The sequence below is a fragment of the Populus alba genome, chromosome 8, assembly GCF_005239225.2.
Source record: "Populus alba chromosome 8, ASM523922v2, whole genome shotgun sequence".
NCBI classification, from domain to species: Eukaryota; Viridiplantae; Streptophyta; class Magnoliopsida; order Malpighiales; family Salicaceae; genus Populus; species Populus alba.
The window spans coordinates 13,275,757-13,398,850 of NC_133291.1; the positions used below are offsets into that span (position 1 = coordinate 13,275,757).

The 123,094-nt window shown below is 31.7% G+C and overlaps 10 protein-coding genes and 1 long non-coding RNA gene across 14 annotated transcripts; 7 read left to right on the forward strand and 4 right to left on the reverse strand.

Annotated features, from left to right (window-relative positions):
* Positions 1-10,636: 10,636 nt before the first annotated feature.
* On the reverse strand, positions 10,637-14,462 carry LOC118037789 (ATP-citrate synthase alpha chain protein 2). Its single transcript, XM_035043893.2, has 12 exons — positions 14,215-14,462; positions 13,973-14,095; positions 13,406-13,744; positions 13,227-13,307; positions 12,984-13,035; positions 12,767-12,881; positions 12,409-12,490; positions 12,033-12,128; positions 11,823-11,924; positions 11,532-11,648; positions 11,046-11,162; positions 10,637-10,927 (listed from the first exon to the last, which is right to left on the reverse strand). The coding sequence occupies exons 2-12, from the start codon at positions 14,069-14,071 to the stop codon at positions 10,856-10,858; spliced, it is 1,272 nt and encodes a 423-aa protein (XP_034899784.1). The 5' UTR covers positions 14,072-14,095; positions 14,215-14,462; the 3' UTR covers positions 10,637-10,855.
* Positions 14,463-25,975: 11,513 nt separating this feature from the next.
* Positions 25,976-27,814, forward strand: LOC118037781 (axial regulator YABBY 4). Its single transcript, XM_035043887.2, has 7 exons — positions 25,976-26,056; positions 26,150-26,287; positions 26,456-26,585; positions 26,709-26,757; positions 26,847-26,922; positions 27,063-27,164; positions 27,555-27,814. Exons 1-7 carry the CDS (start codon positions 25,976-25,978, stop codon positions 27,630-27,632), a joined length of 654 nt encoding a protein of 217 aa, XP_034899778.1. The 3' UTR covers positions 27,633-27,814.
* Positions 27,815-29,298: 1,484 nt separating this feature from the next.
* On the reverse strand, positions 29,299-30,718 carry LOC118037775 (uncharacterized). Of its 2 annotated transcripts, XM_073411191.1 has the most exons (5): positions 30,681-30,718; positions 30,385-30,484; positions 30,130-30,235; positions 29,966-30,043; positions 29,299-29,692 (listed from the first exon to the last, which is right to left on the reverse strand). In XM_073411191.1, exons 2-5 carry the CDS (start codon positions 30,451-30,453, stop codon positions 29,664-29,666), a joined length of 282 nt encoding a protein of 93 aa, XP_073267292.1. In that variant the 5' UTR covers positions 30,454-30,484; positions 30,681-30,718; the 3' UTR covers positions 29,299-29,663. The 2 variants fall into 2 exon arrangements, with proteins under 2 accessions (XP_073267292.1, XP_034899764.1); XM_035043873.2 differs by lacking the exon at positions 30,681-30,718 and having other exon boundaries at positions 30,385-30,575.
* Positions 30,719-47,412: 16,694 nt separating this feature from the next.
* Positions 47,413-53,861, reverse strand: LOC118037762 (uncharacterized). 3 transcript variants are annotated; one of them, XR_012170537.1, is made up of 6 exons: positions 53,317-53,861; positions 50,072-51,506; positions 49,888-49,984; positions 48,751-49,609; positions 48,521-48,596; positions 47,413-48,049 (listed from the first exon to the last, which is right to left on the reverse strand). It is a non-coding gene; the product is annotated as an uncharacterized lncRNA (long non-coding RNA). The 3 variants fall into 3 exon arrangements; XR_004685666.2 differs by lacking the exons at positions 49,888-49,984; positions 50,072-51,506 and having other exon boundaries at positions 53,317-53,852; XR_012170536.1 differs by lacking the exons at positions 49,888-49,984; positions 53,317-53,861 and having other exon boundaries at positions 50,072-50,370.
* On the forward strand, positions 47,672-51,508 carry LOC118037746 (polygalacturonase At1g48100). Its single transcript, XM_035043840.2, has 7 exons — positions 47,672-48,094; positions 48,784-48,915; positions 49,001-49,228; positions 49,324-49,368; positions 49,451-49,658; positions 50,365-50,555; positions 51,056-51,508. The coding sequence occupies exons 1-7, from the start codon at positions 47,672-47,674 to the stop codon at positions 51,446-51,448; spliced, it is 1,620 nt and encodes a 539-aa protein (XP_034899731.1). The 3' UTR covers positions 51,449-51,508.
* Positions 53,862-60,119: 6,258 nt separating the features above from the next.
* Positions 60,120-62,512, forward strand: LOC118037755 (galactinol synthase 1). Its single transcript, XM_035043853.2, has 4 exons — positions 60,120-60,632; positions 61,432-61,752; positions 61,892-62,026; positions 62,149-62,512. The coding sequence occupies exons 1-4, from the start codon at positions 60,294-60,296 to the stop codon at positions 62,368-62,370; spliced, it is 1,017 nt and encodes a 338-aa protein (XP_034899744.1). The 5' UTR covers positions 60,120-60,293; the 3' UTR covers positions 62,371-62,512.
* Positions 62,513-68,270: 5,758 nt separating this feature from the next.
* LOC118037733 (pantothenate kinase 1) lies at positions 68,271-73,483 on the forward strand. Its single transcript, XM_035043820.2, has 10 exons — positions 68,271-68,484; positions 68,575-68,754; positions 69,387-69,433; positions 69,807-69,923; positions 70,830-70,949; positions 71,045-71,139; positions 71,233-71,326; positions 71,491-71,622; positions 72,392-72,504; positions 72,937-73,483. The coding sequence occupies exons 1-10, from the start codon at positions 68,406-68,408 to the stop codon at positions 73,157-73,159; spliced, it is 1,200 nt and encodes a 399-aa protein (XP_034899711.1). The 5' UTR covers positions 68,271-68,405; the 3' UTR covers positions 73,160-73,483.
* Positions 73,484-75,247: 1,764 nt separating this feature from the next.
* Positions 75,248-78,317, forward strand: LOC118038227 (transcription factor bHLH90). Its single transcript, XM_035044550.2, has 8 exons — positions 75,248-75,486; positions 75,563-75,754; positions 75,844-75,928; positions 76,188-76,256; positions 76,343-76,864; positions 76,970-77,194; positions 77,341-77,517; positions 77,780-78,317. The coding sequence occupies exons 1-8, from the start codon at positions 75,386-75,388 to the stop codon at positions 77,867-77,869; spliced, it is 1,461 nt and encodes a 486-aa protein (XP_034900441.1). The 5' UTR covers positions 75,248-75,385; the 3' UTR covers positions 77,870-78,317.
* An 11-nt stretch (positions 78,318-78,328) lies between these two features.
* LOC118037725 (proline-rich receptor-like protein kinase PERK12) lies at positions 78,329-82,122 on the reverse strand. The gene is given in 9 exon segments (XM_073411035.1): positions 78,329-78,977; positions 79,112-79,273; positions 79,553-79,700; positions 80,009-80,085; positions 80,179-80,249; positions 80,446-80,532; positions 80,648-80,954; positions 80,956-81,114; positions 81,199-82,122. Coding segments are annotated over 9 exon segments (2,223 nt in total). The 3' UTR covers positions 78,329-78,689.
* A 17,939-nt stretch (positions 82,123-100,061) lies between these two features.
* LOC118037716 (uncharacterized protein At4g28440-like) lies at positions 100,062-102,022 on the forward strand. The gene is made up of 3 exons (XM_035043800.2): positions 100,062-100,252; positions 100,434-100,665; positions 101,478-102,022. The coding sequence occupies exons 2-3, from the start codon at positions 100,440-100,442 to the stop codon at positions 101,666-101,668; spliced, it is 417 nt and encodes a 138-aa protein (XP_034899691.1). The 5' UTR covers positions 100,062-100,252; positions 100,434-100,439; the 3' UTR covers positions 101,669-102,022.
* Positions 102,023-119,934: 17,912 nt separating this feature from the next.
* LOC118038219 (polygalacturonase 1 beta-like protein 1) lies at positions 119,935-122,637 on the forward strand. The gene is given in 4 exon segments (XM_073410667.1): positions 119,935-120,466; positions 120,618-120,821; positions 120,824-121,183; positions 121,185-122,637. Coding segments are annotated over 4 exon segments (1,902 nt in total). The 5' UTR covers positions 119,935-120,406; the 3' UTR covers positions 122,463-122,637.
* Positions 122,638-123,094: the final 457 nt, after the last annotated feature.

The window sequence follows — 123,094 nt, forward strand, 5'->3', positions numbered from 1 at the left end:
GAGAACAAGAGGATGTCTGATTCCCAAAAAAAGCGAAGTGTTTTGCAGGAAAGTAATCGGGCGGTCACGTGCTTGGATTGCCCTGCCCTTTGTTGGCTTTTTGGCCTTTCACAAATAATTTTTAATAATCATATTTATGTTAAAAGTTCATGTGGCTGGTGACCCACCTCACCCCATACTCGAATTTGATGTTCATGTTCTAACAGAAGGCATCTCCTTTAATCGAATGTTTTTCTTTTTCTTTTTCTTTCTTTTTAACATTTTCTTTGTCATGTAATTGGTTAATTTTTTAAATTGATTCACTTGCTTGAAATCTAAGCTTAGTCACCTTTGGATTGCGAATAATAAATACATAAAATATAAATATATGTTTAATTAAAAATCTAAATGTAGGAATATAAAATAACATGTTTTTTTTATATTTTTTAAATTAATTTTCATGTTTCTAAGATATAAATTATAGTAAACATATATAGTAGGTGGCAGTGATAAGAGCTTGGAATTAATGAGTTTGCTCCCCTATCGTTTTAAGTTTAAGCTTTGTAATTGCTAATATAATAGCCACTGGAAAGCTTATATAATCGTTAACTTTCAGGACCCGTAAAATTAGTTGATGTGCGCACAAACCAATTCAAACACCGGTTTTATATATATATATATGAAGATGTGTTTTTTTTGTATCTATTATTTTTATGTTTTCTTTTCTATATAGAAATTAAATGCTATATTAATATTTATTTTTTTAATTTAAAAAACTCGAATTTCAATTTTTATTTAAATTACCTTCAAAACATTACAATAGTCTAAATAATTCATTTTAAACTAAATATACCATCTAACAGGTCTAAAAATTAAATAAAAAAAACCCTTTATGCATACCAACGAAACTTTTCCATACCTCGTGAATAGTAAAACATGTAATGGTATTTTGTACAAAACACTGTATAAACACCAAATCTTTTTAATTTCTTTTTTATATATAATTATAATTACCAATAATATAGTGAATTTTTGTTTTCTTTTACCATAACGGATATATTATATTCATTTTTTGGACAACAAAATTAACCATTTTCTCTAATCCAATTTTAAATAAGTTATACTCATCTAAACTAGTATGCTGACAATAAATAATTTTCTTTCTAAAATTCAAGCATAATTTATAACAAGTAAACTTTTAATTGCTTCGAAAATAAACATATAGTTGAATCATTTTTTAATGTATAGATATTTAGTGCAACAAATAAGCATGATATGGAGATTAGAGAGGAACAAAACTAGCAAATTAAAGCATGTTTACTAGCATAGTTGTTATTTGAAATCTGTACATGATGTTTTTGTATTTGAAAAGTATTTTTGTAAAATTTTAATTTTTTTTTAATTTTTTATCTTTTTATATAATTTTAATATGTTGATATAAAAAAAATATTATTTTAATATATTTTTAAATAAAATATATTCTAAAATATAATCACTGCTGTAATATCAGACCGCATCTTTTAAAAAAGAGAGCATCTTTTTGAAAAAGAGAAGCAATAGCTAAAAGCAGAACCCCGAGCCCAAGAGTATTTTTGTCGCATCGGGAAAATTCAATATTCTCTATTCCATCATTATTTTATGCACTGATACTGATCTCCACTCAAATAAATAAATGGTAGGGAATTCCAAGAACTATACTCGAGGCTCTTAAGATACCTTTTCTTATTGCATCCGTGTCTTTTTAAAAATTTATTTATTTTTCTTTAAGCTTATTATTTATTTTTTAAAAAAATTTAAAAATATATATTTTTTTAAATAATATTATATATATATATATTTAAATAAAAAATATGTTAAAAAATAAACAACCTAAAGCTAAAAGTATATTTTAGTGGCTTTGGAGAAGGATTCCTAGCCATTATATTTTTCATTTAGAATGTTCAAATCATCAGTTTGTGTATGTTTTGATTAATTTTATAAATTTTAAAATTAATAATTATGCAAATCTCCAATAACTTCTTTGTTATGCTTGTGAAATTTTTTAAAAACCATTTTATTTCCATAAAATTTAAAAATTATGCTCCCCTGTTATTTTTAATGTTATTACATTAAAAATAATTTTAAATAAAAATAAATTAATTAAAAAATATATATTTAAAACACAATTTCAAACTGCCTCAAACTCCCTGTGCAAGTTGTCAAGTCGTCAAGTCGGATCGATTCGCTAGTCCAACATGCATCCTATCTAAATGATAATTTTTTTGTCCCTGAAAGAATCTGGGGCTTGCCTTTTCAGGCCTCAAGGATAAGAGGGATATAGGACACTGTGAATATAGAGTAAAAAAAACATGAATTACATATGACTAAATCTTACAAATGGGGAAAAAGAAGAAAAAAAAAAAAGTTTACTTGAAAGTAAAATGCATCAGGTAATTAACAATATTGAAAATCACAATTCATTTTTACCCTTGAATGCATTTTAAAATTACATTTTATTAAAAAAATATCAATTTAGTATTTTTTATAAAAAATATCTTACATCTAATTACCAAAAGCACAAAATTATGCGTTCACTGGTTAAGGAGGAGCAAACGAATAGTTGAAAAGAACTTTTTGGCGGTGGGATTTTTTGACGCTGAGATAATTTCCTATGGGCCAGTGATTGATGACACGGGCTGTTTTGATGGGCTTGTGGGTCCTTTCCAGGTCATAATAGCCATGGTGGACCAACCTCTCTGACCGACAAACTGTACCTTTGTGATTTGTTTTCTTTCCTGTGCCAGTCTCCTCACCAATCCAAGGACATGTACAAATTCGGTCCCGATGTCACGGATTTACCTGATCGGTGAATTCAAATCCATCCACAACTTGGTTTATGAAATAAAATGATTTGGTTTTATAAAATAACTTTTTTAAAAAAACATTGATATTTACTCGGCAGATCACGCCAAAAGTTTAAACAAATCAACTAAATTAACCGACTTTCAAGTCAATTTTTAAATTGTATAGAAATAAAATCCAATAAGAATTAAACACTACATTAGTTGATTATTGGGTTGGCTAGCTAGACTAGATCTAAGTTTAATAATTATTATTATTATTTATTTGTCTTTCCACCCACACAACAATTTATTTATAGTCAAAAATTAAAAAAAAAAAAAAAATGATGCAAATAAAGCTATGGATTTGAGTTTAACACAAGTCTAAATCCTTGGACCAAATAAAAACACAACCAACATTGTAAAAATCTACATTTTTTATTCAATCAAAGTCACTTAAAAATATAAAAATATAGGTTTAAATACATTTCTCATCCTTAAATAACTAGAAAACAACCAATCATTAAAAACAAGCTAAAATCCTAAATTAATAATAAAAAAAAAATATAATCCAAAACTTCAAACGCAATTCTGAGTGTCTTTGGAGTGAAATTTGATGAATTTGAGCAGCGAATATGCTTGGAGTGTGGAAAAAAAGTCAACACAAGTTCAATTTTCTATCAAGAATCCAACTATAAAATCTGAATTTGATTTTGAATTTGTTAAAGATTATGTTTTGAGTTTAATTGATGAGATAATTGAAATGTTTTGAATTAATTGTTACAGATAATGATTTAATTAGATGAATTTTAGATGATTTTATTAGGAATAATGATTTTGAGATTAATTGGTTTAATTATTATGTTGGGTGTAAGGATATTGAGAAATTGTGAAAAACCCTTGCTGGAAATTTGGAAAACATTATATTGAGGTTAAAGATGATGAAATTTCAATTTGATCTTCTAATTTAATAAAATTATAATTTTAACCCTTAGAAATCTAAGAAAATTCCAGATCGATTTTTTATTGTAATTTTAGTTTTTCAAATTGGTTTGACTAATAATTAAGGTTTATTAGTGAATGATTATCAAGTTTTATGATTTGTTTCCTTTTGAATTGGATTTAGGAAATCCGTTTGATTTTTTAGTTTTTTAGAAAAAAAAAGGATTAATTTGGTTCATAAACATATAGGGTTATGAGTTAGACACTGAGTTAAGTCTATTAAATAGATTGTACATTCTTTTCGAGTTGTTTTTTAGTGTGTCTTTTTTTGTATTTAGATAATCTTGATATTCTACATGCAGGACATCAATAAGATTGCTTTCAATAACTGCTTCCGTATTATTTATACCTTTGAGTTAGATGAGTGAATAATTTTCATATGCTAAAAGATTAGTATAAATACTTTAATTGTTAATATGAAATTGATTATGATTTTTGGTAAATCTTATATTATTATTTATTTCTTTTTATGATCACATATTGAAACTGAATCTTTGATATAAACCATTATGTACTTCTGAATTGATAACTACTCATTTGATTAATGTCATGATTTGAGTTTTGAAATATGAATTTATATGTGCGACTATGTTATGAACATATGGTATGCCAATCAGAATACTCATGCTAACAAGGTAGTGTTAGTTTTTGTTTATATCATATCTTAATCCTATTTGATCGGGGAAATCACCAACATGTGGTGATTCATCATCCTATGATGCAGAGCATCATGCTTATTGCGTTTTGATCTTCCAACGAGTCTTACTTTATGATATTCTTATTATGGTCTATTTGAGAAACTTTTCCGTAAGAACTTAAAGTCATATTTTTGTGTGTTTGTATTCCTTATTATTGTATTACCTCGTGTATGTATACTAAACGTTATCTACTTACTGAGTTGTTGAACTCACCATCTTGTTATTTATCTTTTTAGGCTTATATCTTGTTTAGCAAGTCGCTTTGTTGGACTTTCAGAACCTACTTTTTTTTTTTATTGTAATTAATTGTTTTATTTTTTTGTCTAGTTAGTGTTCCACAATTACGATATTTGAATTAACTCTTGTATTAACATAATTTATATTATGGAGCTAATTATGTTATCATGTTTTGTGGAACTCTATTTTGTTTATAAAAGGAAAAAGTTTGTTTGTAAGTTTGGGTTTGCATAGGTATGAAATCTTAGAAGGGGACCTTATATATATGTCGGTCATGGATCTGAGAATCGATTCGTGATATTTGTTCTATAACCCGTTTTGATCATGTTTATAAAAATAAAACAAAACTTATTAGTTGTTTATTTTTTTTAAGTAGAATTTGATTATTGTTTTCAGGATAGAAAAGACAAAAACAATAGAGATAAATTAAACATGTTTCACTATACTTCATGTTTTGAAATTATAAAAATTAACTAAAAAATTGTTTTATAGATATATTTATTTTACGTTTTTCTTCTTTTTTTCCAATTAAATCTATTTTTGTCTCTTGTATCTATTCTCTTACTACACACACACACACACACACACAAAACTAAATAAATACAATCTTATAGTTTTACATACTTTAAATAGGTATACAAAAAAGGTATATATCATATTAATAACTTGTTTGGCAACATGATGTGGTTGTACTTTGGAAAACTCATATTTTTTTTGCTTTAAATTATTTTTTTAATTATTTTAGATTATTTTGATGTGTTGATATTAAAAATAAATTTTAAAAAATAAAAAATATTATTTTAATATATTTTTAAGTAAAAAATATTTTGAAAAAATAGCCTCTACTACAATATTAAATAGACTCTAATTAAACTACTAGTTTTATTTCTAGTCAACTATCCTTCCAATAAAATATTCCTTATAACATGGCATAAATTGAGTGATTAGAATAAAAAATAAAAATAAATGTCGAAATAACACAAGATGTATTTTTTTTGGTGAAATAACATAATTTGAGGATGTCGCGGTTTAGACGAGCAATATCTGACTAAATATCACAATTGTAAATAGTGACATCAATTATAATTTTGTTGCGGTTCTGAATCACAATACTTAATCAAATATCATGGTTTTTAATCGCGACATCAATTGGTAGACCGTTTTGAGAAACAACTAGACATTTTAGAAAACGATCAGACAGTAGCCAAAATGGACTGACCATTTTAGCTATTGTCTAGTTTTGGAAATTTTTGGTGTTTTAAGACTGAAAAAAATACAAAATAATAGTTTTTGTTATTCTAAACTTTAATTTACTTTATGATTATTAGATTATTTGAGAGTTCAAAAATTTATAATTTTTATAAAATTTGGACAAAGTTTACCCTATTAAGAATTATAACTAAAATTTTATCCTGCTTTAAAAAAACTTGCAAAAAACATAATAACCATAATCAACAAATTTTTACTAAACTCCATAAATTTTGACATTCATAATCGCAAAATAGCTCTAGGAATGGGAAAAAAATAGATGTACATTTTAAATGAATAAAAACTAATGAAATAATACAATATTCAAGTAATCCTAAAATATATAAACATAAATTATCTATCTATCTATGTCTACGTCATCTACAGTATGATTTGAGGTCATCAATATCATGATTGGATCCAACTCTTGCACTTACCTCAATGACCTTGTCCTCTGCAACATGCCCATCCAATTCGATGCGCATGTTGCTCGTATTTCATGTATTTAGGTGGAGGAACCTAGATGAGATTCAAAGTAATGATCCAAAGTGTAATACTCATGTATCAAATCATATACTCCTTATCTGTAATCACATGATGCAAATATGCAAATATTCCATTCCTCTGTGCATCCCACTGTGCAACATATGCTCTATGTCACCTTAATCAATCATAATCATCATTTACCTCGACAAGTTATGGCAAGCATTGCATCACTCTTGTCAATATCGGTTGAAATGTGTTGTGTGTAGTTGAACTATCATATTACCTGGTCTGAGCAATGAAGCTCAATCATCTAAAAAAAATTAGTAGGACCACTGATGTCCATATATCCATCCTGCTAGTGCAAATAGAGCAACTGCCAATCTTTCCTCCAAGTAAGGTGTCCACATGACTTATAGAATATTAGTTTTTTAAATATTAAACAACAATAATTCGGTAATGTGTAATGATTTTTATTAAACAAATAATTCAAAAAATATTTGAATAGAATGTTATCTATCTAGCTTGTTTCAATAAAATGCAAGTACATGTGTTGGATTATTTTCAAACACTCTATTAGCACACCACTTAACATTAAAACTATGTTAGTTTAATTATATTTTTTAAAGTTACAATTACACAATATAAATACATATAATTGTAAAATAACATTGCAATACCTGCAATCGAGTGGGAGATAAAATGTAACCCCTACTATCTGGACAGTCATAGACGATAGATAATTAGGGTATCTGGGGTCTTTCCACATGAAGATGTAGCCACAAACATAACTATTATTCAATGAAAACCTTTTGTTTATTTTGTGATGACAACAAAAATTTAAAGTAACAATAGTAATTGAACAAATGTTGAGTTCCACTATTGGACTTGATATTTAAATGAATGTGCAATGTGCCATTGTCCAACTACATTAACCAATTTATTTTTACTATTACATATTTGCCAAACCTCAAACTCATACCCTTTTGTCATACATATAAAGCTAAGTGTTTAATCATTAGAAATAATAAAACTAGACCTAGAAACATCTCCAAATCTATAAACAAGAGGTATGATTTTATCATAATCATTATTCACCATCATATTCGGGTCTAACATATCATTATCCTCATTATCAATAGGCTTAAAATAGTCAAATCTATATTGATTAGCAAATGGATTGTTAAGCATAATATCATATATCGTTTACAGCAAATCATTTGAAAATAAAATATTTTTACCTCTACTAACTGAATTTAAAGGATCCGTAGAAACATAGACGTGTATAGATTTTAGTCAACAACTCACATACAATACCTTCATGTTTAAACCATTTTAGGTGAAAGAATCAATTGTCTCAAAATTGCCATTACACACAATCAGTATAGGATAATACTAATGTTTACCAATCTAACACCTCAAAGTTATTTCAACATTAATATCATCATAACTCCACCCAAGTCCATGACATATGGTTTCTTTCATTTCTGCGTGTGACATGCCTAAATTAACATTTAACAATGAACTGATCTCCCATTATATGTGATATTACTATTCATATTATGAACAAAAGTGCCATCACAATGCCATAACATAAATATGTTATAAGACATTCTATAAAAAAATAAAAAAACACATCGGATTCTAGTTAATTGGATGTAATTGTAATTAAATTTCATTATCCTAACACTAATTGGAAAAATTCATATCAAATAGAATTAAATTTCCAAAATTTAACGTTGTAGCAAACTTACACATAATTCATGAAATGAAATTTGATTAATATTTTCATGTGCAATTGCATTAAATCAAACCTAAATTCATAGCAAATTAATATAATTGAAAGAAAATACCAAATTCATGAACTTATAAATAATTCAATGGAATGTGTAATTTGTTAAACAAAGATCGCATTCATGCTCTCTTGCATTAAATTATCGAGAGTTAATTATATTATTAGTTGATTCCAATGATATAAACAAAATCTCTAATTCGATAACTTAACATCAATTAAACACAACACCTAATTAATTAAAAAAATATTTCATAATTATTTTAACTTATTTTCATGTTCAACAATATCAAATCAACTCTAAATAATGATATTCTTAACTAATTTCACATTAATTCAACAAACTGCAGATTCACCATAAACCCCAAATTCAACCTAAACAATTATTTCATTTCAACCAAACAACACATAAATTTATAGCAATGTAGTATGTTTAACTTGTTTGTAAGACTATAAAAAAATGTTGGGATGGTGGTGGTAGGAGTGACATAAAAGAGACTGATCAATTTTAAACCAAAAACACCTCCAATAATGCTTAGAGACTATGATAGGTTCAATTTCATGTTGTTTTATGGGCAAAATAAAAAGATTAGTGGATTTCTTTAGACATATTGTGAGGGGCGCCGTTTGGTTTTAGAGAGAGACCATTTGGTTTGTGTGTTCTTTGATCTGGGTTACGTTTAAATTTTAATTAATGTCGTGCTTTGAAAGCGCGATATCTAGCTTGCCGTGTTTTTTTTATAGCGATATTTACTAAATATCACACTTCCAAAGCACAACAATGTCAAACTGTACCATTTCACCAAATATTTTTGAAACGATGGTATTCCAATAGTTTTTTTTTTTTTTATGTTTACTATGCTATTTTTACAAAAAAAAAAAAAAAAGGGGTTTAATATGCACATCTAATTTGTGTGATTTGTGATTTATTGTAGTGACCTTTATAGGTCCATGTATTACACATCTTTTGTGAAGTAAATCGTGGAGCAAAAAGGTTGGCCTTTAATCCTTACTCTTTTATTGTGGGTGTTGTTTTTCATATATCAATTATTAAGGGTTGTTTTAAGATTCTCCTAAAAAAAATACGTGGAGTTACAACTCCTAAGATGTTTAGGGTGTGATCCTACCAAAGCTTTGCTCTCCCACTAACTATAAACTCATGCTCCACATTATTTTGCGTAAAAAGTGAAGTCTAGATACCACTTCGTGTTTAAAGATTAATGATATCAAGATAACTCGATAAATCATTATTTTAAAACCCGATCCGATTTGGTAGTTTAATCCATGACTCGAGTAATCTAGGGCCTAAGTCGAGCCATGTCTCAATAAAAATAGGAGGAGAATTAACCTAATATAATCCATTCAAAAAACTAGATTGACTGCCATCTAATTAGCCCTGAGAAAACCCAGATATAACTCGTTGAGCGCCACCCCCAAATGATGTCATTTTTATATTTTTTTATATATAAAAAATTAACTCAGGTTAACTTGGGTCAATCAACCTAACCTATGATCTGTGAGTTATCTTGGGTTGATTTCTAGGTCATTAGACTGAAAACACTATATATGAAAAAACCAAGAAGTTCAATACTCAACAATTCAAATGTCGAAGAATAAAATCAAGAAAATAATCAATTACACAAAAGTATCAGAAATAAAAAAATCAAAATTAAAACAATGAGAAAAAAATAAATAAAAAATATTAGAAAGCAAGAACAATTTTTTGATTGAGGGTTAAAATAATATAATATATATATATATATATATATAACAAAATGACAAAAAAATTAAAAATATAATAACTAAATTAGAAAAAAAACAAAGCACAAAAACTTGAATTAAAGAATGAAATTGAAAACCATAAAAAAGTTGACAAAAAGCCAAGTAAACAACTAGAAATTAAAAAAAGAATAATCAAATTGAAAAAAATTATATATGAAAAAGGACAAAAACTAAAACTAAAAAAAAATAAAAATTAAAGTTAAAATACCAAAAATAAAAAAGACCAGCTATAATTTTTTAAGATAGAAAAAAAAAAAAAAAAAAAGGCCGAACAACAAGAAAGCACCCAACCAACCGTCAACATGTATCATATTGAAGGAAAAGGACGTGGCTATGCTTCCAACAAAACAATGAAAGATAATTTTATGCAACTAGGAGTCGCTACACAGGTCAACAACTTTTAAAATTAAATGATATTAAATTAATATAAAAGGACATGCATGCCCTTGATTACCCTAACAATTGCAAATTAATGCATGAACAGTCTAGTCCACGCTATCCACTTCAACGTTGGCATTTACAGAAACATAGTAAAAAGGTGCAGTCCATTGTTCAACAGTTTATTCCAACGCTGCAGAAAAACAGAAGATCGGTAGTAAACAGAGAAATAAGCAGCTCTTTATTATGGAAACAGCATTCACCATCAGGTCAGAGATTACATCTTCATTTTGGCAAAGCCTTTTATGGTCTGATATAGCTGCCTTTATATAGAGGGATTTAGTAGAAAGAAAATAGTGTTAAGATCTAATGAAAACTAGAAACTTGGAGCAAGAAACTGCCGGCAGAAAACAAATTGATTCCCAGAGTTGATTAACTTATGCAGCTGCAGTGATGCACTCGATTGCCTGTTTGCATATGCCAGTCATTGTTGCTTCCGGGCCATAGACCTATGAGAGAACGTAGAAACAAGAATAAATGTCAGTTGATACTACTTCTTGCGATGCTGCTCTACTTTTTTAAGTGCAATGGAGGAAAAGGTTAAGGAAATTTTCCACACTTCAGTACCTCAATTGGGATTCCAATTTCCTCTCCAAGTGCCCTCATTTTCGCAAGGCCCCTCTGGTAATTAGGACCTCCTCTCCTCACATATATATTCATCCTTGCTGCTTTCAGCTTCGATTCCTGATAAACAAAATACAATTCCCAATTATCACCAGTACAATTAAAAAAATGAGATTTTAAAGGGATTCATAGCAGTTCAGTCCAAACCCTGTTTAACATAAGATCCTAATGTTAAACACAAGTCTAGAAATTCATTATGTTCTTCATTGGTGTGAAAACTTTTCTCTTTGCAATAAAAGATTTGAGTTACAGACAGATTTTAGAGGAAAATGTCTCGACTTTGTAGAAGAAGAGTTAGAATTCCTGTTGCAGCTGAAGTTCTGGATTTTTAAGTGGATGCAGGGAAATTTGGCATTGCATTTGTGATGCCATTAAACTTGGGAATGAAAGAAGAATGAACATAAGAAAATGCTAGCCAAACTAACTCACCTTCTCCTTCAGGGCTCGAATTATGCCATTAAATGTAGCAGCAACATCAGTAAAGTTAGCAATTCCTCCTCCAATTACAAGGGCTCTCTTTTGGCCATCAGGATCAGAAGTTGCACACTGTTGAGATGTAATGAAATTATATGTAAAGCCAAGATGAAATACAGAACACAGATCTGAGGGTTTATGAGCTTCAGAAAATATTCTCCTAATCTTTTTCTAAGATTGGTTAGCATTAACTTTTCAAAAAATTAAAAGGATGACAGCAAAAGAGTGGATAGAAAAGGTCCTTACATCAATTACAACTCTGGCATACTGCAACACCTCCTCTTCATTGGGGGCTCCACTATATTCTGCATAGTTCCCAAGTTCGGAAGCATAGCCAAGATCTCCGACCTGATCAGCAACAATTAATTGATATAAGAAGCAATTGCATAAAAAAAAAAAAAAACAGCATTGACAGGATTTCTAGCAATCCTGCAATCCAAACATCTATAGCCATACCGTATCAGCATAGATGACACTTGCACCTCCTCCAGCCACCATAGTCCAAATTCGCCCCTCTGGATTCAATACCGTGAATTTCAAAGATGCACTTGTCTGAAAGAATATTAAAGGAAAAGAACCATAAACATCATAAGATTCTAAATGGAAATCTTAAACACCGCCAAAAAGCCTTCCTGGATCTCTGAGGCCAAGGAATAACCAAAATCTTGACAATGAAATATGTTCGTGAATCGTAACTATTTCAATCTATGCACAACTGAGGATCCAGGAGCAATGAGAGAGAGAGAGAAGAAATTAAGGCACAGTATTAAGTGGTTGAAAACAATTTTCAAGCACAGTATAGGTCAAGGCATCAATCAATCTAGAACATTACCTTTTCATCTAGGCCATGAACAAAGCTTTCAGTAGAGCTCATAACTCTTCCAAATGGCATTGGAAATTCAATGTTCCCCCACCTGCAAAAGAATGAAGCTGGGTAAGATGATGATGAAGATGGCAAGGCATGTGTTCAATAAATTAGAGCATCAAATCACTAGTGCTAAAACACTTGGCTTTATATACTTCTATCTATGCTTTGTGTTGTGCCTGTATTTTCAACAATTTCAGGTTTTGAATGAAGTGGATTGATCAATTCACTCCAATTCCCAATACTTCCATAAAACACTATTAAGTCTTATTAATAATAATAATAAAAAAAAGAATTAAGGGTTCAGTTAAGCAAATGAAAGTACTTTTTGAAGTTTTTAAATGCTGCAGTGTCGTCCAGCTCGCCTCTCATATCCAAAGGATAGGGCTTTCCATCAACCAAGGTGAAAGGATTCATCTCTAGGAAAGTGAAGTCAAGATCTAACAATAAAAGATTAAGAAGTCAAAATAAAACTCTAATAGCCAAAGAAACATATATTAGAATTAAATATGACATGCATTCATCAAAGATCATTGACATACCTTGAAAAAGAGCAAAAACCGATTGAATGAACTCCTCAATCTCTCCTTTTATCTGGATGGAAGAAAAAAAATCTGAGTCAATGATTTCATACCCAGAATAAAAGCCTAAACCAAATATGCACAAATGACAAATACAAAAATAAACAGAAAGAAAATATGATTGTCTATTTCAATAGCATCCTTTCTACACTGCGGTAGGAAAAATCAGGGTAGAAAGATCACTTTCTCGACGTAAATGTTTACCTCCAAAGGAATGGTCGCAACAAGTGGAGCACAAACTTCAGACGTAAACGTTGCCCCTGTTGGAACAAATATAGTTTTAACCTGTCCAACAACCACAAATCACACTGTAAGTTATGAAGCAGTAAAGTAAGAAACTAGAACAAGACAGTTGATCTAAAATTTCCATGTAACAACAGTACCTTATCCCAATTCTCTTCAATTTCAATCCCTCCGCATTCGGAAAAGCTGATGCTGCACCCAAGTCTCTCCGAGACAATGTTTAGATAGAACTCTTGGTCGTGGGGGATAAAGGGTTCAACGATGAATGTCGTTATAGGTCCTTTGCATCCGCCCATTTCAACCTCTTTGCCAAGACGTTGTTTGACAAAATCAGCAACTTGATCCAGATTCAGATTTAAAGCAACAAGGCCACTCTTCCCACGTTTCCCAAACAGCATGTCAGGTTTTACAACCAGTTTTGCTGATGACAGCCACGGTTCTTTCTCTGCTAACTCATTGAAATCAGTCGATTCCGTCACCTAAAATATAACAAAACAAAAAAGGAAAAAAAAATGTAACATTTGCAGCATATCTAACATGGGAATTTGTGTTTTTAAACGGATTTAATGATTTGTAGAAGCATTGTTGATCAAGCCATATAAAACCCACCCATCCATGCATCGAATATCATCTTTTGTAACATCTTTCTAAGCAATTAATCGATTGATTTAAAGAAGAGATTAAGGGGCCGAGTGTGAGAGACTTACTTGAGCAGATTTGATGGGCAAATCGCGTCCAGAAAACCTCTTGAAATGCTCCTTCAACAATCTCTTGGAGTCGTACTCTCTGATCTTCTTGCGCGCCATTCAAATCTCTTTTCTTTTCCTTACCTGAAAATAAAATAAATAAAATTGAATACAGATCTGCTAACATAAAATACTACCACCCCAATCACAAACACATAGCAAGTACTGAGGATTAAGAAACAATAAACAAGATTATTAGCTACCCTTCAAATCGACTCAATGGGGTAGGAAGGAACTGGAGAGAAGACAGAAACAACAGTAGCCAAGGCTTTGAATCTCTGCCAAGTGCGCCTTTGGTAATAAGCACAAGCTGCTATTTATAGTTGCAAATCTCAGTTTCTTTTATTTCTATTCTAACAGTAACTCCAAGGTAAAACGAGGTTTCCGTTTTTCTTTTTGTAGTTCAGAAATCAAATCTGTGAATATATTCCAAGGAAGGTTGCTGTTTTTTTTTTCTTACACACACACATGCATACCATATATATTATTTTTGGAATAACTTTGATTTTTTAAATGAATTTCTATATTATTTCTTTAGCTTTTCGAATCAAATGTTTGAATGAATGAACGCCTGGTCACATGCGGCATCTACCATCTTCGACCAACGTTTCAACCCTTTAAAGATTCAACTACCCTTATTTTTTTCTTTCAAGTTATTTGGTCCACTGCACGTGTTGTGCAACCGATTATTTATTAATTTCTCCTTAATGGGGTGATGATATCAAAGCTGGTGTGATAAGGTCAAGGTTTCTTAAAATCATGATTTTAACATAGCATGAAAATTACAAAATAAATTCAGATCGTAAAATCGTAAAATTATAAGGAATTTTAAAATATATTAAAAAAAAAAATTCATGTTTCAAATAAAAATTCATACATAGTTCAAGCACCTTAAAAAACATGCTTCAAATAAAAATTCATACATATTTCAAGCCTTTAAATAAAAATTCATACATAGTTCAAGCATCTTAAAATACATGGTTCAAATAAAAGTCATACATAATTTAAATAACTTTTCATTAACTAATAATTAACAAACTTAAAACAAACAATCTGTTGGTGTCTCATGTAAACTAAAACCAACTTCATTCCCTTCATCTTCCTCATCATTCCTCAAGCATTCATAAATATCATTAGCATCAAGAGGATTATTAGTATCACTACTAATACCAACACCAATATTATGAACATTAGTGCTACTACTAATACTAACACCAATATCATCAATTTGAATATCCAAATCATCTTCAGTACCATGACTCTTCATTTCAACATCATTAGGAATTTCTTCTTCATCACTTTCATCTTCATTACCATTTTGTCTTCGTGTTGCACTATCAATAGCACCAAGCAAATCAAAGTTTAAATGTTCTTCTCCCTCGGTTATCCAATCATTATCAGATAAAAGATCATCTTTTATACCAAAATCATCAGCTTGCTTTTTGACTTGGTTATCATTCAATTTCAGATTGCACATTACAAATACCAAGTCATTCATTTTTTTCTGGTGCAAACGATTTCTTCGTTTCGTATGAACCTAAATAAACAATTCAAATTTATAAGATTTTTATCAAATATTTCAATATTTAAAATAAAAAAACAAATAAAAAACTCACCATTTCAAATGCACTCCAATTACGCTCACATCCAGATGAAATACAAGTCAAGCTTAGAATTCGGATTGCAAACCTTTGTAATTTAGACATTCATCCCCATAAGAATCCCACCATTGAGTTGGAGTTTTTTTTTTATCTCTTGTTGTCTTGGCAGCGTCAATGCCAAACAACCATTTTGCATCCTTAAATGATTCAAGTTGTAAGTCAATTTTGCACCTTTCATTTGCATTAGGCACCGTCCTTTCTAAGCATTGATATAATCCAATTTTAATGTTGGCATTAACCTTAAAATTGGGATTATAATGATAATGAGGATTTAAATAATAAGCTGCTGCATGTAAAGGTCTATAGAGTTGAAGTTTGCATCAACAATATTCCATATGCGCGCGCGTGTGTGTATATATATATATAAACAATAAAAATATCATTACAATATAGGAATATCTCAATTGGAAAACATTCATATTAATAGATGACAACATTTGAAATAAAAATTAGCAAGATATATACCTTTTTTTTCACATAACCAAAATCCACTTGTATCTTCTCTTTTGCTTCATCCATTGCTTTATATATAAAACCCATAGTTGGTTTCTCATCTGAATCAACTAATCGAGACACTTTAATTAGAGGATACGTTGCCTCAATACATATAGTGACATCATGCCAAAACCTGCTGTCCAAAACACAATTTTGAATTTGTTTTCCTTCTTCTATTCTTGCAAACCTATATGAACTCCACTGGTTGGAAGTAAACATAGTCATCAATTGCATTTTATGATCATTCAAACATCTTAGAGTCAAATATGCAGTCGCAAACTGATTAGTACTTAAAAATGCATATTTATCAAGGTTTTATATCATCATTTTGCACTTAAAGTATCAATAACTCCTCAACTAAAGCATGTTTTATAATAACAAGTCTAATACTATAAAATGCCTTAATATATGGTAAATGTTCATCTTAAATGTAGGCCTATCACATAAATTAAAGGATTGATTAATGAGTTCAAGTATGGAAATTGAAAGGACAAAGAGAGGGCCAAACTTAGAAAAGAGATGTTGGTGCAGTCCAAACTGAAATACTGTTCGGTAATTGGGTCATATCTCGAGTTCTAGATGTCCAAATGACCTCAAATTTTTACACAGATTCAGTAAGACATAGGCCTACAACTTTTATGTTTTCATCAGGATCTAAGAAGGCCGTTTTCAAGTCCAAATTATAGCAACAATAGAGAAGTCTGAATCTGTCCTCCAGCCCAAACACTGTTCAGTGTTTGGCCCATATCCGGAGTTCTAGAAGTCCAAATGACCTCAAATGTTTACACAGATTTGTTAAGACAATTTCTTGCAACTTTCATGTTTTCAAGTGGACCCAGTTGTGATGCTAGCATTTTCGTTTTATTCAGACAAGAAGATAAGGATTTTCACAAAGTCAAGAGTTGGCCACCCACTCAACAATTAGTCATCAAATCAATAATTCTGAATTTTAGCCTATAAAAGGAGGCATTTGTCATGTATTTGGTTGGCTTGGTTGTGCAGACCAAGTTCATGCTCTTTATTTCTCTCTTTATACTTTTTGTAATTTTTAAGTTTTGCTTTCATTAATATCTTATTTATACTTTTCATTTTCTTTCCTTTACTTAGTTAACTTGTATTTTCTTTATGTTCTTGTTTTGTTTATTTATGTTTCTTTTCTTCATTATGTTCAGCTAAATTTATTATGTCAAGGTGAAAAGGTTACACTAATGGTGTAAGAATAAGTATGGTATAAACTCAACATGGACCTTAATGTTTAATATTAACATGTCTTATCTTTTTATCTTACTAATTCTTAATACCTTACTTGTTAAATGGTTAATCTAGATTTGTGTTGTATAACACTTGGTACAACAAATACTTGGCACTCTCATAGCCCAACCGTATGGTATTACCTACACCTGGGCTATGAAAGGAACTTGATTTGTTGTTAACATCAGTTAATATCATGAATTCCTGATAATATTTAAAAGTTTGGTGTTATGTAAATAAGATAATTAATATAATCATGTTAATAATTTATAATGAGCTATTAATGGCAAATCATCCGATTGGAACCTCCTCCATATGTGGTTTCCAAATTGAGTAATAAGAGTTTATACTATACTTATTTGAAATATCATTGGTGGATCCTCTAACCTTGAATTTATTTTTATCATTGTTTAATCATTACATTAATCTTCCATCTCAAAGTTCTCATTAATTTCTTCCTCTTCTTCTACTACTACTACTACTACTACTACTACTACTACTATTAATATTATTACTATTACTATTACTATTATTATTATTATTTACATTCTGTTTATATTATATAATATATCTTTTTGATCTTTTCATAAACTTAGTATATATATAGGCTAGAAACCTGTGACCTGATCTTTTAGATCATTCTTAGGTATAACAGCGCCACGTACTGAGTATTATTATTGTTGTTGTTGTTGTTGTTGTTGTTGTTGTCTTGTTATTTATAATTTATACAATTAATCTCTGTGGTTCGACCCCGGTCTTGCCGCGTTATTTATTACTTCAACACTCCTGCACCTGGGAGAAGACATCAATCTTTTGGTCGTGTCACAAACCGAGTGGTAGCAGGCCTAATCAAATCTCTCTCGTAAAGTGCCTTAGCATGGAAATAAGAATGGTTCTTGAATAAATATATGAGGTGATTCTCCTCCCCTTAGCAATAGTTACTTGATGAACCTCTAACTTCTTCTCAAAATCTTCTAATATCAAGTCAATACAATGGGCATCACATGGTATCCAAAACAAACTCTTTTTTTTTTCCATTAATAATTGTCCCGCTGCCTTATAATTTGCAGCATTATCGGTGACTACTTGGACAACATTTTCCTCCCCAATCCTCTCCACAATGGCATCTAACATCTCAAATACCTTATCAGCAGTCTTGGACATATTAGAAGTATCCACTGATGACAAAAAAAATTGTCCCTTTAGGACTATTAACCAAAAAGTTACAAATACAACGTCTTTTTTTATCTGTCCATCCATCAGACATTATTGAACAACTTATTTTTTTCCATTCTAACTTATACTTCTCAAGCAATTTCATTGTTCGATCCACTTCTTGCTTCAAATACTTCTCTCTAATATCATGGTAGGATGGAGGCTTGAAACCTGGCCCATGCTTTGCAACCATTTCAAGTGCCTTAATAAACTCAAGGTTTTTTACACAATTAAATGGAATTGCACTAGTGTAGAAAAACCTAGCAATTTGTCGACATGTTTCTTCTTTAATATCCTTTTTTAGCAATTGATTTAGAGTTATTTATGTACTTCCACTCCTACTAGCTACTCTCTTTCCTTTGTCCTTAGAGCTAATTTCTTTTATTTCATCATCATCATCATTTCCACTATATTGATGGGCCTTTCTTTCTTTTCAATTGCCTCTAGATTTTTCACTAAAACACCCAAAATCATCTGCTTAACATTTTCTGGCACTTGTTGACATGGCTCAACATCCTTACGAGTGAAAGCCAAATGCTGTTTGAAATGAAAAATACCTCCACTAATAATTTTTTGACAATACTTGCACATAACTTTTCTAGAATTTTTATAAATATCTATACCATGCTGTCATCCCACATCAAGCCTATTACCAGAAGTATTTTTTCTAGATGCCATAAGTTTAACAATTCAAAGATCAACTCAATCAACCCTGTAATCAATCCAAACATTTTATTATTATTATAATTAATTTTGATATTAAACATCCAGCTATCAAAAAAACTAATATTGCATTCAGAAACTAATATTGAATTCATAAACATTTTAGATACTAAACATCCAGCTATCAAAAAAGAATTACCATAATACTGAATTCAAAAACTAATTAATATCAGTAAACTAGTTAACAATTTTAAGAAGTAAAACACTGAATCCAAAACACAAAATGACAGAATATAACTCATGACTTACGTTTTTCTTCTCCAAATAATTTATTTGTTGTTTGTAGTGTTTTCCTCTCTGTCCCATAAGCTCTGAAAAATAAACAAACCATTTTCAAAATCAGAACCTAGTTTGTTTTCAAAATTCAAACACTGTTATCAAAACATGCACATACTTGTTTAATAGACTTTGATATCGAAACACTGTTATCAAAACAAATTCACGAACAAATTTAACAAAACATACTCAAATCAAGCATTCATAAACAATTAGCAAACATTGTTATCACAAAATTCACAGACTTGTTTTCGATGAGAGACCCATTCACAAACCCATCAAAAAATAAAAATTCAAGCAGTTGTGTGAATTGTAAAATTCACAGTTCTCTGCAAATTCACCGTGACTGGGATTCGGTAAGAGACCCATGAGAGACCCATTCACAGACTTGTTTTTGGTGAGAAACCCATTCATAGACCCATCAAAAAATAAAAATTCAAACAGTTGTGTAAATCGTGATTGGGATTCGGTGAGAGACCCATGACACAGGGGACATGGACATGTCTGCAATTTGACAAATAAATTACTCTAGACTCTAAATCATGATGCTATTTGCAGAAGGTGAAAAAAGATAAATAGAATAACTTATGATGGCTGGTGGAGATTGGTCACTAAAGAGCCACCGCTGTTGTTATTTGAAATCTGGATCTCATGGTGGCTGGTTAAAAAGAGGGTTGGTGCTTGTTGGTGGTTGATCGATGGTTGATTGTTGGAACTTGGACGGCTGAGAGAAGGAGAACAAGGATTTAGTGACTTAAGGATTTTGATTTTTTTTCCGGTTCTGTGTTGTGTGAAAGATTGAAAAAAGATGAAGAAAGATGAAGATTTTGGTTTTATTCTGACTTCTGTGTGTGAGTCACACGGTGTGATTGTGTGTAGTGTGTATTGTGTAATAGTCAATAGGCCAATACATGCTTGACACCTGGAGTTGGAGGGAACAGTGGCGCCCAATTTTTGTTTTGTTACAAGCGCGTAAAATCAGGTGTGAAATCGTGTTTTTGTACGATTTCACCCGATTTTAACGATTTTACCCGATTTTAACTCGATTTTACCTCTTTTCGAGTTTTATGAATGATTTAGCATGCTTAGCCTATATTGACTCATAAAATCGTACGATTTTACGAGTTGAATCGCGATTTTAACAACCTTGATCAAGGTGATTGGTGTAAATTGTTTTTTAAAATGATTTTATTTAAAAATATATTAAAAAAATTATTTTTTTTTATTTTTTTAAATTTTTGTTATAAGTATATTAAAATATTAAAAAAAATATTAATTTGATATAAAATATACTTTTAAAACGTATTTAAAAGCAAAAAGTTATATACTCAAGAATTTTTTATAATGTTGTTGATCATTTTTTTTCCTTTTGGGTTTTGAAATTTAGCAGTATTTTAATTATGACTTTCTACCATTATAATAGTGTTTGACATTGTAATAATTGTTCTTTTTTAAAGTGTTTTTCGCATGAAAATATATTAAAATAATATATTTTTTATTTTTTAAAATATATTTTTTTACACCAGTATATTAAAACAATTCAAAATACTAAAAAAACATTAATTAAAAAATTAAAATTTTTAAAAAATACAATGCCACGGAAAAAACAAACACCTTTTAAAACCAAAACGTTTGATTTGTTGATTATAGGATATTTACTTAAAATAAGAGAATTTAAAAACTCTTTGCTCTTCGCAATATAAATATAATGTAATATTTGAAGTCAAGCGGTTGAACAAGCAAGGAGTTCACCAAATTTCACCAGACCAAACTCTTGATGTTTTTTTTTATATATATTTTATTTATTCAAGCAATTATAATTAAGCAGGACCTTGAACAACCATGAATTAATTACCCATTTAATCAAAATTCATAAATTTGGACTACAAGTTTGCAAGATGCGTAGAAAATTACATTTTAAAGCAATACACGGACTGAGTCTAGCGTTTAAGAAAAAATTAAGAGGACTATCTTATCAATTTATTTTCTTTCCAAGAACACAGGAGCAAGCGATAAATACACTAAAAAATCAATAAAAACAGTAGTCTCTAACTTAATCCCTGTATTCTTAAGAAACTACTGAATGAGTCCCTTAAGCTGAAAAATCTCACATTTCATTTTTTTTTTTAAAATACTTTATAAAGCAATCATACACTTGAACACGAGATAGTCATTCAGCAGCAGCTGGTAACGAGCACTGCGCTTGCAATGCAGTAGGATAGCACTGCGAGCAAGAAAGGTTGACGAAGACTGTAAATTAAGAACAATACACAGATCCCTCTAGCATTTTCATTTCTCATTGAGCTTCTCTGCTATCAGGTGAACGGGTGATGACCCCGGAGGGGCTGAGGTTTCTCTGCCTCTTCAACAGATTCGCTATCATAATATATATATTCATCATCACTGTACACGCATCTTCACAAAGTTTCCACCAAGAGAATCATCATCTTAGAATGCTGAGATTGAGTTACTGGTATACTATCTTCACAAGACATAACTAAAGCAGGGCAGGAGTGTTCTGTGGCATGCGAAATGCTCTTGAGCTCCTCTACTTTTCTCAAAAGAGCATCGGGACCCAGATCAATCTCATCTAGCAAAATTGCCTTGTTTTACTCAAGTGTATGCTTCCACTAAGACATCATTTCTGGGTTCATGATGTTTTATACAAATAATATTTCTATTTTCTTATGAGCAATGATGGGCGTAACCAAGCAATAATTTTAAATGAATAAAAATAACGTAAGGGTGAATTACCAATAACACCATTGACATTCGATATGCATAGCTAGCCTAGGAATGCCAGACAATCATGGATTTGTCATAGTTGGCCTTGCAAGGATGTTAAAGGGCAGGTAATTAAGACAGGGTCAAGCCTAATAAAATATATAGTCGCGCATGATGATCAACATGATGAAAATTAAACCCATAATTTTTTAATGTTGGACCTGTACTGTGCTTAAATTTTATCAAGATATTCTATACATCTAGCTATAATCTAAGACTTTCAAATTAAGTTTAAAAAATGAATTAAAATGTTTGCTATTTTTTTTTGTAATAATAATGACAGGTGTACAATAATAAGAGCTTCTTTGTTCCTGCGATTAAAATAATCAAACTTTTCTTCGCTTCAAAAACTTCAGACTCCATCTGCTAGAACTCAAGTGCAAGCAGCGCATGAACAAGTCAACAAAAGAAGAAGTCAACAACAAAGGGAGAATTGAAGGAAAGGGAACTGACAAAGTAGATGCGAGGCATTAAGGGAGGGGTGAAGGGTAAATAAAGGGGATGGGAAGTGACATGAACACAGGGAGAGCAGAAAGTGGAAGCGAACCCTTCTCATTGTCAATTATCCTTACCCTCTCTTAGCAAAGACAAATACTAAGATGCCTCCTTTCCATCTCCGTATGCTCTTCTAGAGATCTACCCTTCTTCCTTAATGGTAAAACTTGATGTGATGCACTTTCGCTCTCTCTCATGAATGACAGAGTTGTTCAGACAGGCAGGCAGGTGGAGTAAATAACAAAGAAAACAACACATGAAACAAAAAGGCACTGTCCGAAATTCAGATATCACGTTGAAGTTTTCAAGGGTTGTTTGAAGTCAATAAAAGTATGAGATGGGAATTATTTAAATTAAATAATTAATTGGGTGGTCAGTATATATATATCTGTTGGAATATTGCCAATTATGTTGACATTATCAAAGAAGGAGGCTTGTTGGTGGATCCAGTGTAGTTGATCCTATGTGCAACCGGATCTGAGATTGAATCTGAGTCGTTGATCAGACCAGAATTGTTTTGATCAAATCTTAGCCGTCTGAAGTGCGATTTGGACGATTCAAGACATGTTTCTAGCTAATTTGATCATTCCGGATGCAATGGTATGGTCCGATCTTTGAGATTTGAGACCGAAAATGACAGTGGTGAATTATTAAAGAGAGATTGCCCGATCAGGAGGCATCTAAAGGTCATCATGGTGGTCGATGGAGATGAAGAAGAAGAAGGTGCACATGTTTACCCAATTATATGTGCCAAACTATGAGCCATGATAAGAGCCCTAGTTTAGACCGTCGCATAACGACAAACGGAGACACCTTAGAGAAGGTGTGAGAGCCATGAAAGGAGCTCATTTCAGAACGCTCCAGAGAGCGTGTGCTGAAGAAGCAAGATGACAATTGCCCACATAAATGGCAAAGGGGGTGATTGTTGGAATATTGCCAATTATGTTGACATTGTCAAAGAAGGAGGCTTGTTGGTGGCAACCACCAACCTTGACTTTGGTAGCCACCATTGTTGAAGAAGAGAAGAAGTTGGCAGCCACCTTTGTTGAAGAAGAGAAGAAACTGCATTTCTTGTCCAACAAGGACTTGATAAGAAAAAGGAGGACATATGGTATCTAGATACTGGAGCCAGCAATCACATGTGCGGCTACCGAGAGTTATTTAGTAATCTAGATGAGACCAAGCAAGGTCTAGTTACTTTTGGAGATACCACAAAGGTTCCATTCAAAGGTAAAGGCAACATCCCAGTCAAGATGAAGAATGGCGATTCCAGCTACATCGCCGATGTGTATTATGTCCCAGCCATAAAACAGAACCTACTCAGTTTAGGTCAACTTTTGGAGAGAGGCTATACTTTTTACTCGGAGAATTGTCATCTAGCAATTAGAGACAACAATTGGAGATTAATGGCCTACGTGAAAATGTCCAAGAATAGGATGTTTCCTTTAAACATCCAGTATGATGCAGCAAGGTGTTTGAGTGCCATCACCAACAGTGAAGAATGGCTTTGGCACCTGAGGCTTGGACATCTGAATTTCACGAGTTTGAAGATGCTAGCAAGCAAGAAGATGGTCAAAGGTTTGCCTCACATTGATCATCCAGAAGAAGTCTGTGAGAGTTGTGTCCTCAGCAAACATCACAGATCCAGTTTTGCTAAAGAAGTCAACTGGAGAGCAAAGAGGCCACTGGAGTTAGTACACACAGATGTGTGTGGCCCAATAACGCCTATGTCGACTGGACAAAATAGGTACTTCCTCACTTTTACTGATGATTTTAGTAGAAAGCTCGATGATAAGAGCGAGAAATGCATCTTTGTCGGATATGGTGAAAGAAGGATGGGATACAGACTGTATAATCCCATCACGAAGAAGGTGATTACAAGTAGAGATGTTATCTTTGAAGAAGATAAATCTTGGGCATGGAATGATGATCAAGAAGCAGTCAGATGGATCAACACTGATTTGATCCTTGAAGGTGAAGAAGTCCCAACAGTACTTATAGAAGAACTGTTTATACCAGCAGCTGAACCACAAAGTCCGGCACACAGTTTCCCTGTATTCAACAGGAGGAACACACCAGGAGCATCATCATCAACACCACCATCAGCATCCTCGTCAGAAGGACCAAGAAAGATGCGGAATCTTGAAGAGTTGTATGATACCACTCAGGTCATGGAAGATACAACTCTGTTTTGTTTCCATGCAGATAAGGACCCACCAGAAAAGAAGAAAGCAATAGGTGTCAAAAGGGTCTACAAGCAGAGAGAAGGCATTGAAGAGAGAAGTGTTCATGCTTGGCATGATATCTCTCGATTGAGTTTAAAGGGGAGATTTGTTGAATAATTAAACTCAATCCAGAAGGTTCCAGTCAAGGAAGGCAACCAGCCACCAGCCACCGACCACCGACCAGCCGCCAGCCACCAGCCGCAGCCGCCAGCCGCCTTCACACCGCCGGTCAACAGCCGCCTTCACACCTGGAACAGTAGATTTTTCGTATTCTGATTTTGTCTATAAATAGAGTGCCCAGCTTGTGTTTATTTGTGTGGAGAGAATTGAGAGGAACACTAGTAAAAGAAAGAGAGAGAGAGGGCGTGTAATTGTTAAGCTTTTGTGTTGTATTTGTAAGATTCGGTTTTGTGTAATAAAACAGTGTGTTTTATCCCCTCTGAGTGTTTCAAAGCCACCACCAGTGGTTTCTCCCACCAACAATATCTATATCGGTTACATAGTTATCACGGTTTTTTTTTTTTTAATAATTAACTCGGGTTATAACCATGTCTGGGACGGGTTTTGAGTCAATCCACCAGACCGGTTCGAGTTTTATTAGTATCTGTTAAATGCCTGCCTTGGGAGAGTACGTTATTTAAGCATACTGAGAGTATACACGTACTTCCTTACGTTGTCATACGTACATTATATATAAACCTGTCTAAAGCCTATAAATTCTTCCCATCTATCAGAAGACTCCATGCAGTTCTCACAGAGACACAGGCGCAGCTAGCAGACACACAAGATCATCCGCAACACAAGCACCTAGCTACCTCTCGAGTTTCGTATAAATTAAAATGTCAACATTGAACCATCTCTTTGATCTTCCGGATCAGATTTGCTACGTACAATGTGGTTTTTGCACCACCGTTTTACTCGTAATACACTACAGCTTCGTAGAGCTTCACAAGATTAATGTGCAGTTCAACTTTAATTATTTTGTGTTTTTTGTTTTCTCTCGAATGTTGTAGGTAAGCGTTCCATGCAGCAGCTTATCCACGGTGGTGACTGTGATATGTGGACACTGCACCAGCCTCTTCTCTGTCAACATGAAGAAATTCTCTTTTCTCCCTTTCAATCTTTCAACTCCTCTCAGCAATGAGGATGAGGTTTCAATTAACACACACACAAACACATATTAGTTGTTTTTTATTTTCTTTTTCCAGAAAAATTATAACTATTAACTAGCTTAATTTATTAGCTAGCATATATATTGAGGTTCTTGGTGTTCAGTAGAGATAAATCATTGAACTTAATTTTTCTTCTCTTCCCTTCAGCAAAAAGAACAGCTTCGTCCAGAAGTCAATGCCCAAAAAGGCTTAGAAATGCAAAATTCGTTCATGGCGATCTCTTCTAATAATGATGAAGATGACAGAATCAATCAAGTGAATCGTGTCATTAATAAACGTAAGTTTATCAAATTTATCTAGCCAGATTATAGTCAATGATAGGGCAAAATCATGTAAATTAACTCTTTTTGGAGCTCTAATCTACTTATTAGCTAATTGAACTAACTATTTATCTCTGTAGCCCCAGAGAAAAGACAAAGAGGACCATCGGCTTATAACCGCTTCATAAGGTAAGAAATCTTAGTTAAGATTTATAATATTAATTAGTAAATGATTTAGCGTTGGTATTACTATTTTCTTACAAAAATATATTTATCAGAGAAGAGATCAGAAGGATCAAAACTGAAAATCCAAGAATAGCTCACAAAGAAGCCTTCAGCACAGCTGCAAAAAATGTAAGTTAATCTTCTGGAATACAGATGTATTTTTGACACAATCATGCGCAGAAGCATATCGAGGGAAATGAAACAACTCAACCGATTCAATGTAACATATTGTAGTTTAATTCAAATCGATCATGTTTAACTCTTTTCAGTGGGCCCATTCACCCCTTGTTCACTACTGCAAAGATATTGATGGAGAGAGCAGTGGGTTGGAAGACGAGAACGGCTCATGGTCCGGTGATGCAGCTGATCAGGTACGTACGTAAGTCATGAGCTATCTAGTGAACACATCATATATGCTTATAGAGTAGCACTCTACCTGGAATACTTTCTCTTTCTAAATTCTAATAATGAAATTGTGCAGTATACGGATGGCTCAGGGAAATTTTATGAGGCTGATAATGATTGTTAAGCAAAAAATAAAAAAGAAGGAGAAAAACATTTTAATTCTTCAATTGATACATTCCAAATCTAGTCACTTTCTAGCTAGTTAATTTCTCCAACTTACTACTACATCTAAAATTTATGAAATAGCCTTATGGGGTAATCTTGAACGCACTGTAAAGCCTTCTGTAACACTTGATGTTTGTAGTAATTTGAGCTACTGAAGTGGATGCATGACTTTCTGTTCTGAAAAGTTTCAGGTCAACGTAGAAAGCAAAGGTTTACATGAAAGAAAGGTTCCAAGGCATTCCATGTGGACAAACACTCCCTTTGAGTGATCAAGACTCGTATAAACCAGCAAAAGAAGAGAATTGTTTCTGTTTTAGGGTTTGGGTTGGGTCAAATCTTATGTCCATTTAGGGTAGATGCTCTCGGGAATAAGATTCACTGCAAGTTGTGAAAGACTGTCTAACTACAAGAAACTTAAAGTTTTCAAGGTGTTTAACGATGAATGCATGTCCTGTCGCAAAGACAAAAGTAAACTCTGTTGAATTTTGACCTAGCTGGCTCTCTCTCTATATATAACTCCTATATGCTCATCAGTCATCACCTACCTCTTGTCACGTTGGGACTGGTCGAAAGCTTTTTCCAAAGTTATAATACCCCCTTGGTATCGAATCCAAAAATTAAATCCCTTTTAGCCATTAGCGATTAATAAATAACATACATGAGAATCTTCAAGCCATCTTTTGTATTTGGAAATCATTTAAGTATTAAGATAAAGAAACATGTATATGTGATGTTTAAAGCTTCGTATTTTGGAATGACTTAATTATAATTAACATGAACTTAGGAAAATTACGTTAAATATGTTCATTTTGTTATAAGGAAAAAGTAAGATTTTTAGATTGTTTTTTTATAGGGTTTCTAACAATTATATATATTCAAGCAAATTTAAGTAAAATAATATCTATACAAAGTAAAAAGATTTATTTATAAAGAAAAGCCCGATTAGGTTGTTTTATATGTTTTTTTTTATATATATAATTGAATATATTAATAAATAACAAAAATAAAAGTGACAATATCCAATTGGGCTATGGGACGAATGGAGCAGTACTCATCAAATATCACTATATATATGTATTAGTAAAACTGAATAAAAATTAAATCGAATAAAGTAAAATGAGATTAGGGATCGGATTTATCAGATGGAATTATCATACCACATGTGTTTAGATATGAGTCCAAGCACAATATATTTAGTTTTTTCAAAGATATTGTTCATATGAGTCAAAAGATGTTGGTTTTTTAATTTTATATGTAAACTCTTTTAGGAATATATATATATATATATATTATAGAGAAAAAAGTAAAACTGTTTTCGAAAGAAGGAATATATTTTATGTTTTTTGCTTTTTATTTCATAATGCTGCGTATTGGATTTTTTTTTATATACTGGTATGAATTTATTAAGAAATAGGGAGCTTAATATAATTCCTCCATATTCATGATAGAAAAAATAAAGCCTTTTTTCGATAGATTTATGAATAAAACAACCGCTCGGCTTTTGGGCAAAAAATTTATATCTGACTGCAAGTTAAACATTCTGATGCAAACTCAAACAAAGCACTGAACTATTATCTAATTACTGCGTTTTTACTTAAAAAAGAAAAAACATCCAATCCATGTATTTTAAATTTAACTAAAACTTAGTCCTTTTGTAAGTTTAATTTTCTATGACATTTTAATTTTTTTTTTCTAAATTATATATACTCATAAAGTTAATTCCCAATATGACCTAATACATCTAAAAACAAAAGGTGCACTTAAAAAGAGCAAATTGAGAATTTATGAATTCATAATGCTGCGTATTGGATTTGTTTTTTTTTTTTTTTTTTTAGCATTTGTTTATCACTAGGACTGGTATAATATGAGAACGTGTAATAAGGTCAAGAGAAAAAAAAAAAAAAAACAAGTTTCTATAAAATAGATTAAAAAAACTTACCAAATGCTAAATATATAAAAACTTAAATAAATTTTTATATCGTTTTCAACAGAAATTATACCCTCAGAAGCGCGGGTGCACAACTAGTTTAATGTGGGATTAGAAGCATTAATGGCTTCTTGAAAAAGAACAGAGAAGATAAAACATTAATAGCTAGCTGCCCTTGTAAGTATATATCCAAGACTTTCTTGTACCTATTTGATCACATTTATGTCTGAGGGCATGTACTGTCCAAAACCTAGTTATAATTCATCATAAATATTGCTTTTCTACCCGTGTTCCTCCTGATAATGAAGTATTTGCAAGTCCCACCACCACCACCACAACCACCACCTTTAATTTTATATTTTCCTTGTCAATCTCAGCACCTTCGATTATATATGCCCCTGCCTGAAAATCATAAATACGAGTTGATAATAATCAGCAATCTTATTAGCACCATACACTTGCAGATGTAAGTTTTATGGTTTCTATAGCTAGCTTGTTTATCAAAAAATGGGGTTTATGGTTTCGTGCATTTCATACCAGCTCAGTATATTTATACATACCCATGACATCTAGCTAGCTAGAATACATGAGTCCTTAATTCTCGTCCATATTTATAATTTTGTGGAATTAGTGCATTTCTTAAAGTGACTTGTAAATCTTGGGGTTTGCTCTTACTTGTGAAAGGCCTCGGATGAACTGAATGGAAGTATGCTTGAAAGAAGTCCCTATTCTCCTTCTGTAGTTCTCTCCACACTGCAAGCAACAAGTCCACTATATTAGGCACTAAAGAAGTCCACACTATCGTCCCTTACTCGTAAAAATCAGTGAGATCAAGTGACCTGTAAGTGTAACAATTGGCCGAATGTTAGCATGCTTATATAGTGCCTTTATGCATTGATCTCTACTCATTTGAAGGAGCAAACATCTCTCTATAAGATGTTGAACCTGTTATATACATGTCAGTCGAAAGAAAAAAAAGCGTGTGAGAATGTACATGTAAAAACTAGAACATGGAAGCTTTCACCATGCCAGCATATTATATATGTACATGGGAGCTAGCCGGGGTGAGGGGATCGATCCCATGGCCGACTTACCATCCTAATGTAGCTATGTGGGTGGCAACGCAGACAGGGAAGCAGATGCCGGTGGCCTTCATGATACATATTCTCCTAGCTAGACTTGACAGAAAGGAAACTAAAGAAGAAAACAAAGACTGTGAAGATAAAGAACTATAGGACAACAAACAATATGCAAAAAGTGCAAGGGAAAGAAAGCATGATATTTAGAGGTTTCTATATCACATAAAGTACTTATAAAGAGAGTGACTGTTATCCATAGATATCTAAATGAAGGGCCAAAAAAGCACAAGAAATCCAAACGATAGATTCACCTCATCCTCAGCTGTCCCTCTGCTAACCTCATATTCAGAAGACAATAGAATTGATTGTTTTTGAAGACTTGAAACGTGTTTTGATGATGCAAGTTTCGTGGCCTAGCTCATAGCCACTTGATGTTAAAGAATTCAAGCACCTCTTTGCACCCATACCATCCCATGGCTGCCTATTCTTGGTCCTACATTCTTCAAGTGACAAACGTGGCAGGCTAGTAAAAGGGCAAGGCTTTATTACACACAATAGCAGGTGCATTAATTATTGCACCTGTTATCATGCTGGGAGTGGGCTTTTGTCGTTTATAGCTTCGTTCGATCAAAACTAACCAATAAACTAATTTTGATACGTAGTTTTGAAATGAATTTCACATCAATGGATCATTGCCACCCTGTTAATCTGTCCATCTTTGTCAAAATAATCCATTTACAGCATCCAACCTCTCCATCAACCGAATTCTTATCCTGATCGTTTGCTGTTCCAACAGGCCAGTAGCCATTTCAAAACTATAAATATTAAGCAAAACCCTAATCATTTTCCAGTAGACCAAGCTCTGATATATCAGTTCAGTAGAACCCAGTTCAACAAAAGCTTAACCAAGCAATCCACTTCCCTTAACAAAGGACCGAGTCAAACTAATTACCATTTCTGAACTGGTCGACTGTTTCTGAACTAATTGACTGATTCATTTAATTTAATCAATCAACCAATGGATCGATTCCTCTATTCTCTAGAAAAAACAGAAATCAAGTTTAATTTTCAACACCCCCTCTTAAACTTGATTTCTTCATAACTCCCAACAAATCTCTAATCTTAGTAAAAACATTATATTTGAGTGGCTTTGTGAAATATTCGCCACTTGATATTGTGTCTTTATATACTTAATTTCAACTTCTTTGTTTGTAATGAAATCTTTTAGGTAATAAAATCTTGTGTCAAAGTGCTTACTTCTGTAATGAAAAACTGGATTTTTAGTTAAAGCAATTACTGATGAGTAATCCACATAAATCTTCGTAGACTGAATTATGGCTTTCATAATTTTTTTCAATAATTTTCTTAGCCACATGGAATGACAAATACATGCCTTAGTAGCTACATATTCAGTTTTACATGTTGATAAAATGACTATAGATTGCTTTTTTGAACTACATGTGAATATTATGTCTCTCATGTAGAAAACAAAACCAGTAGTGTTGTTTCTATCATCCATATCTCCAGCCCAATCACTATCATTATAACTTATAAGGTCAAAGCTATTAGAATATCCATAGAACAAGCGAAAAATCAACAATACTTTTGATATATTGAAAAATTCACTTCAAAGCTTTAAAATGTATCATAGTTGGCGTGTCCATAAACTTGCTCACAAGCCCACTACAAAAATAATATCCAAATGAGTGCATGTCAAATATCTCAAACTCCCAACTAGGCTTTTAAATGTTGAAGAGTTTAGCTTTTTCCCTTTTATTATTTTTTGACATCTTCACTCCACACTCAACTAGAGTATTCACTTTTACACAATCCTTCATTTTGAACTACTTGTGAATCTCCCTTGCAAAATTCTTTTGGCTTACAAAGATTCTATCCTCTCCTTATTTGATCTCAATTCCTAAGTAGTATATCATAAGACCAATGTTCGTCATCTCAAATTTCTTAATCATTGTTTGCTTGAAGTCTCTAATTATTTTTGAATTATTTTTCTATAAAGATCAAGTCATTTATATAAAAATATACAATAAGAGTATCACCACTCCCTTTTATCCTTTATATAGAGAGTATATTCACGAAGGCATTTAACAAATTTATTTTTTAAAAAAAAGTAGTCATCAATGCGACTATACCAAGCCTTTAGGGCTTAGTTCAATCCATACAAGGCTTTGTTCAATTTTAATACCTTGTCTTTTTATCCCTTCACTTTATAATCTATAGGTTGCTCAATATAGACCTTTTTCCCAAGAAAATCAATAAGAAAGACTAATTTGATATCCATTTGATAGATTCTCCATCTATATTGAGTAATTATGAGAATGATTAATTGAATGGCCTTCAATCTAGCAACACAACAACAAGAGCAAAAACCTCATCATATTCAATCTCATGCTTTTAACTATAGGCTTTTACCACTAACTTTGCATTGTATCTCTCAACTTTCTTTTTTTTGGCATTATTCTCTTCTTTGTAGATCAACTTGAAGCCTATTGGCTTCTTTCCACTTAGTCTAGGGACCAATTTCCATGTCATTCTTCTCAATTGATGTAATCTCCTCATCCATAACAATTCTTTATTTTGCATCTTGTATTGCTTTTTCAAACACTATAGGATCATGTATAGTAAAGTGACAATATAATGTTATATCATCATCAATAAGAGTAGTTATCTCACGTAAATCATTAAGGCTTCTCATCTTTTTTGGCTACCACTACTTGAACTTTCACTAGAAAAAGAAGATAAAAACAAAGATAGCATCATTAATTAGTGATTGTGGAGCTGTAGCTTGTTCTTGATGATTTTCATAGCTCTCTTTTTTTTCATCAAGAACCAGTAAAAAATTATATTTCTTGCCATCATCTACTTTTCAATCATATGTTCTTTCTTCATCGAACTCAACATCTCTATTAATCACCATCTTCCCTTCATTGAGGTTGTAGAGCTTATATTTTTTGGACTTTTGATCATAGCCCACAAAGATCATTCATTTTCTTTTATCATCTAGCTTGGTCCTTACTTGATCATCTACATGCACATAGTCAATGCTTCCAAATACTTTTAAGTAAGTAACAATACTTGGCTTTCTTCTATTCTATGCCTTTTGTAAACTCATGACATTCAAGCCTTTAGTAGGACACCTATTTGACAAATAAATAACACACTTTACAATTTCAATCCAAAACTCTTTAGGCATATTATTGCTTTTGAACATGCTTTTTGCCTTGTTGACGATGCTTTTATTATTTCTCTCCACCACATCATTTTATTGTGGGGATCTTGGCACCATTAAAAGTCTTTTTATACCATGTTCTTCACAAAAACTCATTAAAATTATTGGAACAGAATTCATTATTCGTTCTAAATGATTTTATAAATTATTTTTTTTTCAAGTAATGCCTTAAACTTTTTAAAATAAGTAAAAACATTATACTTTTATTTTAATAAGTATATCCAAGTTTTTATACTATAATCATCAATAAAAATAGAAAATACATATTTTTACCAAACAAACATAGTTTGATAGGACCACAAACATCTATATATATCTCTTGTAGAGATTGACTTACTCTAGATGTAAACTCCTTTGAAAAGCTCTTGAGAAATAGCTTGCCCACTAAACATCCTTCACACAAATGATTTGGATGTATAATGGATGGTAGACCCTTCAATATCTCATTTTGTGCCATCATCTTCAAGTCATCAAAGTTTTCATGCCCAAGTCTCATATGCCAAAGCCAAGTCTCATCTTTCACATGTGCTTTTAAGCATTTAGGCACATTCGTCTCTATGTTTAGAAAAAAAAACATCTTGTTCTTTATCATGGTTACCTTTGCAATCATAACTCCATGAGTATCAAGTAATGCAAGGTATGATATTTCATCTTAATCTCATAACTCTATCCAACAATTATCCCAAGCTTAATATTGTTTTTTTTACAGTAAGAATATAATAGACATCACCAATAAACTGATGACTTTCATTTTTTTAATTTTATGAGAATCATATCTTTTTCTTTGATGGAAACCTTTAAATGATTTGCAAAGGCGACATTACCTTTAATTGATACATTTAGCTCCATAAACTTGTCTCTATTTTCACACATGTAATTGCTGACACTATTTTCTAGATACCATATATTCTTTTTTGCTTGTATTTGTTCATCATGGACTAGTAATAAAGTGACATCTTTCTCATTTTCTACAATAAGATTAACATTCTCCTTAACCCTTTTGGTTGGATTCCAGCAATCCCTAACATAATGGTCTACCTTTTAACAATTGTAACATTTAACATTTTTTGGTCAAACTTGGATTTCAGATTGCCATTGTCGGTGTAATCGGTCAATCGATTTGCTTCATGCGATCAATCGGTTGACCTATTAAGACTAGCACAACCTCTTCTTTCAAATCTGCCTTTCCCTTCTTTTCCTCTACTTTGCCCATATCCTTCACCTCCTTAGGAATATCTAGAATTATCTCACATTAAAAAAAGTGTTTATGCATTCATATTTTCTTGAATTTCATTGACTCTTTCCTTATGGGCTTGTGATTTTCCTATGAGACCTTGTATTGAAAGAACATTCATATTTTGTGACTCCTCCATCATGACCACCACATTATGTAACTTCTTTTACAATGAGTGTAGGATCTTTTCTATAACATGTCTCTTCTATATTCTCTCCATATCTATTTATTTTATTATACATGACCAATACTCTTACAAAATATTCTGAAATATTCCTCAATTCAAGTATATGTAACTTTTTAAAGTCACTAAGTAGCTTTTGTAGACGTACTTTTCTTATATTATCAACTCCTTGGTTTGATTGTTGTAAAACTTTTCATGATTGCTTGACGGTGATTGCGTTTGCCATTATCTTAAAAGTGGCATCATCCAAACATTGATGGATGATTGTGAATTCTTATTGATCCTTTCTTTGTGCCTTTTGCATGGCCTTTCTTTGGGTTGAAGTCAATGTTGTTTCTTCTATGGGCTCCTCAAAGCCTTTCTTAATTGTTTCCCACACATCTTAGAAACCTAGCTAGGCTTTTACTATAATACACCAAGTTTTGCAGTTGTCCTTTGTCAAACGAGGATATTAAAGTGGGAAGTTTGGATTGGCCATGATAAACAATCAAAACAAACTCTGATACCACATACTAAAAGAAAATAAGTCTGGTATAAGATTAGAAACAATAATGTAAAGTCAAAACTCAAGAACGAAAAGAAGATTAAGAGGAAAATATATTTTTATTAAGTGTTTATCTATAAGCTCTCTTAACTATTCTCTCTCTTTTTGTGCTTCTTAATAATGATGAATTACAAGCCTTTTGTAGGCATAAAATCCTAGAAAATTAAAGGATTAAGCTAATACAAGGAAATCCTAATCTAAATAGAAATTGTATTTTGCCGACTGAACTAGTCGACAATTTCTAAACCAGATAACTAATTCTTTTAATCCAATTAGTGGACCGGTTCCTCTACTTTTAAGAAAAACCAAAAATCAAGTTTAATTTTTAACATTGATTCCACGTTATAGCATATTTGACTCTTGTTTCTTGAACCAATAATTTTTTAGACTGTCTTACTAGTCCATTTATTAATTGAATGCAAACTTGCTTGAAAGATGTATGCTTTACAGTTACTAAGAGTTATTTTTAAATTAGGAGACATTCAGGAGGCATTCAATATAACCATTTTCCACGTTTGTGTTGAAAGGCTACAATATGATAACTATTTTTGGAGGCATTGTAGACAAAACCCCAATAGAGATTTTCTTCACGTTTCTTAACGAATCTTAACTCACAATGGGTTCTTTATATGATTTTTCACTAGCAATGGGTTTTTAACGAAGAGAGAAGGAGGACAAGTAACAAAGAGAGTTTTTGAGGTTAGGAGGAAAGTTGAAAATTTTGCATGGAAAATTTTGTCTGGTAAAGGAAAGATCTAAAATACATGAGAGAGGGAATATGGGGTTTTCTATTTTTAAAAAAAATGAAACATCCAATTTATAAATATTATATTCATCAGCTTAGAAGTATTAAAAGCAAATAAATAAATTTGTCTATTTGTTTTTCCAAGAAAAAGGAAAATGTAAATTTGCTTGAAAAAGTTTCAAAATAACTATTTTGCGTCTTTGTATTTGCATGAAGCCCTTTATTATATCTCGATGAGAGTTTAATTGTTGTAAATAACATATCAAAGCCATATTCCTTTTATCCTCTATCGAATTCTCTCATTTTCACCGTCTTGTTGTTCCAAATCATCAATTAATTTGTATGGCTATTAAGGAGAATTTTTTTTTTAAAATGAATTTCTAACCTAGAGGGTTCCAATTAATTAAACTTTCAATAATAAATAGACGATTGCATATATTTATTTCCAGTTATTTGAAGAAAAGTTTTTGAACTCGGATCTGACTTGGTACAAGACTTAAGTGAGTTAATTTTAAATAATTTGAAGCGGTGTTTCAAGATTTTTTTTTAAAATAAAATATTATTGTTTTTTTTTAATTAAATCAAGTTTTGACCAGATTGATCAAATTATAAATTGATTTGTTAAATCAACTAAGTTATACAAGGTTAATTTCCACTTAATAACAATTATTTTAAGATTATATATATTTACTCCATTACATCTAACTTAAACTTAACGGTGCTTGCAATATCTAAATGGGCCTTTTAAACCAGTGAGTGAAGGTCTTATAAGCAGAAGTTGATCCAGTGGTTCAGCTTGTGTCGTGTGAAGACTCAAGCCCACCTCCACTTCCCACTTCATATTTTGGTATTTCTCAAGCACTTCTTCTTTTCTTCATATCTGTATGCTTACAAAATATTGAGGATTCCCAAATAAATTTCTTTTGCTTTAATTATAAAGGAACAGGATCTATAATTACTTGGTGTAAGGTCATAATCAATAAATTATTAATAAAGTTAAAAATATAATTATTAAAATCAACCCGAATCCCAGATTAGATGACTTTATTTTATTTCATTTTTAAAAAAATCAATGGCAAGTCAATCATATCAACTCTCTGTTGTTTGATTTTTAGACTCAACTCTAACAAATTATTCAAGTACGTACTGAATAAATCCAACCGTAAGCAGATCAAATACGCCAGCGTTTACTTGTACTCGTCCATTACTTCATTGAGAACCAAAATCAAAGTTATATTGTTTGAATCGAAACTTATTCTCCTAGCTCTAGCTTGTGATTATAATAATTTAGGGTTTATACAGCTTGGCCTTGTGAAGGGACAATTGCACATGAGGATCAAACAAGATTCATTTTGTTTGATTTTATAAATTTATTTGGTAGTGTGGTTATAGTTACTTTTTAAATAATTTTTCGTATTAAAATACATGTTAATAATTTTTTAAAAAAATTAATTTTAATATCAGTATATCAAAATAATTTAAAAACACTAAATATATATTAATATAAAGTTAATAAAAAAAATTTAACGTTTTTTTTTTAAAAATACTTTTAAATCAGAAAAAGAAACACACCTAATCAAAAAGCTTTTGTACTCTTTTTTATTATTTTTTCTAAACCTACGTTAGAATAGGCAAAAGAAACCGGTACGAACTATGCCTAGAATCCCCATGTTTGCCTTTTGAGATTTTAATTTTTATATTTACACGAAAAAATGGAGTCCCTTCTCCCTTGAAGTGGGATCATAGGCATGTGTACGGTATCTTCAAAGACGACAGAGTGCTTCATAAATTATTCTGATGGCAAGGATCTAGATGATCTAGATCCTGTCTGAATCCAATGTAATTAATTGGAATATAATTATGATTATATTAATAATTGGAAAGATCGAGAGAGACATCAATGAAAACTCCAAGCAGGGCATGCAGGCAAGAGGTTCTGTAGACTCTCATTTGCAACTTCTTCTGGTTATGCCCTGTCCCTAGCTGCTTGGCATATGGAGGGAATTCGTGTGTACTTACATTGCGAGATATTCCTCTTTGAGTTATTTTATTGTTTATAAATAAAAAGGTTTTTTTAATTACCATCCGAAGCTTTGTTTTTAATGTTCAATGATTCAGTTTCATTCAAAATAATAATTTAAATTGTAAAGCTTAAACAAAGCAGCCAAGTTTTCATTTGAAATAATAATTTAAATTTAAATACATGTCTTAAATTAGAAAAAAGGAAAGTTTATAACATCAACTTTTATTTCATTTTGTTAAGAAACAATAAAAAAAAAATATGCACTCAAATTTTTAGTTAAGAATTCTGTCTTATATTTACTTTCATTGTCATTTAGTTAGTTGAAATACTAGTTTTGAAGCTTCTGCTATGCTGTTGATCAAATAAAAAATTGAATATAGGAAAAAAAAATGTTTAAATGATAAAGAACTATTTAACATTATCATTTAATTCAACCTAGCAAATTCATCTTGAAAAACCTTCTAACTTTACTTCTTATTTAATCTAAATTTAAAAATCAATTTGTAAATAAACTGTCCTGAAATGATCCAATCAACTTGACCGATTAAAAAATAAAATAGATGATCATTAAAAAAAAAATTCTCGACTCAACTCCTAGAATTGACCAAAGACCTAACTCGAGTTAACTTAAAAAAATCATGTGTGTTTGTGTTTTTTTTTTTTTTTTTTTTGATAATTGGATTCATTTGGGGAGAGTTTTAGATCGACTAGATTTTCAATGTAAAAAAAAAAAAAAAAAGCAAATGAGTATTTTAAATATTTAATAAACTCATATATATATATATATATAACATTTTTTTTAATCCAATCCAATACATATATACTTCAATATTAATATAATACACACGCATATGCTCATGCATATATGACATCTATAATTTTGTTATATAATACATGTATAAACTATGTATATTATTTTCTTATTTCTTGTTTAATAATAAATTATGCTTGCATAATAGACACTAAATAAATATCTGAAACTCAATGAATAAAATATAGATATCTAGATTTTTTCCTTGACAAATAATTGACGAATTATAAATATAATACAAACTTCACCATCACTACATATACCCAACAATGATGTCTTTGGTGTCAAGCAAATTACTGTGATTTTGGTGATGGTTGATGAGTGAGTTTCTTTCACGGAACAAACTCAAATTCTTCATTAATTATGTAAAAAAAAAAATCCCACTAACCAAGTTTGAGTCTCATGGATTTCCAATGGTTGCTGAGCCTTAAATAGTTATTTTAAAATTTTTGAACATTTAGAATGAGCTAAAAAAAAACAAATGGAGGGAAAAAAAATGTTTTCTTTAATTGTTGTTGTGCGTATGTTTTGTTTTTCAATTGGATTCATTTGGGGAGATTTTTGGACTAGATTTTCCATATTGAAAAATAAGTAATGATTATAGTTTATAGATAACATGATTATAGGACGAGAAAACAAAATATCAAGCATTCATTATTGAAGATAAGTTGGAAAATCGCAACAAAAATAGGTGATTGCTAGCCAAAGAGTTGCAATATCAGGCAAATTTGATTTTTGTCATGAATAGGATCCTAATTGCCATCCTAATAAGTTATTGATTTGTTCTTTTAGATATATTAGATTAATGGAGCTTTGCATGATATGACTTAGAGATGTTATTACCAATCAAACTGAATTGAATACTCAATTGCTTCAACAAATAACAAATCGCAAGGCATTATAATTTAATTCGAATTCTATTAATACTAATATAAATGAGAGAATCTTTTTTTATAGTTATTTTATCAAATAGATAATGAAAATATATAAATATTGTGAAGCCCGACTCAAAACTAGATCAAGATATACACATTAGATATACACATTATATATATATATATATATATATATATATATATATATATATATATATATATATATATATATATTTATTTCATGTTTAATAATAAATAGTACATACTCATGTAATATATATTCAAATAAATAAGATAAATAAATAGGGTATAAATATCTAAACTTTTTTTATTTATTAAGCAATGAATAAAGTAATGAAGACTTTATTCGCAAGACTTTTATTTTAATAAAGATATGCTAATGTTAAAAATTAAATTTAAAAAATTAAAAATTTATTTTGATATATTTTCAAGTAAAAAATATTTTGAAAAGTAACAGCTATTGCAATATCAAACACTACCTAAATATCATGGTCCATTCTAGAATCCAACAAAGTTATTAAACTTTTTTTAAAAAAAAAATTGAAAAGCAACCGCTATCAAAATACCAAATACTATCTAAATATAAAGGTCTAATCCATAATCCAACAAAGTTATTAAACTTGAGTTGACCTAAAATCTAACTCGAATTAATTTTTTTAAAAAAATTCGAGTGAGAGTTGACTTGAATTATCCAGTGGGTCAACTCATAATCCAATCAACCTTGTTAAAATTTGATTTTACTTTTTTTTCCCCAAACAATATAATTTTAAATTTTAAGAATAAATAGTGTTTTTTTATTAATTTAAGCCACTCCAGTTGTGTAATGCATAATTATTAAACCCGGATCGGTCCATCAGGTCAACTCGAGATCCAGTGGCTAGATCGATTTGGGTTTATTAAAAGACTGTCCAGTGCAACAACCCGGTAAAACCTATTCGACCCGGTGGGTCGACCTATGACCCGGGTGACTCAAGCAAACCCGAACGAGACTCTTTTTTTTTTTTTTCAAATGTGATTTTTCTCCTATGCCCCTTTTTTCATTATTTTTTAGTTGGTTATTAACGATTTTTAAAGTTTACTATATAAATATTAAAAAAATATTTTATTTTTTCAATGTTGGATTTGAAACCCTTTTGTATATATACTTTATGTTCTCAATAAAAAAAATTATGTTTTTTCAATGTGGGATCTGAAACCTTTTAGTATATATAATTTATGTTCACAAAAAAAAATTATGTTTTTCAATGTGGGATAAAAAAAATTTTGGTTTAAATACTTTAACTTAAATGGATAACATAATATCTTTTCAATATTAGATTTGAAACTCTTTAATATATATACTTTATATTCTCAAAAAAAAAATATTTTTTTCAATATGGGATTTGAAACCTTTTAGTATATATTTTATATGTTCACAAAAAAAAATTATGTTTTTTCAATGTGGGATAAAAAAAAAATTAGTTTTAAATACTTCAACTAAAAAGGATAACATAGTATCTTTTTAATGTGGGATAAAAAAAATTTTAATATTATTTTAAACTTTATTATTGACAACATGTATAGTCTATATTAACATGAATTTTTTTTAATTTTTTAATATATATTAAAATTTTAAAAATTTTTCGGGTTGACCCATAAAATTTAGATTCCAGTTTCTTAATAGAGTGAACCCTCGAATCAGGTTTCATATGGTTGAATGTGATAATTCGGGTTTTCATAACTTTGGAATCGGTATGCAGTTGTTTGAATGTGATAATTCGAACTAGAACCAGCCAATATGTAAAATTCATTTCTCGCTCAAGGTGGCATGTTGGGTGCTTGATTTGTTTTCCTTTTTCAGGCCACAAGATATTATTCATGAAAAACTTGGAACAATTAGTACGCAAAAATAAAGGTTTATTGCAATTCCTATTTTTCTGGTACCTTTGAATATATTTAATATGTTTTTTTTCATTACTTTTATATAACCATTTCTAATTTTAAGAGGTTTAATCTTCTTGTTTAAGAAATAGAGATGAAGATGGATCTGAAATGTAAAAATAAATTAAATAATTTCACCATTATCTTTATATCTAGAACAAAGTTACTAAGAAAAAACATAGTTTATGCAACCATAGTTTCTTGATAAATCTTGAACAATCGTACTTGAGATCTCAAGTTTCTCTATAAAAATGGGATTTAATTATAGCACTACGAATGATTTCTTTATTATATATATATATATATATATATAAAGACAAGAGCACATTTTCAAGATATGGTGCCTTGACTTTTGAAACCCGGATCTGAACCTTCTAATAGTACGAAACGTTTTGTTTTCCAAACGAAATCCATTATACACGATAGAGTGAGAACATTCTTGCGTCATTGTGAAATACAAAGCTATATAATTTTCTTTTCAATGTTTAATAAAGGGTTAATATTGTGGTGTAAAATGTTTTTAAAATAATATTTTTAAATTTTTTATTTTAATACATAAAAATCATTGAAAATATTTAAAAAATATTAATTCAATGTTTTTTAGATAAAACAAATTAAAAAATTAAAAAACAAAAGTTATCACAATAACAAAACAAGCATTTAAACATTTTTCAAAGCTTACACATTAATCAAATTATACTCTCTTTGTTAACATTAATATTATTTTCTCAACTGTTAAATTTTAATGATAAAATGAATATAGTTTGATATGATAAATTAGATACTCAATCTTGCGAAAATGATATTCTTATTCTTATTTGGTATTTTAGACGACAGTCACAGTCTGAGATGGAAAATCGGAGCTGGCATGTTCATAGTTCCTTACCACGCACAATAGCAACTCTATTTTGTTCCTTTCGCATACGAAGCGGATGATAATAATTTTTTAATTACATCTATTTTTTATTTTTTATTTTTTATAAATATATTTAATTGACATTATTTTTATCTTGCAGGCTACGATTCTTGCACGTGAACCAATCCCAATGAAGCTTTTTGTGGAAACACACGTGCGAAGTTATGACCGCCAAAAAAGAATGCAACAGTATACGGGGATGATTCTTCAACCCACTAGGGTATCGATCTGGATTTATGGTTGAAAGCAGGATCGTTCGGTGAACCTAATAGAAATCGGGTGTACGGACTCTCTAACATTACAACCGATAACTTGTGAACAACCCATAGCGTTTCGATCGTTGGATGCTCACAATTGATCCTGACCACTCAAACTCTAGAGTTTGAGGCAATATTAGACCAATAAGTACATGATTGAATGACCCATCTCAATGAAAAATATGAATGACTCGCTGCAGATTATAGAGAACTTTGTTGAGTGGTAATGAAGATGAGATCATAGATGGATGGTATATATGTACACCCTCTAATTGGCTCCAAGGTCCTGACGATGACCATCTTCCTCCTCCTCATCCTCCAGCACCAGCTCTATTTTAGCATTATTGTATTTGAACGTACAAATGTTTAAATTTGTAATAAATATTTGATTTTTATATTAAGATAACTTATATATATATATATATATATTTTTTTTTATATATTATTTTAATTATTTTCTACTTTTGTTCAATATATTTTTTAAAATATATATTTTAAAATAATTAAAGACGGTATCACTGACGGAACATGTCCATTTGTATATTCCGAGAGTTGGAAAAGAATTACAGTAAATGTCATTGCTATTTTAAACTCATTGACATAATAAGTCCACCGATATATTTTAGAGAGTTGAAAGGAAATTACAACAAATGTCATTACTACTATTAATGCATCGATGGAATAAGTCCGTCGATATATTTTAGAGAATTTGAAAAGAATTACTGCAAATATCTTTGTAACTACTAACTCACCGACAAAATTACCGATGACATTCTATCGGTGATATATAATTTTACCGATGAAATTAAATGTGGTTCTTCTATCGGTGATATGCTAAATTGTATCAAGGGAATTACTTACGGAATGAAGTGAGTAATTCCATTGGTAAAATAATGAAGCGGAATGACATTCTATCAGACGTTTTTTGTTCATTATCCCATTGGTAAAATATTCAAAAACGGACTATTAGGATAAATACCGACATAAATTTCTATTGGTAAAATTATTAAATCTGGTAGCGATTCTTGACTATTTTACATTAGTCTAAACGAATATTGTTTGAAATTAATAACACAAATAATCATCATAACTAGACATATAACACAATTTATATAATTTATTTTTCTTGGAACATGTAATATTCATCTATATATATTATAATTTTTTTCTAATATAGAATACATTTCTTAAAATTATTTATAAGTGAATAAATGTGAATATTTATTAAATTAAAATGAGTTATTTCTTAAATTTGAATAACTTTGATACCTTATAATTAATTAAATAGGTTTGTTTGATTGTAAGGCATATAAAATAGATTTGACTGCACCTAAAATAAAAATTGGAGGCTTGATAGGTATCTTTAATGCCTTTGAGACTTATCAAAATATGCAGAAAGAACCGGAGGGCAGACACCAGACAGAATATATTAGGTGTAATTATTCTGAATATATATGAGCAAGGCACATGATAAAATTGAATGGCTTATACCACGGCAAAAGCTGAGTTTTTGTAGACTTTAGATAGATGTCACTAGTTTATAGAGAATTACACCTAATATATGTGAACAATATATATATATATATATCCACATTGTGCTGCGGCCAGGGAAAAAAATTTGAAGAATCTAAATTATAGAGAATTATTTGGTATTGTTGTTAAATTTAACCTTACAAGTCAACAATAAAAATTTTTTAATTTTTTTTTCTAGTACTATTTTAAAATTAAATTATCTAAAAATTATGCTAATATAATTCAATCAACTTGATCAATTTAAAAAATAATAAAATTGACTGGTTTAAAAAGAATCTAAAAATAAAATTTAAAAATAATAATAAAATTAACATACAAAAATCTATAGATATAATTTTTTATCTAGCTCGATTTTATATCAACAATGAAACTCTATTTAGTTTTTCGAGTTTTGTAATATAGTAGGCCTAGGGTAATAATGTACTATCATGGTGAGTCGGTGAGTTACTTAGCCTTAATTTTATGGCATGATTAGGATTTGGGATTTGTTTATATACACGCACGCACGCCACATTGATAATTGCTATACATACAAAACCTAGCATTATCTATACATCATAATTGAATTTATCTAAAATATCTATAGAGATTAATTATAATTTTAAAATAGAATTGTACACATAGTACTTATCAATATTATTTTATAAAAATCATGCAATATAACACGTACGAATATAGTTCAAGATGTATACTGATTTAATTAACCACATTAATTAATAAAATCTGAATACGAGCAATGATTGGAGGAATACATCCAAGAACGGGCAAATTAGCTACGCTTCCAAAAGTGAAGTGTTGAAATATATGGATAAAAGGCTAAAAATAACGTACGAAGTTTGATGCCTCGGTTAGTGACCGAAGCAGTTTCCCAAATTGATAATGGAGATGATGAAGGAACTCCAAGTTCACGAGACGATAACTCAAAGTTCACGAGCCTACATACAAATGCACAAAAAGACGGCCAATAATCCCCCCCACAGCAATCCTTTCTTTCGACGAGTCTAAATCATAAATAATTCAATGCCTCCCAAGTCATAAAGACCGAAAAGGTGTCAATTACAGGTGTTTATACTTTACTATATATACGCATGCACACCCATATTAATTTAATTTCGGCCTCTTTTTCTAGTTTCGGTAATGTAATTTTCTCTCTTAGCTTTTGTGTATCCATCGCCATGGATGAAGCCAGATCACAAGGTATATGAAAAAAGGGACATTTCGTCCTATTTGTGATATTCACATGCTAATAATTAGAGGTTGAATTCTACATATGATAGGTTGAATTACATCAAAGATTAATTTCTCTTTACAGCTAATTAGAGGTTGGATTCTACATATGATCATAAGATTCTAACCCCCTTTTTTAAACTAATTAAGTTGATCAATGAATGGTCGAACACAGAAAAGGTTAAAAAACCAGTACATTAGACTAATACTAATATGTTACCTGAAATCAACAAAATCCATGATTAATTTAAACCTAGCTAAGGTTGTGATTGATGGACTTTTTATACAATGGTGTGATTAAGAGAGCATAGTTACATTGATAATTAATTCTTTAGGTTATTTTTCTCCTTTAAGTTGTACAATTGGATGGCATATTGAGCACAAATCTGAATTAATTTCATTAAATCCTGCTTAATTTGTAAGGTGAGATTAAACATGAACTCAAGAAAAACATTTTTTTCATCTTCTGGGTTGCTGGTTGCATTATTGGTAGGTGGACACTGTTATTCCATGCACCCAGCCCCAATTCAAACTTATCGTACGTAATCATCCAAGGGAGAAGGCAAAACCATGGGCGTATTGGATGTTTCCTTCTTACAGTTTCTGCCATGTACGTGATGCATTGGAGCTATATTGCTTGTGTAATCCCTGCTTTCCTTTTCTTTTCAAGACGGAGAAGGCAGGGGGAGAATAAAAAAAAGATGTGGCCGTCAAGTGAGGTCATCTGTTGTCTTTCAAGACATAGGGTAGTCTTATTTCCTTACGTTAAAAAAAAAAAAAAAATGCTTCTAGCTCTGTCTCTCTCTCTCTCTGTCTCTCTCTCGCTCTCCTTGCTTGAAGGGAAAAGAAACAGAATTTTAAGAAAATAAAATGGAAGCTAGCTTGAGGTTTGCAGCCATGGTTGAGTGGTGATGCTGAGGACAGAGCAAAACTCTAGCCCGTGAACGTGCATGTGGCCATAAAAGAGTTGTTATAATCAGTGCCCATGTAGACCCACTGACACGTCTCTTTTTGGCTTTTACATGAAAAATAATGTCTTATCAGTAGCTTTAGTTATAGGCATTGCTGTTTCGGTAAGTGTTGTTGGAAGTGCTTTTGAATCGGAAAAAAACATTAATTTTCTTACTAATCTTTTTTTACGTTTTGTTTGGTTAATATTTTGAAGACAGGATAGAAATTATAGATATAAAAAAGATAAAAGCATGTTTAATTAAAAAAAATTAATACAAAATTTATCTATGCTGTCATTTCTTTCTTATAATTGGATACAGGCTTGGAAATATCAAGTGGGAATCAAATCAGGAGAAGAAAAAAAATCTTCAAATCAGGACAACAAGATTTAAAATAGCTCGCTTTAATTTGTCTTTGCTGTCATTTCTTTCTTATAACTTGGAAAGACAATCTATGAAGAATGCGCTCGCACACCACTTGTGGACGAGTCACATGCAACAAACTTTGACGCTTGGCATAGGAAACCTCTGTTGCCCAACCAAAATCCACAGAGAGGAAAAGAAGATGGTTAATTAAAGGGGAAAAAGAAAGAAAAATTATGAATAATTTTGAAACCTATAATTTTCAGAAGATTCGGAATAATCTTTGCTTATGAGTGCAACATACAGTTTCATGAGCTTTGGACTACTCCCCCTATATAAACCCTGCCATTATTTATTATATGGCATTCTCAAGAGCTCTGTTGTTCTCAAATACTCTCTCTCTCTCTCTCTCTCTCTCTCTCTCTCTCTCTGTCCTCCACTGAGCCACTTCTATGGTAAACATGAGAGGGTTTAGCTTTAGAAGCCTCGCGTTCATGTTCTTCATTGTTTTTCTAGTTTGGTCTGCAAGTTTTGATACCTGCATTGCTAGGAGAGGCAAGCATTGGAGGCAGAGCAGGTCAAACCCCGCTTCTCTAGCCAAGAAGAAAGGGAAAAGCCATCGCAACAGCCATCACCAACACCATACTGGAGTACCAAAACCAAAAGCTCCTCCACATAAAGCTCCAGCATTACCTCCTCCTGTACCAAAAGAAAAGGCACCAAAACCAAAAGCTCCTCCACATAAAGCTCCAGCATTTCCTCCTCCTGCACCAAAAGAAAAGGCACCAAAACCAACTCCACCACAGAAAGGTTCCACCACCTTTAATGTGCTTGATTTTGGGGCCAAGGGTAATGGCAAGAGCGACGATACAAAGGTATTCAGTTGCTTGTTACATAATATTAAGTTGGTACAAAACAGGTTTCAATTTTATCTTGTTTTATATATATATAAGAACAAGAGATTTCGTTGGCTAACAAGATCATAGAAAATTAAGGAGCGACAATATGGAATCTCTTTTTAGTCCACGAAATATCACCTTCATATGCCCACATTTCACATGTATAGTTCATGAAGAATGATTTCACATTGTAGGAACGATTGATTTTCAAAATATTTTTTGATTTTAAAGGCATAAATATATCAAAATAATAAAATAAAACACCAAAAAAAAAAAAATCTCCATGATTCCAAGAGTACATTACAGCTGCACTCAATAGTTTTTTTTTTTTCTTTGGTACATACAAGTCCAAAGGTCAATTAAATTTTCAAAATTAGATAACAGGACTAATTCTCTCCTTACCTTAAATCCCCATCCGTCCCCACCAGCCATGTCTCGTGAGTTATTTGCTCCGCACTCCACAGTTCTTGCAGCAATGCTGTGCACCAAATTGATTTCACCAAAATTACAGAATTACACATTGAAACAGCTCCAAAACACCGACAAATAATACAAAGGAAAAGACAGCAGAACCACCCCAAGGTGGGGTCCATTCCTTAAAAACGAACAATAATTGTATACAGTTACCATACAGTTGGTTGACATGGTGTTACGGTGCTACGCAGGCATTCCAAGCTGCATGGGCAGCAGCTTGTAAAGTGGCAGCATCAACGATGATTGTTCCAGCAGAATATGCATTCCTCGTGGGACCTATTTCTTTCTCTGGTCCGTACTGCCAAGCAGACATTGTATTTCAAGTAAGTGTCAAATACAGAATTTGTTAGCAGAGAAAACGACAGCAATTCATGTTAATGAATGATGATACGATGAATTTTTTCTCAGTTGGATGGCACAATTATTGCCCCATCAAACGCCAATGCTTGGGGTAGAGGTCTCTTCCAGTGGCTTGAATTCACCAAGCTTGTCGGAATCACAATTCAGGGAAAAGGCACCATAGATGGGAGTGGCTCAGTCTGGTGGCAAGACTACCCATTTGAAGATCCTATAGACAGTGAATCGGAACTCATTATTCCACTGAACAACACAGTACAACAACGCCCACCAATGCCGGTAATTGGCTTCAATTTGTACCTCCTTCCACTGCAATTATTATCTGCAGTATCTATCTGAATCTGATCATGCCTCTTTTCTGAATTGTGTTGTAGATAAGAAACGAGCTCGACGGGAAAATGCCAAGCATGAAGCCCACAGTATGGAATACATGAAGATTTCTATCGCAATTCATGAGCACGCACTTTATAACATGAAGATTGACATGCTTTCTTTTTGCAGGCACTAAGATTTTATGGAAGTTTCAATGTGACAGTCACAGGCATAACAATTCAAAACAGCCCACAATGCCACCTCAAGTTTGACAACTGCGTAGGAGTTGCTGTGCATGATATGAGAGTCTCATCTCCCGGAGACAGTCCAAATACAGATGGAATCCACCTGCAGAACTCCAAAGACGTGTTAATTCATAGCACAGATCTTGCTTGCGGTAATTACATTGATTGAAGATAAATAATATTGTCATATCATTTATTTAACTAGACAGTGTGGGGCTGTAGGGTGAACTTGACAAACAAACATAGGTGCTGAAGAGTCAAATAGAAGGTTAGAGGCTCAGCCACTACAAAAGGAATTTTTTAACACTTGATGCTACTGTTGAAATCAGAGACAAAAGAACGCCACATAATTTAGATAACTGGGATAAAAATTGGTACCACCTTATCCTTTTCGTTAACTTCTCATACAGACATTCAACGGCCACAGTTTATTTGACACATGGCAACCAACAGCCTCCACACTTTTTGAGTATTTTGGCTGCAATTCATTTGACACATATCATACCCTAAATCATTATCAGTCCAATATAGGATTAGGTTTGCCCCCAAAGACACAAGAACACACCTTTTGTTGCACGCCTCCAATTTTTCTTGTCTTTATCAGTGATCAGAACTTCTGCTTCCATCCTTTTTCTACCACTCTACTTTCTTGAAAAGCCTCACAATATATAGCATAATGTACCAGAAATGACAGCATTAGTACTAGATGAAAACACCTCAAATATAGATAAAAAATTAGGAATCCAAGTAGGGCAATGGAGTTTCGAACTCAAAGACAATTAATTTGAACTAGATAGCCGACCTAAGAGGTCCTTATGTCATAATTATTACAAAATGAAATGTTCAAATGTCATGCAGGAGATGACTGTGTTTCTATACAAACTGGATGCACGAATGTATACATACACAATGTTAATTGCGGACCAGGACATGGAATCAGCATCGGAGGTCTGGGAAAAGATAATACAAAAGCCTGTGTCTCAAATATCACTGTACGAGATATTGTTATGCATGGCACAATGACAGGTGTCAGAGTTAAGACATGGCAGGTATTCTTAATATCTGCAATGCCATATTATTCAAAATTTGCTACCTGCAACCAGAAATCTAGTTTGATTTGTAGGGGTTTTACGAACCAAAACACATTTTAAGCCACACAGACTGATAGTACATTATATAACTAACAAATATTTCAATCAAAATGAAGCTTTCAGCTTCGAAAGGTCCACGATATTTTAAATATTCTTGCACACACTCTTGTCTATTAAAAGCTTCAGAATGAGAACATTCTGAGACACCTTCTCTCTTTTGAAACTAGAATGAACATTCTAACTGAAACTTAAAACTCGGAAAGAGTTTCTTCAACATCTAAACATAATGTTCTGTCTCTTTGTATACATGATATTACCAAGTCCATTGGTTCAAGCAACTGCTGGCGCCATTTTGTATTTAGCTTACAAGGTTTCCATAAACTAGATTGCAGTATTTCCAATTCAACCAAGTTGCTCAAGGTGTGACTCACATACAATTTCAACTATAACATTTGCAGGGTGGATCAGGCTCTGTACAGGGAGTACTGTTCTCAAACATTCAAGTCTCTGAGGTTCAACTTCCAATTGTGATTGATCAATTCTATTGCGACAAAAGCAAATGCAAAAACCAAACGTCAGCAGTAGCTCTATCAGGAATCACCTATGAAAACATAAGAGGGACATACACAGTAAAACCTGTACACTTTGCCTGCAGTGATGCCCTACCATGCATGGATGTAAGTCTAACTACCATACAGCTAAAACCACTACAAGAACAGTATCACCTCTACGATCCGTTCTGCTGGCAGACTTTTGGAGAGTTGAATACTCCTACCATGCCTCCAATTAGCTGCCTACAGATTGGCAAGCCATCGGGCAACCACCCTCAGAGAGATTATGATGCATGTTGATCTCAACCAGACAGCCATTGGTGTATTGAATTGTGTGGTTGGTATGATTTCCCAACCCCTGTCACGCCATTAGCTTATTAGGTAAAGTTATATTTAGGCAACCTGAGTTTTTAAGGATTTCTCCTTTAGCAATTCGCAGAATTATTTTGTGTGAGAGTGTATACAAGCATTTACTAAAAACAGATATTAGAGTGTGAGGATGTCTGGTTTGCTACTATATATAATGGATTGTTTTAAACTGTAAAATTTAGTGCTTAATTAATATATGTTTAATAAATAAAATATTCAATAGATATTCAGATTTTCAAGGTGACTGTATACAAAGGACTTCGATCATTGGAATAGCTTGACAAGGATCCTTCACAAACAAAGCTTCTAGCCTTTTCTTCCCTTCCTAAACGCTCTCCTTCTCAATTGGAGAAACCCTAACTTCCTAAATCATTAAGTACTTACTCAATTTCAGGCTCATTAGTTCTCTTGAAAGTTAAAACCCCACAACACAAACTAATGGTTTTACTTCTGTGGGTTCAGCTTGCATTAAAGTCCTAAAATTGCTATATAAATTACTAAAACAATCCCTCTCAATAAAGGAATTAATATAGCCATCTCCCAGACACCTCATCAAATAATAAAAGTACAAATAGTCTCATTTACTGTAATATCAGTTTCCAGGCCTGTCCATTTTTGAAACCCCAGGCAAACCTGAATCTGTTATTTCCTTACTAAAGAATTACAGCTTCTCTGGAATTCGAATCTCAAACCTCATTAAACAAGCCCAAAATTAATTCTGCACGGTCCTGGGAAAAAAAAACTCCTTGCAGAGAAACTTGAAACACCTATAGCACAGTTCCTACAATTAATTTCTTAAAAGATTTACTTCAATCTGATAAGAAGGTTGCTGCTGTTATAAAAAGCATTCCTTCTATTCTTAATATTAACCAAAGAAAATAATAAAGTAGGGGCACCTAAGATCAACTTTCTGTGCGATGACGGAAAGCCTGAATGGGGTATTGTAAGAGTAAATAATTACTGGCCTGGAACATAAATCTTAATAATTTCAAAAAACCATGGAAGAAGGAAAGACAGATGGGATTTAATCCTTCCAAGTAGCAATTGTGATGATAACTAAATCCACATGGAAAGGGAAGGTTGATGCATGTCAATATTGCAACCTGGGACTCACTCAACAAAATAAAGTAGAATTGGTCGCCCTAATTAAGGTAGCGTAGGAAAACCTAATCTAGTGGTCAACTAAGAATTTCTTTGGTCCATGGATTTTGATTATGTGAAGAGAAGATCTAATTTCACCCTTAAACATCCTTTCCAAGAAAGGTTGTCATTCTTGGTTCCTACGCTTCAGGGCTAACTACACAAGCATTTTATTACTAACAGGCTCAGCTCGAGAAATCAGCACACAGAAAACAACAGGACAGCGAATTCATTCGATGCATACTGATACCACTCAAGAGTCATCAGAATATCCATTGTATATCAATCATAAAGTGTTTGTAATTCATTTAAGTTGACTTCGGTCAAAACTTAACACTAAAATTACGAACAAGTCACAAAATTCAAAAAGGAGGTGTCAACAGGTTTCTGCATTTAAGTTGAAACATATAAAAAACTTAACAAGTGAAGTCACGTATAAGGGTAAAGTGATGAAGCAATTTAGATGATTCCACAAGCATACAGAAGTTACATGCAAAGCACAAGAAATCAAGGCACAACTAGCTACAGTACAGGCAGATAGTGAGTCCGGCTTTTAAATAATTCGTACTAACAGTTCCCATTAATCCAAAACAAAGCCAGAAACTAAAATGTAATGTAGCTTTGAACCCGAATTAATCTCATGGTTTTAGAAATTATACCTAAACAAGATCTGCTAAAATCCACCTGCTTTGCAACTGGCAGCATCTGCTTGCTAAACCCAAGGTTTGTCTTTGTTCTGCCATAACTTCTGATTTCCTCCTTTGAAACCTCACTCCAGCAACCATTTCTCTTAAACCCTTGCGAATAATCCTTGAAACCTCTCTCTCTCTCTCTCTCTCTCTCGTGAAGCCCCCAATTTTCTTTTACTCAAAAACCCTTCCTTCTCTATCTTTCGACGCTGATAACCAGTGGGAAGTGGACAGAAACCGTAAAGACCTTACCTATCAACACTTCTAGCAACATCCGTGCCCTTCATTTCTCTTCTCAATGCAGTCCGTTGGATCAAGAAAAAAGGGCACGCTGACACACTAATATGTCTGGCAGGATTGGAAGGGAGTGGCGTTGGTTATAATTTTGGCGTGGGATCCCGGGGTGGTCTCGTCTAGCATGCTTTGCAAAAGACTTTTCTTCTTGTGGCAGAACTCAGAAGAGTGAAAGTAGACACGGCGAACTGAATGCCACAAAGAAGAGAGAAGAAGAAGAAGGGCTTTGGGCCATTATTTTAGGCCTAGAGGGATTCAGGCCTTTGGTTTTAGGGCTTTTAGCGTACTTGATTTTTGGGTAAGCACGCGATTTGCTTTTGGGCCTACAATGATTCAGGCCTTTTGTTTTCTTCTTCCTCGGAGAAAAAATCCCCCACGATTTCCCTTTTATTGGACCAGTTGTAACAAAAAGATTCTTTTTCTTAATATATGTGTTTGAGCATATATTTCAATTAATTTTATAAATAAAATATTTTCAATCAAGTTTTAATTATTTACTTAATTCTTGTTTTTTTATTTTAAATAATTATTCTAGTATCTAAACGTATATCAACAATCCTTACTTTTAAAAAAAAAAAAAAACCTCCTTGATCAACATTGAAAATCTTTATTTTAATAGTTTTTATTCCCAAAATACATCTTTTCTAACCAAAGTTTTCTATTTGACCCACTTCTCTTTTCTATTTCTTTTTATTTAAAAAAGCAATATAAATTAAAAACAAGCATGAAATTGATAAAATGAATGAGTTAATAACATGTTATAATTTCCCTTTCTTGCTCCTCCCCCCCCTTCATCTCATGAATTATATAACATTTGAACTCTCTGTCAAAATCCTTTTTTACTTCTAGGACTTTGATTTAAGATTCCCTGCTTGTCTTTTACTGATTAAATGATCTATTTATATGTATAATTGTTCACGAAAACCCTTCTCCATTTATGGTTACAATATATTATTTGGATTCAAAAGATTATTGATGTTGGAAAATTACCCGTAATGGAACTCTCATGGGTTATATTTTAAAAGAGAACAGAATTTCAAAAAAAAGAAAAAGATTATCAAAATCATATTAGTATTTAATTATGAGAGGTGTAACTTAACTGATCATTTATGAGTCTATTTTTAAAGATTACTAGTTTGAATTTTACAAATTTAAAAGTTATTGAAATAATTATATAACTATTAATTTTAGAACATGTGGCATTCATTAAATTAAAAAAAATTGGAAATGGCATTAAAAAACACAGGAAAGTGCCCTTTTTCAACAATTTGTATAATAAATATTGGAAAATGTCTGGAACACGAAGTTGCCGGATATCTTATGGTGGAGGGGCTGAACAGCAGTGCATGGATGATATTCCACCACTTTTGATGAGAGGCTGAGCGTCGACTTTTCTTTATGGTTTCGGAATCATCTTTTGATTTCTTGTTTTCTTCGAACAGAGCCAATCGACTGGGAACCGCAATCGAAATACCTGGAATAGAAGGGCAGCATCTTCATAATCAAGCATCTATGTGCGAGTCACTCTCTTGATTTCCTTGCAATCTTTCAATCCGTGTGATTTGGGACCATCTGGGAGGAAAAGCTGAAAATGCTAGGCACCGTTTAATATCGTTTCGTTTTTCGTTTTTTTTTTTTTTTAGATACAAGACAAGATAAGAAAACTTGTTTGTTTTTATTTTTTGTTTTTAATAAATAAAAACTTACAATGAGTTTTCAAAAGCTTTAAAATTAAAAAAAAAAAAATATATATATATATATATATATATAGTTTTCAAAACTTATTCTACACCAATAATCTATGATTTTGGACTTAGATTGTGGATGGTATCAAAATCGAGTTTAGAGCACCTAGATATTTAGGATAGTATCTAGAATGGTGAGAATGGACAATGATTGGGTTCGAAGCATCCTGAAAAACGAACCAAGACAAGGATTGAATCAAAACCAGGTTTTGAGAGCTAAAAAAAATCAGACCAAGATTACCCTGATGATTGGTGGGGATTGACTCTGAACATCAAAGAGGAATCAGGATTGAGTTTGAGTTGGATTAAAAACTACTAAGAATTTGGATGATATTAGTTACAGAATGAAATAAATAATAGTTTATTTAACAATATATTTTCTATTTTGTTAATTTTATTGTTGAGTTGAGATTTTTGATATACATGTACAAAATTAAATTTATATAGATAATTAATCATGAATTAAGAGTACTATTAAAATAATTTGAATAAGTTTAAGCTAAACCAATATTTTTATAGATTTTATTTAATTAATATGGTTAATTAATACATGTTGTCATTATTATTTTATATAGGTTTGATATAAGTAATAAATTATCATTTATGAATATATCGAAATTCACAACAACAGTTACAAAAGATGAATTATTGTAAAGAGATTCAAATTTTTATTAATTATTCACTATCTACTAATTCAAGACATATTACGGAATGTTATATTAGATGTCCAATAATAGGTGTAAAAATAAAAAGTTCATTGATTCCAGATATTATAATGATAAACCATTTTATATCGATTGAAATACCAATAGACTGCACATTACATATAGGTATAGTAATGAAATGTGTCCATCGATATATTTTAGTGACTAAAAAAACTATTCTCATTCTTTCTAACATTGTTCATGGCACTAATTACATACATCAATACTGACAGAATATGTCCGTCAATATATTTCAATGACTATGAGAATTTTTATCTTCTCAATGCACTAATAATTAATGATCTTTTGATTGTTTACTCTTTTTCTTAATATAATCATCGACGGAATAAAAGTAGTCAGTAATATTTGGAGGGCTTTCTGAATATTTTCGTGCAAATCAAAAATTTCCATTTGACTTTTTTAAACAAAATCACCAACATAAATATTAAAAATACTACTATTTAATATTCCATTGATAATTTTATTAGTAAAATAAAATCAAAATATCAGAATCAGAATAGACGGGTATTCATCTTATTCTTTCTTATTCTCTTATAGTCACATTTCTCTTTCTTTCTCTTCTCTTCTCTTTCTTCTTCTTGATAAAAATCAATCATTCCCTTCTCTTCTCATCCCAGATATGTCGTTTTTCTTCATTTTTGTATTTATTAACAATCTCTTTTTCTTAATTCTAAACCAAAATTAAGCGCATCATTAAGCTAAGAATTTTCCATTCTATTTTCTTCTTTTTTATGTTTTTTTTTCATGTAGTGTTTTCATTTTTGTGATCTTAGTAATTTTAGGAATTAATAATTGTGTTGAATTTTAGTTATTGAAATAATATTTGCATTATTTTGTTGAACTTTAGTTATTTTTTTCAAATTTATTGTTGAATTTTAATTAAATGTGTATGCTTAATTTTAATTATTATTTTGTATCTTTTCCATTTAGAATAATTTTTTAAAACACAATAAAAAGCGTGAGTGTGGAGCCCCATAATTAAAATCCATTCCAAGGAGTACAATGGAAGATAATGTTGTCAGAAGCACAAAGAGAAAAGAAAATCAAAGAAGAACAGCAACGTGATTGATGCTTCCTTTTCCGCCTTCCTTGGCATTTTGATCTGAGTATATCTTTAAAAGTTTTTTTTAATTTTTTAAATTTATAAATTATTTTTATGTATTAATATTAACTATAAATTTTTAAAAAATAAAACATTATTTTAATATATTTTTAAATAAAAAATATTTTAGAAAATAAATCTTAAATATGTTAGAAAATATAAGAGATTCGTTTTAAATCAAATCTGTACTTTGCCTGAGCAAGTTATCAACGTTCAATTTCAACATTGATCCATTTCCCTCTCGTGCCTTCTTGACCAGAGCCTATATAAGTCCAATTAATTAATTTTTTATGCTATAACATACCGCGGTATAGATATTAGAGAGAAATAATCATTCTTTGAAATCTAAGCATTAATAACCCCTCTTTTTTAAAGGTCTAAAGTTCAAATCTCTTCTTTGTAAAAAAAAAAAAAAAAAAAAATCATTTCCGATCATGTTTGTTTCGTACCATCAAAATCTTAGGTGGTATAAATAAATAATAAAAGATTAATATATAAATCATCCATCACAATGTTTAGATTTCTAGATGAAATTCAATTTCAAACATCTAATTTAACTTGAAAAGATTTAGATAGTATTTGGAAACATGGTTAAAGCTGTATTTTTTAAAAAAATATTTTTTATTTAAAATTATTTTTTATATTTTTAGATCATTTTGATGTATTTGTATAAAAAAATAAAATAAAATTTTATTTTAATACATTTTTTAAAAAAAATAACACTTGTAAATTATAATCACTAATATACTCTTAAACAAATGTCACATCTGAATTTATGTATTCACAAGAAATCTTTATGTTTTACCCATTCAAATCTTAGAAAGAAGACGAAAATCTTATGATACTATTCACATTATATCTTGAAAGTCTAAATTGTTTATCATTGGTAGCTCAAAATATTATTTGATATGAAAAGATTTTCTTAAGTTTAAATTTAGATAAAAAAACCCTTAAAAAACTAAATTAATAAACATTAAAATCTGTTTATTTAATAAACAATTTCATAGAATATGTTAAAAAATAGGAAAATAATATAAAATAGTTGGATAATATATCTATAAAGCACATACCAGCAGACAAGTACATTTTTATGAAAATATGAAAAAGAAATGACAAATATTATAAAAACTCCCACTTTTGCTCATACGATCAGCTTTCGAAGATGTTGGGAATCTCTTTCTTGAAAGATAAAAAGACATGTTCAGAATCTCGTCGACATTGTCGTCGTCGTTGCTAATGCTCCAAATTAGCCACCGGAAAAATGTCTCCAGCAAACTTGCTCCCGACGGTCTTCGAACTTTTCTGGTCTGTCTTGTTCAAGCAAGACTTCCATCACTTTAGCCTTTTCTTTCTTTACTAACATATAAGCATGATGGAAGGAATATATTTCTCTTTCTCTTTATCAAAGAAAAAGAAAAGGAAATGGAATTTTTTTTATTCTACCAAAATAAAAAGGATAAAGGGGATTTTCAATAAGGTAAATATTGAATCAATAATCTTTCGTAACTTTTGTTTTTCTCTAGCTTATGACGTCCCAATCACACTAATTAATTAATTCCTTAGTAAAATTACATGATCTTAATTACTTTAAAAATTTATACATTCATTTTGAAGGTACATGAGCGCTAGATCTTAATAGCATAATGCAAACAAGTGTGGATTAGTCCAATGGAAATCCCTTTTCCTATCTTCGGGACTCGGGTGAAAGTTGAGTTCTATTTGTAAATTCTTAACTGTTACTATAATTAATTTCAAGTTATTAAACATAATATAAAACTCTAACTAGTTTAACGTTAATTTGAGATCTGAAATTTTTGGTTGAGTTTTAAATGATTAAAACATGAGTGATTTATCAGGTTAACTTAAAATCCAGGTGATCTGATATTATTTGAGTGAGATTCACTTTTTTTATATATATTTTTTTAAAAAAACCTAAAAAATATAAATTTAATTTATAAATATCTGGTCTCATTTATATTTTTTATAACATATATCCTTATAAAATACTTCTTAACTTTTTCACATGTGAAATAATTATATTTATAATTTATATCTACACGATATATTTCTTAACTTTTTGTGAACAACTAGATATATAGCCTCCATTTATATGGAAAGTTTTTTAATTTTTTTTATGTGAGATATATAAAATTCACATGAATTATTTTTTAATTTTTGTATGAAATAATTATATATATAGACTACATATATATGAAATGTTTATTAATATTTTTATATGGGATAGTTATTTATTTATAGTATACATTCATATGAAAAGTTTATAACTTTTTATAGAAATATTAAAATCTTTTTATATATAAATTGACTCGAATGAATCCCATGCGAACAAGATACAAAATGACTCAATTTGAGCCAATTAATTCCTGGCATGTTATACCTGGGACTCAACAAAGGAATTCGATCGCCATTTGACATATAGTAGAACCATCCAAAATTTGGCATTGCATGCTTAACTTCCTCTCTGAAAGGCCCACGTAAACCGATCCTACGTCCTCCATTTCCATTGATCTCCATTAATTCATTTTTCGTGTGGAAAATGACTCCCACTTGTATAAATTGGTGTCTTTACAACATCCGAAGATATACTTTAATGGCATCGATCACCCAATTGATCATGATGACGACCCCTACCAAGTATATATCGTGAGCTCAGCCGTTCATTTTGATGATAAGGCCAGTGATGATAAGGCTATGAACGTGAACTACAAAAAAACGGTGTTCATTCATTTTTCAATTCATGAAAAATTGTATACCACCATATACTATTGCACAAAAGAATACTGGTGATTCGTAAACATGAAAATGACTTATGGAGTTGCATTTGGAGTTCATTTGGCGTGAATTTAGACCACATTTTGGATATATTTAAGGAGGCCCGAGCACTCTTGAAGAACTCGGGACTAAAAAGGATGGTGGAGTAGCATCCTTAGCGTTGCTGGTTTACTTTCCTAAAAATCCTCAAAACCATTCTTCTCAGACTCTCTATACGTTCCAAATAACCTAATTTGTACTGTATATATATATACAGTCTACGTCAAGCCTGAATAAATCTTCATTAATATGGCCCCAGGAGTGCCTATAGATGGGAATATTCTGGGTACCGGGAAGGTTTCCACAGTTAACACTGGCTATTCTAAGAGGGCCTACGTGACATTTTTGGCCGGCAACGGGGATTATGTTAAAGGGGTAGTTGGGTTGGCTAAGGGTTTGCGCAAGGTGAGGAGTGCATACCCTCTTGTCGTAGCAATCTTGCCGGACGTGCCTGAGGAACACCGTGAAATTTTGAGGTCTCAAGGCTGCATTGTTCGTGAGATTGAGCCTATTTATCCACCTGAGAACCAGATTCAGTTTGCCATGGCCTACTACGTGATCAACTACTCCAAGCTCCGAATTTGGAATGTAAGTTAAACATGCATCAACATAATTCTATAAGTTTTTATAATCAATGTCTCTTCTTATAAGTATAATTTACATATTAATTTATACAGTAGAGATAGACACTTTTTACGACAAATTATAATGTGGAATATGTTCAAATTGATGTGACTTTTGTGTATACTTTATTTTAAAAAAGCTAAATATATAATCAAATGATTTTTAGCAGTGTATAATAAAATGAACATGTGTAAATTTGTTTAAAGATTTTAATTTCATCTCTTGGAGAATATTTAAAAAATAATATAAATCATATTTTTTTATCTATAGAATTTAAATTTTGAGTTGATATGATTTTTTAATAAAATTCATTAAATATGCTACATAAAATTAATTAGAGATAGGTTTGCATTTACACATTAGTATTAGTATTGTATACTGAGAATTAATACAATAATCAATTAAACTTCTTTAAAAAAAAAAAAATTATGGTATAAATAAAGTATTAGGCAACATATAAAGAAGCAAGCTGTATGCACGTACCCCACAAGTATCTATGCTTAGTCATACATGGACTAGCAAGATTTAAAACTAATTCGTGACTTAATTACCTGCTAATAAAGTTTTAAGAAAGTGCATTATATTGATTGGTTGTATCCATCAAGATGATTTCAGGCGACAAATACCTTGTCGCCTGAGCATGGATTTTTATTTTTTATTTTTTTCTGGCCGGCGACACAAGTTCAGTTGCCAAAGGATGGTTGTTTATGTAGCCAATCGTCGTGTAAAATTATATGCTCGCTCGATTTTCTTGTATGCACAGTTTGAGGAGTACAGCAAGATGATATATTTGGATGCTGACATCCAAGTGTTCGAGAATATAGACCATCTATTTGACACCCAAGACGGCTACTTCTACGCCGTGATGGACTGCTTCTGTGAGAAAACATGGAGCCACTCCCCTCAATTCTCCATCGGATACTGCCAGCAGTGCCCGGAAAAGATAACATGGCCGGCTGAGATGGGCTCTCCTCCTCCCCTGTACTTCAATGCTGGGATGTTTGTATTCGAGCCTAGTCGTTTGACTTACGAGAGCCTTCTTGGGAGACTGCAGATCACCCCACCAACCCCCTTCGCCGAGCAAGTAAGCCCTACCTGCATTTAATTACCACACACGTATGAAAATAAAGTAAAAATGGATTAATCGATTGACACTCGGGAGAAGCAGGAAACAATTGTTAATTTCTAATGTTTTTCCGATTTGCTTGGGGATCATATGGCAGGATTTCTTGAATATGTTTTTCCAAAAAACATACAAGCCAATCCCTCTGCTTTACAACCTGGTTTTAGCCATGTTATGGCGACATCCCGAGAACGTGGAGGTCGAGAAGGTTAAAGTGGTTCACTACTGTGCTGCTGTAAGTAGTCTTCTTCTTTGAATAACAATATCAAATACCATCTTAGATTTTTAATGTATTATGCACATATATACTTAATTTGGGTTCAATTTTCTCTTCCATTCTTGAAAAAATAAAAATAGGGTTCAAAACCTTGGAGATACACCGGCGAGGAAGCTAACATGGATAGAGAGGACATCAAGATGTTGGTGGCAAAATGGTGGGATATATATAACGATGAGTCCCTCGATTTCAATGGTGAAAACTCAGTTCCAGAAGAAGAAACATTCTCGAGGTCATCCATCTTGTCTTCCATGCCTGAGCCTGCCGCCATATCCTACGTCCCGGCACCATCTGCTGCTTAAAACTTCTTAATTAAGAGAGTTTAAAATCAATCTTGTCTTTCGTTATATACCTTTTTCAGGCTACTTCGCCTGAGTATTTTCGTGTTCTGTGCAAGATATATACCATGGTAATATATAAAGTATTACAGTATTTGAACTTTTATACTAGTACACTAGCACTCTACTTTTAGCACTTATTCTTCTTCTTTTTCTTTAATTTTCCAAGGTCGAACTTTCTTTTAGCGGTGTTGGAAATATTATAACAATTATTTTTTTAAATGTAATTTTTTAGAAATATATTAAAATAATATTATTTTATTTTTTAGAAATTATTTTTTACATCAACATAACAAAATATTTAAAAAATACTAAGAAATTATTAATTTAAAAAAAAAAAACTTAATTTTTTTAAAAAAATATTTTTAAAATACAAATACATGCAAAAAGTTAATTTTATGCTTTCTCTTTTAATAACGAAGCTATCCTCTTCTTCTTCTTGATAAACTGCGAAGTCTATATAATTTCAATCTTGAGTTACACAAAAGTAGCCCTCCATCAATCAATCTTTAAATTTAGGAAATGTTGTCGGCTTTAATTAAGGGTCATTCTTTCAAGTACATTTTTTTTTTAATAATAATCGAGATAATATATATTGATATAAAAGCTATAAATAATTACCACAATAATATTTAAAAAAAAATCGAAAGTTTTTGCAATCTTAAGAGCATTTTAGACATCCTTCATAGTTTTTAATTGCTTTTATTTTGTTTTCCATTTCAATATATTCTCATAGTTTATGGTGTTGAGTATTTTTTTATCTAGATTATCTGGTATTAAGTATTTTTTATTTTAAAATTATTTTGATGTATTAATATTATAAATAAATTTTAAAAACTAAAAAAAATATGTATTATTTTAAAAAATAATTACTACTAGAAAAGAGAACCATATATAATAATCATTTTGGCACCTATTTCGGTCAAAGAGGCTATGAATGTATCTATTGATTTTGGTAGTGTCCGAGAGCTTAGTATGTGTGATTGTTTTTTAAAATATTTATTTGTTTAAAAATAATAATTTTTTATTTTTTAAAATTTATTTTTGACAACAATATATCAAAATAATTTATAAATAAAAAGAATATTTATTTCAATCAAAATATTTTTTTAAAAAAATTATAAAGCACGATTTCAATCATAAAAATAAATAACACTTGTATTATTGAGATCGATATAATTTATAGTCAACCTTTTAAATTTTTCTTTTTAAAAAGTTTGTGTTAATGGATCAATGTAATTTTTTAAAAAATATATATTTTTTAATAAATTGTGTCGAACAATCAATAAAGTATTTGTTGGATGCGTAACCTACAAAAACGTATTATTTATTTTTTTAAAAAAAACCTCCCAGCTAGATTTATTTGCAAATTTTTCCGCTCACCACGCTATTTAAAAATAATAATAATAATAATAATAATAATAATAATAATCAGAGGCAAACCTTACTTTAGCTAACAAGAAATATTCATGGAAAAGCATGAAAAACCTTCTCGAGTAACATTCATCTTGTCCCTTTATTCATGCGCTGTTTCGGACGAAGCCGTGTTTTTCCGAAACTGTGTGCAGCAGCATGTATACTTTAGGGTGTTTGAAATTAAATGATGCTTTTCAAGATAATTTTTATTTAAAAAAAATATATTTTTTATTTTTAATATCAATACATTAAAATAATTTAAAAAATATTAATTTAATATTTTTTAAAATAAAAAATACTTTTAAAAATAACTTAATAAAACATAATTGTGTCCTTAATCACAATCTAATGGTAAAACATGTTATATCATCCATTATAATAAGTAAGAATGATTATTTTCGGTTTATTTTAGTTTTATATAAAAAAATAATTAAATTAAATTTTTTTAACAAAAAAATAAAACCAATTCAAATCAATTAGTTTCAGTTCGGCTTTTTAAAAAAAAATCAATTCAAACTAATTTGACTCATTTTTTTTGTTTAAACTCAGTTTTTTTGGATTTAGCTCAGTTTTTTTTTTGTTTTGCTCAGGTTTTTTTTATTTTTTTTGTTTAAGTTCGGTTTGATTTTTTTTTATTTCAGACTTATAAAACTGAAATTAATCTAGTCAATTTTTAAAAATTTCAATTAATTTAATCAATTTTTTTGAAAGTTTGATTTTTTTTTTTAATTTTTTTATTTTTAATATATAATAATAAGACCAAGATCAACTCATTCCCGTGTCATGAAGTCGCTGAAACTTTGAGAGATTCTGGGCTTTACACAGGTTAATCTTTGGGCCCTCCAATGTTTAATTTAAACAGAGAAAAAAAATGAAATGAAAGTGTGGTCATTGAGAGCTTGTCAGGTTGGGTGGGTGGCAAAAGCATAAATTTTTATTATAATGTTTTTTGTTTTTAGTGAAAGCAAAAGCAGAAGTTTAGACAATAGCTGTAAATTTTTTATATGGATTTAATTATGGAAAATTGAGCACATTGTATAAAATATCATAAGAAAATAGCACTAAATTGGGTTGGCCCAACAGGATACTAGCCCATGCAACATGGGTTTCTGGCCCGTAAAGAAGAATCAAAGAAAGAAGGTGCACAGACTTTATAAAGTGGCATGATAAATATGAAATCGGATTAGCATGACTGTACCTGCTTCACACTGAAAGTTGTTTCTATAATAGTTATTGAATTCAGTTTGGATATTGACATGTAAAAAAGTTTGAAGTGCTAAGAGTGTGTTTGGTTATTTGCGGTAGCTGTTGTGGTTGTGGTTTAAAAAAAAGTTGTTTTATAAAAAGTATTTTTAGTTGAGGTTGGTTTGAAAAAAAGTTAAAACTGTGGTTGAAATTGAGGTTGAATAAAAAGTAGTTTAATATGTTTGGTTAAGAGTGCTTTTAAAATTGAGGTTATCAAATAATTTTAAAAATATATATTAATACTGATGATTTTTAATTTAAATGTTATGGATTTAATTATTGCTATTACTTCATAAAATAAATACTATTTTATATAAAATTAGATAAAATATTATTAGGAATAAAATTGATTTGATATTACAGTGCAAGTAAATTTAATTCACTCTAAACTAATTTTTTTAAATATATATATATATATATAAAAAAACAAAACACACTTAAAAAATATAATTTTTTTTTTTTAAAAAAAAAACCTGTTTACGTGAACAGTGCAACTCATTTGCACTGTTAGCGTGCACAGTGCAAGTGAATTGCACTGTGCACGTAAATTAATTTTGAGAAGCAGCCAGGAGCTGCTTCTCAAAATTCGCGTGTAAAACGCGAATTTTCATGGGCCCCACCAAAGTTTTATTGCGTTTTTAAATATTACCAAACGTATTGTTTGCTGTGGTTGCTTCAAACGCATAAAAAAAAGCAACCACGCAAACAAACGGACTCTAAGTTTTGGATTATTTTTCGAGTGAGACTTTAAATTAAATTTGGTTATTTTTATTTTTATTATTAAAATAGCATCATTTTATTTTTTGTTAAAAAATTTTTAGAGTTAACTCAGTTTACATTTAAATTAGATTTTGAATCGAATGAATATATTTAACCTGTTCAATTTAAAATATGACTATGATTATAGATTTCATGAATCAACCTGTTATATCAGACCAAGTTTAAATTACTAAGTTATAGATTAATTTGTCATTGATTCTAGTTAATTTTCAGTATCATTTAATTTTTCTAAATAAAAAAAAATTTATTAACAAAATGTTTTTGTATTAAAAAAAATAGAAATTAGGTTTAAATTCAGTTAATGAAACATTTTTAGTTTATTCAATTTATTTTCTTATTCAATTTAAAATGGATAAAAATGTTAAATCAGAGCAAGTTTTGCAAGGAACGAAGTTGAATAATTTCAATGTGTATTTTAAAAACATATCACGTGACCTTTAAGTTTCACTAATACAAGTATACATACAATAAAATAAATCATCAATCAATTTACTATTAGTTTTTAAAATATTTTTCACTTAAAAATATATCAAAATAATATTTTAAAATATATAAAAAAAAAATAGCAGGATGCGGATGAATAATATCACCGGTCAAACCTCGTTTGCAATGTACATCTTACAAGGTCAGCAGCACCTTGAATTGGACGAAACGATGGGGACTTGATTGAGTGATGGACAGTACGTATGAGGATTTGATTAAAGAAATGATTGATGAATAATCTATTAAGAAATATATGAAAGTAGAGGGACGTCCTAACAAATTAATTAAAGTTATTATACTTGTTTGAATGCTTGTTATAAAGCTATAACTTGTGTCATATTAAAAACCCTAGAACATAGAACACCCCCCCCCCATATTAATCTATTAAGAAATTTATGAAAGTAGAGTGACGTCCTAACAAATTAATTAAAGCTATTAAAGATATAATTTATGTCATATTAAAAACCCTAGAACATGGACCCAAAAAAAAAAATCATATTAAAAACCTTAGAATAACCATATAATATAAAATCCCCAAGTTGATTATGAATTTAATTGAACTAAGATCCACAATGGTGTAGTTCAAAAAATAAATTATGTAAAAAACTCACATTGATTTATTAACTTACTTAACTTTTAAATTTTTTCTTAAATTATTTATAATTATAAATTGGATAAGAGTTGATGTATGATGATTTAATCAGATGGAATAAGTTAATTTATAATTTAATTAAATTATTTAAAATTTATTTTGATTTGATTTTATATTTTTTTAATTACAACTTTTAAAATAAAAATCTTAAAACTGTATAGTTTTGAATTAATTGAATGAAGCTGAATCAACCAACAACCTGCTCAATTTATAACAACTTTGATTGTAATCTTATCTCATCCATGGCCACGAGAAAGTCAACCTAATAAAACAAAATAAAAAATTAAAATTATTAATAATCTTGTTTTCACTATCTATTTACAATAACCAAACTACTTACTATTTTTTTTTAAGAATTTATTTGGTCTCGTGGTTGGAACTATGTGTTATCCCAACTACAATTTATAACCATTTGATTAAAATTTTGAACTTTGACTTAGAGATGAATCCCACTAAAAATTAACGTCATACCACCAGTTTTGCTAAAGTGAAAAATTGTTGCTTTTCATTGTTTGCGATCCACACCACTTACTCCTCATTGCTGTATGTGCAGAGTGAATTGATTCACTCTGTATAGTTTGGCTGAATTCATTGTATATAGTTGGATTGGATCCGATCTAAACTTAAATATAGTAGATCAGATTCAAACTAGTAAAAAAACTATTTTTTTAATTTTTAATTATATTTTATTTCAAAAAATTAGTATTTAACATTATATAAATTAGAAGGAGATCACATGATGACATATACATTTACAGAATTTGATTGTAATCTCAATTTTATTCATAATGATATTTTGCTTGATTTTGTTGCATGCTCTTAAAACCATGAAAACTGCAGTTCTTGTCAGATGAATTTATATAAAGTATTATTTATTTTATAATGTAATTGTAGTAGTTAAATCTACAATATTTAAATTAAAAACCATCTATATATATAATCTTAATTTGAAAAGTATTTTTAATAAATTCGTTAAATTATTTTTTATCAAATCTCAATTTTAATCACAATTTTAACCAAATATATATAAATATTAAACCAACTTCAATAAAAATTGTTTTTTATAAAATATATTTTTTTAAATCATAATTATAAAAGCTATCATAATACCAAATACATTCTAAAGTGTATTTGTCATTTCATATAAAAAATGCTTGTGAAATTTTTTATATTTTTAAAAGATTAATTTTTTTTATATAATTTTATATTAATATTAAAAATAAAATTTAAATAATAATAATAATAATATTATTTTGAAGGGAACCGTAACACAGTCCCGAAAACTACCTATGTATTTGCTAGAATTAGTTTGGTGATGCGTTAGCTTCAAAGAATCAGTCTCAGAAACAAGAAAAGAGTAAAAGAGCTGTTCAATAATTCCTTCATAACTGATATAGAGAGGGAGAGGAGACAAACTGCTTTGATGGAACATAATAGAGAGGTTGAAATTGATGGGAATTCAAATCCAATTCAAATATCTCGCTTGGCCCTCGATATTGGAGGTACTTTTACACACACACACATCATCATGTTCTATCTTTCTTTCTTTTGCAATCAATCAAAAGCAAAAAAGTGTTGATCTTGCTTTGCAGGATCTCTAATCAAGTTGGTGTATTTCTCGAGAAATTCTGGGGATGATGAGGACCCACCAAAGGATAAAGTTAGAGTTTCTAATGGTGTTAATGGAAGGCTTCACTTTGCCAAGTTTGAGACAGCCAAGATCAATGATTGCTTGCAGTTTATTAGTGCCAACAAACTTCTCCTTGGTGGTGGTATGTGCACTCTATTGACCATCCTCGTTGGTTTCTTTCTTTCTGTCCTTCTCATTTCTTGAAACTCTAGATAGTACGGTGTGGTATGGTATCGTATTTCTAGCAAATTTTAGGGCTGATTTTGAGTTTGATTTAGGCTGAACTGCTATTTTCACACTCGACCTGGCTTGCGTATGTTTCTTTATGCTCTGAACTCTTGGTGGTCTTGTACATTAATGCGGTAATTAGATATCCTGAAGCATATTTTGGGCTAGCTTAGCCAAGCTAGGTTGTCAACGTTGCCACATTTTTGTAATATTACTTCATTGACACATCTTTTTGGGATAATGCATAAAGAGCGGAAGCCATCATATGCAGATGGATTTTCTCAAATTCTGCATACACAGACATGTATCGTACCATTGCTATCTTGAGAATTGTTTGCTGTGATTGGACTGATTTTATCGGTCTTTAATCGAAACGCCACTTGCAATAACTTGAGGGGAGCTCTGAACAGGCTTTTGTAACTCATTTGTGATCATTACATAGTAGAGGCCTTCTTTCTTGGAGTTGCTTGATGTTGATAATTTGCTCAATTATGTGATCTTTTTGGCTGGTTTCGGCAAGTGCTTACAAAATGAATGTGAACTCAGGTTTCCAGCATCAAGAAAACTGTACCAATGACAGGAGCTTTATTAAGGTGAGATATCAGAGTAATTGTTGTTTGTTGCCAAATTGTGACTTGGAAATAAGCTCAATCGCTAGAGGTCATCTGTTATATAAATTAAAATAAAATCCATAATTGTTATAAACATAAAATTACTAAAGAAAATGCAATTTAAAAAAATTACAAATTGCCTTTCATACATAACTTCACATTAAGCTAAACTATTGTATTTTAGAAGTAGCTTCACGAGTTTGATTCCCTCATGAGAATCAAACACTTTTTTAATGTAATGAATTGTTTAGTGTTTTGTACTTTGGATCAATTCATGTTATGTTGTAAGGTAGTTTGGGGTTTAGAATAGGTACTAAATATGCTAAAATTTAACTAGTTACAATCCATGTGAAAGGCCACAGGTGGTGGGGCATACAAGTTCTCTGAACTTTTCAAAGAAAAGCTTGGCATTAGTCTTGAGAAGGAAGATGAGATGGATTGTCTTGTGACGGGAGCAAATTTTTTGCTTAAGGTGGGATTCTAACACCACATAGTCGCATGCATTTAATATTAGCAAGTTGCTGTCTTTCATTCAAACATTAAAAAAGCTTCTTATGCATAACAGTCCCCTGCCCTTTGTCTATTTAGAACCCACTGTTTCTGATTATTCTTGAGTTTATATACGCATAAAACAAATAGCTTGCTTGCAATTCCCTCAAGCATTTGGTTTGTACATAAGATCATTTCTACTGGTCAAACACTGTAGATAAATGTTTGTGTTGATCCTTTTTCTTTTTGATAGAAGTTATAGATGCAACACGGTAGGTGCTATGTATTAGTTGCTATAGACCCGGGGAAGGATGTGCTCCTGATTTCAACATCTTAGAAAATTGAACAATGCAATCACTTGGAGATTTTTTGCATGATGTGTTGGTTGTCACCAATATTGGTAGTTCTGGAAAGTATTGAATTATGAGAAGAATAAATTTCATGCCGCATTGGACCTATGCTGACTCTATCATATATTAGAAAGTTGCGATAATATGAACCCCATCCTAAGAAAATGTATGTTGGAGGTTTGAGAATATTGCAATAGATCTTGCCCTAGGTCCCGTTTCTTGGTAGAGGGTATTGCATGTGGTATTCTTATGTTACTGTTGAAATGCACATCTACATCTTAGAAAAGAAAGAGGTTCAAAATCTCGCCTGTTTGGGTTCATTTGCAGTTGGAATTGTCATTCTATAACCGTGCCTCTCTTCCCTCTTCAGCCAAAAGAAAACTTCCCTTTTTTGTGCATGTGTATGTTCAGGGAGGGAATTTCTTATCTACCATGCCACCTTTTCCCCCCCCTTCCATGCCTTATAACAATTTTTCTGATTCCTTTTCTTGTTTGCTTCACTAATATCCTAGCTGCATGCTGATTGTTATTTTGAGTAGGCAGTCAATCAGGAAGCTTTTACATACTTGAATGGCTCGAAGGAATTTGTGCAGATTGACCATAATGATTTGTATCCATATCTACTTGTTAATATTGGATCTGGAGTTAGCATGATCAAGGTACTCATATCAGCATCAGATCCGTTTATGTGTTGTTTTGTGTATCTAAAACCTTTTCGTAGATTAACTAATAATTCAGCTTTCTTCTAATACAGGTGGATGGAGATGGAAAATTTGAGCGAGTTAGTGGAACAAGTGTTGGTGGTGGCACTTTTTGGGGTTTGGGAAAGTTATTAACAAAATGCCAGAGGTAGTGTGATTCGTTTCCTCATTTTTGGCCATTTATGAATTCCCTTGTACATAGTTTCATATTTAGTGGACACTGATGCGTTTCCTTTCTCAGTTTTGATGAGTTGCTGGAGTTGAGTCATCGGGGAGATAACAGAGCCATAGACACACTTGTTGGGGATATCTATGGTGGGATGGATTATTCAAAGGTATATCCTAGTCTTTTCTTTAATTTGTAAGTTTATTTTTTGCAAGTTCAGCTATTTTCATACATCACGTTGAAGTGCCTGTTCAGGGTCACAACAGCTTCATGCTTTCACAATGATTTTTAATCTTTATAATTTAACTGCACAGTTCTTTGGTATGATGACAGATTGGTCTCTTATCTACAACCATTGCTTCTAGCTTTGGGAAGGCAACTTCTCACAATAAAGACCTCGAAGATTATAAACCTGAGGATATTTCCCGGTCTCTTCTAAGAATGATTTCCAATAATATTGGACAGGTACCTTTCAGCAGGGCAGATCTGTTGTATGCTATAAATTGAGTAGCATGTGAAGAAGTGTGCTATAAGAGTTGCATGGTTTTTGAAATTTAACAAATTTAAAGTTCTTACATACAAAAAATTTCTCGCAAACTAATGTGGCAAATGATGTATGGTGCTAGTACTTGCCATTTAAGCGTGATCTCATAGAATGGCATCCTTGCATCAAATGCTATTTCTATCAGTAAGATTTTACTGTTTTAGCTTTTTTGTTTGTATTGTGTTACTCTTTGAACAAAATCATTTTGACAACCCTAGACCTCAATTGGTTGTTACGGATTTAGAGCTTTTCTATCCTTTTACTGAGATGGCTTGGAGAAATAAGAACCATTGGCCAAGGTTTTTGGAGCCGGAATCGTCTTGCCTTTGATATTTAATTCTCAAAGATGGTTCCTGTCCCTTATAGTGCTGTTAAGAAGGGCATAGAACACTTGAGAGCTGCAAGCTGTATCCAAAATTAAAATTTTCAAGACCTTACGTGGCACATATCAAAAACTTTGCTTGGCATAATTGATTATTTTTCTGCTTTGTGTTTTTTCCTTCTGTATCCTCTCTTTTGTTCCAAGACTTGCCATTTTTTTAGTTTGTTTGTGTTACTAAAATGCCACGCTAAATTTTATTGTCATCTATCTTGAGTAATGATCACTTAAATTAACAGAGATATCCTGGGTTATTTTCAATTACTGCACTCTTGTTATCTCATTGCCTTATTTTACTCCTCTTCTCCCAGATCTCTTACTTAAACGCACTTCGATTTGGGCTCAAGCGCATAATTTTTGGAGGATTTTTCATCCGGAGTCACTCTTATACTATGGACACAATCGCCGTTGCAGTTCACTTCTGGTAATCATCTGGGATTTTATTGTTCACATTATCAACAATGTAATGATTTTTGCGACTGTAGAGCAGTTCTCAGGTTGATCTTCATATCTTGATAATGAACACCTTCCAGCCTGTATGGTATGGGATTTGCCAGAAAGCAAGGAGAGGAAACTTGTTATCGAAATATGCTTACAGCATAAAAAAAATACAATTTTTAGTAATTGAAAGTGAAAGAAATTATCAATCATGGTAAATGACAAGTGAAATGCAATGAAACCTTACCAAAGATTCCATGCACTCAACTAGTTCAAAATTTATCTTGTTCTGATAAAACCAAAACAAGTTCATCATTGTTTGGTGATATTATCCTTCTCTTCCCAGTTCATGTTTTCTCCTTTCAGATCTCTGCGTTGAAAATACACCAATCATTTTATTTTATTTTGAATTTGGCAGGTCTAAAGGTGAGGCAAAAGCAATGTTTTTGCGGCACGAAGGATTTCTTGGAGCTCTAGGGGCGTTCATGAGCTATGAAACGCACAGCCTTGATGATTTGGTGGTTAATCAAATGATGCCGCTCCCAGTGAATGCATCCCTGGGCATGGATACAAATTATGATCCGCTGAAGGGGGATTTAAATGGGACCGAGAGCATACAATGCAGTGTCTATCGAGCTTAGATGTGGCTGTAACTTCCCTTCATGTGCTTTGGTGTGACGGAAGTTTGTTGGTGCCACCGGAAATACTACAGGCCGAGGAAGTTCACAGACACTAGTGTAACATGGTGAAAACATCCTAGGACCAATAACTTTTATGGAAATAATTTAGCATCTGTAGCATAAAAGCATCAGTGAAAACGTTAAAAGAGAGTGACAGGTCAAAGTAATGCTTGTTACTTTCCCTTATTGTTCATGTAATATGTTCTCTTTAGCCTCTGTTGTAATTTACAAAACTGAAATCTGCAACTTCATCCTTCAATAAAATCAATTCTCAGATTAATTTAACATGTGAACTTCTACCTTTTAAAAATCTCTTTTATATATATATATATATATTCAAATCTCAATTGAGTCAAATGATCCCATTAGTTAGGCCTTAGATCCGCCATTGATATTATCAATTCACGAAAATGAAAATCTCTCACAACACTTAAAAAAAAAGATAAATCATTAAAGTTTACCAATGATTAAGATTTAATATAAATTAGATAGATTTCTACTTTTTCTAAATAATCCCTTTGTATCAATCAAAATTTTTTTATGTTATCCCTAATCATTAAATAGCTGGTTTTAAATTTAATTTTCAAGTTTTATCATATTTATAAGGATCCCAAGAAAAGAAATGGTGTAAAAAAGGTATAAGAGCATATTTGTTTTTACATTTTAAAAAATATTCTTGAAAAAATTTTATTTTTTAATTTTATTTTTTTTGTAATTTCAAATTATTTTTTTTATGTGTTTTTAGATTGTCTTAATATAATGATATAAAAAATATTTTCAAAAATAGCTGTTACCATAATATTATATGAGCTCAAAGAAAATGATAAAAAAGCTACAATGATGGTAAAAAACATTGGAAAACCTATTACAGACCATAAGGACAACATTATTAACCTGAGAACTATAGAGATAGAATTGCAAAATTGATGAATCTTTGTGGGACAAAATATAAAATTTACATAAAAAATATCACTACTGTTAACATGGCTCTCTCCTGGTAGCAATATTGTAGCCATGCGCAGTTACATAGACAGGGACTTTAGAACACTGAGCAATGGCAGAAACGTACAAGACGCATGCTCTTCCATTTTGATTCCAAGATACAGCAAATCTTGTCCAATTAGCTATTTGAACCACCTTGAAATGCAATGATACATGCAATGTTAATATATCATAATTATCATACATGATAATCTAGAAAATAATTAAAAAAACATATAGAGTATTAGATTAAAAAAATGTTTGTTAGTGAAGTGCGCTGCAACTTACAAAATGTAAAATACATGTTTTTATAAAGTGCGTACCTTGTAATATATTTTTTTAAACAAACATACCCTAAATTGGTTCTTAGTGTTAATTGAATCAACTTTGAATTGAACTTTGATATAATAATCATATTATTAAAAATTTAGTTAAATCTATTAAGTTTTGTAAAGTTAAATGAATTTAACCTACCTTATTTTATTCAATTAAAAATTTAATTTTAATCATATTTTATACTGAATTTTTTAAATAAATTTATCAGACCACATCAAGTTTATATCAAGCCGAACTCAAAATACAACTATAAAAATGGCTGAAACATTGAGCATCTAAGCCGAACAAGTCTAATGTAATTAATCGACGAAGGAAAGGATAATAAACTCTTTATTGCCAAAATATAAATAATTTATATATAATTGATTATGAAGGATGACGACGACGACGACGACTCTGCTGCTAGGCCGTTAAAACTGCCATGTCCTTGCCGTCGCCTCTGCCTGCTCCCGCCCGTACTCTCTGCTCTCTGCACTCTGCACGCATCAGATTCCCCCTCTGTCACAGATTTGCTACTTCTAATAAAAAAAAAATGTAAATCCAGAAAAAGGAAATACACCTGTACTATATGACAACATAGACGTGGCAGTTTTTCATTGGTTTAAAATTATTTGAGTCACATGAATAAACCAGTAAGAAATGTACACGACTGCAATGTATCAAAATTCGAAAGAACTATATATACCAGTCTGTTACACCCAGTGTGTACTAGACTGCTAGTAGCGACAGCATGTGCTTTTTTATTTTTATTTTTTGCACAAATATTAAAGGAATCGCCACCGCCTGCATTTTCCTTTCCTATATAGGAATGCATGAAAAGAGTTGATAAGCATTGAGGCAACGGGCAGAATACTAAAATTAGAGGTAGAGATGAGAGGATTGAACAGAGCAATGGAACGGCTTAGACCCCTTGTTGACTCCAGCGCTTGGGATTACTGTGTTGTGTGGAAGTTAGGCGATGACCCTTCAAGGTACTCACTACAAATGAACAGCACATTGATGTTTATATATTAAAGTGTTTGATTGATGATTTTGTTATCTTTTTAGGTTCATTGAGTGGGTGGGTTGCTGCTGCGGTGGCGGTGGCGGTGGTGGCTACAATGTGGAAAGGGACAGAAGAGAAGACAACCAATTTGGGCGGGGTCCTCTTTGTAAGGATGTCTACTTTAAGCATCCAGTCAGAACAAAGGCTTGTGAGGCTCTTTCTCGGTACCCTTCTTCCATGCCTCTGTATTCCGGGTACTCTTCTCTTCTCTTCTCTACTCCTACATTTATTTTTATTTATGTTACTTTAGCCAAACACAATACTATCTGATTGCTAGAAACAGGATTCATGGAGAGGTGGTGATATCAGCTGAGCCAAGATGGCTATGCCATGCCACAGTCACTACTCATGACTCCAATACCCTACGTGTGAGTTTTTTCTTCAGCCTCTCGATTTCTGGTTAAAAAAAAAAAATTGTTCTGATTTCCAATAATATAGTTTTAATTCCTGGCATTTGTAAGAAACTAGCTTCTTTCTATCATATGCAAAACCACAATTTATTGATAATTTAACCATACATTTATTGCTTTAAGAACTCATAGTTGAAAGATTTGACAATGACCAGGGTGATAGTTTTGTTATTTATTAACAGCATTTTGTATAGTAACTTGAAAAACATTGCTTCAGGAAGTAGCTGGAACTCAAGTCTTGATCCCAGTAATTGGTGGACTTGTTGAGCTTTTTGCAGCAAAGCATGTAAGTCTTTTACTTGGTTTTTTGCTATAAATAATTAAATTCTGCTAATGTTATTTATGTGTGAAAATGCCATTCAATATTTTCAGATGAAAAAAGATGAGAAGATGATAGAATCTATTAGAGCTCATTGCCATGTCCCTATCAAACAAGAAGCCGTGACTGAACATAGGTATTCCAACTCGAGCTTCGACGACCACCGTCCTGATTCATTGCTTGAAGAGAATTTGCCGCCTTCCTGCCACTTGTTAAGTTTGATTCCACAGACACAGTTTCTTCTCCCATTAACGCAGCCCCGTAACAGCATTAGCTTTGAAGGATCATCTAGCGGTTCCAATCGTTCAAACGAAGCTCCATCATTTGTTTCAAATGCGAGTCAACTGCCGCAACATGGACATTTGCAATTATCAGTTGGAAAATCCATTCACGACGAGAACATTCTAAAGCAACGAGCAGGTTCTGCAGATTGCAACAAGAAAGTTCCAAAAGTTATGAGGAGGTCGGAAAGAGATGACTACAAATCTAAGAATCTTGTCACAGAAAGGAACAGGAGGACAAGGATTAAAACTGGCTTATTTGCTCTGCGTGCCTTGGTCCCCAAGATTTCCAAGGTTAACATAGTTGGATATATTTCTGCTACTGAAGAGAGCTATTCTCTGTTGTTTTTGTTGCTGTATGCTTTCTTCGAGTAATTCTGCATTTTATAAATGTTACAGATGGATAAAGCTGCAATTCTTGGAGATGCAATTGATTATGTCGGCGAGTTGCTCAAGGAGGTGAAAAACCTCCAGGATGAGATCAAGAATGCTGAAGAAGAGGAACGCAGAGCGAGCAACATTGAGCTAAAGACTTCAAAACTGGAGATCTTTCAGGAAGACCACGTGTCTTCTTCTAAGATCAACCAGGATTCTTCTGGTTTTGTAGAAAAGAAAGGGGCAGAGGTATACAGAGCTTTCTGAACCTCGTTCGGTTTTTATTGCAAATCCTAAGATCATTATTTACTGAGATTTTTGGACAAAACAAGCGGAGCCATTTAAGTTTAACAGGCTTCATGAGACAATCAATTTCTTAACTGACCTTTTCCCAGGTGCAATTAGAAGTGGACCAGATTAGCAAAAGACAGTTCCTGCTAAAGTTCCTTTGTGAACAGAGGCAAGGAGGTTTCGGGAGGTTGATGGAAACTATCCATTCTTTGGGGCTTCAAATCCTTGATGCCAATATTACAACATTTAATGGCAATGTTCTGAACATTCTCAAGGTCGAGGTAAGATATCAACACTGAATCCTGATATTCAGCTGGAATCAAAATTCAGACCTGGGTTCCACATAAATTCAGCTACACAAGCTTGTTTTCCACATAAATTCACCAAAAATACAAGAATTCGCAAAAATATTTTCAAGTGCAAAAACTTTTATGACAAGATGAATTTCAGCTGTTCTCTGCTACAAGCACCATTTCTCTTTTTCTGCTTTATTTAGTTTCATAATTGTAAATAATTATACTAACTTGCATCTACTCCTGCAAGGCGGATAAGGACATTCATCCAAAGACATTGAAGAAGTCATTGATCGAGCTAACAGGGAACCTAATTCAGACATTTGGTAGTCAAATTTAGGAGAACCAGGGAGTTCCTTCTTCTTTCAGATTTTGAAGAGTTTTAAAGTGGGAAAGTTGGCGGCTTCTCCATCCAGCCAGGGCTGTCATATTGATATACTAAAAAAAACAATGAGGTTTAAACGTTTGTTTAGCATCAATATTAGCTATCTGTCGGACACATTATTATCTTTACCTTCATTGGAACTTCTTTTGTACATATATTTTCATCAACCAGGACCTTGTACAGAAGCAAGATTAGGGAAGCCATTCTGGAAATACTTTTTACAGATTCTCACCCCCTGAAACCAAGAAATCGATCCTTTTATATCCTCAATTTCAGCCTTTTCATGTAATTGTAACCATGCCCTGCATGATTCTCACATTATGTTGTGAAACTATGTGTGACTAAATCTAAACACCAGCCCACAATAAAAAGAAATACCAGACAAGCAAAAAGTCTACAAGAGAAAAGGGTAGCTTAGGTTAGAATACGTTCAAATTTACATCATAAGCGAAAGTTTCTTGCAAATATATATGCAATGCAACAAAACTTTTTTCCATCTCGTTCTAGTATCAGTCAGACAGGGGTGCTCATTTGAGTATCACCCCATTAGTGAATACAAAAGCTTCGAGGAAGATGAGCTTTACAAGCTGTCCTTGAAAGTTCACTGCACCTCTGAGGTAGGAAAACATTGCAGTCAGATTTCACAGGAGAAGGAAAAAAAACTCAACGCTAATTAAGTCTGTCGAAATGAACTGCAAGTTCTTTGAGATATAAACCTTCTGTGGTGCTAAACAAAGATTATCTTAAGAAGATCTACTGTTTGGCCATGTCACATTTATCTAAACCGGCGGCCAACATAACTGCCAGTTCGATTCATGGCTCGAGTTTCTGAGTCGCTACTTGTGTAATCGCCTGAAGTTGGTTGTTCCCGGGATGTGTCTCTAGCAGAGTAATCTCCACTGCAAGTGTCAAATTCTGAGCTTCCATTACTGACAAGAGCCATCCTCCGGAAATTACTAATCTCTTGATTGTACTGGCCTGAATCATATGCAGTGCTCTGACCAAATTTCACACCATTACTGAGATCCGACAATTCACCTCCACTATCTAACGCTCTCACCACCTAAAAGAGTGTTCCAAGAAATTTAACAATCAAACAGGAATTGTGCTCATTTTTGTTCTCCATCTAGAAAGAATATTCCTGACAAGATTAGATATAAGAAAAAACAATTTGACAAGAGGCATATTCATCATCACCTGCATCATGCGCGGTCGCTTTGGAGCCAAATGGCGAACACAAGCAGCGGCTGTCTCAACCATTCTGAACAATTCACTCTCCACGTAATGCTTTTCAAGTCGTGTATCAACCAGCTCACCAAGTTCACCGGTTTCAAGGGCTTGAATTAGGAGTGGGCGAGCCTGCCACAATCATAAAAAAAAATATACATATATTTGTTCAATGGATATGTAGATTGCAGGGAAGAAAATTTGGATATGCAAGTCGTCTAGCTCAAGGCATAGCTAAATGGATATGAACAAGATAAAGTCGGCTTGTTTACAGGCAAACCATTTAGATGGGGAAAGAAATTTAAGTGCTTGTGTTAAAAAAATTTGCTAGATTTATGAACCATATCATATTATAGCCAGATGATGGTTGGATATATAATCCATTTCGTTTGCTTCAATGCGAATTCATACCCATTCAACCAAGCTTTCATCCCCCAGAGGCTGACTTGCATCAACTGATTTGCGCCCGGTTATCAGTTCTAGAAGCACAACTCCAAATGAAAATACATCAGACCTATCTGTTAACTTTCCACTTGACGCATACTCAGGTGCCAAGTACCTGAAAACCAAATTGCGTCATAATATAGGGTTATGATTAAACCATTACTGTAGATTTTGTTTTGGAAGAAGGTGATAGATTGGATGGCAAAACTTAGATGATTTTTTTCTATTTCTTTGGAACATTTATAATTGGGAATCTCACTTCACTACTACGATCCACATTCCAGGATATATTTTGTTCATTGAGGGTGTTGAGGGTTTAGTTATTTACACCAAATCGAGAAGATGAAGGACAGGTAAGGAAGGTAAACACGTGAACAGAGGACATGGAATCTGAAAGGAGATTACATATTGCCGTAAACATACCCAAATGTCCCCATTACTCGAGTTGACACATGGGTCTGAGTAGTGTCATTTAGTCTGGCAAGCCCAAAGTCTGCAACCTGCACATAAGAAATAGCTCGCAAATAACAATGCAGAGCTAACAGAGAAACCATATTTTGAAGGGAATCCAACATAGAAAGTCGTAGGCTTGCCTGCGCTTCGAAAGCATCGTCCAACAGAATGTTCGCCGACTTAATGTCTCTGTGAATAATTTTCGGATGACCTAACATTAGATCACAGAAAACTTAATTAACCTTCTTTTTTAAGAATTTCACTATCAGTATATTCTAGTTACTTTTAGAACATGATCTAGATGCAGGTTGAGCAACAAGATGAAAACAAGTTTTTGAGTAAAAATGCGAGGAATAGTACACCACGCAACCTATGTTAATTAAGGAGGAGAAGGACAGGATACGTACAATCTTCATGTAAATATGCCAAGCCCTTTGCAGATCCTATGGCAATTTTGAGTCTTTTAGGCCAATCCAACACAGGCAATTCTTTTCCTGGTTGCACAAATCAGGGACATAACCAATCACATAGCATAGGTTATAGTAAGTAGCACTGGAAAAGGATACTTAAAATCAATATTTATAAAATGGAAAAGAAAAATCACCTTACCATGCAAATGATGCTCAAGAGTCTTATTTGGAACAAATTCGTAGATGAGCAAGCGCTGATTGTCAGAGATGCAATATCCCACCAAAGAGACTAAATGTCGATGATGGACACGACTGATAATTTCAACTTCAGCCTTAAATTCCCGATCACCCTGTCCACTACCGACCTTTAGTTGTTTGACAGCCACTACCTTCCCATCTGCCATGAACCCCTTGTAAACACATCCAAACCCACCCTCACCGATAATATTTTGACGAGCAAATCCATTTGTTATTTCCATCAGCTCATGGTAGCTGAAAAAGGTCTTTACCGGTGCCAATGACATCTGAATCAGGCCCCCTCCATTGTAACATTATACCCTCTTTGACTTCCGTGGCTTTCGGAGGGTGCAGATTGCAAATGATAAGGGGGACTTCCAGGTCCAGTGAGACGCACAGATTGTTGTTGCTGTCCGTAATGATATTCATCTTCAAAAGGAATTTTTTTTAAAAAAAATGAATCACAATAAGATACTAATTAAGCAATGAGGAGCGTCACAATAGGCACAGTACTTTACCTGTGTTCAAAGTAAGACTTTTGGGCGGCATGTAATGGCCAGAAGCATTGGCCACCCGTTTTTTTCTGCTCTTCACAACTAAAAAGATTGCCGCAATTAGTGTTAGAAGAAACAAACCTGTGACTGCAGCCCCAACAGCCGCAGCTATGATTGTCTTGCCTCCAGCTTCGTTACTTTCATTTCCTGGTGCTGGTGGAGTCCTGGGCACATTGTGATTTGTTGCATCAGTAGAAGTCGATGATGGGTGGCCCGATGGTGAGGCTCCTGGAACGGGAGGACTATGAAATCTAGAGTCTGTTGGAACGCGCCCGGAATTTGACGGATTGCTATTTGAATCCAGTGTCTTGGGTGACGCATTTGAAATGGGGGGAGACAAAGAGGGTTTGAATTCTGCCGGGGGAGGAGGAGATTGTTGTACATCTCCAGAGAGAGGCGGCGGGACAAATTTACCAGCAGGGGGAGGTGATGCAGCAGGCGGAGGAGGGGATGGAACGGATGAAGATGATGACTCTTTCTTGGCAGGGGTAGGAGGAGGATTAGGAGATGGAGGTGGTGAGTTTGGTGGCGGAGATATTTTAAGTGGTGGTGACGAATTTGATTTAGTTGAATTTGAGACTAGTGGTGGGCTGGGAGGTGGAGAATGGTTGGGCTTGGGAGGTGGTGGTGGTGGTGAAGGAGGAGGAGGAGGAGGAGATTTCGAAGTGGGTGGGGGTGAAGATGGTTCTGGAGTTTGTGGGGAATCAACATTAGTAGAGTTAGGCGGTGGTGTAGCTGTGTCATCAACGAGTGCCGCTGATTCTTCACCATCAGTAGCTGAAGGTGAAGGGCCTGAACTGAGGGTGGAATTTGTGTCATCTTGCAAAGGAAAAGACTCGTTCGATGAAGAACCCGGCGGCGGATTCCCCACCGAATTCGACATTATCCTTATGATTATATATAGCTTTAATTATTTTCTCCCCCCTTTTCCTCACAGATTGTCGGGTTTCTCTCAAATCGTATGGGTTTTCACAAAATATTTATGAGATTTTATAATGGTAATTAAACAAGATCCTTCTTCTTATTTCCCCTTGTGCGTGCATGCATACATGCATGCGAAGAGATCGATGAAGCAAGCCCAAACTATTCTCAATTTGCTAATCATATGATATAATGCATCTAATTTCCTTCAAATTAAGAAATCATTGAAAATGTGCTTCCTAAGGACCTTCAGAGAAGAAATCTATCTATCTATCTATATATCCCTAAACCCAAGAAGCGAAAGGAAGAGGGACAAAAAAAACAAAGAAAGCAGAACCTGGTATTGAATGAAGTGCAGGGAATGTGAGAAAATTTCTGCTGATTACGGACATTAGCTTGCAGAAAGCATCGATCCCGAGGAAAAGCGTAAAGGATGCCCTCTCCTCTTCTTCTTCTCCTCTCATCCCCTCTTCTTCCCTCTCTGTCTCAAAAACTTTGAAGTTTAACAACCTTTCCTTCAAATTCTCTTGCCTTTTTAAGACAGATTATTTTTATTTATTGTTCTTGTCTTATCGTTCGTTGATACTTCTCTCTCTCCTCTTCCAGGGACCTGTGGCCCGATTTCCGTTATTCCTAACCACACTTTTCTGTTTTTTATTTCTCCTTTTCTCTCTCTTTTTAAATCGTACACACACACACATATATAAAAAATACACATCTCTTTCCTTGAGTTCCGGGTTACCGCGCAACTAATTAAGTTGGGTTGGCCCATATGATAAAGAGATAATAGCGGCCTGATGGCAAAATCCCCCGAAAGCCCAAGTTCTCTTTTTCCTGTCCTTCACCCCGCATGTTTTAAAGGACGTTTATAAATATAGCATTGGGTTAATTTTTAAAATATTTTTTATATAAAAATATATTAAAATAATATATTTTTTATATATTTTAAAATTCATTTTTAATACTATCACATAAAAAAATTTAAAAAATATTAAAAAAAAAATTAAAATTAAGAATTTTTTTTATATAAAAAGCATGTTGAATTATAATTCTAAACATGTATTTAATATTGGGTAATTACAATCATGGAGGAATAGTAAATAATTTGATTATGAGATTAATTTCATCTTACTTCCCTTAAATATATCACTTCTATTCTTTCTTTTCTTTGTAACTTGTTCTTTAATAATTATCTTTTTTGATATTTAATTCATTCCAAAATAAATTAAATGAAAAAGGTAAGGCATGGTTTCTTTTAATATGATGCCTCACTTAAATGCATTGTAAGCTATTATAGTGCACGTGTATCAGCCCCTGTTTTTTTCCATAAAAAGCCAAGAGAGAAGGTTTGTGTTACTTCGAATGTTGTCTAGGTAGGGCAATGATTAAGTAATCATGTAAGTTTATGTTTTTTTATATTATTATTTACGTGGGTGTCCCGGGCCAGCTTTGCATGCACCACGACTAATCCCATGGTTTAACTGAACATCTTGCAAACTCAGTGAGCATGTAAGACACTGCGGGGTGTGACAGTCGTGCACAGTGAGATTTGAATCCAGGTGCAAAGGAAGGGAACAAACCCCTTCATTAGGATGCTACCGCTAAGCCAAGACCTCAAGTGCAATTTTATGTTTTGATTGACCAACAAGGCTACCTATTCATTTATATATAATAAATTTGTGAAGAAATCAAATGTACAACTAGAAAAAATTATAGGGATTTAGTAATTGGTATTAGAGGTGAGCATTTTTTGTTCGGTTCGGTCCCCTTTTTACCTAAAAAACCACACCAAACTTTTTCTTAAAAAAATAATCAAAACCAAAATCGGTTCAAACGAACCAATTTCGGTTCAATTCGATTCAGTTGATTGAAAGGAAAAACTGGAAAAAACCAATTTCATCTTATCCAAGCATATCAAAGCAGGTTTTTTTCTGAAAATTGAAAATAAAGAAGCCAGAGAAGACAAGTATCAGATGAAGATTTAGAAAAAATAAATTCCTCATTTCTCACAACAACCATGATAGTAGTCGCAATATACATGGAAAACCAACAATCGTCGTAAATAAATATGGGAAATGAATATATAATAGATCTACAATAAATCAGCAGAAGCAAAAGTTAAAGTTTCTTTGTACAATCTGATAAGTCTCCCTCTTGGTTAAAAGAGATCTCAGAGATGATAATATTTTGTGTGGCCATGAGTGATTTGTCAGCTAGGCAGCACCTCTGCAGATGCCAGTGATGAAGATTGAATTTGAAGGGGGGGGCTCCAGGGCCTACTGTTTGGATGTTTAAATCCACTAAAGAGATGAGAAAGGAACATAAACTCTAGGCCATGACTAAGATGCCATAATTGGTCCATAAAGGGACAATAACTTTTGGTTTGTCATAAAGATTGAGAGATGAGAGATGAAGAGGGGGGCTCAAAGTACCGCTTTTGGTTTGTTTAATTCCATTGGGCTCTCCTTTTTTACTCTTTAGCAGTCGGCTGTGAAGGGGGGCGGCTAAGGTTTGCTAGGGTTAAGAGAAAAACCTAAAAAAGTAGATTGGAAGAAAGGTATTTTATAGTACCACCGGGGGTCTGGGTTTTTTTATTTATATTTGAACCGGTTCAATTCGGTTTATTTGGTTCACCCTTTTAAAAACCAAAAACCGAACCGAACCGAATTGTTTTTTAATTTTTCTAAATCAATTTTTTTTCAACGATTCAGTTTTTTTTTTTGTTATTTTGCTTCCAGTTTTCTCGGTTTAATTGATTTTTGGTTTTTTTTCTCACCCCTAATTGGTACACCATTGGGGGAAACAATAGATATAGATTTTGTTTTGTGGAGAGTGTTAGTTGAAGTAGAAAGGCATGAAACATGGGGTGGAAAAAACTTTATTACCTTTAAAGTTACAAGATTTTGATGTAATTTTTTAGATGGACTGGTTGAGTATCCACTGAGCTTGAATAGACTATTTTGCTAAATTTATAACCTTACGAGCCTTAAATGGAGTGTGGGTAGTTTCTAGAGAATAAATGAATGTAGTATTGAATGCGCTGCTTAATCTTAGTCATGACAACATAAAAAATGTTAAAGAAAGGATGTGCAACCTATGTCTTAGATTCAGGGAAAGGAGAATTAGAATTGAAAGATATTCCTATAGTGAAGGAATTCCCAAACATATTCCTATAAGAATTACCAGGTTGCCATCCGAGAGGGAAGTAGAAGTATCTATAAAGCATCATATCCCTAGAATGTCTCTTATTTGCGGCAAGCTCCTTATAGGATGGCACTAGCAGAAATTAGCATAGCTGAAGATACAACTACAAGATTTATTAGAGAAAGGATTTATAAGGCCTAGTAATTCTTTGTGGGGGAGCTCTCGTGCTGTTTATGAAGAAGAAAGAAGGATGGGACCCTTCAACTTTGCAATTGATTATAGAAAAATTGAATAAGGTAACCGTGAAACATTATATACCTATTATCACAGATAGATGATTTGTTTGATTAACTGAAGGGAGTCCGGTTGTTTTTGAAAATAAACTTAAAATCCAGGTATTACAAGTTGAGAGATAAAAAAGCAGGATGTCCCAAAGACTAGTTTTTAGGGAACCTGATATGAGCACTATGAATTCTTAGTAATTGCGATTTGGGTTAAATAATTCTCTAGCAAGATGTTTTATAAACTTGATGAACTGAATTTTCTGGCCCTGTTTAGATAAATATGTGGTGGTGCTCATAGATGGTATTTTGGTCTATTCTAGCTCTACTCTAAAACACGAACAATACTTAAGAAATGCACTACAAACTTTAAGAGATCACTGATTGAATGTAAAACTGAGTAAATATGAGTTTTGGCTAAAAGATATGATCTTTTTAGGACATATCATTTTAGCAAAAGGTACTTGGGTGGATCCAATAAAAGTGGAGGTTGTACTGAGTTGGGAAAGACCCTCGAATATGACTGAAATTTGGAGTGTTTTTTTGGTTGGTTAGGTTTTATCAAAGATTTATAGAATAATTCTCCGCTATTGCAACTTCTTTGACATTATTAGCTCAAAAGGAGGTGAAGTTTGAATGATCTAAAGAAAGGTGAACAAAGTTTACAAATAATTGTGAAGAAGAAAACTTACTACAACTCTTATTTTAACACTTTCCATCTGGAATGGGAAGATTTGTAGTGTATAGTGATGTTTCAAAGAAGATATTGAGATATTTTTTTAATGTAACATGGACAAGTCATTGCTTATGCATCAAGACAACTGAAACCACATGAGTCTAAGTATCCAATCCACAAGAAATTAGCAGTTGTGGTATTTGCTTTAAAAGTGTGGAGACATTACTTGTACGAGTTGCAAGTTCAGATTTTTACTGACTATCGGAGTTTAAAGTATCTTATATCATAAAAAGAATTAAAAATAAGGCAAACGAGATGGATAAAGATTATCAAAGATTACAAATGTGTAATAGACGATCACCATGAAAAAGCAAATGTGGTAGTGAATGCTTTGAGCATAAATAATCAAGTAATAGTAGAAATTTCCAAAATAAAATGCAAGAGGGAGATAATGGAGTTAAAAAGGTTGGGTACTCAAATGGTAGTGGCACCAAAAGGATCATTATTAACACAGTTAAAGATACAACTAATATATCAAGAAAGGATATTGAAGGCTTGGCAGAAGGATTCAATAGTAAAAAGGTTAAGAAACAAGATAAAGATAAGCATTAAAACACCCTTTTAAATCTAAGAAGATGGACTAGTAATGATGGAGAAACATGTGTATTTGCTTAAAGATAATGTCCCTAAGAATGAGATTTTGGCAGAAGCACATGAATCTATGTTCTTATCCACCTTGGCAGTACTAAAATGTATCGGTACTTAAGAAAGTTTTATTTGTGGCCAAACATGAAGAAAGTGCAGATTTTGTAGCAAAATATAGTGTATGTCAACAAGTAAAAATTTAACACCAAAAACCTGCAAGGCCACTACAATCATTATTAATACCTCAATAGAAATGAGAGGATATTGCAATGGATTTTGTTATAAGATTACCCTGAGGGGAAAAAAAGGAAATGATGTTATCTGGGTAATAGTTGATAGACTAACCAAGTTAGCCTTGTTCTTACCCATAAAGATGATGAATATAATGGATAAATTGAAACGTTATATGTGAATGAAGTGGTACAATTATATAGGGTGTTAATGATCATTTTTTAGATCGAGACCTCAAGTTTACTTCACAAGTTTGGCCTAGTATCCAGCATTTCCTAGGAACCAGTTTAAGCTTGAGTACCGCTTTCCATCCACAGATGGATGGACAACTAAAAATAATAATCCAGACACTTAAAGATGTATTGAGAGCATATGTATTGGAATTTAGTGAAAATTAGAAAGATTATTTACCGCTAGTAAAATTCACATATAATAATATTTACCATACCACAGTGGGGATGGCCCCTTATGAGGCTTTGTATGGAATAAAATGTAGGACACCCATATGTTGGGAAGAATTTGGTGATAAAAGGATGATTGAGCCTAAGTTAGTACAAGTTACTTTCAAGAAAGTAAGAATTATAAGGGACATAATGAAAGCAGTGCAATACCGATAAAAAGTGATGCTGATAATCAGTGGAGACCTTTTGAATTTTAAAAAAGAGATATGGTTTTTTTAAAAGGTTGCTCTATGGAAACATATGTTAAGAATTGGGATGATAGAAAAGTTGGCACCAAGATATTTAGGGTCCTTTGAGATGATTAAAAAGATTGGGCATGTGGCCTATAAATTAGCCCTGCCTACTCACCTAGCCAATAGATATGATTTATTCCATATCTCACTCCTCATAAAAAAGAAGTGGATTTTTCAAGATTGATGTCGCAAGTATTCATAATCCAATTCTGGTTTATTCCCAAAAATTAATTTTTTTTTCAAAAATAAAAATAAAAAAGTAAAAATAAAGGCTAGCAATGTGGAGAAAGTAAATCGGGGAATCAAGCTGCAATTTTGAAGGAAATTCAAGGCCTAATTGTACCTTATTATGCCCAAAAATGAAGAAAAAAATGCAAATTCAAGGTCAAATTAAATGATTATTGGACGAATTTGCATAAAAATTAAGTCCAATGACATAATTAAATTTTTAATGGGCCAATTTGATTTAATCATTGGCCAAATTAAATTTTAATTATGTTTAAGAATTAATTTGGGTCCAATTGAAGGATTTAATTAAGTGCAAGGACTTAATTATACTTTAAACGGGTTAAATTAATTTTAATTGAGGCTTAACTGGTGAAAAATTAAGTTTGCAAGCTTAATTTGGGCTTAATTGAGAAAATTGGAATTTTAAGAGACAAAATTTAATTTTTACCAAGATAATTGATTGAAATTAAGGGTTTAATCGCATTAAATAAAAAAAGGTTTAGGGTCAATTAGGGTTCAATTGAAAGCAATTGAAAGACAAAGGACTGAAATGAACTTTGGCCAAAAACATATTTTATCACTGTTTATTATCTTCTCTTTTATTTCTCAGAAAAAGCTAGTCCAGTTGACTACTTTGCAACTGCATTTAATGTACATAGTATGCACCAAATTTGACAAATCTTATACGAAAATGATCCTTTGCACTTTTTCTGCAACACCACATGATCATTTCAGGCTAAATGACAATATATTAGCACTTGTGACAGCCTAAAAAGGCCTACTCAGTCAGTTTTTGTTTGCGAATTTGCAACTTATAATACCTACTTTGAGCCAATGATTGAGATCTTTTCCAACTGAATCAAAGGCTGAAATTTTTCCTCAATGTAGACAATATTGCCCTCTTCCACCGCCTATAAATAGAGGTGGATTTTATGGCCTTAGAGAGAAGAAAATCGTGTCCAAAGTCAACCAAAAAACTAGTTTTTCTTCCAGTTTCTGCACATTTCTTCTTTCTTTCTCTCTCCACCGTGGCCTTCAGCCGCCACCACCCTCATCACCGGTCTTCCCACCATCATCTCCACCACAGGTAGCCAACGCAACCATTAGCTGACCACCAAGAGCCACCATCGATTTCTCTCTCCTCGCTGCGGCCCCTCTCGCGTGTTTTTTCTTCTTCTTCTTTCTTCCTCCACCACAGGAAACCGACACCATCAAGATCTCTTCCTCTAGCTCCACCTTGAGTAAACAGAACCACCACGTGTTTCCAAGACCACCGGCCAGCCACCACTGCATCTGTAATAAGCCACCATGAGCATCTCTCTCCCTTTTGCAGATTTCTTCCTCTTCCAGTTGTAGCCGCTCTAGCCAACTCAGGCAGCTAACTCAGGCAGCTAACTCCACAGCCGGCTTCAGGTCATCCTCCCCCGCCAGCCAGCCATCACTGCCACGCCAGGTGGTCTGCTACCCTTCTTCTTCTTCTTCTTCTTCCTCCTTTCCTATCATTCACTGTTCACTGTATGAATAGTAGGCGTGAAATATAATTCACATCCTATTGTTCATGCAGGACGTGAATTTTATGTGTGTGTGTGTGTGTGTATTATAATATTTAAAAAAATAAAAAAATTCCAAAATCACTTTTTAAAATGTGATTTTCTCGCATATTTTTCTACCAATTTTGTATATTATCGGGTTGTATGTTTACAGTGTAAAATTCAAATTCGGTATTAAAATACTGATTTTCTCCAAAAATATTTTCTCAAAAAAATAATTTCAAAAACATTTTTAAAAAATATATATATTTTGTTGCATGCGGCTAAATCCTAAAATTTTTCCAAGCATATTTTTTTTCATAAAAAAAAAAATTGCATCATTTTCATATTTAAAAATAAAAGGATATCGTAACCAGTTTATGATTATCCATTAGGATTTGACCAACATGTCAAAAATCTTTTTCCAATTTTTTTTTTAGGATCCAGATGTAGATTTTAATATTTGTGGGTTGTAAAATTACATGATAAAGTACACTCTCAGCTATTAAAGATATAAGGTGAAGAAATGCGATGCTAAAATTCAAATTTTAGAACGGTTAGGATTTAACCCAATAAGGTAGAGACTTTCTCAGGAAGAGAGATCTGTCTTGAGCCTTAGAAAAGACCAATAGAAACCCAACTCAGAAAAAAATAATAATCAAACAACAATGCAGCTTACCTTATGTAGGGTGCACTGGAGATGATGCGTCTTCCCCTTGCACAACCAGTCCCTTACTCAAACTCTTGTAAACCATAGGTTCCTAGTGAACATAATACTAGGTGGCGACTCCTGAACCTTAATCATAATTTTATGATTAAACCCTTTCCAAACGCAACACCTCACACCAGAGGCACAACAGTAGCCTCCGCCATCGCCAGACAACGTTGCGTGGCTCGCGCCCCGCGACACAAGTCCTTTTAGAAATAGAGAAAGATTTAACATTAAAGGTAAAGCTAGTATGGATTCTGGATCGGAGGGAGAAGGAGCTTAGAAATAAAAGAATCCCTATGGTGAAAATATTGTGGGAAAGCTCTTAAATGGAGAAAGTGACATTGGGGGAGAGAGTCTGAAATAAGAAACAAATACCTTGAACTATTTTTAGAATCAAGTATGTAATATGAATTTTGAGGATGAAAATATTTTTTTAGAGTAGAATGTAAACCTTGGTCAAACTTTAATTAGATAAGTGAATTATTAAAATTATTAGTCAAAACAAAGACCAAAAAAAAAGACAAATGAATAAACAAAAATAATAATTAGAAAGTGGTGAAATTGATTAATATTAATTGATAATAAAAAGGGGTTGAATCAAATATGAGATAAAAAAAAAATGGGGTTGAAAAAAAGAATTTAGAGAACTTAATGGACTATTATAAATAATAAAAATAAAAAGGGGTATAAATACATGCCAGTTGGGAGGTGAAGAAATTGAGAGGGTTTGTATGTTTTTTTTTTCACCTCAAATTTACACCAAATTAAATATTAAACATAAGAGAGTTAGAGATTAAAAGGGGGTTTCAAAGGAAATTGGCTTAGGAATCAAGAAAATCTTTTAAGGAAATTCAGGTTGTTTTTGCCAGTTTTGGGGGAGGTAAGAAGAGAGGAAAAAGTTTGGTTCCATCTTCATTTTTCTTTGTGAATAAGTCGTATGATGCTTGAATAATACATTTCGTGCATCCTTAATAATACATTGATGATTTTTTCATGAAAAAAGCAATATACTTGAAATTATGTTGAATGTTTGAATGTCTAAGTTAGTGTTTTGTGAAGGCTTAATGTAAATATACATGAAAAAAAAGTAATGGTTAATGAATAATTGAAGAAATTATTGAATGTGATATTTTAAACTATGAAAACTTATAGGTAAAATGTTATGATTATTTGAATTTGATTTGAATAATTATGAGGGTAAATGTGTTAATTAGAATAGAAAGGATAATTGGATAAGGATTTCATTAGATAAACTTGAATGGATTCCTTATTTTGGCTAAAATCATAACCGGCCATGAAGAGGGGTTAAGGTTAAGTGAAGAAATTGTTTGAGCTATGATATAATTGTGTGGAAAATAGATTATTTAGATAATGTAATTTGGTGAAGAGAATAAAAAGGATAAAATAGAGGAAAGAGTGATAAAGGGGGAAATTTCATAAAAAAAAAAAAATGAATGAATGAATGATATATGATTCTAAAATAAAATTGATTTAATGACATAATAAAGGTTGTTGGAGGGTTGCAAATGGTGGGAACTGTGGTGCGACAGGAAGACGCAAGTAGGTGAAAAATTTATCTTAATTGGATTAATCATATGTTTTTTTGTCAAAAATTAAGATGGGTAATTATATGGATATTTATTTTTAGGTAGATAATTAAGATTGTGATAAGAAAGGAATCAATGAATGGGAAACCTAAGTGGATTTAGAAAAATTCAAGAATATATACTTAATTTTATGGGTATTCAAAAGTGAATACGAATTAATTGGCTTTCAAATTGGGAATGCCAAAATTAAAAATATTTATGATATTTATTTTATGGATATTCAAAAGTGAATACCAAATTAATTAGCTTCCTAACTGGAAATGTCAAAATTAGAATTATATGAGAATGAATATTTAATTTTATGGGTATTCAAAAATGAATACCAAATTAGTTGGCTTTCAAATTGGAAATACTGAAATTAGAAATATCTGAGAATAAATATTTCATTTTATAAGTATTTGAAAGTGAATACCAGATTGATTGACTTCTAAATTGGAAATGTCAAAATTAAAAATATTCGAGAATGGATAATTGATTTAATTAGTATTCGAAAGAAAATACGGAATTGATTGGCCTCCAAATTAGGTCTGTCAAATTAAAAAATATTCGAGAATAGTTATCGAATTTTATTGGTGATAAAAAGGAAAATAATAATACTAGGTGGATTGAGTTTTTGCTAAGTTTGGGAATGTTAATATATGAAACATGTATATGTGTGGATGTGTAATATTATTATTAAATAAAGTAAATAAACTGTGAATAAATATAATTTTGTACTAATGAATATGAAAATATTTAAATTCCTAGGTTTCTTTTAGCTTCGCCATGATTAATGTTCAACTATGCATGAATTCTCTTTTGTATGCATTTTGCTATAAGTATTTTGTGTAGTAATTATGTATGGAGAGGATTAAGTCATTTAATCTAGATTAATATTTTGTAAACAATGCTTAAATGAATATGGTGTGTAATTAAAAGTAGATTTTTAATTGGCTAAGTAATAGTTAGTTAAATGCTTATTTATTCGGATTCAAGGAATATACTTATGTAATGCTATTTGTTTTTCTATGTTATTAACAAGTTAGGTGTATTAGGTTTGTTTAGTCTCGTTATTATATTCATTCTTTTATTATTGTGCATTATGACATCAAAGGGGTGATAGATGTTGACTTGAATAGACTTGGAGCTATTGAACTAGATAAACATGAGATTTTGTTTACCAACTTGGAATTTAAATGGGGATGTTACAATGAAATTGAAAAAAAGAGTTTTAATTATACAAAAGAATTTTAAAAAATATTAATTAAAAGAATGAAAATTAAAATAAAAATAAAAAATAAATTTTATATTTAATTGAAGGGTGAGATTGAAAATAAAATCAATTTTGTAAAAGAAGCCAAAAATATATATAAAAAATGAGGCTCAAAATTAACATAAAAATAAAAACAATGTTGTAATTAAAGGGCAGAATTGAAAAAAATATTAACTTTTACAAAAGGGTCAAGAAAAGAAAATAGAAATCAAAACAATGAAGACCATATTAAAAAATATAATACCATCAATTTGAATTGAATGATAAAATTAAAAAACCAATAAAACTTTTACAAAATGCCCAAGGTAAAAAAATTAGAAACCCAAAGAATAAGGACCAAATTGAAAAATATAATATTTTGTTAATTGGGATTCAAGGATGAAATTGAGAACAATAAAATTTCTACAAAATAACCAATATAAAAATTGAGAAAAGAATGAGAACTAAAGTTGAAATATCAATAACCAAAAAGGTCAAGCTGTAATTTACATGAGAGGAGAGAGAGAAGAAGAGGGAAAAAAAAACGAAGGTCCATCAACAACAAACTAGACCATCACGAAAGACATGTGTCGTATCGAAGGGAAGAAGACACTACGACGCTTCCAAAGATATGGTGATGATTCCAAAGACACAGTGAAAAGGCATTTTTGAATGAAGGGAGACACCGCACGCATTGCCAAAAGGTTTTGGGTGCCTCTCACCCACCTTCAGGTATGCAACACGCATACGTCCTTTTTAAAAAAAAAAAAATATTTAGCTAAATACAAAAGTTCCTCTAAGATGACTTTCTAATTTAAAAAAAAAAAAAAAAAACACCCCTTGACCTTAGGATAATTTTTTTTATCTTTAATATATTTTCAAAAGTTTTACTATGCATTTTAATTGTTTATTATATTTGGTCATATACCAAACTTTCCCTCAACTTAAATTGTAATAATGAAAAATCCATTGTGAAAATATAAAAATACTCATTGACATCAAGTTTAATTTTTTTTGCTTACAAAGATATTCTAGTTATTTTACTATGTAATTAAGATGAGAAAATATTTATTTGTTTCTTATCAATTTAGAAATAACAAATAAACCTTATAAAAAAAAAATTTAATGCTCTTAAAAGCCACTGCAAAGCTTTTTAGATGTGGAGGTAAATATACCATTACATTGTTCAAGTGAAAAAAATCAATAGATATGGATGTGGAGCTATAATGGTTTTTTTTTCTTTTCATATCTAATTTAAGACCGTTAAATGTGTTCTCCGTTTTATGGATGTTTTTAAGATATTGCGTTAAAAAAAAAATTAAAAATTTAATTTGAACTGGGGTTGTTTAATAAAGAAATTGAAATTCATACGTAAATAAATTATTGATGAAAATTTACTTTTTAAACATCCCCCACAATCCGAACTGAGGCAATCTTTCCAATGGATAAGTTTATGTATATTTAAGATAGTATTTGAAAATATAATAATAGTTTTTTAAAAAATATTTTAAAAAAAAAATATTAAAAAAAATATTTTTTATTTAAAAAAAAAATATTTTTGAGATTAGCATATTAAGACAATGCAAAAACATTAAAAAAATAATTTAAAATAACAAAAAATTCAATTTTTAATAAAAAAAACAAGTTGAAATTCAAACCCAAATACCCTCTAAATTTCTTATCCAATAAATATAATAAGTAGAATATAAATATTAAAAAATCAAACCCCCATGTATCTATTATCATTACTAGTATCATTCATTTTCCCTCGTGAGAATCGGTCACAAAAATCCCTTACCTTATCTCTTCAAATTCCACGACGCTCTGCATCTTGCCTCTTATAAGAAACCAGAAGTTGATATATATTATATATATATATATATATATATATAAGATAATAAAGTTTTTGGATTTATTAGCAGAAGATAATAAAGCGTTCATGTTGGATGTGAAAGCCTAAAAAGAATCCTTGAAACACTCAAAACTTCCATTTATAACAACTTTCCATTTTATCGTCTTTTGGATATTCCATTGGTAAATTTAATTTATCCACTTAATGTTATTTATTTATTTCTTTCTTATATTGTCAAAAAATCTCTAAACATGAACAAAAAAATTGCAATAATGGACGAGAAAAACCTAAAGTAGCAGTCTCTCTCTATAGATGGAGCAGCTAGATAGGCGAGCTGGTTGTGTGAACTCTGTGACCAGTTGTTAATTCTCACACACAAAGCAGCGGAAGAATCTTAGAGAGAAAGGTTAGATGCTTCGTTGGATTCTGATTCATCATTTTGTGAAATTAGAAACTGTTGCAGATTTTGTTCCTTTTCTTTCTTTTTTAAAATTTATTTTTTCACTAGGTCATTAATCAGCCTGGCTTACAATTAACAGCCATTATCTCTTTAATCTTCATCTCTTGTGAAAAAGCTATTTCCTTTTCTCATCATGTTTTCTCTTGAAGCTCAGGTGGAGAATATAGTAGTCATTGGTCACAGCTGCTGTGGTGGTATCAAGGGCCTCATCTCTTCCCTAGACGACGGGTCCTCTTCCACGTACGTACTTAAGCTTTCTGATCATATATATATATATATATATATATATATATATATATGGTACATTTAAATTCCATCTGCATTAACACATGTTCTTTCGTTTGATTGCTTACGAGTTGACTTAATAATTTAAATACATGCACGCCAGTCAAAGTGAAGAAAACACTCCCAATATTTTTGCTTGCCTTAACCAGGCGATCTCCAACATGTTACTATCTCACTGATTATGGATAATAATAATAAAAAATAATATAATACTGTCGTCAAATAAAACAAAATTAGGTGCGAAAACCAACCGACTAACCAGCATGTTATTCTTTTGTTTTTTGTTTTTTTTCCCTCTCTGATTTATATAAAAAAAAAGGGACTTCATAGAAAATTGGGTGAGGATCTGCTCAGCCGCCAAGACCACGGTGGCAGCAAAAGGCGAAGGTTTAAGTTTCGAGGAGCAATGCCACAGCTGCGAGAAGGCAAGTTAGACCTACCATGTTCTATACTAATTATTAATTAGCCTTAAAACTACAAGATCCATAATTAATTAATTAGGTTTCAGTTAAATTAATTATGGACATTAAGGATCATGCATGCATGGTTCCAATATATATATACCTCTCATCACTGAGCAGGTGCAGGAGGCTGTCAATGTATCGCTGGGAAATCTGATGACATATCCCTTTGTGAGAGAGGCCGTGGTCAATGGTGCTGTATCGCTGAAGGGTGCCCCCTACGATTTTTTCAAGGGAACTTTCGAGCTATGGGATCATCTAGATTTCGCAATTTCCCCGTCCATTGCTATCTGAGCTTAATTTCAATGCTTGCTGTATATGTTCTATCGATCAATTTTATTTTATTTTTGTTACCAGGTTAACCCAACCTTTTTAGATTTGACTTGTTAATTTTATTTTTGAATGTTTTTTTTGTTAAAATGATGTTATTTTAAAAGAAATTATGATAAATTTTCAATGGCTTAGTTTTTTTTTTAATTCGAATTTGATTGTTTTTAATTTTTTTTTATGTAATTTTATTTTTCAAATAATGATCTAAACAATTAATGCACATATTTTTAACACATGTCACATGATTTAACAAAATTAGATTAAAAAAATTAGAGGAATATAGTGTCAGGTACGTAGAATTTTTATATAAAAAAATATTCTAGGTAAAAAGTCATAAATAAATAAGAATACAGGGCAAAACACATTATTAACACCTCACTTTTCAAGATATTTTCAAAATTTTTAAGGGATTTGTTCTGCTTACGTTCCTAATAGAAGTGCCATTGATTTGTAAAACAAATATAAAACACACGAAAAACACATAAATAAACGGTCGAAATTTCCATTGTCTAACTAATTTTTTTTTTAAAATCAAATTAATTACTAAGAATTTCTCCTTCAACAATTAAAAGATAATTTATTTTTCTTAATTGCTAATGAATATATACTTCATTGAATAAGATTTATGTTTGTATATTAAAAATTTATAAGAGCTCGATGTAAAAAAAATTTCTTTCTTTTCTAGAAGAAGTGCATGTTTATCATTTATTGTTCAATTTTAAACCTTATTTCTTTTATTGCTTATTTTAGTTCTCAGTTTTTTTAGAGAAAAAAAATATGTTTTCAATTTAGTTTTTTAAATTATTATTTATCATATATTATTCTATCTAGTTCAGTCTTTATTCTTTTGATTTTTTATTATTTTTTCTTGGATTTTTTGTTCAAGTTTTGTTGTTTTCAATTTCATCATTTAATCAAAGTTTATGTTATTTTTTTTTTCAATTTAGCCCTCATTCTTTTGATTTTTTTCTTTTCAATTTAACTCTACAATTTAATTTTTTTACACCCTATAATTTTTATTTTTTTTCACCATTATTCTCTTAATTATAATTTTTATGTGCTAGATTTTTTCCTTATTTTATCATTCAGTGTTTGATTTGCTAGGGATAGAGCTTCATGATTTTTTTATTTGTCATGCTTCTAATCTTATAATACGAGTCATGAGTTTTAAGAGTTGATATGGTTATGGATTTTTTTTTCTTTTCTTTTATGATTCTATCATATATAATTATTATTTTAAAAAAAATGGTCTTATGATTATTTTCAATTTTATTGTTATTAGTTTATCCTGATCTCAAAGCTTAGACTATAGGTTTTGCAGACCTTTTTAATAGAGTTTTTAAAAAATATATTTTTTATATTTAATTTTTGAAGATTTTTTTTTGTACAAATAAGCTTTATTTTATAACAAGTATTTATTTTAAAATAATATTTCTAATATGTCCGGCCTTGCGTTATATTTTTTTTCCTTTTATTTTACTCCTTTAGTTTCATATGTGTTTTTACTTCCATTATCTTTTATTAATTCTCATAAACAAATTTAGTAGTCACGGACGGGTAAGTGTTTTATTTTACGAGATTAAATATCTTGATCTATTTTCATCTTTTAATTTTTTTTAGTTTCTCTTTTATTTATTGTTAACGATTTTTTTTTTGTTTATTTACATTAATAATTATCGATTGATTTGATTAGATATTTGAAAAAACTTTTCAATTTATATTTTGAATTTTTATGTAAAAAAACATATCAAATTAGCTTGTCTAACCAATTTTTTTCAAAAAAAAAAACAAATTACGACACTAATTGAAGTACAAGTCAAATATTTAGTTACATATTTAATATATGAATTGTTCAGAGTTTTTATACTTTTTTTTTTGTGCTTTTACCTTTGACAATTTAATTGTTTACTTGGTTTCATATTGTTTTGGATTTTAATTATTTATAAATTAGCTTTTCATTTGAGGTTAATTTTTTTCTTTTAGGTATTACTAGTTTGCATGTTTATGCTACGCTATAAATTAAAATATTTTGGGTCAATATTGAAATCGCATGAGTTGGCCTAGATCGAATTTAATATTATTTATTTTTAGAATTGTTTCAATGTGGCCCAAATGATTTGGTCAGTTTAGAAACATATCATGAAATTAAAGGGGAAAATAAAAGAAATTGACATGGAAAAAAACCTTTAAATCCAACTTTTTATCTAACTTAGATTTAAAATTAAATCATATGAAAGTTGTCCTTACAAAACTCAATTGACTTATCCATTCTTAAAATAAAATCCAACTTTTTATCTAATTTAGATTTAAAATTAAATTATATGAAAGTTGTCCTTACAAACTCAATTGACTTATCCATTCTTAAAATAATTTGACCAACCATTACAAAAAATTAAAAAGAAAAAATAATTGACAAGAAAAAAAAATTAAACTTTTGACTCGACTTTTTGTTTAAGAAATGTTTGGGAGTGTAGTAGTAGTAGTTATTTTTTAAAATATTTTTAACTCAAAAATATATTAAATAATATATATTTTTTATTTTTTTAAAATCAATAAATGCAAAACTTTGGAGAGAAAAACGTGCCAGTCTTCTTCGGCATGATTTAGAGGAAAAACATCATGTGAATCATTAGTTATCTATTAAAAATAACCATTATTTTCAGAAACATTAATTAATCACAAGACTTTTGACGAATTCATGTAATTATCCGAAATGATAATTGTTTTTTTTATAGGAATTCCATCAAAGCTCTTCCCTACATTACCGAAGGGAAGTGTCAACCATTTTGATTTGCACCTTTTTTTTTTTTTTTTTTTTTTTTTATATACGAAGCATTAGATGTTTTGAATTAAGATATCATATGTTGTCAATCAACTCGCAAGTAAAGTAATCCTTTCGACCTCGCAAATATATTTTTATATCAAAAACCATTTTGAAACTCAAATAATTTTTTTTTAAATTAAATTTTAGCTTACCAATTTGATAATTTCAAGTCTCAAAACACTTAAAATCACACATATATAATTTTTAAATTTAGTTAGTGTTATAAACTTGTTTATTTTTTTATTATAAATATAGTATAAATATTTTTTTGAATTAGAAAGTATATATTTTTCATGATAAATTTTAATTTTAATAAAACAAAAATAATATTTTATAATTATATTATCACAAATACAAAATACTAAGATGACTATTATAAGTTACATATTAATTTTTTTAATAAAAGCATATAATCTTAATGTATTTATTTTTTTTTTAAATAAAAAAATTATTCTTCATCCTAAATAAATGAATAATTTTTTCACTTTCTTATTGAAAATAAAAATTAGAAAAAAGAAAATGAAAAATAGAAATGTAAAATTGATTATCTTTATTAAAAATAGCCCATGGGATTTGTTATGGGCCAAGTATTGGGGGACTAGCAGGGCCGAAAGTAGGGTAGTATTTTTTATTGTGGGCTTTTCAGGATAGCCCCTTTCTTTCTCGACTTGTTAAAAGCTAGAAGAAAATTCAAGTCCGTAGACGAAGGAAGAGTCACGTGCAGAGAGGAGGGCAGCAAACCTTGGCCAGTCAAAGGATCAAAGGTTGTTGTCGGTATATTATTTGTATTTAGGCACAAGGACTCTCTTTGTAGATTCGACTCTGACGGCTACGTTTTTCAATCACTCAACCACATCAGATCAGATCTCACCTCATCTCATCTCACGCTCTCCAATTTGCAGGTGAAAAACCCTAACCCTAGCGTATCTAAAATACCAGGGCATGCGTGTTTCCTTTTTAATTTTCCATTATTCTGTTAAATGTTACTGCTCGATCTGTTCTTGGCGATTGGAAATTTGTGTTTTATTTTTTAATTAATTTAGAGTAGAATTTTGTGGTGTTAAATGCCTTTTGTTTCCGCAGTTGAAAATGGCTGAAGAATCAAAATCGGGGTTGAGGAAGCCTGTATTCACCAAGGTTGAGCAGCTCCGCCCTGGCACTTTTGGCCACACTCTCACTGTCAAGGTTGTTAGTGTAAAGATGGTATTGCAGAAAGGGCGTGCTGATGGTCCTCAAGTACGCCAAATGAGAATTGCTGAATGTTTGGTTGGGGATGAGACTGGATTGATTATCTTTACTGCTAGAAATGATCAAGGTACATTTCGTTTTTTTTTTTAAAAAAAGGTTCAGGCACTTTGATTGAATCAGCAAAATGGGGTTTAATCATTATAGTGTGTGGCTTGTTGGTTCCAAGTGGTTGTTCTTTGTTCTTGTATTCGAGGAGGTCAGACTTTCGTGTGATTAAATAGTTCTATCTTGAATTTGTTCAAATGCCCTCTTTCTTTGAGTGCTTGCAGGGTTCAATATTATTCTGGCAATGCAATTGTGTTTAGATTTCCCATCATTTCTCGATGGCTTTTTCTTTGTCAGAACTATTTATCTGATAAGATTACTTATGGAAAGATGTTTGGGTGACATTTTGGATCAAATTGATAAATCTTTATCAGACTATTTGTACATGGCACCAAAAAAGAAATACCCTTAACCACGCCGATTGACATTGCAGTTGAGGTGCTTTTCAAAGTGTTTTTTGCGTGAGAAAAACATCAAATTGATGTCTTTTTAGGTGGTTTTTTGATTGATTTTTATAAGACGAAAAAACACTTTGAAAAAACCATTAAATTGGATTACCAAGCACACATTAGTTCAGATTCTAGATGTTGCAACCATTTTCACTGTCACTCCCAACTAAATAATCGCAACCTTGTTTTGATGATTTGTTTGATGCTTTTCTTCTAAAATATTTTTTTTTTCAAAAGAGCACAAGGAATGTGTGGTTTTGGTTTCTTCATCTGTCAAGCGAGGAATTGATGATTTGAATCTGTATTATGCAATCCTGTATCTTTTATTTTTGGATTTTGCTAGTCCTGTTTGTTTTGTTTAACTCATGTTCTTATCTATTCTTAGTGGACTTGATGAAAGAGGATACTACTGTGATCCTTCGCAATGCGAAAATCGACATGTTTAAAGGATCAATGAGGCTTGCTGTGGACAAGTGGGGCCGTGTTGAAGTCACTGAGCCTGCTGATTTCACTGTGAAGGAAGATAACAACCTGTCGCTGATTGAATACGAACTTGTCAACGTTGTTGAAGAATGACTCCTGCATGGTGTTTGCTACTCAACTGGATGTTGACCTGATAATAAAAAACAACTCAAGTAAAAGCAATTACTGTTAGTGGACATTATGTCCAAATGCATGCGAAAGTTAGTTTATGAAAGAGGATATCTGCAAAAGCTAATACTGCCCCAGTTGCTTTTACATTTCCCGTAAATCCAACAGCAGCCTTTGATTGGACTTCCAAACAGATGGTGATGGCTATGAATCAGTGAGTTCAAGCAGCTTCCTTTTAGAACTTTGGTTTGGTTTGCTTACTGCCTATTTATTTTTGGACAGTTGTTGATCTTGCTCTATGTCATGACAGCTATAAAAATTACCGGAAGTTATGTTCTCTACTTGCTCTAATTTGCTTGGTTCTTGCATGCTTGGTCTTTGAAGTTCTGTTGTCAACTCCTATCTCTACTTTGTACAAATGTGAAAACCACAATTGGAGGCTGGACCAAGCCCTCCACTTCAGCTGTAGTATATGTGAGAGTTGGGTTTCCTTACGTGATGGTTTGAACGAAGCATTTTCGGATAGATAAAGTGTTGATTTTCAATTACAAAACAAAGTACTAATACGACTCAGCTCCCCGCAGCAGCTAGTTCTTCCTAATTGAATTGTTAATTCCTTTAAAATGTTTTTCTCATCAGAAAACAAAATCACTTAGTTTTTAATTTTGTTTCAAACAATTAACCATTTTTCAACTTCAAATCAAACACTAACTGAGTAAAATATGAGAGAATTTGATGGCTAAAGCGTTGTTTAGTATTGTGGGTTGTGATGTAACCATGCAATACTCGATTGATTGCAATTGGAATGAAAACAAAAATGTGGTATGGGGAGATATGGACATTGCAGTGAGAAAAAACATAAAAAATTTAAGAGAGGAATTTCTAAGGGTAGAATTTAGCCATAAAATCACTTTATATCACTGTATTGAGAGCTCTAATTACAATAAATCTATAAATATCAAAGCTGTTTAGTTTCATAACGGGATTTGGAAGATACATAGATTTGAAGTTTTAGAACTGAACACTTTAAAATTGAATTTGTTTGTTGTTTGGAAATGTGTTTCAAGATTAGATTTGTGTTTAGATGGTTAAGGAGAGTATTTCCATTTATTCTTAAGTGAAAAAAGAAAAAAGCTGAAAATATCATCTGGACGTGGTGCCCGTAAGTTTCAACGGAACCCGGCGATTCTCAGATGATGGTGGACAACGCAGTGTACACCCAAAAGCTCCGAGCATTAGGAACTAGGAGTTTCCTGGCCTAGGAGTGATCGGCTTGGTTGTTTCCAGGCCCATCGTGCCTAGTGCCGAGGCTTGAAACTAGGCCCAATCCTTTTTTTTTTTTTCTTTCTTTTTTAACTTCTTGTTTCAAACTTTTTTTAAATATATATTTCTCGTAGAAAAATATTTACTCAATATATTCCATCAAATAAATATTGAATAAAAGTAACAACCAAGCTGTTTCTTAAAAAATAAAGATAGATTATAACTTCTTTTTTTGTAACTATATCAATGAAAAAATTTATCAACCAAATTAAAATACCATTTGTGTTTAATATTTTTTTTTCATAGTAAAAAAAAATGATTTTTAGAAATAATTTAACAAATAAACTTGAAAAAGACTTATTCTATACTTTTTACTGTCTTGTTTATAGAGATTTCAATTTCTTAATGAAGAGTAACAAAAAGAGTAACGATGCCTAATGAGATCTTATGAATATTATATATAAACATATAGTTAATTAGTTAGTTTATCTCATCTATTTGTTTTTGTAGCAAGGAGGGAGGAGAAACTATCAATAACCTCCATGATTGTGTCATATTTTTAGTTGATCGTTTCTTTACGGTTTGTTGTAGAATTAAATTATATATATATAATTGAATTCAATTTCATATGTGATTTGAATTTAATTAATACCATGTTATAATTTTTATATTTGGAATAAAATACTAAATCACATAACTAAATTTAATTATATTATTTAAAATATTTATGGAATTGAATTAAAGTAATATTCTTGGCTATTTTACAACATTTCCTTTATAAGGTGAAAGAAAATGAAAATAAAAATGCATAAGTTACTAGGTTGACCAACTTTTTTTTCTTTCTAATTAGTGCTTTTATAAATTGAGAATAATACCTTGATTAGGCAAAAACTTTAGGAGCCTGTTGTTCCTCTGCAACTTCTGGAATATGGGGAAGCTCACCTGGAGTGTCAAAAAAACAAATTTACTCCAAAGTGGGGAAAAAATTTAGACTTGCGCATTAAATAACTAAGGAGAGCTTGGGGAAAAGAAGGCTGGAAGGAATTGACATCTGATTGTCTCCATTCGTCAAGTTATTTAAGCATCAATCTTGACGTCCAAGTGTGGGCGATTTTCTAAACTTGTGTGGATCTGAAAAAACATGATATTATTGACAGAAAATGACGAGACGAGGGAGCCGAGTTTCAATAAAAAAAAAAAAAAAAAAAAATTAACATGCTATAATAAGGTTAAAAACTCAGGTCGATCCATGAAGTGGTTAATAGAAAAACCCTGTTAAAACTTGTTATTTTTTTTTCAAAACATGTTACTTTTCCTTTTTTATAATTTTTTTTTTTAAAAAAAAAAAAACAGATTAAGTTAGTGCATGCTTTAGCTGTGTACTGTCCTAACATGATCCCAAATAAGTGGGAATAGAACTGGTATGGAGTCAGAAACTCATGTACAAGTAGCCTATAATCATTTATATATATATATATATAGACATAGACACACACACACACACAAGAAATCTTAGCAAGTGGGAATCTGGCTCCGATAGCAATCATGCCTTGTACTACCATGATGAAAGGGCCGCTCAGATGAATGATAGCGAGAAAACAAAACCTATAATTAAGCCCCGACTTTTTTTCTTATTTTTTGGTGAAAAATTAAGCCCCGGCTTGATAAAAGAAGAAGGAATCCAAAGAAAAAGGAGGAGGTGAAAGATAGTTTGCCTAGCGAGAGGACGAAAGAAAAATATTGATGCTCCTGTTCCCAAATAAATAAATAAATTTGATACATGATGCTAACCATGGAGTGCATGAGTCTAAGAATTTCCATTATTAAATAATTAACACAATATATATACACACACACACACACACGCTACAAGCTGATCATCACATGGATTTCTACCCACATACAATTTTTAATCATGCAAACAAGTCCTTAAATAAAAATAATCTATATTATTATGTTTTTTTTTTCTTCTCTTGCTACCTTCAAAGACGAGTATTAGGATATTGTTACTGTTTAAGATTAAGATCTCTGTTTTTTCTTAGAATGATGATTATTTTGTATAAGTTCATGGAGTGGAAGAGCACAGTCAAGCCCTTTCTTTTGACTAAAAGACAACATCTTAGTGAGATACTCTGCAGCGAAATTAAGGAACATGATTGTGGGAAACACAACACTTGCACGTAGTTGGTAGAATCTTTCTGTATCTAACCTTGAAAAACTGCTTAGAAATCTCGGGATGAGTTGTGTTTTTGCAGGAAATGGGAGTCCATGTGGGAGCTCATGAGGAAGGCAACAGCACAAATATTAGAAACTCTCAGGTCTCAGGTCAAAAACCGCTGCACATTGCTCCTATAATTAACCAGAGCTGTTATTTCTGTATATCGAAGCATTTATATGTATATACGCACCTGTTTACTACTGTCTTGTCCGTATCAAATCTCCAACGTCTTCATGTGAATCATGTGTGGGGTAGAGACGTCGAGAAAGACTCTTTCGTCCCCAGCAACGTGAGGGTGGCTGCGGCCATGTTCATGGAGAAGACTCATGAGAACCAACGTACGAACTTTTGGTTCTCTTTGGCCTGCAAACAATTTTTTCTTGTCCATTTATCACGTTCATGTTCACATGGGTGGGTACCTCTTTAACTTTAGTTGATTGCTAGAGCGTCATCAATTACTGAATGTTGACGACACTACTCATTTGGAGTTTTCGATTTTCGATATTATCAGCCTCTTTGCTATTTTTAATTCCATCCATTGCCATCAATATTATTAAACTTCGTTGATTGATCATAACCCGGTTATTTTTTTAGATCACCACGATATCTATTTAAACTATCTGTACTAAGATTGAGTATAAAAAAATTAACTCAAAGTTAACTTATTCATCCAATCATAACCCAGTTATTTTTTAAAAAAAATATTAATCCCAAATAATTGCGCCAAATAATCTTCCAATTAGATTTAATAGCTATGTTAGGTTTCATAACTTTTATTATTATTGTTAATGTGAGTGTCCAGACCAACTTATGTGTATTTCGACTAATTTCTACGATCTTGAAATTAATGATTATATAAGTCTCCAACGATCCTGAAACTTGTGAGACCTAAACTTGTAATTTTTAAAATATAAACTTAGTTGAACCTGTACCATTTCAACTAGTGCTGGTATCGTAACTTTTTGTAATTCACTTCATGGTGGGGTTTTTAGAGTGTTCTACGCACAGTACTTGATAAATTAACTCCTGGTTCAATGGACAATGATGGTTAATGGCAGATTTTAGTGAAAGACGTGGAAACTATCCTCTCATGGTGTTACTTGGAGAGAGTAATGATCTTCATATCAGTGTTCTTGTTGTATTCGAAACTGAACAAGTGTTCGAAGCTGAATAAGAAGACGCTGAGAAAAGTTGAATGGCTTGCGGTACCATTTTGTCAGCCTTTCTTTTGTTTCCTTGTTCTTTTCCTTTCTATCCATTGGTGCTGCTCTATCTAAATACTTTATCTCTTTTCATGGCGGACATCCGCCAGCATGCTTTTTATAAAACCTTCTATCATTATTATTATGAAAAGAAAAACTATATTATATATTGTTGTTCCAATGTCATTTGCTATCCAGCTACTTATCTTCTTCTTCTTTTTTCCTTTTCGCTCCTAGCTAGGTATGCTCTCATAACTGCCTGCCTGCAGGTTACTTGGTCAATGAGCTAGTGACATTTTATTGGGAAAATAAAATTTATGGGTTGCTGTAGAGCTAGTGGGAATCAAACAAGATGGATCTTTTCGGGTGAAAAAATGAACTTGAATATAATGAATGGTATTAACTATTGATTTTTTTAGAAATTGCAAGCATATATATATATATATGTGTGTGTGTGTGTGTGTGTGTGTGTGACCTCGTATCTTGAACTGCTGCAATGGAAGAAAAAAACACTCTTAGGTCGAACTGAGAAAGCGGTCTGGAAGTCCAGTCCAGGGGACAAGATCCAATCGTTTGGTAGCCTAGAACTTGTCAAAACAGTACTTAACCTATTGATTTACATGTTGGGAAAAAAAAAAAAAAAGGGGTCATGAAGTATAACTGTGCTAAAACTCCTTTGTTTTCTCTGTATATATCCATGTGATGGATAAATTATGGCCTCCAAAGTCAACTTCCTTACTTGGCTGAGTGGATCTACAAGCATGATGGAGCATGTCCTGGGTTTGATTCATGGTTGGGTGGGTGGGGTTGGGATGTTAATACCATGTGTAGTTTTTTTTATATAAACATCTTACTAAAAATACTTAAAAATATTAACTTAATATTATTTTAGATGAAAAATAATTTTAAAAATACTTTAAAAAACAAGTTCAATCATAAAAACAAACACTTTCTTAATCCCTATACTAAGTTGATAGAAATTGGTGAAGAGAGAGCCTCTTGAGAAATATCAATAGTTTTCTTTTTTCAAAGACAGTAAAGATGCCACGAAAAAACTTTTAAAAATTAAATACATTAAATTAAATTAAAAAATGTATTTATTATTATGACTTCTGCAAATCAATTTTGCTAGTCACGTGTTCATTTTGAAGTCATTGGTAGCATACCTAAGCGATTTTTTGTATCTTTAATAATTTGTGTGGACGGGCTATAATTTTCTTTATTTTTATTGGGAGGTTCAAATATTTTTAGACTATATAATAAGGATATAACTCCTTTATTATAAGAAAACTAGAGTCATAATTTATTGGAGGAAACAAATTAAAAATAGAATATCAATAAAAAATAATTTTTAGTAAAACAAATATGATAAAAAAAAAATCCATCAAGGCCACCTATTGATCATTTGACCATCTAAAAACAAGATTATGATAAAAATAAATATTGTAAAAACACTTCATCAACACAATCAAGTATCAACCACTCCACCACTACCTGCATGTCTTACCATAACTATTAAATTTGCCTATTATATCCAATTTTTCATTAAGATTTATTTATATATCAAAATCTTAAGCAAGAACTCTAAAAAATAAAATCCCATCTAGCTTGAACAATAGCTTGATGAGAATAAGATAAATTCAATGTCATTACAGCATTAATTTCTACGAAGGTTCTCAATGTTTTAGAAATTTCTCAGTTGGATCATTTTGTCATTGTCCTAATTTTTTTCCATCTAATGTTCATTTTTTCCCCTTTAGAACAATGCGATGGGGGAGATTTTATGAAAAAATGGAAAAGAGGATCCAATTGAGAAATGTTTGAAACATTTGAAATGCGATTGATAAAATATTTTATAAAAACACTCATGCAGACACTACTATAATTCTTAAAAATACGATAGAATCTACCATCGGTAATAAATTTACTGATGGGCTCACGGCTAGAAATGCCACATCGATAAAACTCTTGTCAGTAATTTTTAGTTTGTCGGTGAATTCGTCAATAATAAAATTATCAACGGATTTACTGACGGGAAAAGCGCACAAAAAAAATTTACCTGCTTCATTGCATTAGTATTGCTCTCAGGAATGTTGCCATATAACTAACAAAAATATTGTATATAATTCTATCGGAGATAAAACATTGGCACAATGACATTTGCAGTAATTCTTATTTAACTCTCTGGAATATACCAACGTCAAACTTAATCTATCGGTAATACTGTTAGTAATTATTTAAAAATATTTTTTTAAAAAAAATTGAGTTGCTTGGGAAAAAAAGAAGAAAAAAATCAACTCAAACAAATTTGCAACAAATAAATAACACAAAAAAATAAACAACAGCAACAACAAATAAATAAATCAACTAAAAACAATTTTGACCTAACCTAGAAAACCTATTTTAGAACTCATAATCTAGCAACTAATAAAATAATTTAATTGAAATTGAACAACAAAATTGAAAAAAAAATCCAACAAAATTGATCTCACATGAAAAAAAAATCCTATAACAATATTCATACAATTATTGAGAACAGAAAAATTTTAAAAAAACAAATATAATGCAAAAAAACACAAAAAACAAAAAGAAAAAAGAGAAATCTTTCCTTAATATAATTGTGAGTGAAGCTGAGAAGATAAAAGAAAAAACAAATTCATAAAATATGTAATTAAGAAGAGAAAAGAAGAAGAGAGGAGAAGACATGCCTATGTGTGGAGGAGAGGAGAGGAGAGGAGAAGAGAAGTGAAAAAAAAAAGGGACAATTGTGTTTTTTACATAAGAAGAAGAAGAAGAGACGCGTCTGTTATGAAATGAGGGACTCTAGCCTTTTTATTAGGGTATTTTACCAACGGTTTTGCCGGCAGATAATTAAATAGTAATATTTTTAACCATTCTGTCGGTTTTTCTGTCTATAATATTTAATTCAAAATTTTCAATTTAATTCAAAATTTTCAAAAACTTTTCAAATATCACTAATGACTTTTTAATCTATCAGTGATTTCATCTGTAAAGAACAATAATTAACAGTGCAATAGAGAAGTGAACAGTTCTATAACTCTTTGAAAAATACCGATGAAATTAATCCGTAATTGATACCCTTTGTATTGATACAATAAACAATTTCAGAGCGAAGTTAGTTTACCAAGGCGTTTATGGATGGATTTTAATGACGGTATAAATAACATGTCATTTTATTTTTTGGTCTTGTTTTAATTCATTTTTTTTCACTATAATTCTCTTAATATATACTTAGAGAATATTTATATCGGTAATTACCAATGGATATAGCGAGAGAATATTCTATTAGTAAAATTAACTGTAATTTATCAATAAAAATATTTTATTGATATTTCTATTTCTATTTATTAATTTTTAATAGTTACCAGTACCGAACCATAATTCATAATATGCTAATTAAGGAGAACAGTAGCGATAAAGAGAATATAGAGAATTGTATGTTTGCATTTTATATCTAAATTATTAAGGTTTACAGGGCTATAGATACAAGTCCACATGTCCTACAAATGTAAATATATATAATCACGATGGTTTTAAAAATAAATTAATAATTCCCAAAGATCATAGATATCCAAGGGATCAATAATGATTGCTAAAGATTAATTAATTAGATGAGTGTTAGATCACGCTAGCTACTCTAATTAATATTCTTAATGTAACTAACACTATTATTTAACACATTCTGACATCCCCTCAAACTTAAGGTGGTGGAGTGGAAATCAACTTGAGCTTGGAAGATAAGTCTCGAAAATGTTCGTTCTTGAAACACGTCATTTTAGGCAATTAATTTGAGCATCGATTGTGCAGAAGGATGGAGTCCATAGAGTAAATTAAGCACCCCTTGTAATAGTATATGGTCAACACATGTATATGAGCAAAATATGCTATATCAGGATGAGCGACAATGAGATATATAGTGTAGGGTCACATGGTGTTGTACCATTACAAGCGTGAACTCGCCATTAGACTCAGTAGTTGGAGCAGTTTTACTAGCAGTCAAATGAGCAGGAAACAAGATATCTATAGAATATCTAGCCTATATATAAACAAGTAGTAGCTAGAGTGTCGTCTGAAGAAACTTGTAGGCGTAAAAGAAAACCTAGTTTGGCTAGATCCTTTATTTTCATAAAAGAAAACCTAGTTTTGTAATAGTTACATGATCAGCACATAGTAGAGGTAGCATGTGTTAGAAGCGAATTATCCAAAATGACTCATGGTAGAGTGGTATTTCTCAAATCAAACCTGGGAATCTTGTTTGAGATCATATATATAAAAAGCTCGATAAAATGACAAACTTTTTCTAGTAGATGATCATGGCGGCTAGAAGAAGGATACATGCAATTGTTTTGAAAGATTCCCTTTGAGGATGACATCCGTACGTATGAAATAATCGACACTATTTGACAACAGCAAGAACTTCGTAGTGAGGTAATAAGATGAGTAAGCAGAGCAAAAGTCTCCTCATAGTTAATGTCATATACTCAGGATTCATAGATACATTTGCAACCATTGACATAACTTGGTATCATAAAAGGATCGGAACTAGCTACCTTGTAGGTTTAGGGCTCATGTAACAAGGCAACGATAGAACAATAACGAGAGTTTAGTGACTGTTAGGCAATGCGCTGAGATGCAACATATATTTTTTAAAAAAAAAAGTTTAAAAAAAAAAACATTTTTACTGTGGAGCAACGTGTGGATCACTGTATTGCCAAACTGTACCTGGGATCGGATAGAATGACACAATGGAAGAGATGGTCGTTGTGAAAAGTAACCAAAGTATGAGTGAAGAAGCATCTTTCATCGGAGTAGATTTTTCTTCATGAAAGAACGTGACATGCTAGTTTGGTGAGCTTATTATATAGCATACAACTTTAAGAGAATATTGATGCCGACCAACAAACTCTATATGGTTATCCTTAAGAAATATATATAACTCAATAAAAGGATATGTGAAGACGAAGTAGTTGATAATATTGAGATTGTGATTAAAAAAAAGAAGAAAATTAAATGACATGATGAGATACGCTAATACGTTGAGACATGGGATATCACATAAGCGAGCTTATATTAAATTATTATAGTATTTCAAGAACGTTACAACTTATCTTACATTTTTGTCATATATTCTGATATACAGCATCTATACATTTAATTATTCAAGGCATGGGATGAAGTACTGGGTATACGTGGTTTCTATTCCTTTATAAAATATGAAATACCATAGGGATAAGGAGGCTAAAGAAGAAACTTCATAAACAAGTAAGAGAATAATGACAGGTGCCCTAGAGTGACGTAAATAAGATGGTCAAATGAAAAACAAGAGAGAGAAAACCGAGATCGAGTTTCCAGATCATGTCTATTTTTATATTTTAAAAATATTTTTAAAAATAAATTTAAATTTTTTTATTTATTTTAAATTAATATATTCTTTTATTTTCATATCGTTTTCATGTGTTGATGTCAAAAATATATAAATTTTAAAAAATCTTATTTCAATGTAATTCTAATCCAAAAATACTTTGAAAAAGTAATTACTATCACATATTAAACCTTCTTATAGTATTATAAAAATGTCACGTGTTTGAAAAAGACTATCTGACTTACTCAGAGGGTTGATCGGATTTTCATTTCTAATCCTACCTTGTGTGTACAAGATTTGTTGAAGGTCGGTCTAGTTACGCTAGTTCTCAAGCCAAACATGACTTAAAACATGCAAGGAACCCAAATCTAAAGTTACATAATTCTAAATAGTTGAAGCAACCATTAAAGAGAAAACTAAAATATATGGTAAAAACATTGTATGTATGTCAAATCATATTAGTGAATTGATGGTTTTGCTTTTGAAAAAACTCTCAATAAATTATCTTTTTTTAGGGTAAAACATTTTTTGGTTCATTTGTCTTCTTTGAATTGTTAAGGGGTGGCTTGATCTTTTCATTATTCTTTTGCATGGTAAAATAACTTTGTGACCCTTAAAAGAAAATAATAATTTAACAATAGTGATTTTTTTGGACATTTCATATATTTTTCTTTCCTACAATATAATGACTCTATTACCCTTAGATTCAAATTTTCAAAAGCTTAACTTGAGGGGCTAATTCATAATTATATATTGATTGTTTTTTTCTTAATAATGTTTAGGTACCAAAGGTAGAGTTGTATTTAAAAATAACCGCAACAAGTCGCCGCCTTCACGTAGAGCTTGCAGGTAACTCCAGATGATCGGATTTTGTTTTGTTGTCAATTGCATCCTTCTTTAATTTTTTTTTTATTCTATCAAATTTGGTTCTTTTTTTATTTATTTTTTATTTAAGATATTTTTTGAATTTTTTTTTTTCAATTTAACACCTTAATTTTTTTTTCCTTTCATATTTGATAATCATTCTTTTTTCTTTTTTTTCTTTTTTGCTTTGGTTAGTTTCTTAACTTGAAATTGTTTTTTCAATTCTATCATTTAGCATTCAATTAGTTGAAAATTAAAATTCTTAATTGAACCCAAGCTTTCAATTCCATAAGTTGCAAATTTGGAATATTAACCTAAATTTAGAATATTCACCCGGATCAATTAGTATAGGTTGAAACAATAAATTTACCAGTTTTTCATACAATGGCTTGCATACTCGCTCTCTTTAATTATTGTAGATTAGCCATTTTGTAATTGATCAAGGCTATTGCTATCTTTTTTATTATTTTTTTTGCAAAGTTAAAGTTACTATAATGTCCATAAATGCAAAAAAAACACTTGGGTTTTAGGTTCTTTTTCTAAATCACTTTTAAAGCTTGACTTGAAGGGCTTAATCGTCAACTTATGGGCAATTTGGTCTTTTACTTAATGTTGATAATAATTATATAAAAAAACTTTTTTTTATTTTTTCCAGTTTCATCCATCAATATTGAATTAGTTAAGAAATAAACTTCGTGAAAGGTTTTTTTTTTTTTTTTTTTTTGCTTTGTTTAGGGTTATCATGGTCTAAAAAAAAACATTTATTTTAGGATTAATACTTGAAATTATAAGTATCTAATTTTTATCATATAATTAAGTAAAAAATATTTTTTAAAAGAAATATTAAACCCAGCTAAGTTCATGAACTGATTTTTGTGTAACTGGGGTCATCCAATATGTTTAATCATCATCTTGGGAGCAACTTGGTCTTTTACTTAATGTTGATACTAATTAAAAAAAAAAACTATTTTAAATTTTCCCTGATTATACCTTTTAATATTGAGTTTGTTGGAAAATATACTTTTATGAATGCCTTTTTTCTGCTTTATTTATGGTTATCATGGTATTGAACAATCATCTATTTTAAAATTGATTATTGAAATTGCAAGTATATAATTTTTATCATATAATTAAATAAAATAGTTTTTTTAAAGTTATTAAACCTAGGTAAATTCATGAACCGAGTTATGTGTGACTGATGTCATCCAATATGTCGTAATCTCAATATTTTTTAAAAAAATCTTCGTGGTTTTTTTTATAAGTTGATTCATGCTTTTCTCAGTCATTTGGGTTTTCTTTAAACCTATTAAATCAATCAATTCATATCGAGTTAACTCTTATATATTTAATTGAAAACTTGTGCTAGGCAAGAAGTCAGTTCAAGGGATTTCAAGATTTACCTATTTTTCGAGTTTAATAGCATTTGCAAAAAATCCTCACACTCTCAATGTTCTTTTTAACATTTAAAAAAAAATAATCTATTTGGGGCAAAACGTGAACCAATGGAATAGTAAGTTTGATAACATATTCCATCAGCATCTTTACACTTTTATGTTTCTTGGTTATAAATCTACAAGTTCTTTGTCTTTTATAGATCCTTAGTATTTGCATATCCTTGATCTCTATAGATTTGTTCTTATTCTCTTGTATGCCTACTATTAGGTATTGTAATTTATTTTATTACCTATAAAAAAATAGTAAGTTTGATAATATATAATGTCAAAAAATATATGAAAGCAATTCAAAAAGCAATTCAAAAAGCATCCATACATTAAGGAGACATGTTAACATTCGTATACATAAATAGTTATGACAATTTAGCTTGAGTTTATGCTCTTGCTCAATCCCTGATATTTCCTAAAAAAGAAATATGGTCTTTGGCATAACCTTACTAAAAAGTTTAGTTTAGATCATGTGTAAATACCATATGTATATATGTTATATGGACACGTGGTAAGCTAAAACTAAATTTATTAAATCTAGCTACACTCGTGATTTTATCTAAGACTTAGGTCTTGAGTTAGGCATGTTGTTTCAAGTCAATCCAAAATTGTGTAGTTTTAATTTTTTTTTTTTAATGTTAAAATAATATCATTTTAATTTTTTCACATATATATAGGTTTTGACTAGTGTAACTAAATCATTCCGGTTTAACAGAGTCAACTCCTAATTGGGTTTTTTTTTTTTAAACTTGATTTAGATTAAAACTGAGTTGATCTACTGATCCAGGTTATATATAATAACATTAGCTAAAACTGGATGATGATGCAATGATAAGACAAATTTATCATCCAACGTTTTAAGATCATCATCTCTTGAACCTTTTTGTCTTTCCTAAAACAAATTTATTGAGTAGTTCCCTGGTCGAAGAACTTATGTTCACGAAATTAACTTTTTATTAATCAAATAGTTTCATATATAAATGCTAACAGAATCAATCTTATTTGTCTTTCCTTGAACCTAAGATCTTGACTTTAAAAAATATGTCTCTTGCCCAAAGAAATTATGCCTGGTAACATTTCATATTGCACTTAAGATCTTGAATCTAATACATCTCTTGTTTAGAGAAATTATTATACCAATTACTATTACTTAAATCTTATACATAAGGAATCTAATAGGAGGACAACTTATATGCAAAGGCTTTAAGAGTCATAGAGATTGGGAGGCTTTAAGGCTTTTGTGGATACATAATTAGAAATTGGGCATTTTGACATTTTCCCCTTATAATCTAGCGAGTAATGGGTCGAGGGCTTGCTACTATTGTGCCTGAAAGATAAGTGATAACTAGTAGAAGTATCCAAAATATTAATGGAAGATGGTATATTAGAAATTACCTTAGGAATATCCTCAAGAAAAGGATTTTCCTTGTCAGACGCTTCAAGATAAGGGGTTTTACTATATGTCTAAGGTGCAATTTTTTTTTTATCTTCCTTGATTATTGCCTTATTGATTTCTAGCATTGTTGCTGCAATAATTTCATTTAGATTAATGCTTTTTGTAACGTCTTCAAGTGTTTATATTGGAGCTATTTTTTGGTGATATTCTGATGGCACCATCTGTCAGGCCTTTTGCACCATTCCCAGTAGCCACGTTTAAAGTTGTCTCTGCCATATGTGGAGCTGCTTTTTCCATATTTAGAGTTCTTTATGTTTTTATTACAACAATATTTCCTCTAATGTTTTGAGCTATCTATGTTTGTGCCACGTCTTGAGCATCACTTATTGTCTCTGTTTTTGTAATGTTTTGAATGTATTGAGCACCATATGTCGTGTTCCACTACTTTTGCTCTCAATCCCATGTCTCCCCCTGAAAAGGAGAAGTTGATGTTTTTTAAGAGTAAAAATTCTCAAACTCTAGAAAAATGACATCCATTGTAGTGTGGGGCTTTTTTTATATAGGATCATAGCAACAAAATCCTTTTTTATTTGTACCATACCCTAGAAACACACAGCGAACAACACAGAGTTTAGGTTTTATTCATTGATTGTTATGTAGATGAATAAATGCAACACAATCGAACACACCCAGTGGAATAAGAAGTATAGACAATAGAGTAACATATTGTGAGCAAACTTGTAGTGGAGTCTTGAATTCCAAAGCTTAAGAAGGCATGCGATTCAATAAATATACAGTAGTGGCAACACTATTATCCCACTTTTAACCTGGTAATTGTGCTCTAAATAACAATACACATACAGTTTCTAGAATATGTTGGTTTTTTTGTTCAACCACTCTATTTTGTTGTGGAGTTTGACCTACATGACAATTCGTGGAGAATACCATTTCTTTGAGAAAAAATGATGAGAAATCATTATTCACGTACTCTCCCCCATTATCACATCAAAGAATCTATAAATTTTTTTTATTAAAAATTGGTTATGAATCATAGCATCATAGCATAGAATGTATGAAACACATCAAATACTATATTTTTGTTTCAACAAATATAGTTGTGTCATCCTAGTACAATCATCCATAAAGGTTACAAACCAACGTCTTCCAAACATAGTTAATTATAATAAGAGATGGTCCCCAAACATCAGAATGAACTAAGGCAAAAGAGATATCACTTTTATTAAAATTGATTGGAAAAAAATACATGATGACTCTTGGCTAAAATGCAAGTTTCACATCTAAAGCTTGAATAATTTGAATTCAAAAATAATTTTGTAAACAAATGCTTCATATAGTTAAATGATGGATGCCCAAATCAATAATGTCATAGCCAAATTTGTTTTTCTTTTACAATTATTGAACAACTCATAGTGTTGACTTAACCTAAACTAAAGTCATCTATGTATTATAACCCCTCTCTCTTAGTACTATGCCAAATGATCTTCTTTGTGAGAATATCCTAGAAAAAAATTGGATACATTAGTACAACATTGTTTGGTTCTTCGGTAACTTGACTTATAGACAACAACTTATTTGAAAGAGAATGCACTAATAAAGTACTAGTCAATGATATGAAAGGTGACTTATGCATTATTCCAACCCCTGTAACAAGATATTCAACCATGTTAGCATTGGTTATACTGGTCCACGTTGGTTTCATAGTATTGATAAAGTTTTTTGGACATAAAGTCATGTGATTTGTTGTATCAGAGTTCACTATCCGGTCATTATTAGATTCCTTAAAAGCAAGAAATGCATTGCTAGTATAATAACAATTATTACCTTGATCTTTAAATGAATTATGACATCATTTTTTAAATCTATAAGTGAAGCTAATGACAGTTGAGGCCTTGTGTCTACCAATGTTGATTGTCATGTGCTACCAGCAACTACATGTTACTTTCATGCCTTTAACTCATTCCACCATTCTAGGTAACCATATAATTTGAAGCAGGTGTCTTGTATATGCTTTATATGTTCATAATGAGAACAATTTTTGCCTTCACTCTCCACTTGTCCTTTAGTTTTAGTTAAATTATATATGTTGCATCCTCTTGATAAGATGTCTCGTATTTAGCATTTTAGAATGCTTGTCGTCATTTCCCTCCTTTAAAAACCATGGGTGCAGTAGTAAGATTCCTATTATTTATGAGCATAATTGTATGTATGATGTCTTCTCTTTAAACATGGGTATAAGCCTATTCAACTGTTGGAAATGGGTTTAATTGAAGTACACCACTCTTTATCTTACTGAGCATGTCATCTAATCCATCCAAAAAAGTATAAACTCGATCTTCTTGAAGGACATCATTAGACTTTTGTATGTCACTAGCACATTCCATAAGATTTGGTTTCCAAAAATCAATTTCCTTCCATAAGCCTTGGAGACAATTGTAGTGTGATTCTAAGGATTCTCCTTATTATTTTATTCATGTGACTTGTCTATTCAAATCATACACCTAAGATGTATCAAATCCATCAGAGTAAGTAGTAGTGATTGAATCCCATACTTGTTTAACAGTTGGGAATCAAATAAAGTTTTTTTTATGAGAGAGGGATTCGTTGAGTTGATTAGTCATTCCTTCACAATAGAGTTTTATATTTTTCATCTTTTAAGGTTAGGATCATTCAGTTCTAGTTGCAGAAGGTCATCATTTATATATCCCAAAATTCTTTTTCTAAGATATACATCTCCACAATTTAGAACCATAAAGCATAATTAGTGGCATCAAGTTTGATACCAATTTGTACAACTGCAGTATCATAGATTATTGTTGGGGTCTAGGCCTGGTTCTGAGTTACAACATGATCCATTCTTGTTGTGAGATTGTTAAAATTTACAGTTGTATTTGGTTGATTTTGTTCAATCAAGTCAGTTGATGTTGGTGCATCCATTGCCTTAGTTTCTTTAAGGTTGTTAGTAGTTATTCATGATACAAATAATGGATCTCTACTCCGATACCATGTTAAATCAAAGAGAAATTCTTGTATAAAATGTGATTCTATCACTTCTTTTTTTGTTACAAAGTAATGTTTTATATATATATATTTATATATATATAAGCAACCCTTTCTAAGATAACCATGACAAAAAAATAAATCTAATCTCATAACTATTAGGATGTATACAATCACAAGATAATGAAATTCAATCCTAATATTTTGATTCTACAGCTCACGCTAAGAGGAACCATGATATTTTTGTCTTAAATTTTGATAATAGGGTTAATTTGGTCATATTTGATACATTGAAGATCAAACTTAAAATAATTTTGTTTTGGAACCCGATTGATTCACAAAACAACCAAGAACAAATACGTTTCTTGCCTTTGCTAAAATCATCATTGATGTTAAGATAATGTTTTGGTTATTATTTCATATAAAAGAGATGAAGACCGTTGAAATGCAGAAAATATATCTTTTTGTTTTTTTCTTATTTGAAAATGATATATATTCATTTTAAAAATTATTTTATTCATAATTTTATCTTTATTTTTTTGTCCCAGCAATTAAATAAATCTTTATCATTTCTATATCTATTTAAAAAAAAAAAAATAAACTAAACACATCATAAGTACACAGATTTATTGAAAAACAATGAAAACAATATGTTAGTGAATTAGTAAGTGTTTAGGTTGTGTTTGCTCTAGAGTTTTAATTAATTTTAAATTATTTTTTTTGTTTTTAATTAATTATTTTTGTTGTATGATGTATATTTTTGATGTGCTGATATATATAATAATATATTTTTAAAAACAATCTTAACTAAGTTACAAAAGGCACTAAATGATAAACACGGTAGGTGATCAGTCGTGAAACCAGTCTTCTCAAAACTCTCAATAGAATTACATACTATGCCATTATCACGAGCTTTGTCAAGGTCCTCCAGGACAGAGCTAGAGATGGTTGCTCTTTTCTCATAATGCTGAATGGAAAATCGAGTCACGGAAAGATTCTATAAACTCCAAAACTAGTAACATGGTAAAACAAAATCATGAGCGGCTAACGCGTGAAAGAGAGGGTGACATCTCGCCAATCACGACGAGACACGTATCCATCAGAAATCGCGTACATGCCTCTATCCCAATTTTCAAGCTGCCCTTCACTAAAAGAGTCAAAGCTCCCTTGACTCTTTCCCGTTAATCTAACACTTAAAACACTTCTCTGCTCGTGTTGGACAAATTAATTTATAAAAAAATATTATTTGAAATGTGGGGCCTATCAATGACATCAAGGGTTTTTGGTATTATCTGTTCGAGAAGAGAATATAAATTGGTTGATCAATTGTGCCCACTAGAAATCCATTTCTAGGAAAAATAATGTCATACAACCTTATACGCGCAGTGGTATTTTTAGAGCATCTGTGGGTTCGATACAGCTACATTAGGGCCTATAAATCCCCCCATTCTTCACGCCCCTTCCCACAGCCCATCTCCCTTCCCTTACGCTTCGCCCTTTGACTTTGTTTTCTCGTGTATCCACTGCCTTTACAGCTGAGATAATGCATAGAATACTGTCTATGTAATTTTCCCTTTTGCGTGTTTGATTTTTTGTTGGGTTATGGCTAATGGGGAGGCTTTGAAACCCGAGTTGCTGGCAGTATGATTAATTGTCTTTTCGACTATGCACTTGAGAGTTAAGGCTTGTAACTCGGCCGACCGGAGTCTTGACTCCTTGAGTGTCAATGCTCAGGAACCAGGAACCACAAACCCAGAGACAAACTTTTAAAATTAAAAAATATGTATATTGTTTAATTGTTACCCGCATTAAATAGTACACACACTCTCTCTCTCTCTCTCCCTCCCCTCTGTAAAGTTTAGGGTCCTTTTATATATATTTCATCAATTCACAACCCTACAAACCCACCAACATTCTCGCTCCTCTCTCTTAAAAAAATGCATATTCTTCACCCCATTACCCTCCTTCTCTCCCTTTCCTTCGTCTCATTGCTCAATGTAAGTAAGCCTATCCTCTACGCCCGCGTCCTCCTGACTGCTGCTTTCAGTCTTGTTCTCTCTTGTCTGTTTTGTGTTTTTGATGCGTGATTCTCGTACAAATTAATGGTTAAAACTTGCTGTTTATTTCTCAAATCACAATGCATTGCAGGTGAATTATGCAGCGGTTGGCAGTGGAGATTCGCCAAACGGTGAGAGCCCATTTACGCCCAAGGCATCTCTAGTTCGGTACTGGAACAAGGAGATCCACACGGTTTTACCAAAATCTGGTTTTTTCATCTCCAAAGCCTCCCCGTTGAGTCCTGTCGATTTGGCAACATTTGCTAAACTCGCCTCCCAAAATGCTCTCTCTCCGCTCAACTCCCAGCCTTTTGTTCCTCTGCCAAACTCTTCTGCTTCCCTGATTTGTCTCCCAGTCTTGAAAAGCATGACCATGACTCCCATTTCGCTATCTACAACAACAAGAATTTCACCAATTACGGCACTGATCGAGCCGGTGGAGCGGACTCTTTCAAAGAACTATTCGATGGTGACAATATCCCGGTCGACTCGTTCCGCCGGTACGGCCGCGACGCCGCCGGTCACGGCGAGACATTTTCCAATTATGCCCCTGAATCCAACGTTGTTGACCAGAGCTTTAACACCTATGGCGCTGGTGCGACTGGCGGGACTGGAGAGTTCAAGGGGTACAATGTGGAGGTAAACAACCCCAAATCTTCGCTTTGCTTCCTATTCTGATAGTGCTAATGGGAAGGCCCAGAAGTTCTCGACTTACACAGAGAATGCGAATGCTGGACCGGGTCAAGCTTTCACCAGTTATGGGAAGAACGGGAATGGAGCTCCCAATGATTTCTCTGGTTATGGGACGGGCTCGAATGTGATTGGTTCAGATTTCACCAACTATGGTGAGACTGCCAATGGGGCTAATGACACTTTCAAGTCTTACGGATTTGATGGGAATGTTCCACAGAATAATTTCATGAGCTATGGCGATGGTGGGAATGCTGGTGTTGATAGCTTCGCCACTTACAGGGAAAAATCAAATGTTGGGGATGATTCCTTTCAATCTTATGCAAAGAATTCGAATGCAGAGAAAGCCAATTTCGCCAATTATGGAAAATCCTTCAATGAAGGGACTGATAAGTTCTCTGGCTATGGGAATGGAGCAATGGGGCAGCAGATTGGGTTCAAGATCTACGGAGTAAACACCACTTTCAAAGACTATGCCAATAAGAAGAGTGTCACTTTTGCTGGGTACACTAGCGCAAGCACTGCCGATGCTTCAATGAAGGTAACCAGTGACAGTGTGGTCAAAAACAATAAATGGATAGAGCCCGGAAAATTCTTCCGGGAGTCGATGTTGAAGAAGGGAAGTGTGATGCCAATGCCGGACATTCGAGACAAAATGCCCAAAAGATCCTTTCTGCCTCGCTCCATCATCTCCAAATTACCCTTTTCCACCTCCAAGATTGATCAGCTAAAGGAGATTTTCCATGCTAGTGACAATTCAAGCATGGAGAGGATCATTTTGGATGCTCTTGACGAGTGTGAGAGATCACCCAGCCCTGGCGAGACCAAGCGCTGTGTGGGCTCGGCCGAGGACATGATCGATTTTGCGACCTCCGTGTTAGGCCGCAACGTGGCTGTCCGTACGACGGACAACGTGAATGGGTCGAAGAAAAACATCATGATTGGATCGATCAAAGGGATCAACGGTGGGAGAGTGACCAGGTCAGTCTCTTGTCACCAGAGCCTCTATCCTTACCTGCTCTATTACTGCCACTCTGTTCCCAAAGTCCGGGTCTACGAAGCCGATCTTTTGGATCCAAATAGCAAGGCCACGATAAATCATGGTGTTGCCATCTGCCACTTGGATACATCTTCCTGGAGCCCCACCCATGGATCCTTTTTGGCCCTGGGTTCGGGTCCGGGCCGGATTGAGGTCTGTCACTGGATTTTTGAGAATGATATGACATGGACCATTGCCGAAGCTTAATTTAATTAATTAAGCAAATGTTTTTTTTCTCTCTCTAATTTGGGTTGGAACCGTTTGCTAAAGATAACTTAGCTGCTGGCTCCACCCTAAAAGTTGGTCGAATTGGTCTATTTATTTCTTTATGGCTCACTTCTTTTTATCTTTATGAGTGAAATTATTACTATGTTTTGCAGTTTTTTTGGAAGATGTTTATTATAATTATTGTCAACTATACATAAAAATGTATCATTGACCATGTTTGTCATTAAATCTCGCACCAAATGTTTAATATCCTTTGCAATTGATCCCACTCCTAAAAATATCCTCTTTTTTTTGTTTTTTTAATACATGACGGATAATAAATGAAATATCTTTGAAAATAGACCATGCTTGTAATTACAATTATGGTATAATTTATATTTTCATTAAAAACATTAAAATAATATTTTAAATAAAATATATGGACCATAACCTTGTTTTTTAATATTATGATCCAGTATGTTTTTGTATATAACACTCCATAAACATGCTCATGCCCTACACCAACTAGATTGTATAATCTTCACGGATATTAATGGAAAAACACTTTCAAAATTAAATGCTTTCATGACTTCATTGCAGATTTATATTATTTTTTTATTTAATAAGTGGTT

Coding starts and splice junctions, on each gene's coding strand:
- LOC118037733 (XM_035043820.2), top strand. CDS start 68,406: ATGGAACATAATAGAGAGGTTGAAATTGATGGGAATTCAAATCCAATT. Junction 70,950..71,044: donor CTGGAGTTAGCATGATCAAG/GTACTCATATCA, acceptor CTTCTAATACAG/GTGGATGGAGATGGAAAATT. Junction 72,505..72,936: donor GCCGTTGCAGTTCACTTCTG/GTAATCATCTGG, acceptor TGAATTTGGCAG/GTCTAAAGGTGAGGCAAAAG.
- LOC118037789 (XM_035043893.2), bottom strand. CDS start 14,071: ATGGCGCGCAAGAAGATCAGAGAGTACGACTCCAAGAGATTGTTGAAG. Junction 13,308..13,405: donor TTGAAGAGAATTGGGATAAG/GTACTGTTGTTA, acceptor GTTGTTGGACAG/GTTAAAACTATATTTGTTCC. Junction 10,928..11,045: donor AAATTGGAATCCCAATTGAG/GTACTGAAGTGT, acceptor GTTCTCTCATAG/GTCTATGGCCCGGAAGCAAC.
- LOC118037716 (XM_035043800.2), top strand. CDS start 100,440: ATGGCTGAAGAATCAAAATCGGGGTTGAGGAAGCCTGTATTCACCAAG. Junction 100,666..101,477: donor TACTGCTAGAAATGATCAAG/GTACATTTCGTT, acceptor ATCTATTCTTAG/TGGACTTGATGAAAGAGGAT.
- LOC118037746 (XM_035043840.2), top strand. CDS start 47,672: ATGGTAAACATGAGAGGGTTTAGCTTTAGAAGCCTCGCGTTCATGTTC. Junction 49,229..49,323: donor AACAACGCCCACCAATGCCG/GTAATTGGCTTC, acceptor ATTGTGTTGTAG/ATAAGAAACGAGCTCGACGG. Junction 49,659..50,364: donor TAGCACAGATCTTGCTTGCG/GTAATTACATTG, acceptor AATGTCATGCAG/GAGATGACTGTGTTTCTATA.
- LOC118037755 (XM_035043853.2), top strand. CDS start 60,294: ATGGCCCCAGGAGTGCCTATAGATGGGAATATTCTGGGTACCGGGAAG. Junction 61,753..61,891: donor CAACCCCCTTCGCCGAGCAA/GTAAGCCCTACC, acceptor ATCATATGGCAG/GATTTCTTGAATATGTTTTT. Junction 62,027..62,148: donor TGGTTCACTACTGTGCTGCT/GTAAGTAGTCTT, acceptor AAATAAAAATAG/GGTTCAAAACCTTGGAGATA.
- LOC118037775 (XM_073411191.1), bottom strand. CDS start 30,453: ATGTATCATGAAGGCCACCGGCATCTGCTTCCCTGTCTGCGTTGCCAC. Junction 30,236..30,384: donor CACATAGCTACATTAGGATG/GTAAGTCGGCCA, acceptor TGTATATAACAG/GTTCAACATCTTATAGAGAG. Junction 29,693..29,965: donor TCATCCGAGGCCTTTCACAA/GTAAGAGCAAAC, acceptor TATGATTTTCAG/GCAGGGGCATATATAATCGA.
- LOC118037781 (XM_035043887.2), top strand. CDS start 25,976: ATGTCAACATTGAACCATCTCTTTGATCTTCCGGATCAGATTTGCTAC. Junction 26,758..26,846: donor GCTTATAACCGCTTCATAAG/GTAAGAAATCTT, acceptor TATATTTATCAG/AGAAGAGATCAGAAGGATCA. Junction 26,923..27,062: donor TCAGCACAGCTGCAAAAAAT/GTAAGTTAATCT, acceptor AACTCTTTTCAG/TGGGCCCATTCACCCCTTGT.
- LOC118038227 (XM_035044550.2), top strand. CDS start 75,386: ATGAGAGGATTGAACAGAGCAATGGAACGGCTTAGACCCCTTGTTGAC. Junction 76,257..76,342: donor AGCTTTTTGCAGCAAAGCAT/GTAAGTCTTTTA, acceptor CAATATTTTCAG/ATGAAAAAAGATGAGAAGAT. Junction 76,865..76,969: donor TGGTCCCCAAGATTTCCAAG/GTTAACATAGTT, acceptor TAAATGTTACAG/ATGGATAAAGCTGCAATTCT.